The following is a 121,896-nucleotide window of genomic DNA, read 5'->3' as shown; positions in this document are numbered from 1 at the left end:
ATAGAGTTTGTTCCTGGTCATTCATTACTATTAATTTTATCGATAGGTTCCATAATCCCTTCTATTGACACTTCATTTTATCAAGGCTCTTGAACCACTAGTTAACTTTCCATGTCAGTCCTATCTTAGGAGTGAAGCCTGCTCATGCTGTTAAGGTATGTCCTGATTTTGGTGTATTCTGAGAATTAAATGTATATGCCAGGGAAGAGAAAGGAAGAATGCAAATTACTGCAAAATCTATGTGGATGAGGAATTTTCAACGCATTTTTTATTAACCATAATCCTTTATTAGACCTCACAGAGGTGTAAACTATACATACAAATACATTAGAAAGATACCCTCTTAACAGTAATGCTTCACATTTTGGACCTGATACCAAGAGGGTTGCAAACATTTCAGTACATTCTACAAACCAAAGGGTGCATTAGCCTTTATGTATACAGAGTGACAAAGCCCTTTACTGAAATCAAAGTAGATAAAAGTGAAAATCAGTCAACTACCTCTTCCAACCTTTACCTACCATAAATGCATATAAAAGCCTTTAAAAGCATGAATACACTATTATTTATGGAGCAAAGTTTACTGTTCTAGACAGCTCGTAGAGAGAGGGGAAGAGACTGGTCAAGATGGCATTACATGAACTGCAAACTAGCAAAAATTCTTGGGTTTTTTTTATATTTGTACATATTAAGAGCTCTGTTTTTTTGATTTATTGGTTGTTACTAGAAAAGCTTGTAAGTGCTAAATGGGGAGAATAGCGCAACAAAGACATTGTTGAGGTATTTGGGGGATTCTGCAACACAATGATGTTACATACACAGTATGAAATATTATTTGTCATCAAGTAGTGACATTGTATTATGAGTAAGCACAAGAAAATAAAAAAGAAAGAATAAATCCAGTTAGAACTTTAATAGAGAGTTTAAATGGTTTTTAGTGAATGAACATTTAACACTTGTCACTGTTTGGTTATGATGACTTGAAATGTTAATAGTAGCATTATTCAGTAGTGAAATCAGAAATTCATGTATCCACATTCATGCTTGCATCATGGAAATCCCAGTTTTAGTCAGGATACCAATTGAAGTCCAACAGTGAAGAAAGGGAGGACAGTTAATATTCCTATTGGAAAGGGTGTCCTCCTGAAAACCAAGTGCTATTGAAGTGCTCTTCTGGGTGGCTTTGCAGATAATTAGTGAGGAGAGAAAGCTCATGTATGATTTGATTATCAGCAGCAGGTGGTGCCGCTTCTTCTACTTTAACTTTGTTTCCTAAAATCCTGAGGCTTGATAAACATGTTTAATATTCAACCCAAAGACCCCAAGGATTAAGAAACTATAAAACAGAACCATCACATTCTGATAAAAGCAACATGAAGTATCAGACTACAGGTGAAGCTGTTCAGAACATTATGAAGTAGCAGTATGCTTTCAGTGGAGCATTTTATGACTCATGTTTGATGAGACTTAGTTTAATCAGGCAACTATTACACACTTTTAACAACTGTTTTTTCATCTTGCACAGGATTTCCATAGAATTCAGTTGAACTAATTCCTTAGAAATGGTAATAAATGAAAAGGTAAGATTTATATACTGTATCATGCAGTGTAACTTGCATGTGTTTTATTATATTCAAACTTGTCTGTAAGTGGAAATAACGAAGGGTATTATAATTCTTATGCAGTATTTATATCAATTTCACTTGAAATTCTAGTCTAAAAAAAAATTTAAGATAGAATTCATCCCTGTGCACAAAATAAGGACATTTTACCTCTTTCATTGGTATCACTTTAGTCTATTGGTCTTGGATCCTTTGTCTTTGATCAATGTTAAAGTGGGCTTTTTCATACCATAATCCAGGTTAATGCCAGTAAACCAGGAAGAGTGGAACATTAATTTGATTTTAAAATTTACAAAGTTAAATGTTTCATTACAAGATATGAAATTCATTGAATCAGTTGTAAATATAATTATCTGGTTAAACCTTTTTCTTTAACACGAGTACATGAAGTATGGTCCTATTTATCAAGATAAAGTCCTTTTTGTTCTGCAGATATTTTGTTGTTGCTTTAGAGGAATGAGACGATACTAATGAATGTAAAATAGGTAAGATAGAAAGAATGTCTTTGATTTAGTTAAAAATGATTCATACCTTTAAAACGTGAAAAAAAATTTAAATCTCCCAATTATATTTGTGCTGTTTCTTAAGAACTTCAATCAAGTGTGAATATGTAAATATTGTAGGTGGGTGTATGTATGTTAAATATTTGTGGGAAAGAATGTTTAGCAGCAGAAGTATTGTGTTGATGCTTTTTATGACTTTTGTGAGTCAAGCTGGCAAAATAAAAAGTTACTGAAGAATACAGAGAAATCAAAAGTTATTATAAATAATTTGAGATATAGGAATTTACAGTGCTAAGTCTTTTTCACTTCTGAAATAGTTAAGGGTACTATAGAGAGGCATGAATTATTCTTACAAAAAACATCTAATTGACAAATGAGTAACAGAGGTGATATTATTAAATGACAGAAATTTTCATTCTTCTCTCTTTATATTACCCATTATTCTTAGTTTGAAGGGGTACATACGCTTAAAAAATTTCACTTAACAGAAGTTATCTGGAGAAGAATGAATTAAAAGAAAATTTTTAAATCAATGTTTTCATAATAAGGCCCTCAGAGTTAGTATTTTATATCTGTACTTAGATAGATAGATTTGCCTGATGACAGCAAAGAAGTTTCTCATGATTTAAAAATCAGGTCATTCCTTTAGGTGTGAAAAACAAAGGTAGGATCAAACTTGTGACACCCATATTATACAATGTTCTTCTAAAATTAAATTCCAATTGGATTATTGACTATAGTCCATGGGAAATAATGTGTAAAAAGCAAGAAATTCAAATTTTACTTGAGAGGAAAAAGAAGAAAAGCATAATATACACATGCACACACACACGCACATACACATACATACATAATAACATTATATATATACACATATACATACATATGTCTATATATGTATATATCTATATATACATACACACACCCTTTATGCAACTAGTATAAGATTTCCTAATGTAAGCATGAGGGAGGTCCTTCTTGTTTTGGTCTCTGCTAGACTGGTATCTCTATACTGTACTATATGTAATCAAGTTTCAGATACTCCAATAACACCCTTCATGTAAAAAATCAAAGAAGATTTATATATATCAGATACTGTGTGTTCAGACAGTTACAGTCCAGTAGAATATTCCAATGCTGTGAGAAGCAAAATGTATAGCGTAGGATTAGAATGAGTACAAACTTTGTGTTAATAACTTTTTTTCCTTCTTTCAAGACAACTTTAATCTAGTTGCTTTACTTAATGCTACTTCCACACATGAAATGGATAATTAATAATCTCATCAAGGCAAATTCTTTATTTTTTTGTGGATTGTACCCAAGAGGAAAAAGTCTTAATCACTTGAAAGACTCATCTCCTCCTCCTTACCCCTGCCCCCCAAATCAAAACAAAACAACCTCCCCAAAACAAACAGACAAACAATAAAATTATGTTGCAATAGTGTTTTAACTAGTTTTGCTGGGGGGAGGGGGAGGGAGGAATGAATGTTGGTTTTGAATAGAAGTTTGGCATTTGGAAAAGTTGTTTGCACTGAACAGTATCCTTAAAAGAGGGACCAGTATAGGTTGCGTCCCCAAATAAATTATTACTATTCCTTTTCAGACTAAAAATAAAACATTTTAAATATATTGATTATACCTTCATCAGAACATAAGTATTCTATCTAGCCTATAGGTTCCAAGAATCTCTATTTGGGCTTAACTTACCATCATTTCAAAACAAAACAATGAAATGTGAAATTTTGCACATTAGGATGTTCATAGTGACCACATAAAGTTAAAAAAAAAAAAAATTCACAGACTCTTAGCCATATATTTCAACTTTTTCTCACAATTTGAAACGTAAGAATTAAAAATAGCATCAGTTTCATGTTAGGAATATTTATTTCTCCATTCCTTTTTAAAATCAGATGCATTTTTTTGTGCTATTTTTTTTAAAGATTGTTGACTTTTGGGGGGCATGCCATGAATGAGAACGTAATCAGGTAAAAATAAAAGCATGTGCTCAATGAAAATCTCGATCATATCATGCCACTGACTTTAAGCCAAACTCTACACTGATTTCAGGCTAGAGTGTGGCTTAAAAATCTGTGGTATGATATAGGACTCGCATTAATCTGAAGAGGCTTTCAGTCGTATCCATTGTTCCCTGACTTTAAATGCTTTTCTTCATCTGTATTTCTGACTTGGAGTAAAGATTCAGAATTGCATTTCAAGTCTATGAATTTTTGTGGCATTTTGACTCTTATTCCTGCTCCATCTCTGTCAATTTAAGATTTCTTTGCCGTTGCTGCGTGACAAAAAGTTGAAAAGTTATGGCTAGTTGTATTTCTATTTTAATAACCATACCTATATAATTGTCATTTTCATACATTAAAAAAATATTTATGCTTTCTTTTATATTTTAGTCAAGTACTTTCTTAAACAAAACAATAGCACCACTTTGGCATTGTTGGCCAAATCAGTAACAGGTAAAGCAAATATGCATACACTTTTCTGAACTTGTCTTATGCAGTTGCTTGTTAAAATGGAGAGCCAAGAAGACACAGTGCTTGGCCTAGAGTCTTCATTCATCAACTTTAACCATTGATACTAAGTCAACAACCAGCTCATGGGGCAACTGAACATAGCTGCTAGTTGTGTATGGAATTCACTTCTGTAAAGAAAGTCTACCACTAATTTACCCTTTAATATTAAAAAAGGAATTGACACTGTAATCTGTCTTGGGCAAAAGGTGCCTACTTTAATGTATCTACAGGGACTGAATGCAGTATCCCATTATTTGATTTTCTTTTCTTTCTTGACTGAATGGTACAAATGAGCGTCATACAAGTCTTTCACACAAATGTAAGTGTAGGTTTGTAAGTACATTTTGAGCAGAATATAGAATGTATTCATCTTCCATTTAAACTCTTAATGATTAATTATGATTACTATGGAGATGAGGCTCAAATTTTGCTACCTTGATGAAAGAGATATATTAACTTCAGTGGGTTTAGCTCTGCAGTCCTTTTTGAACTAACTGAAGATAATGAGGCTTAATTCACTTTTTTACTTCTGCACTTCAGTGACATTCTGTGTAATAATTGGAGTTTTATGTCTATTCTAGAATGCAAAAATCTGTGACTTCTGTCATGTGATTTACATGGTATGGAAGGATGGGGAGTGGGATTTTCTTTACCACTTAAGTGATTTGTGAGAATCAATGGCATCCAGTGGGAGCCCTGTTCCTAAATATCTGGAGTGCTTTTGCAAATCTAGCTGAACCCTTCAATTTCTCTAATTAGAAGTTTTCCAAGTCAGACTACTTTGTACTTTTGGGAGGGAGATATTTTGGCTCATGCTTCAACTTCTTTAAGTAGCGGATTTATTGAGATTATTAAGCTAATGCAGCCCTTTATCTTTCACATTGACTGGTATATCATGTGCTCCCTGCCATATGACTGGAGATTTCTTATACAGTATGCATTTCCCATCCATGCATTTCTCACCTCTACAGTGGTGCAGCTACTCTCCATTTTGTGATACCATTTATTCTCTAGTAAAGCAAAGTGTTGCCTTTGAAGCTTGTAGGGATTCATTGTTTATTGTAGTTTCTTTCAAGAATTGTTCCAATTTGTTTAGACAGTTGTCAAATTCTGATGTTAGATATTGCTGTCTATGAGTGACATTTTCTAATTATGATTTCTTAACAGGAGAAATATGGTGGTATGAATGTGAGTGCATGAATTCCAAGATAAGACCAAAATTTGAATTAATTTGCAGGAATTAAATAGCACAATGATGTATGGTTATTCAGTTAACAGTGCATTAGTAAAATGTTATCTACAAAGAAGCTTGCCACCACAGAGATCTGCAAATTGCTTTTTGTGCTCACACCTTTCCTCCCTCCTTCTGTTAGAGCTTCAGAGGAGGTAGGGGACAGAAAGAGTCATGGGACATGAAATGGAAACATGTATTATGTCTGTGACATCAAACTAATGGCTTATTCTTAGAATGCATTTCAGAATTCTTAACAGCCATTGAAGTAAAAATACTTCCCTCTCCTTCCCCTCCGCCAAAAAAAGGCCTGTAAGAGCTGTGATAGGTATCAGAATCACTACCTCTGTTTATTGAATTGGTGGTAAATAATTTACGTTAGTTTCCCCATCTGTTTCTCTCTACTTTCTTCCTTTTTCAACATAACTATCTCAGTCAGTGACAGCTGTTACATATTCTTTTTATTCATTTACTGTTCTGTTTTTACAATGTAATGGCAGCCTATTGTGCATATAAACATGCATCTCACACAAAGTGGAGGGTTTAAAGAATTGCATAGGAATACATTGCACTTTCCTTGGAAAAAATACAAACCCCAAATTTTCTATGGAAATAAAAAAGGAACTATAATAATTTGTTAGACTTTTAAGACCTACCTTTCCTGTCTGTTTCACAAGAAACTATTGAGAAGCTGTACCATATGCAGTCTACAGAGATTCTTCTCTTGTGTTTTAATCAATAGTTCAGTCATCTACTCCCATGGATGTAGTAGAAAGTAAGGCAGATTTGAGCCTCTAAAAAGAGATACTTTGTTTACAGGTCTAATCTAATCTAACATCTCCCTAATTGCTCCCTTCATACAGTATTCTCCCTGCCCTCCTTGGGCTGACCAGGGGATACTTCATCCCTTGTCTGAGCTTACAGCGTGCAGGGCGATGGGGGGAAGAAGTCAGGTGGAACCACATTGCAGTTCTGGACAGGATGGAACAGTGCATTCTCCCCTGCCTTCTCATCCCTTCTCTCACAAAGAAGTTTATTGTTCACCTTGGGACGCTGTTGGCTACCTATCCCCCTTTACTGCATGGCCGATGTAGCACTGAGTTGATTTACAAAAACGGAGCATAGGACACTGTTATTCAAGGTAGAATCAGTGCAGTACCTATCAAGGTTACATGGCAGAGATTATCTGGAAATGTATATGTCTCCCACAAGAGTGCATGAAAAGGTATTGGGAGTAGCAGTTGGAAGGACTTTATGGTTCATCTCTTCTTGAGGACTCTTTCTACACTGTAATTTGGTGATTTGATTAGCTTTTCTGATTTACGGAGAGATGCAGCAGCCTAATTAACAGTCAGTTTAGTCACATCTGATTGTGGGAAGAATTAAAATGGCAGAGAACTTGAGTAGCCCTCTGTTACACTTGAATAGAATGCTGACATTTCAGAAAGATTTAGGCCCTGATGGGCTACCCTTTGAAGTCATTTGAGGGCTGTTTTTCAAATTGTCTTCTCCAGGTCTAGGCATCTATGAATTTGTGTTCCACACTACAGTGAGTGAAAACACCACCATTCAAGTATCTAAAAGGAAACAAGTATCTGAATTTTCTTTTGAAGATGGGAAAGTTATTTCCATGTTGGAATCTGAAGCCGTTTTTTAGTTCATTTAAACTGAATATTTTTAAAACTATTTTGTTATTTAATCTTTGGCTTGATCTTTTCATATTTGCTTTTACCTATTACTGTTTTGGCCAGACCCTTTCATGTAACAAACTATAAAATAGCACCGTTGTACTATAAAACAGAGATTTTTACATACTGTTTGATATATGTGTATTATTGATATGCTAAATTTTACATACTGCATTATATGGAGGAAGAAAGAAGTTACCTATACTGTTGCAAAATAATTACCTGGAAGAATCATTAATGGTTTGAGAGCCTATGTATGCTTTAACTGCTTTTAAAAATCTTTTGTCTCACAAATTGCAATAAACTGCATCTTTGCAAGAGAAGGAAAAATAAAACTGTCTTAAAACAAATGCATCTATAACCCATATTCTGTCAAAATGCCACAGATGGAATTAATGGATGTTTAAAACTGTATATGTTACCTTACTGCTGCTGTTACTGGGAATGTCAAACTGTGCAAATATGAAGGGGTAGACAAACAATGTTATCAGACACTGTAAAACAAACAGCCTGTTGCTTGTATAGAAGTGCAAATAAAAAAACCACCACTTAGACAAGGCTGATGAATGACTCCAGCAGCCAGTGTTCATAGGTTAATTTAGTGCAATTGGAACCATCAAAGGCCCATAAATTTGTAGGCTTTTGAGGGGCACAGGACTTTAAGAGATTTTGTGCAGGACATTTAAAACAGGTTAACAAACAGTAATATATCAACCGCAGAATTTTTTAGCTCTGGGCTGGTTAAAATGTTCTGTTCTCTAAAGACTTAATATTGGAATGTTTAGTTGCATTGTTCATTGGGAGAATGCCCATTGGTTGAGAATGCATCAAGCTTATTAAACCATAGGTTTTTTTAAGTCTTCCAATGTTTAACAAATAATTTATTTACAGCAAAGTATCCTGCAGATGGCACATTCATTCTTCATTCTTGTGGATGGCATGTTCTTACATTCTGTAGTTTCTGTTTCCTGTGTTCCCTCTACTTGTATTCTTCAAATGCACTTCCTGAAGGTGTAGGGAAAAAAAAAAAAAATTATTCTAGATAGGTTTTAATACGCTGCATGACCACAAAACTCATCTTAGTGGGAAAACAGTTATCCTGAATGCTGGAATTGTTAAAGCCCTTCTGTCAGTTCACAGAGAACTTAACTATATAAAACTTCTGTACACTAAATTCCCCGTTCTCCTAGGCATAAACACTTTGACTGCTGTCATTTGTTGATCTTGGCAGAGAAAACATCTGCATACTGGAACCTGGATGGGCTTAGACACACAGTAGGTACCAAAGATTTTCTTTCTTACAGAAGAAGGACATTTGCAAAAGCAGGATGTACAGGGGCCAGGGAACGTTAGAGTTGTAACTGCAGGATTTATGGAGCCTCCTGGGCTTTGGTACCCAGCGGTCAAAGGTTTTCAAAATTGCTGAGTGGGACTCTGTTACCTACATTTTGCATAAATCACATATCAGACCTGTAATGTTTTTGTTGGAGAAGGCCTTTAGGAGGATAAAAAGTGTGGGTTCACTGCAGGAGCTGCAGCCAAATAATTTGCATTTTCAAAAAGAGACAAGGTGATGTGCCAGGCAAACCAAGAGGGCTTTGGAATGAATAATGCCCTCAGTACAGTCTTTCCATGCACTGGCCAGTTTCTAGCAGCAGGGATGGGTGTGGCATATATCTTTCAGTTTGACTTCCTTATTTGTCATGCTGGTAAATATTAGCTGGGCCCAAATCTTTGCACATTCTGTACCAGATTAGAGGCAGAATTGTTAAGTGACTCTCCACATTTATGTTCTGCATCAGAAGTAAAATTCTTAGTTAACTGAAATCATGTCTGTTGTCTTAAGAAAAGCCAAAAATAAAAAAATCTCCCTGAGAAAGGTGAGGCATGCGTATGCAGCTCTACCACTGCATTATCTGCTATTTAAGCCCTAAAAAAAAAATGAAATGTATTCTCTAAAATTTAAAAAGTAATGAAATTTTTGCCTGCTTTTCTGATGGACAGAAAGAAAATGGAAGCTGATTTGGTGCATTACAGTAGATTTGTGAGGGGTTTTTTTAATTATTTCCTATATAAAATTCTTTTCTATATATAACTTTTCCATTTGCCTCCAGTATCTATTAAACATAAATCAGAAACTGGCAAAGGATCACAAAACTTGAGCTCACATGAAGCTTATTCATTTTCACTGGTTTTGGATTGGGTTCTCATGGATATGAGTAGAATTATTATTTTCAGGATATAAAAAACCCCCAAGCAGTACTAGTAATTGTTAAATTAATTATACCACCACCAAGTAAGAACACTGAGCCAAATTAAGATTTATCATCACTGACAAGCCAAATTTGTTAATAGCAAAGTATTCATAATGAAGAAATGTCTTTGTTAAGAATCTGCCATTCTAGATGTTTTTAGTCCGAAATGCAATACTAAATGAGGAAGAAGAGATTAATCATCTAGTCACTATTCCCGTGATCAGTTCAGTAGGATACTGGCTTGTCTTCATCAAATTTTGCTAATACTGCTATAGAATAGCTTCCTTAGCATGGATCGAATACAGAAACAGAAATGTCAACAGAATTCTGCTTATCCATAAATTAAAATAATTTTTGCTGTTTCAAAAGCTCTTCCAGCTTTTCCAAAACTACCTTTTCCGTCTTTAGTTTTCCCTAAATTGTACCTTAGTTTTCACCCTGAAGCACTCATTCTGGATGAACCCTTCAATTTTCACTGATTTGCACTAAAATCATCATTGCAGCACTTCACAGGAGTCTGCCACTGTTAAGGATCCTGCCTTATGCTACAAATGCTTATACTGGTAACAATGAACTAAGAAAACAGGAATTTCTTGACTCATCTGCCCTGTTTTTTTCCTTGTGGAAACAAAGCAATATAACCTTGTCAATGCTGCCCCTAGGTTCTCCTCTTTGAAGAGAGTTTGCTAGCATATAGGAAAAGTTATATGTTACATTTTATTTGCAGAAAGTCATACATTCTTAAAGACTGCACACTCATGATTTATAAAATGGACAGTGAGAGCCTTATTATGAAACAACAGCCATTTTGCATTGCAGTGGCTTTCAAAGTATACTTAGATTGAAAAATAACTCTATGTTTCCCAAATGAAAATATAAATTCTCTCCACTACTGTTGTTGTCTGACTTTAAAATTGCTTTGTCATCCAAATAGACCAGATACTAACAAGCAGCAGGGTTTCAGTTATAGCTTTTAATACTGACATGTAGATGGAAAAAGAGCTGTCATAATACACTTTGAAATAGAGGGAAGATGGCAGGTTACTTCTAGAGCAGTTTCTCCTCTGGAATCAGCATTTTGATGAATAACTACAAAGAAGTGGCACTGGTGGTGGCAGCAATAACATGCATGCCAGAAAATGCTTTGACCCACATTACACATTTCAGGTATGCAATGTTAAGACCATTGGGGAAAAAAAAGTGTGAATGCCTGAATCAGGTTCTCAGACCTGCATTTGCACTGGTATAGAAAAGCTTGCCTTGTTTCTCAAGTCTTTGGAAAAAAGGTAATTAGAAATAAAATCGTTATCTGTGATGCCTGTTTCATTATCAGATCCTCTGAGCTGATATTCAGACCCAGGCAAAGACAATAAGCGTTTTAAGATGGCAGATACAAAATGTCAACTTTGCATAAGTCAGTTCATGAAGAGAGAAGCTCAGACTTCTGACCTATCACTTTAAGCATGGATCTTTGGAGACAGGGCAGCATTAACATAAGGATAACAACTACCTCCGTGATAGTAAAGGTCATTTAACTGAGATGGAAGGGTATTGGAAAGCATGCAGCAGCATTCTTATCCTATTAGGATGGATATTCAAACCTCATATTGGCATTAAAAGATCTCCTGCTTTATTGGTAATAAATGGAAAGTCTAATGTTTGTAGTAACAGGCATGATATCTTAGCTACGAACTCTCTGGGGTCTCTTTGAAAGCTTTTCAGTTCTGTGGGCAGTGTGATCAGTAACATAATAACAAGGCTGGAAAGTAAGCAGTGGGAAAAAATAATTTTCTGAAGCAAAGAGGCCAAGTTCTTCTATCTGTTACACCTAAAGGTTCCCTTATTGGCTTGGTAATGTGGCATGGCTGTAATAGAAATTAGGATTTGTGCCTTTGTGCATATTTTGGCCTGTAAATGTATCTGTGAGTTGATACTGAGCCAATTACAAAAGAATCTGTCAATCTTGGAAAGATTAATGAGAAATAATGCAATACTTTTTCTGTTTTCTTAATGGCATTTTCTTAAACTAAAAATATTAACATCTTTTCCCTCTCTCTCTTAGTCCCACTTCGTATTTATTTAAATTTTGAAGATTAGATAAAACCTGAAAAGGATTTTTGAGAGAATCCACTTCCTATTGGTACTTTGTTGGTAAATATATTTATGTGTATTTTCCACATATGAGGCCTAAAGAAGAATAAGGACTAAAAATCTGAGGAAAAGCAAATTATATCAAGATGTACACCTCTTTGGTCCTTTTTCTCAGGGTGCAAGGGGATGGCATAGCATTATGTTTTTTTGCTTTCCCTCTTCTTTATTTACTGGATATTAAAATCAACCTTACCAGGGTTCATATTCACGTAATAATTTTCAAGGTACCTTGTAACCTTTAATTGATAAGAACTTTGTGCCACTGGTTCTGTGACATTGCTTCGCTCAAAAAGGTCACAGTCTTCCCTCACGTACACAATTGTTGTGGAAATAGCTCAATTTCCTTTGCTTGAACAGAGAATAGTTGTTTTTCAAAGTTCTATTCACTAGTTTTCCAAACTGCTGTTAAAACTTAATTCACTTAAGGGTAAATAAACTGAACTTTTGTTAGCATTTCTCAGAAGAGAAAGAAATGAGTGAAAGAAAAGATAGATGGAACCGTGTACACTGAAGACAGAACTTTAATTCCCCTTCTTGCTCCTGTTTTGCAGTTTAAAACTCTAAACATAAACTTAGTGTAAAAATAGGCGAAACCATTACTTTGCTTTCAGCACAAATACTGAACGTTTCTCCCTGTTCCTTACTCCTACTTTACTAGCTGATGTATTTCCTCATTAAGTGAGATTTTAATCTGAAAGCAATGTCAACAATTATTCTTATAGTTATAGGTAAAAAAAAAATCTTGATCTATAATGTGCTTTGGTTTCACACCTGTTCTCTTTGTTATAAAATCAGGGACATCTTTCTTGGGTTAGAAATGCTGACATATGATTAAGTTGTGTCCTCTTTAATAATCTCTGGTTATATACATAACTAACTGCAATTGAGGCAGAATTTTATAATGGATTTGTATTATGCAGTTGATCACTTCCTGTTTTTTATCAGTTCTGGCAAGATGAATACCTAAGTATCTCTCATTTTTTAACAGTAAGAATTCAACTGAAAGCTTTCAACAGAGTATTCAAATAGCAAGCAACTAAACAAAACAGGCTTTGGATGAGCATAATTGATGAGTGATCATGAAATGAGTGAACAACAGATTGTGCAGGTTGCTTGGATTATTTGATCAAATGTTTAGGTTTTCCTTATTCTTAAAAAAATTATTATTATTTCTCATGAGTTTTCAAATGAAATCTATTACAAAAGAAAATTGCTGCAAGACTAAAAGGAATATTTGCTGGATTGTGATCCTGCAAAAAATTACCTGTGTTTAAATGTACAAGTGTTTTAATCAAATTTAATTTCTTACAGTATTTTAACTTTGTTTTACTGGGGTCTTGTTTTGAATAGTATTATAATTAATGCAAAAAGGTGAAGTACTAAATTCAGTGGCTTAATTAAGATGGTCAGAAGCGAAGTAAGGGGATTTTGAGTAATATTAAATTCCCTGAAATCTGAAGTTTTGAGGAGACTGAAAATAGCTCAATGAAAATCAGTTTCACCACAAAAAAGATAGAACTGCAACAAATCAAAAAGCTTTAATTTGACTTTTTGAGATTAAAATATTTTGCTTTGGAAATACAAAAATATTCAATTCCAGCAGTTCCAATGTGAAACTTCTGACTTTCCCTTTTCAAAACATCATTGTTTTCATTCAGTGTAGTAAAGATATATAGAGAACTAATTAATGTCAATAATATAAATATTAATAATAGAAAGGTATATACAATGAAGTAAATTAAATAAACTGAAAAAAGAAAATCAATCTTTATCACCCTTGGTCTTAGTGTTGCAACAGGATCTAAAATTATTCTATTCCCTTACCTAAATAGTCCAGAACAGTTGTCCTGAATTATTTTTTTTTATTTCATCAATCTGAACATTAAACTGAAAATCAAATTGAATCACCTAGTTTTCCTTAGGAAGCCCATTAGAGAAAACCAATTGCATTACCTGTAGTTCTTGCATATTTTATGCCATTTCTGTATTTCTGGTCAGCTGCTCTTGTACTGAGGAATCTGAATGATCAGGGCAATATATTCTAGAACACAGATTGACTGAGTGTAGATTATATGGATAGATCCTATTCTATTTTAAAGGAATAATTTACCTTTGCAGATCAAGTTCAGAGGAACAGAAACAAAAGATGCAAAGTAAATGGTTTACTAAATCTTAGCCAGCTATGTTGGTTTTGTATAAAATCTGCTTCAGAGATGACCGTTACAGCAACCTGTGAAGGCTATTGAAAAAATTATTTGTATAAAACTAAAGCATTTTCTCATTGACCAACCATTGTCCAGTTGTCACCAAGAACACAACTTTTCTTCTATGCTAGATTTGAGCATTTAGAAACAGAACTGCCACTCACTGTATATTTCCTGTACCCCAGCTTGGATATATTTATTGTTTCACACCAGAGAAAGCAGTTTGAATACTCCAGAAGTCTCTCAAACGACAAACAGTTTTTTCATCCCAGAGTTGCTGACCAGGCAGGTTTCGACTCAAAAAACCAGAAAGTATTTCAGGGAGTAGGGGAGATACTTCTTTTTAAGTAGAGGGGACACACTCTGGTGAGAGTTTGGTATCCTTTAGATAGATGTCTGAGAAGGATGTTTGACTGCTGGGCACCAATAGAAACTACGTCTTACTGTAGTTCACAACTTACTCATGGCCCACAGTGCTGAAATCCAGCTGGAAAGGTACTCTGAGTTATCCCATCTGTTCACTAGAGACTTTAGGGTGGTTAGCCTGTAGCTATCACTTTGTGCTCTGATGCGCACCTCATTTCTCTCTGCAAACTATTATGCATGTTTGTTGCATTCATTGGCTGCTCCAGTTTAAGGTAATTTTGTCATGCGCTGAGTGCAAAAGAGGTGGTGAAAGCTGGGCATCTAAATTAGGACAGAGTTAAGGCTGGGTATGTGCTCCATTGTATACAGCAGCCGAGGCAATAACAAAGTGCTTCTAACTGCTACTTCTTTCTTAATTTCTTTTTTTGTGGATCTGTGAAGTACACTGTGTATGTAATACCCCTAAGTATATCACAACAATGTGTTTATTTCTTACTTTTCAGTATACTTTTATATTTATTTGTGAGTAAAGGTCTTAGAACAAGACAAATAATAATCCTATAGAGAACAAAATATTTTGTTCATCAGCTACAAACAAACAAAACTCTACACATACAGTCTCTGTAATTGGATTAAAACTAGTTCTTGATGTTGGCTTTATAGCAACAAATAGGCATTTTGGGGTTCCCAGCCCACATCAATCATTCAGTGCCTGGTCCTCATCATTCAGATTTGTGCGTGTAGTGTAGCAACACTTGTTTGTAATGTAATGACTAAAGAACAGCATTAACATAACCTATAAACAGAACAACAGCCCTGCTCCATTGAAGTAGGTTATTCTACCAAATTGTGCGTAGGAGAAATGATCTGCTCAAGGAATTGGGGAAGTAGACCATTTACAAAAACACTTAAACCAAAACACAAATCCTGGGTTTGTCTATTAAAAAGGTTGTGAGGAGATGCCAAATAAAAACTACAACAGAAGTATGAAAGGCATAAGAAACTGATTGTGTATGAAATCTGAGAGTAACTGTACAACATCTTATATATTCCACTTAATCCTGCCTTAAATCTTGTAACTAAACAAGAAAATATTAGAGGTCATATATATTATCTTATATATATTCACTTTATATATATAAGGTATGTACCTCATATAACATATAATATTAAGAGGGAAAAATATCCTAAATAAAAAAAAAATTGCTCAACTGAAAAATAATTTGACTTTAGTATAATTAATTTTTTAATTAAAATCAGTGACATCTCAACACTATGAATTAGCTAAATGCATTCATACTGGGGGAGCCTATCCAAATAAGAAAGTATGAACATAGCATTGTCCTTCTTAATGGAGGCATGTACAGCTGACTGCAAAAAGAAAAAAGAAAAAATAATTACATGAGAATATGTACCAGAGCTTTTTCACACAGAGTTTTTCTTAATGAATTCTGTTTCCCTTCTCTTCCTTTCCCTGTATTTTCCTTTTATCTATCATAAATCTGAATAATAGTTTCTCCTACCCCTTCTGTATTTTTGTTTCCTCAATCTAATTTTCTCCATCCACAGATATTAACAAAAATTTCAGTTTGTTTTTCCCATCAGATTTCTGTTATTTTATCACCAAGGTCCCATCAAGAAGCGTTTATGATTTTTCTGCTTCTATTCACTTCTCTCCTTTTCCATACATTTTCTTTAAAGGTGTTGTTTTCTTTAATATTAATTCTTCTCTAATTTTATTTTCTCTCCCTTTTTCTCAAAATTCTGTCTTTTCTGTGTGATGCACCATGGTTCATTCAGTTCTTCGATATTTCTCATCTTCTCAGCCTCTTTGATCTAATTCCCTCCCCTTTCTTTTCTTCTGCTCTTCACTGTCCTTTTACTGCCCTTTTCATCTCTTGATTTTTTTCTCCTTTTAATTTCCTGGGTGATTTCTTCTGCAGCTAGATTCTCTCAATTACTACATACTCCCTCTAATTTTTTTCTTCTTCCAGTATCCCCTTTTGCACACTACTTCCCCTGCTGCTGCAGAAAGATGCAAAGCCTGTCTTCTGTTCCTTCCTGTTTGTAAGAAAAGTGTTTTCCTGCCTATCTTTTGAACTGGGAAGAGGACAGCTGCCTGAAGAATGACATCATTCCTTAGCACTCCAAGGAAAGTGGTATGGAGATCCATCAGAGAGCTGGCAGGTATCTTGTCTCCTTTTACTTGAAGTTACAGAATGTTTTACCCATCACCTTAGCAACAAGTACGGGAAGGAGCACACAGATTACTGCCAAGTCTGTTTTCTTCTTTTCCCACAAGTCTTAAATGTATGTGTGCCCAGACAGGAATAAAACGCAGTGTTTTCTTGTCTATAGTTGAGCTCTACCTGAAGAAGACTTCACTTGTTGTCATGTGTGCCTTTTGAGATGTTCACGGCTAAGGTGGTACTTCCCAGGAAGAATCATACAGGTGAAAGCATTCCATTCCATGGATTAACTTATGGAAAAGAAATGGATGCTGGAATGATTACAATTGTTCTTTTCATAAAGTTGATATCAAGGAAATTAGTATATAGTGCTGGTTTCCTGACTTCCTATGAAATCTTAGGATTTCATGCAGTTCCATTTCTTATAAGAAAAAATTTTCAGATAACTGCAGGAGTGGGGCCAACATATGTGTAGGACAGATAGGGTCAACAGCAATAAAATATATCACTAGAGGCTTGCAGCAGATGACAGATAAAACAGATGTTCAGAGCTCAAAGAGAAGAGACAGTTGGACATGAGCTTAATGGTAGCCTAGCCTAGCCTAAGATGGGTTTTCTGAACTATAGGCTCTGTTGAGGAGAGATGAGACTTAACTACATGTATGCACAGTATATCTAGTATGACAGGAACAAAAATCTGGATACTCTGAACTCCACAACTATACAAATAATGCTAATGAATATTTGAAGTGCTTGGAAAATATACATATTAAACATTAAATAGTTAAAATGAAGTATGTAATGGTTGCAGTGACTATCCAGTTAATTTAGTTCTGATTAAAAAAAAAAAAAGCCAAAATAATGCAGAAAGAAAAAAATCATTTGTTCATTTACAAGTAAAATTAATAGCAGAAGAGCTGTGTTTTCCCTCTTGATCACTCACTCTACCTCTTCCTGACAAGGAAGGATGAGTGAGGAGGTTCTGTATAGGTCAGTTGTTAAACATTCAGTGTTTGGTTTCTCTTTTGAAAGAAGTCTTAGGTGCTATTACGATTGGATGACGTGAGTACTTGTCATTTACTACCCAGTAGCAGGATAAAGCCTCACAACTACTAGCTTTCCATCTTTCATTCAGTGTTCTAAGAGATGAGATAGAACACACCATTTCCTATTTATTTCCTACCACGGACGCTATTTTCCAAAACCCCACTAAATCTCAGTGTCCCTAGTAGGCAGAACACATCAGTTGTTTGCTATGTTACCAGTCTTGATAGAATTTTCCTTCCCTAAAATAGGTAGGTTGGGGTGTTTTGTTTTGTTTTGTTTTGTTTTTCCCAGCCTGGCCTACCTTTTGTGCTTTTGGCATATCAGTGTGGCGCTGAGCACGTACAGAGCGTGCAGATTTAGGTGGCTTTATTGGAGCACAATACATCTCCAGCCTCCTCAGGTCACAACTCTGGAAGCAGCATTCATCCACTATTCCCTTGTGGTGTAAGCGTCTACTGCTGGATCCATACCCTGTAGGCTTACCTATTCAAAACACAAATGGAAAGTTTTTATGTTAGAAAGAAAATGCAAAGATCTCAGCAGCAATCATATTAAGTTGCATTCTTTTAACTGAATCACCAACGACAGTTGTAGAGGCTGCCTGTGTGTATCTATTCTAAGATATTCCTGGAAATGGCCAGCTTTGATCTCTGTCTATAGGTGGTTGCTATTTAAGCATTCGAGCAAAATTACATCTTCTTAGAAACGTATTATTAAAATACTTTCTTGAACTGTCTTGGCATTGAAAATGGAGAGGGAGGAAGTTGAAATCTGGCATTTAGAAGCCTTGCAAAGGAAATTTGCCCTTTAGGTTTTGGATGAAAACTGGTTGTTGAGCTGACTGAGGTAGCTGGTGTTTAAAGATCATAAATCGCGCCTGTGTTGTAGGCAAGTATTTTCTAATGAAAAAGGCTACACTGAGCCACTATGTGAAGTCAGAGTGTGTGCCAAAGGGGAAATAAATACTGTATACCATTGCACAGGCTGTAAGATCTGCAAGCTCAAACACTAGTGGGAAGCAAGAAATAAGGTAACAAAGTAACCAATGAAGTGCAGCAAAAATAGGAAGATGGTTGATGGAACAGGTAAAAGCAGAAGATTTTATATTCAGTAGCTTCGCACGAGATAGGTAATGGGACTGACATAACGTGGTCTTTCCTGTGTTTTGTGTTTGCACTGGGCATCTGTAGAAACTACTTGACTGGCAAATGTTTTGCACTTTTCATTCAGCTCCAGTAAAGGGTGACATTTTCATTCATAGAACTCTTACACGCTTCTCTTTTTTTTTTCTTTTTTCAGTGATTTATGACTTCTTTAGTAACTGTTGATTTCTCTGCTGTACTATGCAAAGATTACAGACCCATTATTTCCTGGGCCTGTTGGTATGCAACCCAGCTGGATGTGCAGTTGCCCTGTTATGACTAACTAGAAATGAAGGAACAGTAAATTCACAAAAATAAGTATTTGCTTACTTCAACTATTTTAAAATTCTGGTAGAATTTGGTTTCAGACAGTAAAATTCTGAAAAGATTAAATGTTTTGTTTTGACATTTTCAGCATTAAATGTTTCCATTTACAGAATGATCCACATTGGTTAAGAACCCAGAAATATGGAAAAAAGGAAAGAAAATGTCACCAAGAGCCAAAAAATGAAGTAACTCAATTCAGTCAGCTCTACCAATTTTTTTTCTTGCTTTTTTTCTTTTCCCCTTCAGTTTTATCACTGAGACCAAAAATCTGTTATTCACAGAGTTTGGCAGGGGTTTACGTTTTAAGAAATTACTCAAGCTAGATAAAGGATAAGAATATCAAAAAAGATGAAAATTCAGTTTCTCTTTGGGAAATTATTGCCTCCAATGCTTATACAGCAAATTCTAGGTTAACATCCATATACTTGTCCTGCAGTTGTCAAGTTGAAGACAACACTGCATTTTGCAGTTCTCTGTGATTAAAACATACGTCCACTGATGAAGAACCCTTGAGGCCTTAGTACATCCATAAATGAAAAGACCTCTAGTGGTAAAGTATGTCTAACATTTTAGCCAGCAATACAGTCAGCTAAGAACTAACTATCCCTATGAGCTTTGTAAACCCAGACAATAGGTTTTTAAATGTCTTTTTTTTTTTCCCAGGGACTATAAATTAAACAAAAAGAAAAACATGCTTACTTAGTATATTGCAATCCACCGAGGGGCTCTATACTGTACATTGCCTGCTAACTTATTTGTTTCGTAAGACTGATCAGAACAGCAAGCCAGGAGTAGATTACAGTAATATTCTGATTTGTCTATGTGTGGGTGCATGTGTTGTTTTCTGTGTATCACTGTAAAGTATTACAAATATTAAGACACAGAGTTTGTTGGTTTTTTTTTCCCTGACTATTTTCACTCACTAAGTTACAATATAAAGTACAAGCTTCTCCCTGGAGATTTTTCTGAAGTCTGTTAATCAGGTTGTCTTAGCCTAATACTTTTAAAATTTAGCAGTCATGATAAAATATGGAGTGTCATTACTGTGCGGGATACCCTGAGCCGTTCCACATTTTGTCTTGCTCCCATTTAAAACATGCAAGGGCAAATTCTGTTCCTGGATATGCAGGCGCAACTCTTCCTGATAGATCCAGCTGAACTGTAGGTACAAAAATTGATTAGTTAAGCTTACCTTTCTTTTCTCAGTCTGCCAGGTTTTCATAAGCAAACACTCTAAAAGCTTCTGTTCAAGAATACTCCTTTAAATGGTATTTCACAGCAGCTAACAGGCATAGAGGTTTGGTTGATTCCCTGGCTACTGCTAATAGTAAAAATAAGGATGGCCAGTTCACTGGTCAGTTTCACCTGGCTTATCATGACCTTTCTACCTAGCAAAGAAGTTACATATTCAAAAAAATTTCTATCAATCCAATAGAAGAAATATCAGGATTAGAAATATCTTGCACTTCTAAGAATCTTACAAATGTTAGCTCCTCATGACATTCATGCTAGGTAGATAATATTACTTCTAAGTGACAAAAATTAGAATCAATAAGATGAAATGTGCTGGCCAGGAACTTCCATGAGTTAACAACAGAACTTGACAGAAGAAATCTTCCTTCCATGAGTAGCAAGACTATAAATGTCTAATGACTGATAGTGGCATTTTTTATGGGATCCATTGGTATATGAAGGGGTTATAAAGGAAATAGTCAAATGAAATGTAAAGTTTGCAAGGTCTCAAAATTTGTTGTTTAATGTGGTTAACATTTATCTTTGTCATGATTAAAGCCAAAGATGAACTGATTCGTAGAGGTGATTTTTTTTTTTTAAATCTTTCATCTCCTTTAACAATCAATAGTTCTTTCCAGTTTGTCTGTGTTGAGCCTGTACTTGTACAGTATTGCTTGTATTTTGCCATTTTAAATTTAGCTCAGTCATATAATCTGATGCTTTCTTTCCTTAATTATTTTTTTACTCAAGACATAAGATAAAACAGTGACATCCAATGGGTTATATAGCGTTCTACCAGTTTATCAGTATCATTTCTTGTATGAAACTTATGACATATTGGTAAATGCAGTCATTTCAACAGGAATACATTTGTTTTTTCTTTGATGGTACATAAAGTAGAGGAACTAGAGCCGTGTACTCTAACTTTTAATACCATCACTCATTTATTTTTGTATGATGTCTTCCCAATAAGTCAAGCAGGAACTTATACAATTTTTTTGTTAGTTGGAATTTGTCAATTCTGAGTTTTATTCTTATCTAGCTACAATCTTGTTGTGTGATTACATGGAAGTTATTTTACCCTTCAGTGTCTGAATTTAACCATTTATAAAGTTGATAAAATACCTTGAATAACCCATGAAGCATTGCCTGCTTTATTTAGTAATCAGTAGCAACATTTCTCCTGCACTATCATAGGCATAAACAGTTAATACAAATCCTGAATCCTGGAATCTTTCAGGTGAAAATCTCAGTGTACTTCAAAATTATTTTTACTGTAGCCAGACCACAGACATCTACAAGTTGTTTCTCTTTCTGACAGAATAATGACTTTATGAAGGAGGATATAGTATCTTATAGCTCTTTAAAAAACCTGTATGGTACATGTAACAAGTTTGGAATGGAATCACTAACACATCAGTGATGTGGTCAGCAATGAAACTTGACATTTATTTATAGGCTTAAATATTCATGTATTACATGGCATACTAAATGCTCATCCTTCATAAAAAGATAACATTATATTGCGAATTCAAATGGTTTTATTTTTTTCTTTAAAAAAAAAATTTCCAAAGGTTTTTGAAAGACCTAAGCCATCAAGTATGCTTAAAATTCATATAAAATAGAAAGTGATATTACCTAAAATGCTGTACAACAGAGCAAATAAATAGGGAAGAAAAAAAAAAAAGGAGAAATTATTCTTTTTCAGTAATCATGATTCTGGACTTTACTTTTGAGACGTATCTGATGTCCAAATTAATTTTAAACCAATAGATTTTAAATTGCTGCTGTCCTCTTAAATGTTGCAGTATACAAAAGATGCTATCACAGACAAAGATGAGATAAAGAATTAGAAGGAGATACTACCACTTCTACAGATATTATCAGTATTTGACCCATTTTCTTCTGGAAGGACTGCAGGATCAGATGGTCCCTGTTCATGAAGTTACCAAAGTATGCACTTAGATCTAGGCAAATATTCAAGCTCCTACATGGTCTGTTGGACTAAAGCACCTCTTCAACAGTAAGCATATGCCTGAGTGCTGCCCTATATAAGGACTGATGTAACTAAGCACTTAAGTTAATTTCTAGACCAAAATCCATATTAGTAAATAAATGGCTGGTGGTTCTGCACACTTAATACCAGTTTTCTGTTCCTTAGGTTTTTTTATGATATTGCCTTAAAATACTGGCTGATCCTGCTGTGTTAGTATACTGGGCACCCATATAGTTCTTTCTCATCTTTCTGACACAATTTGAGTGCTGCCTTCCAGCTGTTATCAAAAAGTTCCTTATATTTACTCAACCTTCAAAGTGCTGCCTATGGACATATAACAGTCCTAGGCATTCCTTTTTGCTGACGTACACTGATTTCCTCGGAGGTTTCTTTCCTTTCTTGTCAGTTGCTAGCTCAAAAGAGGCTTCATATCATGTAGGTCAAAGTTTACGTACTAGAATTTTTGGCTCTCATTTAATCTACAGTACCAAATATGTGAATGTTTCTTTCCATGTGCTACATGCAGATACAAAGTTTAGTTGCACTGTTCTGAAGTCCCCTGAAAGCAGGCCAAGGTACAGAATTCCAATAGTTAAACAGCTGGCTTCTGTACTAACAGCACTTCCCTTTAAATAATGCAAAGTCAATGGAGTAATTCAGCAGGGCTTGTTTATGCTTGATTTCTTTGTTCCCCCCCTTCCCTCCAAAATATCTCACTGGTGCTGCCATTGGTTCTGCTCTACTGACGGTTTCAATGTGAGAAGCACTGGTGTAGGTGGACTACAGAAGTTTCAGTTGTCAAACTACCTAGGCATTCTGTGGAGAATTATAATCTACTGTTGTAGCATTAACGTTAGAAATTACATGAGAAATAGCCCAGGATAAACACAAAGCTAATCTACTGTTTAGGTGACTCTAGGAAGAACTGGGGTAACGTTGCCTGTCAGGAAAGGACCTGGGGGTGTTGGTCGACAGCTGGCTGAATATGAGCTGGGCAGTGTGCCCAGGTGGCCAAGAAGGCCAATGGCATCCTGGCCTGGATCAGAAATAGTGTGGCCAGCAGGAGCAGGGAAGTGATTGTCCCCCTGTACTTGGCACTGGTGAGGCCGCACCTCGAATACTGTGTTCAGTTTTGGGCCCCTCACTACAAGAAGGACGTTGAGGTGCTGGAGCATGTCCAGAGAAGGGCAACGAAGCTGGTGAAGGGTCTGGAGAACAAGTCTTATGAGGAGCGGTTGAGGGAACTGGGGTTGTTTAGCCTGGAGAAGAGGAGGCTCAGGGGAGACCTCGTCGCTCTCTACAACTACCTGAAAGGAGGTTGTAGCGAGGTGGGTGTTGGTCTCTTCTCCCAAGTAACTAGCGATAGGACGAGAGGAAATGGCCTCAAGTTGCGCCAGGGGAGGTTTAGATTGGACATGAGGAAAAATGTCTTTACTGAAAGAGTGGTTAAACATTGGAACAGGCTGCCCAGGGAAGTGGTTGAGTCACCATCCCTGGAGGTATTTAAAAGAGGTGTAGATGAGGCACTTAGGGACATGGTTCAGTGGGCATGGTGGTGTTGGGTTGACGGTTGGACTTGATGATCTTAGAGGTCTTTTCCAACCTTAATGATTCTATGATTCTATGTCCTGGAGCTTTTATGTGACTCTCTATATTTGCTGTACATAGTGTCTTTTTTAGCCCAGCAGTGGAACCCAAGAATGCTATTTAGAATGTAATTCAGAAAAACCTAATAAATCGGAAAAACAGTGAACTTACTCCTAACCTACTATTAGAGTCAATCTTCAGCTATAACTGAAGCAGCTTTTAAAGTAATGCGAAAGGCTATTGACCTATTAGTATACTATAAACTTGTACTGAGAAACTCAAGAAGTTTCCATCAAAACATTTCCATCAAGGTAACATAATTTGTACAATTTTGAAGCATTGACAGAAGTTTTGGGGTACCTCTGTGAGGGATCCTTCAGAGAAGTGTGATGACAAACATTTTTTCTCATTTACCACTGTGTCCAGTTCATAGCTTGCAGTATCTGGATGTATGTAAGCATGCTATGAGGCAGTAGGTCAGTCAGACAGAATTTTTCTGCGGCCTGAACAACAAGGTTGAGAGTCTGTGGTACTATATTACAATGTAGTAACTGAACAAGTACATCCTGTATGCTAGATCCAGACTGGGAGCTGGTGGTTGGAGTATTTTTAAGTTGCATGTACTATCTGCCTTATGGTGGCACAGAAAACTAGGGATGCTGAGTTTGAGGTTCATCTTACTCAGCTGTACTATCTGAAAATTAGGGATCTAGTTTAAGATAGTCAAGTCAATGAGCAGGTGTGTCTGGAGAGTGACTTATTCCTGTTTTGAATGCTTTGCTTAAAATGAAATGAATCCTTGTCCTCTGAAAGAGCCCGTGTTCTTTCATTGACTATAGACAAAGCTACTTGATCTAGTCTTGAGTATACGTGTAACTTCTTCTAGGTAACTGAACTCAAAGAAAATGAATTCCATTGAAAGTGATTTGTCCTAAATCACAAAATGTATGCCACTGGTGGAGTACAAAGCTATTCTCTTTTATTTCCATTTTAACAATTAAATATAATGACACATTGTTCTGAAAAGCCTACCAGCCAGTCTACTGTTTAATTATGTATCTCCGTACCTCTTTGACTATGTTCTATATATCAGGCTAGTATTCTTGTCTATTTTTGCATTATGAATGTATACATATGTAAAATAAGAGATTGTTGATAGCACTTTTCATCTTGTGATCTTACACAAATGGTTTAATGTTATATTGGTAATACTTCTTGAGGGTACTCTGGAATTTCTAATCTGTATTTGGAAAATTATGAGTCAATGTTCAATCAGCAGGAAATGCCTGTATTTTGATACTTCTATGAACTGTTAAAACAAACAAACAAACAAGCAAACAACAAATCTTGTGAACTGTTGTAAAGTCCCTTAACAGAAATACCTCAAGGTTTAAATGTTGCAAAGTAGGCAATCTGATTTTCATGTAAATAAGTTGCATGCATTTTGAAGCTATGATATTTAATATTTAGCTTTCATTTTCCTTCAATGTTTTGTTAGTGCCAAAAAATAATTATGCTTAGACTGATTTTTGTTTGTATTCATCAAAATGAGCATATATTAGCATTTATAAATGCTCAATGAATGGATGCTCTAGCTCCGAAGTCTAATTTAATATGCATGAGAATAGAGGATAAGCTTTATCAGTATGCACAAGTAAAATCTTTATGAAAGCATATGCATTTGTTAATATTGAGATATTGCACTAGAGCTACTGCTTTGTGGAATACTGGATTGCATTAATTACTGAGTCTAAGGCAAGAAGATGTTTGCTCATTGCTCTGAAATTCTAGGTGAGTAAGACTGGGAAAACATAGGCAGTCAGTTAGTACTGATCTGTAAGAGAAATCTATCAAGACTTCACAGAGTGTTTTGCCTGAATAATTAAGATTTATAAGCTGCACCTTATGAAAAAATGAAAACTCTTTGATGCTTCAAATGGAGAGTAAAATAACTATTTCACTTCTTTAAAGTCAGCCGACAAATGTGGATTTATTCCAAAAGGTGTTTTAATTTTTAGTTTGTATGTCTGTGTTTATTTAGTCTGCCACACAGTTGAAGAAGGTAATTTTTTCCTCTAGAAATACGCTTTCGGAAGCATTTTTTTTCTTCATTGTGTATTTAATTGAAAAGAAAATCTCCTCTTCCCCTAAACTTATTTCCAAAGTACAACACTTGTAACAATTTCCTCTCACATATAGCTGCACTGTATTCTGCCCTTTTCATGGAACGGCTGCTTTGGAGGCCATTAAGTATACTGAGCATGTGATAGAGCCATTATGCTTCACACAGTAGTTCCTAAGCCAGTTGCAACGTGTGAAGGGAAAGACCTATAGTTTTGTGAGTATTGCACTGGGATATGAAATGGAAATTTCAGAGTTTAGAATTCTTTTGAGGAAAAATAATAGCAGAAAGAGTGGGAAACAATATAATGTATTATTTTACACCAATTCAGTGCTCTAGAGGGTGAAAACCTTGCCAACCTAGCACAATTTACAAGCCTACGTCAGATTCCAGGGCTGGAAAGTGCCAGATGCTGCCAAAAAATATATACTTTGGCAAGGGAAATGCTTTGCTGGAAAGAAATTCACTATTGCAAGAATAGCCAGGTTTATCAGGGTTTAGGACAAGATAATTAGAAACCAGTAGGTCATTGTTACATTTGAATATTGCCCCCTATATTGCATCAAGGAGGACAATGGTAATACAGTCATCCGTCCATAATGAGAACACATTCTCTCCTCTTCTTGTATATGCTCTCACAGTAAATAATTACTGCTTACTCTTGTGTGTGGTGACAGGATGATCAGTCATGATAGGACCTTTCATACCCTTCTTATCCCATAGCCAATGTAAAACTGCCTTTTATTTGGATTACCAAATGAATAACAACGCAAACCCTAGCATCACTGAAGTCACCGGGCAATCTTTTAGTGCAGTCAGGATTATGTCCTGATAAATCAGGTCCCAGAAGCTACTTATATATAACATGATCCAAGGTCTATTAAAATCAATGAAAAGACTTCCATTGCCCTTAGTAGGCTTTGCATCAGGCTGATAATGAACAATCACTTGGTTTTTCTTCCAGCCTTACAGTTCAGTGAGTAAATACTCTCTTAGTGTCATCTAGAGAGATTTGCAGGGAATGGATATGATGTGATTCCTTGAAGAAGGTAAGAACAAAAGAATACTGATGTACAATGTGAAGCAGAATGACTGCTATGTGGTTCATGCCACTGGCCACATAAAAAGCAGTACATTGCTTTGCACTGTGTAATCAAGTTTTTTATTTCTATAAGTACTCTTTCTCAGCTGTATTCTGAGAAATGAAAGCAAATAACAAATGACAAACATGGTACTCTTGTTCCTGCATTTTGGAATCATCATCTGGTTAGAGGCAGAAGGTGTGAATGGCTGTTGCATTAAGTAACTCCTGTCTAATACCTTTCACATTATCCAGGAGTACACCTATTGACACACGTTATGATTTTTATTTCTATTTATACAGCAGTAGCACTTACAGGAGGGTAAGCAGTTGAGCGCAGGCCAGTGTCATCTTATCAACTATAGAGGTAGACAATTTTCATTCCCTTATAAGAAACAAGTGTGACAATAGAAAAGAAAGCAGGAGGGAGAAAGAAGATAACAGTAAGAGCCTGGCTCACTTCTCACTTACACTAGTTTTGTATTTGTCTAATGCAGTTAACATCAGCGGATTTACTCAAATGTGCTCTAAGCTCTAGAGCTATAAGTTCTGTTTAGTAAGATCTGATATCATTGCTGAGGGCTTTGTCAGCAAGAGGCATCCAACCTTGTACAATGATGCAGCAACAGAGCGTAAGGAATAAACAAGATTCAGTTTTGTACCCGTGCAGTATTGTCTGAATCTTGTTTAGACTTTCAGTTATTGAACCTTGTTGTACAAGTCAGGATGACATTACTTTAATTACTTCAAAAATTACGTTAAGCGTGGTAAGATGACTTAAAGCTTTTGATAGAAGTCCAGCATGTAGTTTTCTTATGGCCGACAATTTAAATGTGAATTATTTTCCAGAAAACTTATTTTTGATTGTCTGTTACTTTTGGTGTATTGGGATACTTTTACTTGTGAAGATTGACTTACAAGGTTCCTGATTAGCAAGGACAAATTAGCCACTACATTCAGAAAGGGAATTACGACAGAAAGATTAAGAGACAGATTGTTTTATCTTCACTGATGTTAAACAGTACTTTATCCTAAATTAAGAAAGCTCTTTGCAGAGAAAGATAGTACTTAATTTGAGTAATATTTATGGAATCTCCCTATCAATTGTTTGCACAAGAGAAGGCCGTGACAGTGCCAGGAACTGAACCTACATCAACATAAGCATGAGGTCAATACTTTAACCATATACCTGTCTTCCTTTAACGTTATTTTTGAGTCAGTAGGGCATGTAAAAATCTAATCTTGAAATGAAACATTCCTTTGAGGTCATGATGCTCCTGTTAAACTTGTCTAATGAGATAAAAGAAAAAGTGAAACTTTCCAGTGGAGTACATAGTCATTAGGGAGTGAGGATGAAGTCACTGGGATAAGAAAGGGACAGTGAGTTGTGTCTGGAAACAAAACCAGAACTAAACCTAGCTAAAATGTACTGTTATGCTTGATTCACCTTTCACTCACACTGGTTTTCTACCAGTTGTAGCTCCATTCTTTAGTGATTTAATACTGCAATAGGAGCCAGGAGAATCAGTTCTAGTGGCAGGAACCTAAAAAGAAGTCTCTGCTGAACAATAAATGAAGCTACTCTTGTTCTCCTTGACCATCCAGCTCACCTTGTTATTACTGAAGACAAGCAGGGGGATTATAAAGGAACACTGGTATAGTGCAGGGAGAAATTGGTTCCAGTATAACATCTTAAATACCAAGACTACAGTTTCTATAGGATCGTTGAAAATGGAAGTGCTTATAGGTAGTAAAGTTGGTTTATGGAGCAAATAGGAAGTAATCCTTCTTTTACAGGGCTGACAATGCCCTCTCCAGTCACACTTTTTAAAAGGGAATGTGGTTTCTGAGTAGATTTTATTTAAGTTCTCACTTGCCAAGTTTCAATGGCCTTTTCAGGGAAGTTCAAAGGTTTTAAAAGTTCATTTCCATTTAAAGAGAAGGTTTTCTAAGTAACCAGAATTATTCCTTTCTTTTACTATTTCCTTCCCAACTTGTTCAGACTTGATTAACGATTGAAACCTCCACATTAGTTAAAGATGTTGTTCAATGTCTTCTCTTACTTGGCAACCTTGCTGTCCTTTTGTTCCTCTAGGTTTGTTCTGTGGGTCATGTAGGAATATTATAAACTTTAAAAAGGCCGTGACAATATTGAAGTTGATCTGGCTTTTAAATTCCACGTGCTCACTGACTTCTCTTGAGCCACAACTTTGTGCATCCACAATCATTTAAGCAAGGGAATCCAGTTCAGCAGAAAAGTAGGATGAATAAGTATGCTTACAATGGTGTAGACTTCTCATTTATCTTATTGGTGTACTGATGTGTAAGCTTAATGGTGACTCTGTAAATATTAACTCTGTTAGATGTGCCTCAGTCTACAAAATCATTCTTCCCAATGCTGGGCCAGTGTTTTTGGACATCATGACATCCACTTCATCAGGCTGAGCCTATCCCTGCTCAGGAGCTATTGTGGTTATGCAAAAAAAAAAAAAAAGTATTGTGGAAAAATGAAAAAAATACTTGTCTTAAGCATACTTGGCCAGTGGAGGGCTTACATGGTATCACAGAAAATGAGAAAGTAGAACCAAGTAATTCCTATGAAGTGCATTTCTAAAGAATCTCTTTTATTCCTGTATTGGTTATTAGAAATCACAGCCTTTTTTAATTTTCAAGCCTTCAACACCTATCGTTCAATTTTTATTCCTTTAAATGCTAATAAATCTCAAAGCCTGGAGGACTTTGAAGAAAGCTTTTGATCATCTGAAAGCATCGATTCTTTTGTTGTTGTGTTGAGTTGTGTCTGAAGATATTTCTTGGACATAGGCATCAGTCTTAAGGCCTTTTCAAATATTTTTGTTGTGAGTCTTTAGATATTTAGTTCTGTAGTTACAAGTAACTTAGCTGTATTTTAAATTAATAATCCAGTATTCAAATATGACACTAAGAGTCAAGCTGTACAAAGGAAAACTATGTTCAGGCATACTCTGTTAGTACCCAAAATTTGACTTAATAAGATCATAAATATTTTCAAATAACTATCCTTAAGTAGCTAACTGTAGTTAATCCTACAATTAAATCTGACATAGCTATACATAAACTGAATCAAATAGGATAGAAAACAATACTTCCATACAAAAAAGACACCAAAACACCAAAATCCTTGTAATTTCTTCTTCTTTGCTTCTTCTATCTCATTTGATACAACTAAAGGAATGGGAAAATGTTCAGGGGAGGTTAAGTCATTTTCAGATGTTATAGATGTGCAGTTAAAGAAGGTTTTTTTAAAACATATTCAAATTAACTTTGTCATTAGCCACTCAAATGTCATTAGAAAGTGGAATAATTTATACAATTTCCTCTGACTCTGCCTCCTGAAAGTGCTATTGCATAATTGTGATAATATTTGCAACCTCCTGCACTTTTAGTATTTATACACTTTGAGTGTGGATGTAGATGCCAGCAGTACAGTATTTCTTTCTCTTAGTCCTTCTGTATCAAAACTTTTTAGACTTCTTTCCATTGAGAGTTATTTTTGGATAAAATATGACCATTGGTCTCACTGAACCTTTGGTCAAAATGTATACCAAATGAAACTTTTCTGTGGTTTGGGAAAGTTGGATTAATTTTTCCCCCTTGTTTTTCATTTTGCATTCCTCCGAATTCTTCTTTGCTAGCCGGAAAAGGAGGTGCCAAAATAACCCAAGGAGGCTGTGCAGCCTGTCCGGAAGTGAGAAGTTCAGCAAGTTTAGCGAGAGTGGTTGTTCACGTAAGATTTCCAGCATAAGGGCCTTAATCAGGACGACACTTGAAACTCATTTTCCCCATTTGTGAAATTCAGAAAAGTTTCAGGTCAGCATCCAGGATAAAATCCTAAATGGAAGTAAAATGAAGTCACCTTCACAATTCTGTTTGTCTAAAATGGGTCTGAGTTTTCTCTTCTTTGCTTCTAAATGATTATCTAAACTGCATCTCTTGTGATTTTGCTTAATTGTTTGCAATCTCTCCTCATCTGTCAGTTGCTTATGCCTCTCATGCATTACTTGTCGTCTTCTAGTATCACTTCATAACTTTTCTAATGAGTTTCCTAAACTCATTCTAGCATTCTAGGTATTCTTTGTTTATCCCTCTAGCAGTTAGACAGCAGGGCATTAAATAAGTTGTTATCAATTTAAACTTCATAATTGTTTTGACTTTCCATCCAGCATCATAAAACTGCTATGCAATCAACTGTGATCACTCTAAAGATTAAAAACACAAAAATTATCTGTTGCATATGGTTTTCTCTCTACAATTTCAGAATAATATTGGTTTTAGACCAGATAAATTTAACATATAACTCATTTAGAATTAGTGGCAATAAAATACAATCAACATAAGCATCGACCTTGCCTTTTTCTTCTAAGCTTAGTGATACAAAGCATAAACCAAAAGTTTTGGTGCAGGAAATAGCTGCATATTATGGACCTGTGTAGGACCGAATGTCTGTCTATCTCTCTTTACGTGTCTGTCTCTCTCTACTTGCATGACTGTGATCTTTTGCCAACAGCTACTATGCAGCATCTTCATAGAATGCTACAGGTACCATGGAGGCATATGCTGCCTCTCCAATGTCTTCTTTTGTCTTCAACTGTATATATTATGTGAATATTACATTAATTACATGCTGTAGTGGTATATATAGAATTTTTTTTCTCTATCATATGAGATAGAGAGATGGAGCTGTTGTAATGAAGCCGTATCACTAGCAAATAGATCCGAGCACTGGAATTTCCTGGATATTATTTAGATTATAAAACAAACTGGCTACACCTCTGGAAGATTTGAGTGATCAGCACATAATAGATAAAACTTGCCCTAGTACATAGGGTTTACAAAAAGGCTTTCTGTCCTTTAAATGCTCCTTATCAATTGTTCTTAAGGTCAAGGTCTACTGAAAAATTTAAACAAAGTCTTTATCTGACAGGGACTGCAGTTTATTTCTGCATCATTCTCAGGTTTTTGGATTCCTTTTTCAATTAAGACTGGTTTTATGGCCAGTCACACATTAGCCTTAAATCACATTATCTGTAACGCCCATTAAGACTAGCTGTAAGTATATACACCTTTTTTCCTTCAGTGTTGAAATCCAGGAGGTTTTATAATTGTTGCATCTTCTGGCCAGCGTGTGTTGCTGGAATGCCTGGAGACTGACAGTGACATTGTAGTCATTGTTTTGCTGCGTTATTTGTGTGCAAAATATGGGTGGTAGGTTCAGTTTCTTTTTTACACTAGAGGGCTCCTTCACACTTGGTTAGCAGTGTGGCAGCACCTACAAGTCAGAGCAGTGGAAACATGCCGCAGTATAAGGGGATGCCTGCACTATAGGACGTAACAGGCTTGCTGCGTCTTCGCTTCACAGAAACTGCTTCTGCATATCATGATATTGTCACCTCAAGAGCAGCATCAGAGAGGCTTGTGATAATTTTCCCTCTGTCTTACCACATAATATGGGAAGAACAGAAACGTTGTGGAACTATTTCTGAACAAAGAGAAGTTAAGATTCGCTCCCTGTTCAGTTTATAGGTACACATGAGAATGGTAAATGCCATAATCACGCCAGCTGGCAAACCGGAAATCTTATCTTGAATGTTCCCTAAAATTACGGTCACTAGGTAAGATTTTTAGAGGCTATTGAAAATCACATCGACTTGCCCTTCTGTTGTTGAAGCGGCTGAGTTAATTTAATTTCAGCAGTGGGACCAGTATTTTTACAGGTTGAAGAAAATGCTTATGCGACCTCTGCATGTTGCAGTAGTTTTTCCTGTCAGTATTTGGATCTTGGACTACAGTGGCTCAAATAACAGACAAAAACTAGAAAGTGAGAAGAAAGCTTAACTGTTGGAGGAAGGCACCCCCGTGTGATAACTCCTCTTGACCTTTTTTAGACCAGAATTTCAGATAGTTTTGACCTGTAAATACAGTTCTGGAATTTGAAAAATAAATTGATAGTGAAGATGTGCAAATCAGAAAGTAAAACACTTCTCAAATATCTGCCCTGTACTCTGTCCTTTGGCATCTTTTCTGCATTATTAATAGTTTTCTTAATTGTCTATATAGAAATTTCTTAGTATTAATCAGTCTAGGCTTTCTTAATTTCTAGATTAAATGAAGTATTATGGTAGAAAACCAGCAAATTTACAGACAAAATAGCTGTGTGCTGTAGTTCAATAACCTTTGAAGTTTCTAAAATAACTGAACCATATTCAGTGAGACAGGTTGTGTGGTAAACACTCTTGTCCATTCAAGTAACAATATCAGAAATTGTTCCCAAAACACTGAGTTATGTTGATATTTTAAAATATTGCTGTTGATCTCCACGGCTTAAGCACTTAAGCCCTACCCCTCTTTGTCAGCTTCATGCTTGGGAAATGTCGCTGGAGTGACAGCTGGTGGAGTGAAGGCAAAGAGCAGAGAGGAAGCACTGAAAAATGCTTGGAGCATGTTGCTGTATCGGAGGGAGAAATGATACTAGAAATATAGAAAACAATATATGGCTTTTAAAATCCACAACATGCTCCATCCTGTGTAAAAGACTGTTTAGTATTGGTTGTAATTAAACTTATATGCATGATGAGCCGTATATTTATCAGAACTCCTTGCCATTCTTCAATAATGCAGCAACAAGGAAGATTATCCTTTCCCCTACTCCAGGATGACGTCATTGTACTGATAAGTAGGACTTAGGAAAGGTTTATGTTCTTAGCACTAGAATTAAAGAATATAATACTCCTTTTAATATAGTAATTTCTAGCTCTACTAATTTTCAATGTTTATCTTACAAGATCATTAGGAAATTCAGAAATCATTTCTCTGGTTTGAGAGAAAAACAGTGGGGTGATCTAAGGATAAAAAAGCACTCTGCTCTAGTGTTCCTCTACCACTGTATCACATCTGGCAAGTATCGACAAGGTCTTTCAAAGTGATATGCTGTAAAATTGTGAAGAAATGCAGCCTTTAAAAATTCAAACATATTGTTAACATTTTAGTGTTGAAGCTGGTAGCAATTATTGAGTACTATATTTGTTTCCTAATAGAACAGACGTTCTTAATTTATTATTTCACATTGTAAATTTTCACATTAGACACCATACTGGCTCAAGATAAAATATCAGTGATAGGACACTTGTTCTTTCTTTTTATTCAGAAGAAACCAGACATTATTGCACCATGTCCTGTATCTTGCTCAGATTCATTTGACTCATTTCCTTACAGAAATTGCTGAAACATCTCCAGAGTTCTTCATGGACCATTCATTCATTATTGTCTCAGTGCTCTGGCGCAATTATATAAAGTCGTATTTAGTGGATATAGAAGAAGAAAGATTAAGAGTTAGCTCATCTGGATGGGCTATATGGCATCTGGTATAGCTCAAGCTGGAATCAGTGAAGGGCAGCCCAATCCCTAAAGAACAATTCATCCTGTCTTATTGCACAAAGCGCATATAAATGTTTGAAAATTAAATACTTCTGCAAAAGCAAACTAAATATCCCATAACAGTATCATCAACCGAGCAGGAGAACATAAAGTTTGGTAATCATACATATAAATTATGATTGTTTGGCACTATAATATTACCATTGACACTAATAGTTGGAGCAGGTAACAACACTTGAACTTCAAATTACCTGACATTTTCTAATATTAATCTCTGTCTTAACGTTGCTATAACTTAACCAAACCTTAACTGTCTGGGATTCAGGTTTTGTGCATTGTGCATTTTTGATAAGTTTTTGAGTTTTTTTGTTTTCTTCTTGTGAAGGAATGGGAGAGAGAAAGGCGCAGCTAAAACCATTGAGTTGTTTCTGACAATAAGATTAGAAGACACATGGTTTTGCCCCTATTAAAATGTAAACCCCCCCTTCTCTGAAGTGTATGGCTGTTTTATTGAATAACCCTTGTGCTTTTGTGATGTGAAGGTGGAATTCAGGGAGGAGGCAAAAAGGAAATTACTTTGGTTCAGATATGTGCATTTGTGTCCTGCATGTGGAAATTCACCTAAAAATTGCAATTTCCAAGGTTCTAAGGTATTTATCATTAAAGGTAGGTATAAGTATTTATCAGTCCAGTATAAGTATTTACTGGTTCAGTTCTCTGAAGAGTTGGGCTGCCACAAGTGTTTTTCTTTTTATACACCCCCTCATGATAATTTCAAGGAGTTGTCATCTGGCAACTCTCCTGCTCTTTAGAATGGCTGCTACCAGTTGTTACTGCTGGTAACAGCAGTAACATAACTGAACCTGCTGTCTGATGCTGACATTTCCCCATCTGAACACTGAGGTGAGGTTTCTCTTAAAAACATTTTTTCTTGGACTCTACTGAGATTGAAGTTAAACGAGATGCGGCTACTTTGTGGTTAGGCGATCTGGTGTGGGTATTTCTGTAGAGATGCTTCACAGCCTGCTTCACAGTCTGTGCTAACCAGGGCTGCAGGATTGACACTTACATAGCTAACCACTGACATGCAATTGCTAGTACACAGTGCAGTTGCTGCCCAGCCTGGATCTGGTAATAAAAATTGGACACAGTTGCATGTGCTGTGTGTTTCTGAGGGGAGAACTGTCCTTGAAACCTGGTTCAAACATGATTTACCCTCAAAGGAATCAAAGTCCTAGTTCAGGTAAGGTAGCTGCCAAATACAGAACTTTATTAGCAACTTTTAAAGGCTCCTCTGTCTTAAATTATGTTTTCTTTTGATTCATCATTTTTACCTCTTTCCAGTTGAAATTTTTCTGCCTTGCTTGTAACACCTTTCTCTTACTGCTAATTCTCACCTTCTTTTTTTCTGCGTGCAATTCTGAGGTATAATGACTGTTTTTAAAAGAAATATACTAGAGTATTGACTCCTTTAAATTAATGATGGATATCTCAAAGCTTAGACTAAGGGATTTTTCTTCTATTGTTCCTGCATTAAGAATACTGGAAACTTTTGAACAGAGTTACTATTAAATTTGAAAGAATAAAACTTTTCTCAACTGATTTTCCCAAATCAAAATTACTTAGCAATTCTGAAAAATAATACCTTCACAGTTCATTGACACAGTATTGACCCAGAACTGACAGATATCCTACCTACAGGGAAGTCACTGACTTCAGGGAAGTTAACCTCATGGGAATATTGATAGAAACAGGACTAGGAAAAGAGCATGCAAGGCAAGTGCGCTCTTCTCTGAGGCGACTTGTTTGATTTATTGCCTCATCTCTGTGTTAGCATTGGCAGAACATTGTGGAGAATGAAAAGAAATTGCTTACTAGGCTCTACCACTTTATTGAGAGGATGCAAGGAAAGTGGTGTGAAAAGTGAAATGTGTGGGGAATTAGAGTGAGAGCACAGTATTTTGTTGCTGGCAGATGTCTGCTAGGCTTCACCATTTTACTGGGGTGGTACAATTCAGTTGTTATGACACATCCAGGAAGAAAAACAGAAAACACGAGCTGGAGGCTTGTAGAAAATTAAATGATGATGACTCAGAACTTAAACCCCAAAGTAAAATGAAGATTGAAACACTGCACCAATTTGTTTAGCAGAGGAATCTGAAGCACACATGAAGAAATGAGCTTCCAATTTATTGAAGCTTTGCACTGATCTTCAGATGAAGAGGGTAATATTAGAAAGCTAGTGTCAAGGTGAAAGGCAAGGATGATTACAGATAAACTGCAAGCTGAGCTTATGTTTTTGCTGCTATTCCCTTTTCAAAACATTCTTTTTGTTCAGTGTGTAGTCAGCCCCACATCTGCTTCTGCTGAAATCCAAGGAAAAGTGTTTCAGTGCCTAGAAGTGTTATTGTTTGACTCGTTTGGCTGGGAAAATGAGTCTCAAGTAACCTATGAACTCTGTGCCATATACTTGCAGTAAGCAGAGGGCCTGCTGGGGTGATCTACTTAACTTGCCGTTAAGTTTTATGTAACTGTTATAGTATTGTTTAAAAACGGTTTGAGGGATTCTCTGCAGAAATATGGCATACATTAACTTCTAGTTTGAAAGTAGTAGCCAATTTTTATCCCTTATGTAAACAGATCTATTTTTATTGTATTTACTGAACTGTATTTCTAAGTCTGATAGACTATTACCTGTAATTTATCATCCTTACTGCAATGTGGCATTTTGCTTAAAACTTTAACTGTTCCAGTGGTTGAGTTAGATATGGGTGAGCTTCTAAAAAATAGTATTTGGATGGATCTGAATGGTTACCTGAATCGGGGGATTTCAAAAGCATTTAAAAAGTGAATAGACAACATTGCCTCATTTTCACACGTGGTGAAAGTAAGACAAATACAGATAAAATTGGTTTGTTCAAGGTTATGTAAGCTAGTTAGTCCCAGAGCTAGAAATAGTCATAGCCCTCCCAGCTGCTTTACTCTTTATCCATTGACTATCTACAGAAGCACTTGGTCTGTCCTCTGAAATATAAAAGGTGAGAGAGGGTTTACACCAATTAGGCTTCTCGATTCGGAAGTCTTATTTCTGGATTCATGGATTGCACAGAAAGGGACTGTGTTAGCCATAATTGTGTACTACTGGACTCATACATTTCAACATCTCACCATTTCTTTTTATGTGGGCAAAATTTATAAATATTTTTTCTGTTCATATGAGAAATTGGTTAACAACAAGATCATCTTATGCAGCATATCAAGAAATCAAGTGACTGTGGCTTTGATACTGGAAGTAACATGTGTCCAGAATTCTTGTGCACTTTAAGAAGCAGTTATAATTGCTGAGTGTTGGAAGACCAGATGGTGATCTTGTTATTTGTTACCAGAGAAATTCAGGTCCTTTTATCTTTGCCAAAGAAGCTGTAATTCAGTCTACCCCAGATGACGGTGTTGCATAGGGCATATCATCCCTTATCTTGTGAAAGCATAGCCTCAAAACTCATTGAATAGTATGCAGCCTACAGGGTATAGTAAGCCTTTATTTCATATTTTTATGCATCATAAATACAGCGTTAGTGGTCTCCTCAGCGGGTTGTCAAGAGGGCAATGGCTACATTACACCACTGCTGATGACTGTGATTACATAAAGGGACAATCTGTCCAACATAGGGCCTCTGTTTTACAGCTCCAATATGCTGATATTCTAAAATGACAGGTAACAGATAACACCAGGTACTCCCTACCGCATGTCACTTGAGGCAAAGGGTACGTATCATTCCCTTTACTGGTACCTGGCAATACTGAATTCTGTTTATCACCAGTCACTTGGCAACAAGGACTATTCCTGGTCAGTGCTTTGCTGCTGCCCTGCACAGCAGCTGCTCTGGAATTTCTGCAGCTCGCAAGGATGAGGCAATTTCTGTTGCTCCAGTGAGAGCAGAAAGAGGCTAATGATTCTCTGGAAGGGTGCTTAGATTTGAAGAAAAGGAGAGGAGGATTACATTCCCAGTTTCTGTTACATGCTGTTCTCCATTGCTTATAGTTGTTGGGCCTAACTTATTCTAAGTTAACTTGGACTGATAGATAGACCATTTACTCAGCAATTTGGGAGTACTATGCTATTTATTGACTGCATACATTTAGGTACATCATGGCCCATTTATAATGTAGAAGCTCAAGTTTATTTTTGTCCATTAAAATGATCAGGATTAGCTCTCTTACCAGACTATATCACTATGAGTTATATTGGTGATGGAACCTTACTGTGTCTGTTGTCTGAATCCAAGCTTCCAGTGTTAACATTGGCTAAACAAGCTTTACATTTTCTTTTCCCCTTATAAAAAAAATATAAAGAGCCCGTATTTCAAAATAAATCTCCTGGATTTTACTCTGACACAGTTGAGATTTTAAGCCGCTAAATGCACGTATAATGCATTTTAAAAAGTGACATTGCTATGGTTATGAGTTACACAACAACATGATGTCAGCCCTCTGATTGGTGTCATGGTATTTAGCAATGCCACTTGGACAGGAAAGTTCACACACAGAAGCCTGTCCAACAGTTCTAAGAATTTTATATCTTTTGAAGTATTTAATATATTTCTTTATGTGTTGAAGCACTGGCCTTCCAAACCCTTGTTTTTATTTTCCAGCAATCTTAGTGAACTTGGGGTCATTGGATTGCTTGCTTTCTCACCGGCTGCACTGAAATCAAGCAGCCATCAGCTAAATTACTATAGTTTAAACGTATCTAAAAGGAATTCAAAGCAGTGCTTTAAAACAGCATTATGACTCTGCTTTCAACATGTCATGAAGATATAACGCAAACCAAAGAGGTAGAGGTGGTTCAAAGAAAAGGTGGATTTTCTGTACTGACTCAAAATAAGAAACAATGGGACTTTCAGATTTCAACTCCTACTTCAGCCAGAAGTTTTCTGTGATTATAGTTGTTTCACCAAGAAAACAATATACTGTTGATACAAATTAGGTCTTAGTTTTCTGAGACATCTCTCCATCTTTTGAGACTATAAGGAAACAGCAAAATGAAAACTTTATCAAAATATTATCAATCTATACTGGCAATATGGCAATGATAGCCTATCAGTTCCTTTGTCTGAAAAAAGTCAAGCTAAGGACAGTTAGGATGGACTCAACCAACAAAATCATATTTATCTATTTAGGTTGTTCAGAACAAACAGTTTTCCAAGTGTTACATATAATATGGTGATGCAGAGTGGGGAAAGCAGGAAAAAAAACAAACTGACATATAAAGTGGCTTTTTATTTAGTAGATTATTGTCCATTGCCAACAAAGCTTGGTATGTGAAAAACATGTTTTTACAGTGACTGTTGAGAAATGCACTGGTGGTCTCTGCTAATACTCACATCATAAAATTACTTGAATGAATTCTCGTCCAGTTGGTATTTTCAATTGACTACCCATGAATGGATACGCCTAATTTATGTTGTCATTACTGAAGATAGGAAATTACTTATTCCAGCTGAAGGTTTAGCATGCAACTGTGAGCGGTATTTACACAACCATGGTACTTCATGAACTTTTTGTGAACAGATATAGGGCTTTTACTGTACCACCTTTCATGAGCTCCTTCATTAGCTGAAAAGGAAAATACATGTTTTTATGTTCTTTCTTAATTGTTTTTAACCTTTTCATCTAAAATCAGATCTCTTGACCAAGAGATTTCAATCATTTAAAATTTTAAATGATTCTGCACTGAATTCTATTTATCACCAGTCACTTGGCAACAAGGACTATTCCTGGTCAGTGCTTTGCTGCTGCCCTGCACAGCAGCTGCTCTGGAATTTCTGCAGCTTGCAAGGATGAGGCAAATTCTGTCACTCCAATGAAAGCAGAAAGAGGTTAATGATTCTTTGGAAGGGTGATTAGATTTGAACAAAAAGAGAGGAAGATTACATTGCTTTTGTTTCCAGCTCTTTTGGCAAAAGTGCTTTATTAGCTCAGGTAGGGTAGGGTACATGCTGAAGCTGCTTTTGAGCAAGCAGCACACTTGCAGATGCCTTTTTCCTTCAGTTTCCCCTGTATAAAGGGAAGGTACTACTTCACTGTATCTCTAGGTTAAATTCATTGACATTTGTATTCTGTTTTGAACATACAAAGTACTAGCAAAAATGTTAAAATTGCTTTGCAGAAAAAATCCTTACCATCTCCAGTTGGATATGCAATTACTAGGGAAAAAAAACCCTTACAAATGTTTAGAGAAACAGATGATTTCCTGGGAAATTGTAGGGTATAATGTATTTGTCTGAGTGCTGCAATCAAATACTTCTATGATGAGCACTCTAGAGGAGTTTATAAGGAAAATATTAATTCTTATTGTCTGCAGTGTTTGGGTCTTGGAAGTCAATAGGGCATGAGACCACCCATTACATAGTGAAGACAGAATAAATATTTGAATGATTTTTTCCTTCTCCCAAGAAGTGTGCATCCTGCATAACTACAGATACAATCTTTTGTTAAAGACTGTAGTCATTTAATGATGGAATGTATCATAATATAAAACTGATTGGCCTGTGACCAAAATGAAGGCTAATATTCCCTGATTTTAAGGGATTCTTAAGACCACAGCTTAAGTCACTAGTTCTTTCATTAAGCTCTTCTGTTTGAGTTGCAGCACATGTTTAAAAAATGTGTTTAATGCATATATTTCTGCATTATTTGTGGTTACACAAACTAATACTTTTTAATAAAACCTGCAGATTCTCTTACTCCTTATATTATAATGTATTTAGAATTATTGCAGTAAATTTAGGTGCTGTCAGATGGTCTCATTACAGTGGAGATTAGGTCTAAGTCACAAGTACAGGAAACTCCAAAGTAAGACATCCTAAAGAAGTTTGAGAGATTTTTAATTATATTTTTCTGGTCAGAAGACAAAGAAAACAATAAAATATGCAGTCTCCCACTTCCTGCAATGATTATAATTTTTCTCATGTTTGATCTTTATCCCATATTGTTTGTGGTCCATGTTTAGGCTTTGGCATCTTGCAAATGAGGTTAATAGAAAGGTAGCATTTACAGTACTTATTAAGCACTGTCTGTTCCAGAATGCCTCTTAGAATATTTATTCAAATTCAGCCTTCATTATTTTTAGCTCACTTGGGAAATTATTAGCTTTCATCTGATGCCTCACATATTTATGCTAGAAATAAGAAGATTTCATACTAAGCGTATTAGTATGTTTAACGTCAGAGAGGAAGCCAAGTCATTATGCCAATTCTTATTTTAAAGAGCTTTTAATAGTGATAGCTTTTTCACAAGTAGTCAATAAGGTCCATAAGCAAAATTTAGACAAGTAGCTAAGGACCCTGACTTGTATTTCCAAAGGTACTGAGGTGACTAAAAACACAGGCATATGCCTAGAAGGATTTAAAAAAAAAAATCTGCTTAGGACCACCTATCACTGATTTCAGTGGAAAATAGATACATGACTGCTTTTGAAAAATCTTTTGAGTGTCCATCTGCATCTTCAGTGCCTAAAAAACATTGAAAATCTGCCTTTAGGAACCTCCAAGGTCTCACTGACTTTTCATGAGACTCGTACTAATTTTTGAAAATAGGTTAACACTCTAAAAAGTTAGTGTTCAGTCTTTTAGATGTAGCCATTTCCTGCCACAAAATCAAGACCAATTTAGGCACTTCAGCAAACACTTATGTATGAAGAACTGATAATTTTTAATAGTTTGTACCATGAATGGTAAATGAACTTTAAAATTACACTACAAACCTTTCAGGTTGGTTTGAATGAATGTTAAAAATGAGGAGTTTTTTGATGTGCATGTACCCTTTTCAAATCAGGCGCAACTAGTATCTATTGATTGCTCAAAAGAGCCTCTATTTGCTATATTTATAATACAGAAGGAAAAATATCAGAAATTGAGCTGGTAGTTCTTAGGAAAAACATATGACTAGTTAGAAACTAGCGGGAATCCAGTCAAGGGAAAATATTTGTGGTGCAATGATACTTATGGCCAAAAGACCTAGGAAAATCAATGATCAATGTTTTCTTTAGTGAACACAGAGAATTCCTCAAATTAACTCACACTATCCTCGGTGTACTGAGCCAAAGCCAGTTGCAGTTAACTGATAACCTTGAGTAAGTAAGTATCCATGGACTCCTGATTGTGGATTATGAAGTGAAGAAACTCCTGGACAAGGCCAGCCTGGATTAACAACATCACTATTTTCCCCTTCTTTGGTATCATCTTTGTCCCTTCTTTATTATACTACATGTCAGCTTTTCCTTGACAATGTCTCTCTTTTCTCTGCCATATAAAAGTGTAGATATACACTTTTTTTGAATATTATATCTTAAAAAACTCAACAAGGGCACTCCCAGCTGTTTCATGATTCAAAGATCATCGTTTTGCATTCAAAATCTGTTGCAGGTTATTTGATTCTTGATGGGGGGTTCAAGCCTGATTTATTCAAAACTTTTGCTCTTTTTTCACAGACCTGAGCTTCATCTGTTCCATATCAGAGTATAAATTTCTATTTGAAAAGAGCAGCAGACAATAAGAATATGACCACTTATGAATTCTGCTCATTTTATTAATCTTCATCTTAGTGATAACAGGAAATAGTTGTCTTCTATTGCATCAACTCCTACTGCTTTCAAAAACTAAAATAAGATGACTGTGTAACAAAAATTATGACAGTTAACACCATTAGAGCTGCAGTTGTAGAATTTCATTCCATTGTTTGCAAAAAGAAAGCTAAGAGTCAAGTTCTACAAAAGTATCTTCCTATTATTTTTTGAATGACCATATTATCTTGACCACTCCAGTTTTTGAAATGATTGTATCTTGGAATACCTATATTAAATCTAATGTATCTAATTCCTGAAATAGTGGTGGAACTCTACAAGTGTATAAAATAATTCATGTGAGTATCTCATACAAGCTCACCCTTCGTGACTTTTAAATGCAGAAGTCAATACATAACTGTGAAGTGAGAGAATGTTGTGGAAACACTACCCTCATTTCTACCCCATGTCCCTCAAGCCAGACCAACAGGGAATGGTACAATGCACAATATTAAGAGTAGCCTGAAATAAGCTCAATTGTATACATATTTATTCATAGCAAATGTAAATAATCCTTTCTGGTTTCTAGTGCTGTACTCTGACTGCTTCAAAATACAGTTACTGGAAAAAGGTTTGTCAAGGTCTGAACAACCTGAAGTACAGTTCCTACTCCCCATAGCTGGTCTGGAAATTTTAACTACTGCAATTACTGTTCCCTGCAAAGGGATCACTTTAGAGATCATGGAATGCAGTTATCTTTGAAGTGGTTCTGCGCTGTTTCTGTATTGCCTTGGATGAAGGGAGGAACAGAATTGAGGAAGGTAGAGGGACTTTGTGCTGTTGATTCAACTCATTGAATGGTTAAGAACCTCAGATGGGGTTCTGCCTTACTTCAGTCATATTATTGCTTTTATAGATGAGCTTATTTGCTCAGCAGTAGCTGTTTTTTAAATCTTTAAATTGCCTGAGTATTTCAAAACTGCATGCCTGTTGTATCAATGAGTATCTCAAAACTGTACTTCAGCATCATTCTGTGTCCTTTCTCCATGATGATACTTTATGGCACAGCATTCTAACAGAGAAAATGCTTCATTAATGACATCTGATATTTAGATGTCACTCTAGGTTTTAAATATTATTATTGCCTCAATTTCTTAAAAAACTGCTGGGCCATGTATATTCATAGGGATAGAAATGAATCTGTGTGAACAGCAGTGTAAAAAATTGCTTCATTATTTATGCATGGATAAGTGCACCTTGTCTCATTATGCAGGAATAAAACATGAAGGAGTGTTACTTATTACAGCATGTAAGAGCATATTCTATCTATTATATCAAGAAAGGAAAGATAGATAAGCTTTTCCCTTCTACTTTTACTGTTTCAAGGTGGACTGCTTTCTCCAACAGGATTTACACTTAGTCAGGCTGAGGCCTGGAAGTTCTTAAAGGCCAAAGGAGCAACTCTAACTGGTGTTACCCGCATAAGGCACATTCTGGGTCATTGCTTAACTGTATTATAGCATGGCAGCTAAAATAAGCTTGGATTTACTTTGATCTGAAATGTGGTCCATATGAGTGCATCCTTATCTCCACATCGAAGTTCACTGTGTGATTTTAAATAGATTCATCCCACCAAAATTTAGGCTCTTAATGGAGTGGTCCTTACTCAACTGACTTAACTAACTTAAGGATACAATTGCCATAGCTTCCTTGCTTAATTTAGTGGATAAGGAAAAGTATGTTCTAGGGATATTCAGAACTTAATGAGAGCTCTGAAAGTTTCTTACTTCTGTCACTGACTGTAGAATGAGCTTGAATAGGCTCCTAACTCAGATACCTCATTTAAGTGCCCAAAAGTAGATGGAATGAATCTGAACCGGAATCTCCTTGTGTATATCGGATCAAGCTCTGTTTAGTCTTTATCATTCAGAAGGTTCAGTCTGTAGGTGGGTAAATGAAAATGATGTTTGTCACAGATTGCCTGTCTAGAAGAACTGAATTTAAAAGTCTTTTGTCTGAAAAGGGGTGAAAGGAACAATACAGTCAACACCATAAAATACAAATGAGAGCTTTTCTAATACACCTATCCTTCTCTGTATGAATCGTGGAGGTATAATAACATCACCTATTCTTCCTACATCTCTATCCTCCCTTGAAAAAAAAAAAGACACCCCCCCCAAAAAAAAAACCCAAACAACTTCAGTAAGGAATACTTTGATATTACTGAATTCCAAAATATAAGTAGGGTCATAACGCAAATTATTTCAGTAGTACCTCTGTTTTCATTCAGTGCCCATTGATTTAGAGTAAAATGTCAGAAACAATTAGAAAAAACAGAAGTGTTCTAAAAGCAAATATATATGGTGATTTTGCATTTAATCTTAGCTATATATTTCAGAAATAAACATGGCTTTTATTCAGGACATGTATTTGCCAATAATACATCTGATTAAACTAGGAAAATTAGACATACTATCAGTAGCTTGCTCCCAAATTACACAAGAAGAAATTAGATACATTTTCAGTAGCTTGCTCTCAAATCTCTTCAGTCTATGAGTCACCAGATTCTTCCTGCCAAACTAAATATGTCTGTGAAAGGCTGGAAACTTTAATGGAAAGAAACATAAAACTTGAAATACGTAGGAAAAACTAAGTTTTTTCATGGAAGACCTGTTGACTAGTAATTCAGGAATTCAGGGGATGTAGAAACAAATTATTACATCTTACTTGTCTACAGAAGTTTCAAGGTATGAAACGTATTCAATTTAAACCTGCTATGTTAACCTAAAACAGATGTCCTTATTAGCTTTCATGTGACCTAAAGTAATCAATGAAGACTTACAAAAAGAAGTTGTAAAAATTTCATCATAATAGTAGAAGCTCTTATCCAGTCATTTTGATGGGGCTGAGTTAAAAGAAACCTTCAGTATAGTTAATGCAAGTCTGAAAAAAAATCCCTCTGTTGTAAATTGGATTTATTATACATAGTACCACACAACCATCAAAGCTAATTAGGAATGTACTCATCTTTTCAGATCCACAACCATAACGACATCTTCTCTACCATTTTCCCCACAACACTTATACTTTTTCTACCTTTGCATAAGCCATACATTTAAAAATATTCTTTAGAATACAGACTTCTTGTGAAATACAGAGTTTGTGTGCATAATTTAAGATTTTATCCATTGCCTTAGTAGGATATGGCTGTTAACATTCTTTTGAAGTCAAAACACTTTTCGGTAGTATTTACTTTCCTTAGAAGTTCCTGTTTATAGGAACTGGGGATGTTACTTAAGTGCTTACTTGTTTAGAGATAGAAATAGTTAATAAGTATTGCTAGAATATTTATTTTCAGAAAGAAAACAGTTTTGTTCACTGAGCTGGATTGAGTCAGAATGCTCTGAGCCAACCCCTTCTTTTTTCTGCATACTCAGCCTTGTGAAAATTTCTGCCCAACACACAAAGACGCAAACACTACAAACAAACAGTTCTGTATAAAAAAAAAAAATCATATAATTTTAGGTTGGGGCGTGAGCTGTAATTTCCTAATGGAAGTGCTTTAACAGGACACTTTTTCCCTAATTCCATGCTTTTATGGGCACATAAGGAAGCAGAAGGTTCTGCTGTCTGGAGGCATTCTCTTACTCTAGAACAGTTATATTACATAGATGGGAAAATTGGGATCACAGCTGAATTTCAAAAATAAGATGGGAAATATATAAATATGCTGTAGACTCAGGAAAAAAAAAAAAGAAAAAGAGATGAGGCCTAAATTGTTTCTTTGATAAAAGGAAGCTATTCCAGTTTTCACTAGCAAAGGATTTAACATGAGGTGAGCAAACAGCTTCCACTGTCTTGTAAGAGCAAGAACATTGAAAACACAGTAAATTTGACTGTACACGGAATTCAATCAAAAAATACAGCAAGTATCTCAGACTTGTGTCTGATTTTGTAGGAATTTAAGTTTACTAAGGAATTCAAAGCAGTTTTCTAAGGAATTCCAAACCAGTTTAGCAGGAATTGGCATAGAAGAGGCAATCAGAAATTTAACCTAAAAGTTGCTCAGATAAAATTGACAAGACAAGCTCACCTATATAATTTGTCTAATAGTTAAAGAAGTCTGAGAAGAAGATAGCATTTGACTTTTCTTGCTTTGATACAGTAAGAAAAGCAATTTATCCTTTTATTCTGAAAGTTATGTGGTAACCAGTGCCTAAGGTACAGCCTTTTGAAATGGGCATTTAGTATTTAACTGGATTCAATTTTTTAAACTTTTACTTACAGTGACAATGCAAGATTTTCTATAAGTTGGAGTGACCCACTGGTCAGTATATGGTATGCCCCTCCAAAGGCTATGGATGTGTTAAAATTCTTGTTCTCAGAACCCCATTCACCAATGCAAACATGAAATATGCCTGTCATTGCTTAACAATTAGACCTAGTACTTGGGCTACATCTTGTGTAGTGATTTTGCATTAAATGCACCACAAACAAAGTATGAATTAATGGCTACTTCTTCTTTTTGACATGGAAGTTCCTGTGGTTATTACCAGAGATAAATTTAGCATAAATTCTTCAATAAGTATACATTTGTGGTATTCCTTTTATCTTGATTTCTAGACTGAGAAATGACTTAACTGTTGGTTACCCCTTTCATTTCTTGTCATATTTTTGAACAATTAAGCTTATATCATAGGGAAATAATGACACTTGGGCATGGCTTAATAAACAAGTTCACATCCATCCTTTTTTAGCAAAGCTCTGAAATGAAAACGGCTTTAAGTCTCTATTTGATTTTCAGTAATGTGAGAGGGTTTGAAACATGCGTAAGAGCTAAAGTGCTGAATAAGCTCTAGAGAAATGGCTGTATGAACTTCCTGCTTTGAATGAGCACTCTGTATAGATTGCCCTAGATGCTCAAGTAGTTAATGCAAAAGCTTTTAATTAAGAGACTATGTGGTTCTACTAAACTGAATAATTTGCTTTGCGACTCGCTGCTGTTGATCAAATATTGCAAATGCATTATTAATAGCAGAACAAATGAAGAGGTCCATATGCAAAGGTTTTGGCCAATTGCATAAAGCATATGCCGGAACTGAAGTGAGTGAAGGGTTTTTCTTGGTTTTTAAGACTCAGTGGAAAAGTAAGAGGGGCAGCTATGCCAAGAATTAATGCTCATCTTGCCAAGTGCTTCTTTGAGCAACTTTATCCAACATGAGACTAAACAATGTATTAAATACACATATAGCAGGAATCAAATGTCAAATAACAGCTTTCTGCTATTTGAGACCAAATTTGAACCTTGGTCTAGTGCATAGATAAAGGCAAACATCATAAAAAGCATTAGCATCTCTAACATCTAACAGCTAATAAGGACACATATAAATTGAACTTTGGGAGAAACTGTACTTATTTGGTTTTAGTAGTAGACACTTTTTGCAGGGTTGTTTCTTGCTGAAATTTTGATCAATGGTTTGCTTCCAGTCACCTCATTAGAATTATCATTACTACTACAGTCCCTCTTCATGAAAAGGTTGAAAAATTATGAAATCCTTGGCAACCTGAGAACTAGCTGTAGGGGAGACCTGTTTGCAGAGTTTAAATTTAGTGTGTTTCAGAGGCTAAATCCTCCTAGACTCACTGTGTGATCCATGGAGAAAGAAGGCAGAACCTCTGTCTCTGTTATTAAAGAGGTAACTTAAGAAGATTAACCTCACTAAACTAAGGTTAGCCTTTATGAACACTCCCTAGCCTTTGTTAATGTGGTAAAAAAAGGAAAAAATTATTTCAAAGACTGGCTTATTTTCAGAGAACTTCCTCAATGATTACTACCGGGGGCAACAGAGCACACACCAAAGTTATGTATCGGTTATTTGACTATACAGTGATACCATTCCAGAAGCCAGAGCTGTCTTTTTTCTTACGTAGGTATATCAATAACTGTGCCTATAGTCCTGGTTCCGTGAGCACTGACCCTGCAGACCTGGTTAAAGCACATCTTAGCTCCTTTCCAGGCTAGCTCTCCTGTAAGAAGTAAGGAACCTGGGGATAAAGATTGAAGAATATACTCAAATCTTTCATGGATACAGGATTTGGACATGAATGGGGCATGTAGCCAGACCAAGGAGCTTAAAAACACTCTCAGATCTTGCTGTGTGAACATAGCCAAGATGACCAGCATTTCTTTGCAAATATTTGTAAGACTGTCACTGACACCATAGGCTGTGTGTCCACCGCAGCTTTTCAGCATGCCTCTCCTGGGCTTGCAACATTAACATTCCTCTCAATCAGGGACACAGAGATGAGCTAATGACTCATAGCTCCTACAGGTATGGAGTAGTTAAAGAACTGAGTGCCATGCCATCTCTTGTAATTATGTTGATAGGTTTGACAGGCCTAGAAACTTTAATAACATCTTAAAAGCAGACTTCCTGAAGTAAACAAGTAGCTGTTAACTAAAGGGAAATGGAAGAAGCAAAACGTAGTTGCCTATTGTCATGCCCCTTATTTCCTCCTTTGTAAGACGGCAATTCCTCCATATATACCTTAGTTCTACAAAGCAACAACATCTGATGACAGCTCTGATTACCCAAAACTATGTTCACTGTCTTATCCTGATTTTCTGATGATTGTAAACCTAATAGTTTTATGTTGTGCACAACTGATATTCCCAAGGACAACACACAATTCTGATTGTCTTAGTGAAAAAAAACATAGTAAAAATCTGTAATGATTCTCCACAAAGCAGTTGACACAGGAAGCATTAGGCTGGATACCAGAAAAGCCCATCTTTTATGGGATTCACTCTTTTACATATGGAAGCATGTGCTAGATCATTCTCCATTCTCTGAAGAATATCAGAGGAACATCATTGTGTCAGGTATCTAAATTCAGCTCCTTCTTTTCTATGCAAGTGATACTTCAGAATATTCACCATAAGCCCAAAGCAGTTTTTTAAACAGAAAAAAGGTGGTTTTTTAATTCATGAAATTGATTGCCATGATTTCAAATAAGTATTGCCATCTAACTTGGGCTTTAGAAATAAGATTGACCGAAAGTGTCTAAAGAAATAAGAAAGCTATTTCTTTATTGGCACTCGTGTGTATTGTTAGCCAAACTGGTATCCATGTATTGGAAAAGGAATATTTTCAAAGGAGAAGAAACTAGATAAAAAAGAATATAGCATTTGATCCTTAGAGCAAACTACATTTGCTTTCCTTTCTCATGGTAGTAATAGTCCTCAGGAAACAACATGAGCAAGAATGAATGATTGTCCATCAAATTCAACTTGTACAAAGAAAAAAAATAATCTCTTTTTTTGATTAATCTACATAGTAAATTCCTGTGATAAGACTAGACTATTTCAAGCAAAATTTCCCCCCTCCTGGGCTATCGCTTCTGTAAGTTTCCTGTAATTTGTCCTTTCAGTTTTTCCAACATTCTTTGCCCTCAGCATTGTTTTGTAATAGCAGTGGCATGATAGACCTTTCTAGGCATTAAGATTCAAATGAACATAGCAGCCATCCCATTTTGCTTCATGACTGTTGAATCCAGAGTTTTTGAGACTCAATTGAGAAGAGTTGTGTCTAAGTGTAGCCACTTGTGTAGCTGTGGCCAGGCTCTCTGTTTGTTGACTTCTCCTAATGTAAGCTAGCACACAGGAAATTGAGTGGCAGAAGTTCTGCTAGAGAGGTGTTGCCAGATAAAAGGTGGCAAAAAACTGCTTTTCACTGGTGAATCATGGGAGAGAAAAAGCTGCCCAAGAAGTAGCCAGTGCTGGCTGGGGTTAAATGTGACCAAGGGAAAAAGCAGATGCTCTATTTTGGGATTTGTGCAGTGTTCTCCCCTAAAAAAACTTTAAGAAATGCTCCTTGCCAGTCTACCTCATGAAGAAAGGGAGTGGTAGAAACCACATTTGACTTCCTCTTGAAGTCAATACTTTTCTTTGTGTGTGGTAAGCAGCTGGGGCATCTCTTCAGAAGCTGTAAAGAATTTCCTTTTATAGATAGGAAGTTGGGCAGAGTAGACTATATATAAGAAACTTTTTTCTTCCAGTCCTAGATGTAGATATAGCCTTGTGGTTGTGGAGTACAGAGTTTCAACAGAAAGTAAGTCAATTATTTCTATCTTCCTTTCCACCCACAACTCCCAAGGAATAGTCAGAAGGCTTAAAATACAATTTAAATTGAACATCCTCTTCACAATAAAAGAAAAAAGTTAACTGGATTTTTACTTCTGCAAATGATGTGCTATTCTTAAAAAGTCCCAAGAAATGGAGTAACATTTTTAACTTCCAATAATACGCTGCATTCTGTAGTACATTTGAGATGAGGATCTCAAGTTGTTTTACCAATGTTACTGGAGTTACTTTTCTATAGTTCTATATTTTAGATTAAACACTAACAAATAAGAGGGAGAAGGCTAAAACATTAAATTGCTGCCTCATGAATCAGAAGTAGTCAGGTGGAGGACACACATTACTTAGCATCCAAGGGCCATGTATCAACTTCATAAAATTCCTGTTGAATGTTGCAATTGCAGTCTGTTGATTACAACAGTGCAAGACTTTCCTAAAACAGAGTGGTCATTCGTTAGTAAAACCTTCCACAGTCTTCCATACAAAACAAGGTAGACCTTTATGGTGTCAATAGTGACATTATTTCAAGTGAAAACTCAGAATGTAAGAAAACAACAAAGAAAACTAGAGAAAAAGTCTTTACTGACAGCAGATAAAACTCAAGATTGCAAGGGTAAAGAGCTCCTTTAAAACTTCAGAAACCCGCCCTGGTATTTTAAAGTAAGGATGATCTAGCTTAGGGAATGTAGAGATTTGAAACACACTGTGCAACCTTAGAATAACTGAGACTGGAAACAAAGTAAGTTGTTGCTGATGATTAGTATTTCACATGTCCTCTTACCTTGAGGAACACAAAGAGTACACATAACAGTAAGTCTGATTGCTTGGCAGTAACAGCCACTCTTGTGGCAAGCGTGATAGTTCTCTGAACACACCACAAACATTTTGCCGGGAGAGGACTGGCTGGGAAAATGCCTAAGATACATGCACAGTAAAAAAAAAAAAAATTGCTATGCTGTTCTAAGGGGGCAGTATATTGTCTCATCATTTTCTGGTGCAGAAACAGGAGGAGGAGATGAAAATCTTCCTTTACATTCCTTCCAGCCACAAAGAGAAAGTATTTGTAGGACATTCAAATAGCCCCTTAAGTGTAACTCAGCTACTGATAAACGTAACAGATTTTGGTCTTCAAATGAACACATAAAGAGTTGGTAGAAAAATGTAAATTCTTTGAGAGATTCCAGTATTTTTAATATTGTGTTTAGCACCAGAATACTAAGTTAAACAGCACCCTAGAGTAGGTGCTTATTAACGATCGCTAAAGTGTTAAATACAGTAAAGAAGTGAATTACTTTAGTGAATTACTTTGCATATATGAAACTAAGCCTCCCAGTTTCAAAGGTAAACTTTAATAGTAAGTACCAAGAAGACAGTGAAAACATCTGCAGCTTGTGTATTGAGGAAATCAGGATTTTCTGTAAATTAAAGGTTTAAGAATTTCCCTAATTCTATTTTTATTGCAAGCAAGGAGAAAAATATTGAAAGCAATAAATAGAAATGAATAGGAATGGGGTGGGTAGGATCAGAAAAACAAAAGCGATACCTTAGAAGGCAAGAGTTATTAGGATAAAATGAGGATTATAAAAGTAAAAAAAAAAAAAAAAAGAAAAAAGCTAGACCTCACAAAGAATATAAAAATAAATAGGAAAAAACCCTCTTCACTTAATTTCTTGTCTTTATAGCCTAACCACCCTATATTTCCTTTTCTTGGTTATATTCTTGTTTGGAAAGGTAACTGAGGCCCTGAAGGAGAGGTAACTTCAGACAAGAACTTCAGACAGGCACATATTATTATTAAAAGTAAACACTAGCTTCAGAGGCTCTAAAAGCACAAATTCTTGCATGTTTTGAATAAATATATTAATGAACGAGTTCAGAATGAATATACTCCTAGCTAAAAGTTTCATTAACTTTGTTATTTGAGTAGCAAATAGCTGAAAATTAGATATAGATTTCTATTATTTGCAAGTTGTGTATTTCTTGATCTTGATGGCACTTGTAGGAAGGTACTAAGATAAAAGAGACAACTACTCCAGCTTGCACAATCTAAAACACAGCAAAGGAAAAATATTGTGATGTTCATTTCCAAAGTGTAGGTCTTGCTCCAAAAAGTTATTTGAGTACTAATATATCCACACTTGCAGATTTAATTTTATCTGTTGTCTGTACTGGTGTTAATCTTTATTATCTCACCATGCATGAATTGTCCTTCACCTGTATTTAACTGACGAAGCATGTGGATACTTGGATGTGGTAACTTTCTGCTTGCTGCCTTCCAGCTTTTTTTCTTTTTCAAACCAGATGTTGAAGCTTAGCGTGTTTTTAATATGATACAACATGTACGTAAACTGTTTATGAATAGACTGCCATAACAGGTACATGCAGTGCTGCCTCATGAATACCTTGGGTCTAGTATGTGCTTTCATTCATTCAATTTCAGTGGCAGGTCAGCAGAAAGCAGTAATACAGCAGGTGGAATAACAGCAGCTGGAAAGTGGTTAAAAACAATAACATGTCTGAAAAGGAAAATTTGTCAGAAACTCAGAGAGGCTGAACACAAGCACAGCTTTATTCTTCATGGTCACTGCAGACTTGGGCATCTCCAAGATAGAGGATACTAGTCATACTCAGCAGCCTGGTTTGATCATTTCTAAGCTTGCTTAGAGCAGTTGCAAACTCTAAGACGTTACATGGAAAAGTTTAGCAGTTGAATGAAAGAAAGGGTTGACTTACTGAAGTAAAAGCCTCTGTCTCCACACACAAACTGAAGAGCATCAACCAGCTCAGCACCACAGAGTGTTTCTGGGCCAGCAGCAGCAGAACTGGTTAAGGTAAGCAAACACAGGCCAAGGTAGAAGAAATGAATGTAGGACACAGTGTGCATCTTCACCTGCCAAGGAAGCAAAAGCAGTGTCAGAATTTCCCAACAGAGTCCTAAAGAAAATGACTCCTGCACCCTTGTGAGTTGAGAATGCATATTTACTGTAATTTGTTAGACAATAAACACAGTATCAGGAAATGCTTCACCATAATTTTGCAACTGTCTACATATTCTAGTCCATATAAACTGATTACTTCCTCTGGTGGATATTCTTGGTTCACATTCACACGTAGTTAGAGAACCTTGTAGTAACTATGATTTATGGTTGCTCCTGCAAAAGGAGGATATGGAAGAGTGCAATAGACAGGCAAAGGGAAGCCCAGAATAATAAAAGTAAAGAAGACTAGACAACCTTGAATTGTTTTGTCTGAGACCAGATAGGCTAAGAGGGAATACGACAGTTGCCTGCCAATGTACTGTGGAAGGTGGAGGTGGCATATGACAGAGAAGAGCTATTTAAACTAAAGAACAGCACTGGCACAGGAATAAATGGCTGTAAGCTGGAGGGAAGGAAATTTGGCCCAGTAGGAAAAGGGTTCATAATTACTCCAAGGGTCTCCAGCCACCTTAAAAAGCGAAATACCAGGACAAAACAAAAGAAGTTTCAAGGTAGAGGTTGCTGAAGTTACAGAAGAGTTGATGTGGGACCTTCCATGGTAGGGGACTGCGTTCAATGACTCTTACAGTCCTCTATTACTAGCAAGTTAACATTTGGAAGCATTCAAGAAATTGAAAGGAGCACTAGTGGGAGTGTTAAGGATTTGTATTTTTACTTGATGGAAGCAGCTATACTTTCACTGACCTCCATTATATCCTCTTAGTCAGGTTTGGCTATGAGGTATACACAGAGGTGATAATTCTTTTCTCATTTACATTTGGTTACAAACTATCTTTTTCCTGGACTTATGATTGAAGAAAGGCCAATCCTCAATGGGTGTAAGTTTGCACCATTCCATTTATCCACTTCCTTTTATATCAATTTATATCAACCAAAGATCTTACCCAACATGTCATAGAAGATAGCATTATTTATTTTAAATAATAGGAAAAGCTATTTATTTATTTATTTAGTAGCAGGACAGTGAAGAATGTGCTTAATGCATATTCTGAACTGATTTAGATCACTTGCCAAAAATGTTAGTTTCGAAAGGTGTAAATCTGCACTTAATTTCATTCTTTTTCAAGGTTAACATTAGTATTGCAGTCAGGTAAAAAGTTACAAATCTGTCTTGCACATACAGTTAACCTTGGCTTAAAACTGCTTTGTATTAGCAGACTAGTGCAAAGTAATTGGAGTAAAATGATTAATCTTCCCTAAAGTTTCTTTCAGGGTTTCAGGGACTATTTATTCTTATTTTTTCACTGAACTTTTGAAAAAACAATTAAATTATCTATTGTCTGCTCATATGGGATCTGATCCAGTGGGGTATTGAGCCTTCTCTAGTCAATAATTTTTAAGAATTCTTATTTTCTTGGCAAGGCATCTTAGCACCTTGCTGGATGAACCCCGTATTTCAACTTAAGTCAAAGCTGAATAAGAGACAAATCTATAAATAAGTCAGAGTTTATCCCCATTTTTTTCCTGATATTTCCACTGTGAAAATAATGCACCAATCTTAATCCCATGATATGTCATAAAAAGAAAGAATAATTATTTTCCCATTCACAAGAGTCTTTAGCCAACTTTGCCATTCAAAAACCAACAAGCTTTAATGCATGGACATGACTTTAATGGCAGAGGGAGGAAGATCAGATTATAAATGAATGATGATAACACGAGGCATTATTTCCTGTAATGATTCCATATCTTAACAACATCAATTTCTTTTTTCCCTTGCCATATTTTTGAATTTCTAAGATAAATGTGATGCACCTGCAGTTTAAGATGGTTCCCGTTTCTGAGGAGGTAAAGTAGAAAGCTGTTTAGCACACCGCCTCAGAAGGCTGAAAGATTTTACAAATACAAGAATATTATGCATTTAACAGTTTGTTCTTGTATAACATTTGGGCCAGAAATAAACACAAATCTTAGACATTTAACAATTTTGTATTTTTCAAAACTTTTCAGCTGGGTTGCATTTTCAGATAAATATCAGTACTGAACTACAACAAAACAGATTATCTACTGTTTTTCCTTTAGTGGAAGCCAAAAAGGCTGCACAGTATAAACCACAGAGAATTTCTAACTTTATCTCCAAATTTAAAAACAGTCAAGAACTTTCAAACAAGTAAAAACATTGGGGGAAAGAAAACAGACTCACATGTTTCTAGGGCTCAATCAATTATTTGTTAAATAAAATGCTGTTTCATCAAAACTAATTCCAAAACATAGTTTAAAACTTTAACTTTACTTCATCATTTTAATTAAACATAACATTAGTTGATTCAATATGTTTCTGATAAAATCAAAGTTCCCATTTATGTCTGAGGGGAATATTCTTAAGAAAATACAAAGTTGTAATCCAATATTGCTTCAGGTTCTTTACAAACAGGCAGGGTACTTGCAATGTCCCCAGTCTGACTAGAAAGTTGAGAGTTTAAAAGAAAACGCATTAGCACGTGGGTGGGGTTTATTGAAGCATCTAATTACATTTGGAAATTGAATACAGGTTCAGGATGAGCCTGGTTAAACACTTCTTTTAGTTGCATAGAATGACTGGCCATATTTTCACAGCTGGAATTTCCTCTTTTTTTCAGTAAAATGCAGCTTTTGCTGCATTCCTCTTTTAATAGTCCAGAAGAGTGGCACCACAGAGGAATGTCATATATGAACACTTTACATCTCTTTTACTTCTTAATTCTTCTATATAAGTCCTCTTAGTCTAATAAACTATCAGTTGGCACAAGTTGTGCATAAGAAGTCTTCACACGCTTGGTCATTTTAACAACATATAAGGACATCTACAATAATTACAAATATCTTGAAGGGGGCAACATTTTTATGGATAGTATATGCTATAGAAAAAAAAATCAAGAGTTATATTAAAAATTACATTTTGCTACATAGAGGTTGAGCCTGATTACCAAGCCACAGTAGCAAGTATGTAATTAGTATGTAGTAACAGTATTCACTAGTAATTATTACATAAATAAAGCATATATACTCTAGAATGGATCAAGGTTTAAATACTGCTAACTTTGATTAAAGAATCTGGGCTACATCCTAACCTAAATCAATACGTTCCATTGATTCCAAGGAAGCTTGGCAGGATGCACCAGCTGAGGAACTAGCACATTACTTTTATGTCTCTTAGTGCCTTGCTCAATACTTAAAAAAAAAGATCTTCATCTTTGAAGTGTATTGGAAGGGATGCCCATTTATACATTAAGAGAATGGTTTCATCCATTGCAATTACAGACCTGCTCTTTTGAATCACATTAAGGAATGAGATAAGTGTGTTTTAAGTGTAAGACACTCTAAAAAAATAATTAGGCCCTAAACAATTAAAACAGGAGAATTCTGCCAACTGCATAAGTGTCCTTGCAAAATATTAAAGAAAAAAGTTCTTGAAGGATATAAATTTGCTGATAATGGAAAGTTGAACTAGGGCCAATTGACAGAAACAGAGGTCAATGCACCTACTGAAGCCAAATTTACTTAAAGACAGTTTATATTAATGTGCAGAAATTATAGGGTCATAACATGAAACTTCACATGCAAACTTTCCTGCAACAGCCCTCCCTACAAGGGGAAACTTGGATATGAACATGTAGGGGAATTTCCATTTTCTTAATGTACAATTGCTTAAGCTATACAAATATGCAAGGTCAGCAAGAGTTGCAGCTGGTTTCTAATGTAGAAAACAAATTGGACTTCACATTTACTTTTAATTTATGAAAGCAAAAAACAAGTAAATGCTACAATGCTGCCAGAAAATTGCTGCAGTGACAACATCCCTTAAAAGTTTCCCTGTGAAAGCATGAACATTTTATCTATAATTGTGTATAATAAAACTCTAGAAACTTAACATGTGAATAATACCTTTTTTCCTATAAAACCCTGCACCTGCAGAAAATAGCTAAAAGTTCTTGTTTTCAGAAGCATTAATTAACAATATAGACAATGATGTAATTGGTCCCTTTAATAATGACATAACTGAAATATTGCAAAGTTCTCTGAATAGAAGTGAAAATTAAGACATGTATCTGCAATAGTTTACCCTTACAGTTATCTATGTAATTGCAACTATTACATACAGCCATTTTCCAGATCATACAAAATTGCATGTTCAGCAATTTATAAATAATTCTCAGTTCTAAAATAATGTTATTGAAAAGTGTACAATACTCTTCAAACCAGAAGCAGACAATACACAGTAAAATAAAACTAAAAAATTATTTGAAATAGTAATAAAGATTTACCTTCAAGAAATCACAAAAGCAGCACTTAACTAATTGTGTTGAAAGACTGTTGATTTTTTCCATTGCTTCTTAAAAGTGCAAAGTCTGGAAATAAATTTGTTAGCAGTAATGATGAGAAAAAAGAAATCCAGAGAGATGTGAGATGTTGAGAGCAATGTCACATTTCAATATTGAGGACTTTATTCCATTGCGCAGGCTCTATCTGCTCTGATTTTAGCAGTGACAGTGAGATTTAGCAAACAGAAGAGGGATTTAGAGAAAATCCTCACATTTATCTACATTACACAGACACTGTAGACAGGAAACAGCTGGGGGAGCATTTGCCTTCTCTCTCTCTCCCTCTTCTGGCAAAGTTACCGAGTAAGGACTTTTTTGGGCATGGTGACAAATAACATCATACCTTTGCATTTTAAAACTAGAGCACAGAAGCATATTTTTTTCCCTTTAAAAGAATGTGAATTAGTGACTGAGGGGTTAGCAGACAAAAAAGCTTGTGCTGCCATGAAAAATAAGAAAATGTATTCTGTTAACTTTCAGATAGCTATGTGTGCATTTGTATTTTTGTGTGTGTGTGTCTGCATTTCAAATATATAAAAACTTATATACGCAAGGGCATTGTTTGTATATATGCATACCTTCGTATATATGTATACATTTTATTTATGTATAGAGACACAGGTATTTTATTTATATAGTATAGAAAGACAGGCAGTTGGTTATCTACTTTTTTCTTAATGCATCTTTACGTTATTAAACTTGGCACGCCTATATGCTGAGTAACAATTAAAACCTCCAACTCTCTGTGCTATTAACCCTAAAATAGCAGTTTGTAATTTGCTAAAAATAACAGAATTGTTGAGCACTACTTGTAAATAGGGCAAAATAGCTTTGTGATCTTTTAGCAACCACACAAAAGAAGTCATATCATTTCCTAGAATTTGCAGTACTATGAATATAGTAACACAAGTAGCCCGGTTTGGGGGGCTTCCATTACATTTGTCTTAAATGTGCTGTTGTAATTATAAAATGATTTTCCCCCTTTTTAGTAGTAATCTTCATAATTACTCTTGATAACAATTTAAATGACACTGGGAAAGAGAGAATTCAACTTTGTTAGTTCTGCAATACCTAACTTTTGCCTTTTTATTTTTCCTCAATTATGAGTATATTATAAATAACACCAGCTGGCCAGCAACATGCTCTCACGGGTTATGATGTCATTCAAATCCCTCAACTGTGTTAGTGGCTTGCAATGTGCTCCAAGCCAGCTGTTTTTCTATTTATAATGTATGCTTGCATTTCAATACTTAGCTATTGAGAATAAAGTTGTGATGCTGTTTTATAGACACAATTTGTACTTGTTACCCTTTGGTTTTGAAAGATGGCATTTAAAAGTAGAGGATTAAACAAGACTGCAGCTCCAGAAACAAAATACATGTCACAAACAGTGCATGATTTCCATAAAAGCTGTTTCAGAACATTGTATTTTGTCCCTGTCCCCTTCCACTCAAGTGAGAGTTATATGCTGAGGTGCTAGCTGTACTTTATTATTGAAAATAACAATTGAGATCATGTTGGCCCAAGTCCATTCTCAGTTTTCAGATCCACCTTGAGCTATATGGTGCTTGCTAGGCAGAAAGGACACATTTAGTTATTTGTATCCTCTATGAATGGCTAATACTCTGCTCTGTGCAGTTTTAAACGGTGTATGGTTAGCTAAGCTGATTCATCTTTGGAAGGGATTTCTTCTAATGTAGCATAATGGCAGAATCACGGGGGCATCAAGGTAAGTTCATTTAGTTCAGGTAATACCAATATTTCAAGTATTCTAATACACATTTGTACTGCAGGTACTGTATTTTAATATTCTGGTCTGTTTTATTCTTCCCTCTGCATTTCAGAGGTCATTGAATAGTGGCACCATTCTATACATAGCTTGATGTAGCCTGCTGCAACTCGTAGCACTATCACTTATTTCACCAGCCTAATAGAAGAATATGGGAAGACAAATTATCAAAGCTCTGATATTCTTTATTTTTGACTTTTACAGTACTACAGATGGGTGCACATACTTCTGCCTTTTTCTTCCTAAATAACAGAAGGAATCCACTCATTCATCACTTCCCCACTGCCTAAGCTTCAAACCCTCGTTTCACTCCTCACTGCTTTCTTTCTCCCAGGTTTCACCAGGCCTCTCTTGGTCATGAGAGCAGCGTGCAGTAGAAGATGCAACTTTTTGGCTTTCAGGGTAGCCAGAGAATTGTGGTGTCTCTACACAACTGCTAATCCTGTTTCTTTCCATGGAGCCATTCTGAACTCATATCCTCGTTCCACCCGACCAGTCTAAGTTTCTGATGCATTTCGCTTCTTTCTTTTAGTTCTTGTTTTAAAGTGGTATTGTGAAAAGGCAGGAAAACAGAATAGATTCCAGAGAGATTTTTTCCAGAGTAATTTTTAGACTTACTGTTAGTGCAGTGTTTTTCCTCACTAACAAGTAATTCAATTTTTTTCTAGAAAATTAAACATTCCTCAGGACATATTGTTCTGGGGATCACTACTTTCCTAAAATATAGCTTCTATTCTGGTGATAATGTTCTAGTCAGTATAGCAGTCTGTTAACTAATGGAGATTTGTTCATTTCTCCCTTGTTAAATATAATAGCTTTTACTTTATAAACCATTTAGAATAAAGTACTGTATGATTACTACTTTATGATTGAGTGTTTATGCAGTTACATACATTCCCTTGAATAAAATGCACTTGTAAACTACAGAGTGTATGGTAGCCATCAAAATACTCACAAAAGGTGTCCAGGTCAGAAAAAATTATTTCATTGGAATGTGTATAGCTATTCTACATTAAAAGGCAATAGCATATTTATCTTTGTTTGGCTTCTTAAGTATAACCTGCAGTGATATAATAGCCACAAAGATATATGAAATGTGTGAGATAGATAATCAGATATTTAGGAATTTATGTGTTCTGATCCTCATCTTTTGCATATTAATGTTCCTATGATATCACTAACATGCTGTAATGCTGTAGAGCTCGTGTCAGTTTTTCTAGGGAGAACTCCATTTTGTAGACAACAGTTAGCAAAACTACAAATAATCAATTATCCTAATTAATATATTATCCCTCCTTAAATCCTTCCTTAAAAGGTAGGAATGTTGCCACAATGCCTGACAAAATCTGAACTATAGTAAGGTAACTGGTATGCCATCCGCTTGCATTCTTCTATATCAGTTCACCGTTACCTATATGCAGTTATTTGTTATCTGTAACTGTTGTTTCTTTTCTTACATTGGGATTATAAATTTTCTGGAACCAAGATAGAACCACTATAATAGGTATCACCTGAGAGGGTGGTAGGGCTGAGAGCATGGTGGAAGACAGGATGGAAGAGGACAATAAACACAGTGGCTGGTGAACAGCTGTTCTTCATTATATGAAAATAGCAGAGACTTTTATTATGTTGTTTTAAGGACATATAACAACATTTTATGTTGTTTTTATGTTGTTTATCCTGCACAGAACGTACACAGATGCAGTAAGTTTCATACACTGTGAAAAGATGATTAAGCTATATTGAATGCCATGGGTAATGTGTCCCCTGTCCTCTCCACCCCCCACCAAAAAGCAGAAGAGCCTTTTGAAGGCATGATGTCTTATAAGTCTTCCCTTAGCTTACTGATTGGTTACTGAATTCAGCTCACTGGGCCAATGGGAACTGTATTTTTTGTGTCTTTTTTTTTTTTTTTTTTTGAGGTCCCAATCATGATATTAGACATTAAAGACATTATTAATTTGCCTAAATCTAGGCATCTAGTGTCATTTTTAGTGCTGCAGGATATCCTGCATGCCCCCAACTTCCACTACAGAGTGATACTTATTTCCTATAAGTCCCTGTGTCCTATCTGCTGACCTCATATACATTTCTTGCATATTTTAGGGCATCTCAAATGGCGTTCAGCACCTGCAGGTAACTGAACCCCACCATAAGGCCTTCTTTTGGCAGACTGGTCTGGGATTCTTGTAAGTGCAGCCTTTGGCCTGGGTATTACCTTTGGCTTCTCCATAAGTAGAGATACTCTGTCTTCTGTCATTTACTATTTTTGTGATCCATTTGTGAAGAGGTTTTAAAGTGGAGAACATAACCATTTTCATTTAATTTCAGCATGATCTGAGTGTATATTTTCCTTATTCTCCTTTGCTTAGCCTCCAGCTTAAGCTCTTTTGGTTTGGAGCTGACTCTTTTTATTTGCTTCATAAATCATCTTGCTTACTTTTGGATAAGATAAAACGTTATTTACAATGTTAGTATTATTTCCTGAAACACACAAATGATTGTTTAGCTCTTATAGTCTCTAGTGAATTATTTGTAAAATATTATGTGTTTACTATTGGAGAAGTTTGGCTTTCTTTTCTAGGAAACATATTTGGAGAAAGGGGTGAAAGGGAGTATTTTATTAATATGGAATGTTGTGTTGAAGTTAGTGATAAGTCAAGTATACGGTGGAAAATCCCTTTCATCAAGTTAAAAGTTAGGAAATCAAGAAAGAAATCATTTTACTAATTCATTTGAGCTAATGAACTGTTTAAAAAAAACCCCAAACACCTTTTCTCATGGTGGCCTAGGTAGCATCATCACCACATGAAAAACAAGTAACAAATGTGATGGGGGAGATAGGGGCATGCAATCTGAGCTGTCATTATACTGGCAATATTGAAGAGACACCAAGGAGAGAGCAGTGCCATGAAAAGCAGTTTCTCACTTGGGCAAAACAGGGAAAGTGCAAGTTTCATGATTAAATGAGGATCAAGTAAATTGAAACCTTTCATATTTGCTGATCAAGAAAAACAAGTGTTTCAAGAGCAGGATGGATGTGTGAGAACCTCAGTCCAGAATTACTGCTTATACGTAGTAGTGGTAGAAACAATCAGTGTTAATAACAGGTCAGAATTAATGCATGGACTTGTAAACTGAAAGTACTGAGTACTTCACATTGTGTGGAGTAAGAATAATAGCTTTGCTGAGAACACAAGAAGGCAAGGACTTTATTGCTTGCAGCTAGGATGCAGAGAAAGTGTGTTAGAATGCTGTGATGAATAAAATGAACTACTGTATAATTTTAACTTATGGTATAAGTTAAAGTAGATACCGTTTTGAATATCCTTGTTTTAGTATGTTTTTTTCCCCTAGGTATTAGAAACAATTGCTGCTAAAAATAATACAAAACCAAATATTGATCTTATTTTCCTACTCAAATGAAATATACATCAACTATTGGATATATTGTTTCCACAATTTAAATACTTAATTTTTTTTAAGCATAATATATTTTGAAAATTACTTATTAATTATTATTAAGTGGCATGAGGTGATGTGTAGTTATGACTGGTAAAACAAAAATACAGAATATGAAAAGTAATATTAAACGAAAAAGCTCAAACAAAATGTGTTTCAACATTTTTGAAAGCATTTCTTTATTTTTTTTAATTTCTGTTTTGTGGGAAATTTTGAAATAGTTTGTTCTGATTCAGAATAATCAGAATACCAGAATTTTCCATTAAACTGGAAATTCCCAGTTTCAGCTGTCTCTAGTCTTGCTCTCCCTTTCCCAATGTTAAGCACTGAATAGATCATCTTTGCTCCAAAAAGTTGCTTTCTTTCTTATTCCTAAATAAGCAAAAAGTCAGAATTAACAAAGAAAGAAAATTGGGAAATATGACTGCATAAGCTCTATGCTTGCATGCACAGAAAGAAGGCAAAACAAGTGGGAATTGTGATAGACTGGGGCTTACATATATGTGTATAACTTCCTGGTAGATGAAGGATGATTTCCATGAGTCACTTAGATGCCTGTATCACAGGAAGAAAAATGCATGGCCTTAGATATTCCTCTCATTTCCTAAGCTTCTATCTCCACATTTAGATGAAATGTAGAGGCATATTCATTTTTTCCTGAGTCATCTCAGGGGTTAATCTGTGATCATAGATTTTTATAAAATACGGTCTAACAGATATATTTAATGGTATTTTGCTTTTTCCGTAATTTAGACACATGAATGCTAATGCCTATGTGTGATTTTTTTTTTGGTTTGCTGACTCAGAAAGAACTGTAAAAGAGAACAAACTGAATACTGTAAATTTTATCACAAGCACATTGCATATTTCCATACAAAGCAAACAGTGTGAGCACATGGCAAAAATGCCTATTTATTTTATCTTGGCCTGAAGAGTTTTTGCATGAGTTACAATAAGGAATACTTTCTGAAGTCTGTACTTATAAACAAACACTATTTGGAGACGAAATAAGACGTCTCTAAACAAAAAGAACATCTGCTTAGTCCATTTTTAATTTCTTTAATTTACAATTAATCTGGCTCCTACTGCATTGCTTAGGACTCTTTCTTCTGGGTTCATTTCTCTTCACTCCCATGATTTACTACACAGAAGGGGCTTATCTCATAAAATTTATACAGTGTTTTGTGGACTGAAGCCAGTATGTTCTGCACCTTCAAAGACTAAGCCCCCTCATTGACATTTTCACTTCTATTTTCTTCAAACAGAAGTTACAGATAGATTGGTCACCTCTAGTTTGACCTATTAGTTACAGTGATACTCTGGTTTATTTTAATCAAAACATTAAAAGCTAATGAAAAAAATAATCCAAACCCATAAACAACCTCACCTAATTACAATTTTTAGATTTTGGTCAACTATGCTTTCATTAAGAAACTACTGAATAATTCATTTAACTACTGAACTACTAAAAAGAACCCACAGAATGACAAAGTTGCCCCAAATAAAAGCTATATTGATTCTGATTCATGAGTGCTTCTCTGTAATAAAGACTTAACCAGTGTCATTTAAAGCTCAGACCTCAATCTGTACTGTAGCCCTAGGATATAGCAACCATCTCTTCAACTGTCATCTTAAATGGTATTGTCTGATCAAATGACCAAATCAGATTCCCTTTCCCTCTTTTCATCTTAAAAAACAAAGTATGTTTGATTATAGCAGAATGAAGCTCTGCATTTAGCAAAATAGGAGGAGTGAATCTATCTTAACTCATGCATGGATTCTGTCATTCTGAACAATATCTGCTTAGTAAGCTTGATGTATTTTTCACCCTTTATTTTCATCCGTTCTGTCTTTGATAACATTATTTTGTCATTGGATATGTTTTTAGGTTTTCTGAAAGGCGATGGCGGCTTAGGCCATGGAGACTGACTTTGTAAATCTGTGGTTTCGGATTTCAGGGCATCCTGTATGTGAATGCATTAAAACAAACAAAAATGCATCTTTGATCTCTGACAGATCTTAAATACGATCATGTTGAACTTGGCTCTTATTATCATTTCCACCTCTGAATTACTGTATTACCTTGAGCCACTTGAGCCATTTCTCCGATCAGTTTCATATTTTCTTGTCTGTGAAACAGGAATAATAGTTCTGAAATGTTTTGTAATGTACTTTGAGACTCATAGAGGGAAAGCAGAGCAAGCCACGTTATGTATTTTTTGGAGAACACCACCGTGGCCAAAAAACACCTCTGTATGTTTATAGGAAGTGACAAGTTACTGTGTTAGCCCTGTGCATATTATGTCTCTGTCATCTTCCAAAAGTGTTAAGCATAGCTGGAAGAATTCCCAACAGATGCTTCCTTTTACTTATTTTCTTATTTTTTTCTTTTACACCATTCACAAGTGTTCTTGTCAAAGACCTTCTTCGCAAAACTGTTTCTGGAATTATTGTTCTTGGTACGATACTAATATTAAAATATGACAAAAGTTTATGCTTCATTACTCTGTTGTTTAAGAAAACAATGCTGTTATTTAAACTGATGTAAGTGAGGAGTAATACCTCTGAAAACAGTGAAATACAACTGGAAAGGGAATTGCATTCCATGAGGTGGCAGACACCAACGCTATGTATTACTCAGGATGTATAGGGAACAATTTAATAAATAATCTTTAGTCTAAATATGTGCACAAATATACCCTATTTATAGAATAGGTATATTCTATTTATAGAATAGGGTCCTGATTCTACAAGCAGACCCATTAGCATGAAACTTTTTCCCAGTCTGTGAACCTGCCTATGGGTTGAGCCATGCCCCTGTGCAGAAACAAGCCCTGCTGGCAAAGAGGCTACTGTCTGGGTTGCTTTCCAGTGGTAATGAGCACCTGCAGCGCTCATTTGGCTTCTTTTGGTGCTAATAGGTGGTTACCGTTTAAGATTGGCAAGATCGATTTGAATCTTACTTACCCTTTCCGTAATAGTTTAACCTCTTTTCCTTCAGTGTTATGTAGAGTATTAGATCTTTTTTAAAAAATAAAATAAAAAATCATGAATATGAAAGTTTTTATCACATGAAAAAACACACAAAGAAGTAAGAAAACATGCTTTATCTTTGTTAAAGGGGGGCAAGTTCTGTGAGAAGTATCATGGGTTAGAAGTTTAGGTGATGAAGAGAAATAAGTCTTAAGCAGAATTATTTAATTGTTTAGAATTTTAGCTCTTCCACAAAAGATTAATAGAAGAAGAACACATTTACTTCATATTCTGTGTTATCTATTTAAACAGGACTTTACTGTTTCTGTGTCTACTTTTACAGCTATCACATCTTTAGTTCGCTAAATCTTTATTTTTCTTGCATGGTTTTTTGTTACATAGGATATTTTCTAGATCAAAGATTATTATTGCTTCTTTAGAAAAATGTTACTGTTTAAATCTTTCTTTTTATGGGCAACAGATTCATCATTATGGTAAAGAACTGAATATTGGTGCAGTTTTGAAACACTTCTTTAAGATTTGAAAAGTGTAGCAGGCTGTGTAACAGATTTTATCAGTGGAACAAAAAACTTTGCTTATCATTTGATTTAAAAGGTTTCTCTTTCTTTATAAATTTCTATTTCCATTCTTTTGTCTTTTGACAGAAAAGAAAGCATACATACAAGCATGGTACCTACCTATACTTCCCAATGTTGTGGGTTTTTTTTATACTTACTTGTCTTTTGGTGAAGGATTCAAATTTTTAACATATTTTTTTTTTTATGTGTCTATAATTATTAATACCAGATCTATATGCTACTGGGTCATTCATAAACACAAGTCTGAGCCAGATGAGCTGTGAACACAAGACGGCATTTCAGCTGAACAAGGCAGAGCAGAATTCAGCGTTGATGTGGTTTTATGCTGGTTGCAGAAGGAGACATGGTGATTTATTCTTCATAACATTAGAGGGGTGCAGGCAATTGTTATGTGAGCTGGCATAAAGACTGCAGGTACAAAATTAACCTGTCAAAACTTGAGCAAATTTTAACAGGTACAGTGAGTTTTGTTTGAAGCATTGTGTCAAATATGCCTGGAATATTTTTATATAGTATTAGAAGCCCTAAAACTGAGTGTACTAATCATTGAACCATGGACTTCAGCAAGATTAGAACATACTGGCTTAGAATCAGTTGCATTTTTTTTTATTTTAAAAATTATCTTTGAATCTTTTTGTAGAAGATTACAGTGCTCTGATAGGTGTGTTAGGTTTCTGTTTCTTTTATTCTAATCTTTACTGATAATTTTTATCATTCTTCTATTCTTATTCTATAAACATATTGTTTATATGGAAACAAAAGTATGCTAGGTGCTTTTCTGTCTACTTTTTGTTGTGATAGGTCTATATGATTCTAGTCACATTGAAATACATGTAAACTTACTGTTCAGTTCTTTACTGGAACAACATTTGTCTGTTTTGCTAGTATTTCTTCCATCAGAAGAATCTGTAACATGACTACTATATAAAAATAACATCCCCTCCCCTCTAAATTAAAAAAAAGGGGGATTTTATGGTTAAAAAAATCAAGCACATGATATGAAAAAAATAAGATTTGCAGTTGCACCTGAACACTTTCAGCAGCCCCCACTGTACATTCAGTTTCTTCCCTGAATGAAGAAGGAATTCTTTGGGGGAAATACTCTGTGGTCATGTAATTACAGGTTAATAAAAGGATGCACTCAAGGCTACATGAGTGGCCACATATTTGGCATTTCCAAGACCACTTTCCAGTCTTGCAAAACATCCATCTGAATAGCAAACATGTCATTTCTTGGGCTTCAAGCATGAGACTCACTCCTTTTGCTCATACTTTACTCCTCCTGCCACAAAAGTGGTATCTCATTACTATTCAGTAAAATTATTATTGCTTCTCCATGGCTGCACATGGCATGTAGTGCCCACAGATAGGAAAAACAGCCTGTATTGCTGTGTTCAGTGCCATACTTATCAGTGATGTTTTTGGAGGCTGTGTCTACACTTCACAGGGCGGGCAACCTAGGCACCACCTTTCTTTGGAAATTACAGCAAAGAAAAGTGCGTACTCAGGTCTTGACTCAAGGCTCTGGATGTGGACAGGGTGTGCACCTCGACTGGGGTGCTTCTCAGTTTCATTGTCCATATGTAGTCACAGGAACCTCATTGACTAAATATTGCCTGGGAAACAGCCTCCTATAATTTTAATGTGGCTCAGTCTTCCTGGAGGCAACGATTACATGACCTTGTATGTAAAAAGATCTGACATGATCCAGATGCATTGTGTACTAATTATTTGTACTTGCTAACTACTACTGGGTTTTCACGGCTGTCAGGTGAGTTGAGAAGTCTAGAGCAGTCTTCATTCCAAACACATGAAATCCTTTCGTAGCTCAGTGGGCACATGGCCTTTGGTTATCAGACTACTATATATGACAAACTAACCAAGGTGTTCTCGTGATTTAGTTAGGATGCTCTGTCAAGAAGGTCTGTCTGCTAAAAGAAATGGCTTAGCTGATACTGTTATTCTCCATAAAGGTGTGAAGGCATACACCGATGCCAAAAAAGAAGGTTTTAGCCAATGTTAATAATAGGTCCTAGGTTCCTGATTTTATCCTTGCAGTTACAGATGGTTATGTTTTTCTTTCTTTCCTGTCTTGCACTGATACACTATGCTGTGCATAGTGGAAAAAAAAAGCTGTCATGTTCCACTGGGGCTCTATACAGGGAGACATTTTTAACATTCCTATAGACCCTTCAAGACACACACTGATTATGAATATTTATTAATTTATTTCAGGACTAATGAAGTCTGTATTAGATTTTGATCATGTGTGATTCTTTTTTAAAGGCAGTGTTTGAATAACAGGTGAGACAGAATGGTTTAATAAAAAGAAAAAAATTATGCTATTGTCTCTTCCATCCAAACTGATCGGTAGCTTACTTACTACCTACAGAACTGTAAACATGTTTACATTTATGCTTAAATACTGTTCAGTGTGATATTGATAGTGAAATCTATCCTCAAAATAACTGCTGGAATTGGTAAGTAATCCTAATATTAATGAAAATGTTCTCAAAAACATGTTTTACAATACAGTATTTTAAATACGCATTATGTGAACACTTCCGGCTTGAGTTGATTCATGTGTTATAAGAACCAGCTGAAGTTCATGATGTAACCATGTTAACACTTTTTAATAGCTTTTTGAGAACACAACACAATTGTGTTAATGATAATCAGTTAAAGACTCTATTTGTTCCAGATGTTACTTTCCTAGGAAAAAAAAAAAGATTTTTTTAAAAAAGAATTTCTTCTATGTCCCTGTTTAATATCAATTACTCAGAAAAGTCCTAATGTAAACCTAATCTCTTTCTTTAGCTAACATACTAGCAAGCCATAGCTTGAATTGGATATGTAAATACAACTGTGAAAGAAACAGAGATGCCTAGAAAAGCATTTTCTTTTTCTGGCATGGGCCTTTAGTTCCCGGTGGCCTAAAGTCCCACACCACAAAATCACTATAACTGGCATGGCTGGCAACTTCTTCTCTCATTGTCAAACTGATCCTTTACAGTAAATTTGTAGGAACTCTGAAACTGAGCTAATACCAAAAGTATCAAAATGAAAAAAAGAAAGCAAACCACACACAGATTCAAGCATGCTATTAAATGACTGACTTTTGATAAACAGTAGGATTGTGACCTATATTAACAAAGCAAAAACATGTATTTATTAGTCGCTTATATTTCAAAGGTTCCTCCAAGAGAAACTTGACATTCAGTGCCTCATCAACAACATGGGTACATTTTACTAGACTTACGTTAGACAGACATGTCCAGGCTTGTTCATAATGTTAAGTAAACATTGATCTTAAAGGTTATAACTTCAGGAAAGAAAGGAATCAGGATCCTGGGAGGTGGTGAAACATTATGCATATATCTCTATGTTGCAGTAGTAGCTGGAAAATATCTTTAGTCATTACAATAGGTTGTAAGAAATAGCTTTTTTTACCTGCATAAATTAGGAAAAGGTACGATAGCCCAGAAACTTTCCTCCACTAGGACAAGCTCAAGAAAGGAAGGAAGTTATTTATTGGTCCTAGATTTCTACAGTTATGTAGCTCCTCTACATTGCTCCAGAGGATCTCCCCAATAAGGATATCTCAAGCAGAGGACATGTACAAGATCACAATGAATATCCCATGATTTTCAATCACACCATTCATGTTCAACGGATGTCCTTGGGATGCAATCTCTTGTAGCACCTTTGGTAAGGATACTTGCTCTCTTCTTTGCTCTATATCGCAAACACTCTGTGGCCCATCATGCTGCTTTTCATAAAGGAGCCTTCTCACTGTTCCCCTTCAACATTGCCATTGATCTTTCTGTGACTGCATGTTCTGATTAGTCATGACTAACAAGGTTGGAGAGGAGTGAGGAAGGAAGCAGGAGGCTCCAAAGAAGGAGGTGAACCTGCTGCCCAGAAGTAAAGCAACATTCTTCTGCCCTCTGCACATATGGTCACTGTATCTTGAGGACTGTGTCCTTTTGGACAGTGCTTGTCCTAGTCAAGTCCCAGTTTCTCTTTGCTGCACCAAGAGCATAAGAGTTCTGGCCAACTGTGTCTTGGTCGTTCTGGGCATGCATTGTGAACATCCTTGATACTATCATATGATGAAACTACAAGGAATTTAGCTACATGGAACAGCTGCCACGTATCTGCTGAGTTTTCCTCTGGTTCACTCAAAGCACGAAGTCATTGTCTATGAAGCAGGTGGACTGGCAGTGTGGAGAGTGCTATAAGGTTCACTCAGGACCATAGAGTTCTTCAAAATGCCTGTAGGGAGAGCATGGACTGTCACTGTTTATTCCAACACAGTGAAGACCTTGACCTTGGTAGATACTGCTCTTGCAAGGTAAGGGAAATATACCATCTGTATCAACATATATTGGGCATTAGGCCAAAATAATAGAGTCTTTTTGTAAACAGCAAAACCAGTTTTTTTGGTTAAGTGTAAAAGTCACTTCTGTTTTCCAATTTAAGCAGATGTTATTAGCCTTACATGGAGAAAGAGTGTTAAAAAGCAGTGAAACCTGAAAGACAGACATTTTTTTCTCTATTGTTAAATACAAACACTCCCACCCGAAAAGGCAGAACATGTTTTTTGCCAATACAGTCAGAATCTACATAAAAAGGCTACCCATATTAATCACTGTCAGATTAAGCATTGACTTTTTACAGAAGCACTGTGACATGTTCATGCCCTTGATGGGCTGCCTCATTTTGGATGTTTTCATAGTGTTAATGAATTTTTGCAGTTTGATCAGGGAAAAACAGAAAATTTAAATATGAGTCATGTAGCGACAAGTTTTTTTCAAAGTATTTAAGAAAAAAAGCATCCCCTAACAGCAACATGTGTTTGTGGAAGAACAATGGGCAAAGAGTGAGTGCCACTAGCCTTCTCTGTCATATAGACTGTTGAATTCTCCACTGAGTATTCATTAAAAAATGTCTATTATCACAGTTCCTGTATATGACTGCAAACAGGACATCCTGCCTTACAAAAAACAAAATCAAGAGTCAAGAAGAGCCCCTTCTCCACATCTGTCAATAATACTTTGGGAAACCTGTACCTAGCAGTCACTTTACTGTCCAGTGTTGAGGATATTCTGGATGGCCCCTCTGTACCCTTTCCTTGGTCATGTGGGTAAAATCACTTGTCTGGACTCCCCGGTGCTGTATATGTATAGAACTGCAGTAAACAGACAGGTGAGCTGAGCTGGAGTAGTGCTGCTCTGTGTTTAATCCTATTAACAGTGGCCAGTTCAGTCTGCACTGATGGTTTACTTTTGCTGAATGGTGATCCTGCCTACCAAGGCTGCCCTTGTGCCTTAGAGGGAAGGGGACTGTAGCCATATAAATAGGAGAGATGTTCCACTGCCTTTATCTGCATCCTCACGACTGTAGACCTGGGTATCTGCCTCATTGCATTTCCCCTCCCAAGGAATGATGTAGTCCACTTCCTCTTGCTTGTCCCTGAGGTCATGATCACACCCTTCTCCCAGTTGTGAACATCTTGTCTCCAAAGGAAAAAATGCCTGCCTTATGAGTTTGGTCTGTTCAGCAGGGTTTTGGAAGGGACATATCTTGTGTAGAGGTACAGGGGTTAAGCAGTCTGATATGTGATTGGGGCAAGATGGGTTATGCTGTGTTAGGCGTGATGTTTTGGAATACTGGGGTGAGCTGGCAGGAGTGCAGATCATCTAAGCCATGTAAAGAATTCAGAGCATGTTGGAAGAGAGCTCTCTTAAGGTTTATTTCTTGACATTAGAACTTCAATGCTCTCAGTTTCACATAAAGGAGATTCAAAGTGCTAGACAATGTGGGCAGTCGGAGAATCTGGTCTTGAGTGTGCTGTTCAAACTGTAACAAGGCAAACTGTAACTTCAACACAGCAGTTGATTCGACTTGTTCTGGCCATAGCCCTGGCATGGCTGTTTTAACATGTGCCAAGCTGATTATAGTCTGCAGGAGACTATGTGCCAACTGAGAATTGCTGGAAGGCAGGCCAACATCAAAACAGTTAGAGGGTAAACTGCTTGTTGACTTTGTGAGTGACTTCTGGGAAGAGGGGCAGCCTCTGGCAGCCTCTGAAATTGCTGAGAATGGAAGGAAGTAGTGTCCTCTCAGAAATGCAGTTTGGGGTGGTTATGAGAAAAAATAACCCTTGTGCCTCTTTGAGACAAGAGTTGTGGGAAAGATAGAGCGAGTTCGTGGACTTAGTGTGGGGGAAGGGAATGAAGAAACTTGCTGGTTTTGTTGGGAAATTGGTTAGTTTTTCCTTGCTCACTCCAGTTCAATCCAGAGGATTGGGGCCCTATATGAGCCAATGAAGTCAGAATGGTTTGGAATATGTTGTCCTTATCGGCCACAAAAGCCAAAAAGGGAAGGTATTTAAGTCCATCCTTTTAATAAAAATAGGCACATATCATGCAGATACCCCTGGACTTTATTCTTTCTGCTGGTAATAGGTTGACCAACACCCCTCAGTTGATCATTGCCAGTCTTCTTAATAGGGATTGAAATTCATAAGCCATAGCTGTATTTCTTGGCTTTGGTCTGTGCTTAAAAGCATTACAAATGGAGCAGGAGTTGATAGGTAAACTTGTGGCACTTAAATCCAGGCACTTATTAATGATAAAATGCATTTAGTTCATTAAATCAATCTCTCTCTGAGCATTTTTTCTTCTGCCCTCAATTCCCTGTATCACTACAACCAAAAGGAGCTGTAGTGTCTGCATGTTTTTAAAATAAACAGAAAAATCCTTGATGGTGCTGGACTAGATGTTCCTGATAACATGTTGCCAACAAAAAAGTTCTCATCCTTGAAGAAAGTTTTTCAAGTGGTCATGACACTCTCAATCACGTAAGCCTCTCTTCAGAACAGACATTCGTTGCCCTCAAATGACTCTTCAGACTTGGCTCAGAAACAGGCTGACACAAAAGGGGCTAATTAACACACACATTTTCATGGGGAGGAATCTGGTTTCCAAACAGATTTTTACCAGCAATATAGCTGACGAGCTGAATCTGCTAGGGCTGTTTCTTCCGTCCAATTTGAATGAAAATGGAAACAAGGGATAGGAGAAAGAGACATTTCATTCCAGTGATGATACGGACATGATGAATTCCTTTGAGCCCAACTTCTGTCATGTTATATTTCTTCTTAAATGAAGCAAGGCATAAAATATCAGAGGAAACAAATTAAAATAGAGATAAAAGTTACGTGTGCCATGTACATATCCACAGGAAATGTAGGCATGTACATTTCTGAAATATGTATGTATTTATGGAGAAGAGGCAGAGAGGGGGTAGAAAGGTGGTCCTACATTATAGCACTGGCCTAGAATCATGAAGACAACACTCCATTTTTCACTTCTGCTAAAGGCTTCATGTCCTGTAATTCCCTTATAATGATTGCAGTAGTATAGCCCTACTCTGCACAAAGGTTTTAAGGCTGCACGTGCATCTGTCCAGACAATTGTGACAGAACAGTGAGACAAAAGCAGTGAATTTGGTAGAACCCAGAAATCAAACACCACCACCTACTCCCTCACATGTAGCCAACACCGGTTAGGAGAAGATATCCTCAATGTGCAGGGCCTTGGGTTCTCCTACTTACTTTGATATGCTCCCTGTTCTACCTGGATTGATTCTGAACCAATTATTATTTTACTGTCATCATTATGGGAAATTATATATGCCTCTCGCCCCACCATAGCAACAACTACCAAGTGTTGATAGCTAATTGCTCCAGACTAATGCACTGCATGTACCCTTGTATCTGGCAGGGTATTGTAGTGGCTGCTAGCAAAGGGCTCTGAAGATAAGAACAGATTTTCACATGTTTTAGTGTATCACAAGGAGTCCATTGTAACACTGTGCCCTTTGGATTAACATTAAAGAAACGATTTTTTGTCAGTTTATCAAAGGAAAATTAAAGTTCCTTAGACATCAGTTACATTGAATCTGAGCCCTTAATCATACTGACAAGAAAAGATAGAGAATTTGAGCTAAAGAATGTTTTCATAGCCTTAATATTGGATGGCTGGTATTTAACTCTGTGTAAGCTACTGATTTTTACAGGGAAGAGTTTTATCTCACTGAAGCTACAGAATTCTGTATCATTTCAGTTTAAATTACTCTACCCCATATACCTCTATACATTTTCCCCATATGGTAGACTGGATTTTTTTTCATTCCAAAGGCTATTAGATAAATTTCTAGAAATGGTTCATTCAGAAATTAGTTTGTTTTGCATCCAGCAACACAAGGAACTCAAACAGAAATTTAGGGGGGAAAAAAAGTCCTGATTCTCAGTGACACTGTCTGGGCAGTCTTTATTCCACATGAAACTCTATTTGCAGTATTACCAAACATTAATGTACTGAAATCTGTTATAAATGGGTACTGGACCAACTCTCTGAAAAACCTATAGGAAATGCGTAATGAAAAAAAGCGCTGAACTTGAAGTTGTTCTTTAAGAACATAAAAGAATGCTAAGTGAAAAACATATGCAAACAGAAGGTGATCTGGTTAGCAGATGAATTACTGTACAGTTATTTGGAATTACAGGCTTTTCCACATCTGACCAATAGAAAAAAGAACAAACAAAGTTCTAGAAAGAAAGCCTCCTGGTCAAACAGCTGGGGGTAATTATAAGACCATGACCAAGCCATCAACAGTGTAGGTGTTACTTTCAGTTTGGAGCCAAAGGGAAAAGGAGGCAGTTAAAAACATGCTCTGGGGAGAAGGAATAGGAAAGAGCTGTAAATATAATAACGTAAAAGGCCACCATAAAAGAAGTCCTAGGAGTAAGTAGAGAGCATACAAGGAATAGAAAATATACACGTTCAAAAGAAAAGCACATTTTTAGAAGCAGAAAAGTGTAGAAATAGCTTGAGCATTGTCCAAAGTCAAGCTGAATCAGATGTTACAAAAAAACCCCACAAAACCTAAATAAAATGCTTACCGAATTTTCTCTTCTACTTTTGCTATAGTGGGCTTATGGCACCTTTTTTCTCTTGCTATATAATTTTCTGTTTTCTCCTTCTATATATTTTGCAGTGTAGCAAGTATTTTGTAGTTCTCCTGTGTTATATGCTCTTCTTCACTTTTATCAGTGTGTACTTCCACGGGTTGTCTGCCTCCTTTAGCATAAATACTCCTTTTCACTGCTATCTATTTACTAACTGCAGCCATGTTGAACACTTGGGATAGTGAACTTCAGGTGGAAGGTGGTATACAAGAGATTTTTCTTGGAAAAGCTTTGCTTCTAGTTAAACAATATTTTTTGCTATGAGGGAAGTCCAGTCATTGAATGCCATGGGTGATAACTTGTGCCAGCAAAAGTATTCAGTTAATATTAAGACTCTGAAGCCCAAAGCCTGATGGGAGACAGATTTGTGTGGTATGACCACTGAAGAAGTGATAGCTGAAATCTTGTGAGATAAAGGGGAAATACTGAGATGTAGGATCAGTGGTGTAACTAGCCTAGGAGGAATGACAGCAAGGACTGTAGTTTTATGTTGCTTTAAAATACTATAGTGTATCTTCAAGGTCTTGCTGAAGTATCAATCAAAACTAACATGAAAGAAAAATACCCAGCAAACAAATTAAGAATAGTACTTCATGTAACAGCATAGGCATTCACTGGTAGTCTAACATCTGCATTTTGGACAAAGTCATCCCTTCCACATGTCTCATGGTCTTTACTCCACAGAATAGCGTTATAGTCAGTATCATTAAATAGCTGGGAGGACTGGAATTGATCCTCTTTCAGTTTCCATTCATATATTAGTCCAGTTCTGCAGTGATGTAAGATGCAGAAAGAGATTCATCAGTTTTGCTGATTCAGAAAGAGTAATTTTTCTGTATGAACCCTTAAAAATGTAAGCAAGACTGACCAGTTCCAGGCCCTGGAGGAACTATAAGATGAAATTCAGTCTCTCATTCAGATCCAAAGAAAATAATGATTAGAGAAGGTCAATATGCATTCATACATGAAAATGGGTATGAGAATGAAAGAGGCTAAGACCTGTCAGTAAGAAGTCTTATCTGAAACACCTGATGCAAGCAGACCTGTAGCTCCCTAGTTTTGTTACAGCTTGACTAAAGTACAGCTGAATTTTAGCTGATTTTGAATTTACAGACTTTCTGATATGTTATCTACTGTCAAACTAGTTCATTTTTTTTTCTCTTTCATAAATTGATTGCCTGTTCAGACTGTGCAACATGCTTTTTACCTTTGGAACTACTGGTTAATGCTCTGGAATTCTGATTTATGATTTGAACGACACTAGGAGGCATCAGGTATAGGTTTAAGCATTTTTTTAGCGTAAGTTCTTGTGGAAAGGACCATACAAACACTACAAAAGCTTTTGACAATAAATCTTGAAGGCTGCTGAAAGAAAATGTTGAGCCACAGGGAACAAAAAGAAAAAAATGTGTAACTTTAACTTGTTGTGTTGGTGTGGACTGAGCATGTATTTCTCTGTTTGGGAGGTGTCAAGTTGAGCATGCTATCTAACCACAGCCCTTTATAGTGGCTGAAGTCTAAACTTGACCCAAGTGCATGTTTAGCCAGATGTCATTTGTGATTACAGGAATTTGGACTGACTTTCAGCTAAACCACAAACCTGGATGAATGAATGTTGTTCCAGATGCATTATCTTATAATCCTAAAGAAAATAAGATCTCAGATGAAAGGACTATAGAACTTTCCTTTGTATGAGCTTTGAAAGCTAAGGCTAATCCTGAGATCATTGCAAAGGTTTAACCTACCACTGTGTGAAATTTTAGCCAAACAGAACTTAAGAGCTTTAATACTGTTAGAATCCCCTCAAATTAGTAGAGGAATATTCAAAATTAATTGAACTGGTTCAATGATCTTGAAACATATAACAATTTCTCACTTTAAAACATTTTAATATATTATTATGTGTTTGTTAGCTTACATTGTGCTAGTAACATCCTGATCATGTACGGAACATTCTTCATTGTGGGGAATTCTTTACACATAGTGTTATCCAGAAAGATCACAGAGATACTATACTTCAATAATACCTTGACATAAAGACTTGTGTTGACTATCTGGAGAAAAAGGAACTGGGAAAGAGTGAATGTTTTCAGGAGCTGTATTTTATCTCCAATCAATAAATAGCCACTGTACATTTCTAAGATGACTGTGTATATATATATATAAAAAAAATGAGTATTGGTACTCTCAATCTTACTCTTCTGTGCTACAGAAGGTAACCCAGGCTACTAGTTTAGTTACTAACTTTTAGCTAATTAAAGTTCTTGGGTGACATCTCCTCCCCCACAAAATATTCCAGAGGAGACAAAAATAAGCAGGGCGTTCAAACAGCAGTGAAAGCCCTTATCTTCTGCACAGCTGAAAGTCCAATATTGTTAGTGTTACTCTATCACCCTCGATTTCAGATCAGGTTATGGTGTGTTAACATGCTATTGTCTGCCAGCTGAACTGTGGCAAATGTAAGTGGGTCTTCTTAGCCTGTAGCATGAGCAAAAATGAGTCTCAGTTTAAGTTGTTTTCTTTGTGGACTGAGCTAAGTCACAGTACTTGCCCTTTGTTTCTGGCTAAGAGTGAACTGGCAAACGAAGATCATGTGTTGTATGACAATTTGTCAAGCAACTTGATGGTGTGTCTGAGTCCTTATTAAAAGATAACCTAAATATTTTTTAAAACTTTCTGCCTGGTAGAACTTACAAAGCAAACTGATTTATATGCAAATACAATAATCAACAAAACCAGGCCCATGTTCTTAACGGTGGGACATTTTACTGGATTACTGGAATCACAGAATTTAAACAGGAAAAAGAATATATATCTCCTTAAAAGACTATGAGCATCATTGTTGGTTTCCTTGGTGTCACCACAGTGGTTAATGGTTTTTGAACTCCAATTACGGAAGCAGCCAGAAAATGAACAGATATAGAGGTATGGGAAACAGTGACATGGGTTAAATATGCAGGAACTAGAAATCAGTTATGCTGAAGATATTACTGTTAATACCTTAGAAAAATGTTTGGCTTTGCTTACAGTACATATATCTTTGAGATGTCTGTATTAGCCTAATGATGAAGGATTAGCAACCCTCTTCTAGGTAGCTAATCATGCAGGTTTGTGTCAAAAAAGAATTATATTCTTTTGGTTTGGGAATTTGACACCTTGTTATAGATAATTTAGAGTGTATGAGAAAACTATCTTTTTAATGCCAAATGGCAATCTCCAATAGTGGCCAGCATTGTCATAATGAGGATCACAGATTTGAGTAGTTACTCCTTCCAACTATACTCTTTCTGGATGAGAAGTGAAAGTCTGCTAATATGATATTCAATTATTCACTTACCTTCCTAACATTTAACCTGCAGCAATCAAGCTGGCCTTATCCCTTGTTGACCGTTTACACAGCTAATCCTTTCCTACCATGGACACTTTAAAAAAAATGACACCTATTTAGTGAAATGAACTTCCTTCTGCTTTTGTTTCATGATTTATTTGAACTCAGGTGATACTCTCATCATCTTGGGAAGAATAGGAAGAATAAGTAATTACTAGCTTTGCTGAGAATGACTAGTGAAAGAATCACCTGAAGTAGATTTAAATTCTTTACCTGTGCAACATAAATGAGAAAACACATCTGTCACGCAATTCAAGATTTGTTTTCCATGTATACCTGGAAATCAGCTACAGGAATGCTTTGACAGTGTTTTCTAAATGTGTTGTAACACTGCTGAGGAAATTATCATTTAAGAGTGCTGAGGTAGCTGGCCAATGTCATTGCAAGGCTGCTCTAAAAAATCTTTGAAAAGTCATGCCGGTTGGGCAAGATTCCTAAGGACTGGCAGACAGCAAAGACACTCCTGTTTTCAAGAAGGACAAAAAGAAAGAGCAACTGATATTGTTTATTTTGACTTAAGCAAGGCTTTCAACACTGTATCCCATAATATCTGCATAGACAAACTGATGAAGTTTGGACAACATAAACAGACAGTGAGGTGGATTGAAGACTGGCTGAACTGCTGGGATCAAAGGGTAGCAGCATGAAGTCCTGCTAGAGGGTAGTCACACTTTGTGTGCTCCAGGACTGGATACTGGAGCTGATACTTCACTTATGATCTGGATAAAGTATAATCCACTTATGATCATACTTCACTTATGATCAGAGTGGAAACACAGCAAGTTTGTGGATGATGAAAAATTAGAATTGTTGATACACTAAATGGTTGTGCTGCCTTTCAGAGAGACCTTGACAGGCGGGAGAAATGGGTCAACAGGAATCTCATGATTTCTAACAAAGGGAAATGTAAAGTCCTGCATCTGGGAAGGAATAATGCCATTCACCAGCACAAGCTGGAGACCAACCAGCTGGAAGTCAGCTTTGCAGAGAAGACCTGGTGACCTGGGGATCCTGGTGGACAAGTGGACCATGAGCTAAGAATGTGCCCTTGTGGCAAAGAAGGCCTATAGTGTCGTGGGCTGTATTAGGCAAAGCATTGCCAGCAGGTGGAGGGAGGTGACCCTTTCCCTTTTTCCACTCCAGTCCTGGACTCCCCCATATACAAAAAGGACACTGACATATTGGAGTGAGTCCAGTGAAGGGCATGAAGATGATTTAGGGACTGGAGCATCTAACATACATGAGAGTCAGAGAGCTCGATCGTTAAGCCTGGAGAAAAGAAGGCTTAAGGGGATCTTGTCAAAGTGGTAAGGGGGAGAGGGAGTAAAGAAGGTGAAGCTAGATTCTTCTCAGTGATATCCTGTGAAAGGATAAGAGGCAATGGAAACAAACTGAAACACAGTATATTCAGATTAAACATAAGAAAAAAGGTTTTTATAGTGAGTGTTCAAAGGTTGCCCGCAGAGATTGCGGAGTCTCCATCCTTGGAGATATTCAAAACCTGAATGGATATATTACTGAGCAACCTGCTTCAGTTGACCCTGCTCAGACCAGAAGGGTGGTGGATGAGGGGAGAGCAGCTGATATTGTTAGAGGATTGATAGACAATGTCCAGAGGTCCCTTCCAACCCCAACGATTCTGTGATTCTGTGAAATGACTTTCAAAAACTACACCTTCCACACACTGTCTACACACTATGTAGACTAGTATGTCTGCATAAAACGTCATGACTTACATGACTGAAACAATCAGAAAATGTGTCTGACAAGGCAAAATGTTGTTTTGTGAACTACAGTGCATGAGAATTTAGCCTTGACCTTTTTCCTGGGGTTGTGAGGTATTGGTTGGGTATACAGGTAGCAGAGAAGTATGGTTAGGGTAGCTGGTTGGAAGAAGCCTATTTTGTTTCCTTTTCTAGCCCATGAGAAGGTTTTGGCAGTTGTCTTGGCATTCAGTTGTTTATAGGAAACAATATACAGGAAACAACATTATACAGTAAAGCAAAAGTCTGAAACCCTTGAGCATTCTTCAGTTTTCATGAGCCCACAGTCCTACAGGCAAAGTAGACCACATATAATGACTAATTAATAAGTTAGATGTTTAATATTTGTCTCTTCATAGATAAGATTTCTGCTAAAGTAACATCTCCCATCCCCTGTGACATACCTAACAAGGTATTTCAAAAATCGAGAAGAGCTACATTTCTAGATCTCAGTATTGACTTGTTGGGAGAACACATTTATTTCTTGTATGGATACAAATAGCTGGGAAAAGCATACTGTTATTACTAACTTGGCTCAAGTCACAATTATGATGTTCAAAACTAGACAGTACTTCTACAAATATCTTGCTTTTTTCACTGTCTGAAGTTTTATATGTTTTAACTTTCAGCAGTAAATGTGTCACTCACCCAGAAGCTTCATCCAGAAGTCGTAGTTGGCACACACTCCATTATACCAAATAATACTAAATAATGAAGAAGAATGGAGACTGATTATTAATGCAAAATGACTTGAATAAGCAAATGAATAGAATGACAAAAATAGATTAAATAATTGTGAGTCTCAGAAAGGATGTTAAAATGTACATCTTACATAAATCAAAAATGAAGTGTGTACGACACAGAATGAGTCATCCTGTGAATAAGGGGAAGATGAATTCAAATGTTATTTGCCAGTAGTAATAGATGGTACCACTCTGGTTCTGTCAATCTGCTAAATAATAAAGATGGACCTAATACAGGAAGTCAGTAGAAGTATTGCTTGGCTAAGGAATGTAGCACAGAGCACTAGGAAAGTAATGAATTTAAATAAGAAATATCTGTTGTGTTGGCCTACATTCTTATCCTGCCTCTAGCGAATTAAAAAGCAAAATATTTATTAGCATCACTGGTAACAGGGAAGAACCCCCTCTCCTCTGATACAAATTAATTCCTTTGTTAGCAGCAAAGTAAAATGTAAGGTAGTCTCCAAATAGCCTATAACTTGTCATGTTTGCTCAAAATAGTAAAAGCTTTAACAGACTGTTTTTAGTAATGTCCGTTAGTGAAGGACAAAGTAGGAATGTTATTTATTTTAGAGGCAGAAGAAATTTAAATTTTTATCATATGCCACAGTACACGTGAAAGAAATAGCAAATCTATAGGACAAGAGACTTGTAAGAATTAGCGTACAAATGATACCACATTATCAAGTCTGAATTATATAAATAGGTAAATTATATAAATAGGTATTATTACATTCATCATTGAATTAGAAATTGTAAGATTAAAATCAAATGGCATTTCCATATGAATTTCTGACTATGGATAAGATGTCACAGATGAGGTTTGAAAGTTTCTATTGTTTTTAGTGGTGTCTAGATCGGGCCAGTTTTTAAAAGCCTCCCTCTTTCCTGTACACACTAGGGTGAAAAAAAAAGTGACAATGACTGCTATTTTATTGTGCTCACAAATCTGAATTCTCAAATTTTAGCTTGTCACTGCTAAAGGAAAAAAAAAAAGAAAAAGTGGCATGATTTTAGTGCACTGAGAGTAGAAAAAGAGTAGAGAAGTAAAAAGAGACTAGAAAGACAGAGGGGAAATAAACTTGGCAAAAAAATCTTGAAGTGCAGGAAGGTCAGAACAGGAGAGAAAGCTTGGAGGAGACAGATGTGCTTGGGAACAAAAAGGGTAAATGCAATTTCTGGAGTAGAGCGAAGCCTTGGACTCATTAAAGCAGAGCAAAACAATCAAGAAGGAGACGTTGGGGAGCAAAGAGAGCAATCACACCTTGGAAGGAAAAAGAGAAAGAAACTGGGAAATGGGCCTGAAAGAGGAGAGCAGGGGAGAGTTGAGAAATGATGTTTTGGGAGAAAAGATAGGGCTTTGCTAGGATGGAGTTAAGCAAAAAATATTGCTAAAGGCTCCAACTCTCTGAAATGTCAGCCAAGGTGGCTGTCTGTAAATCTCTGGGTTTATTTATTTGTCTTGCCACAATATATAAAGGAATTTATTTAGTTAGTGAAACACATTTTTATTGCATTCTGCAGAGCCTATTCTCCCTTCAGTGTACATGCTAATGGGAAATTGTTGAATAAATCGATGGGAGAACAGATGTCTCCAAGTAGTTTTCCATTGACAATTTTTTCTTGCTATTTAGAATTTTTAAGAACATGCAAACTTTTGGAAAAGTCCACATAGAATGTGCCTAATTCATGCAGGCTAGAAATGCAGAAATTCATACCTAATTGTGAAATATAGAAGGCTGATAAATGGCTAGATGATATAACTCTGAATCACTTAATCACTAACATGGTCAGATTGTCAATGATTTTACTCCAACAGAAAGTGCTCCCCTACGTGAAAAACAATTGCACACTGTATTCCCAAAGACTATCTTGGACAGTGAATTAAGCAGTCTGAGTGATTAATGGATTCGGCAAATACTGGAATAGATTAATCAGTCTTTGATTATGGTGTGTTCAGAGAAGTAAAGAAGTTGTGAAAAAAGAAAAGGAGTTCTGCTAACAGTATAGTTCTTCCATTGAAAGCTATAAAGTTTTGTAGAATTTGTCCAATTATACATATTCAATTAGATATATCACATTAGGAAAAGAGTCTGCTTCCTTTGCTCGTAACAACTAATATGTCACTCTTCAGGTGGGATACCTGAAAGCAGCAGAAAGCCTTGAGAAGTAACGTACTGTTCTTCATATAAAGATGAGGAGGAAATAATATGTTTAAAAACTTCTTTCATAATTTTCCTTTTTTTCACTGTGTATCAGCACAGTGCTTTGAAGTTTCCCCCCTTGTTTAATCTGATTGTTGGCTTACATCACCATGCTGCAACCTGCACTAAGCCAAAGCAACCTAAACCCCAATGAATCTGCAGGATCTCATCTACTAATACCCACATTTTTTTCACAGGTTTCATAGTTAGCTAACTACATAAGAATGTTGTTTGTACCTGTTGGTGAATCTATAGCTCATATATTCTGAAGACAAAAGTGAGGAAAGCAAAATGTCTTCACAGCAACTACAAAATACAATTTTTCTTCAAATATGATGTGACAATTGTTGTTATATTTTGGACAGGGATATTAGGAATCAACGATTAAAATCCTTCTTGTACTTAGGAAACACACCCTGTTTGGGATCCTTCCTAACCATGTTGTCTCATTCTGTTTTGTTCAGTAAAAATATACACACACATATATATATATATAAAAATTTCTTTCCCTCTTTGAGTGTTACACTGACACATACACACATAAATTAGTATAAAAAGAAGAAGGGGGAGGGTTGCACAACTTCTTTTAGTTTGATGTGATGTGTGTAGAGAGGACAAACCATACCAAAAAACTAGAAGGAGAAGGGTTCTCTGCCATGTCATTGAGTGGAGGAAAGGGCAGACTTAGATGCATTAGATGCAGGAATTGTCAGGTTACATGTGTTGAACCAGCTGCCACGAACAGAGTGATTTCTGGCATCTTGTAAGAAACCTGCTGGTGGCTGGTACATGAGGCCATAACCTCCATATCAAAAAGAGGGAGACTTTGTCTGTTTGGAGTCCATTTAAATGCTGACTGTTGTAAAGGGTGTTTGTCTTTAGCAGGGATCGCTACCCAGGATGAATAGAGTCCTGAACTATTAATTTAAATCTTGGCTGCAGGAAAGATTTTTTTCATTATTTTGACCAGTCTCAGAAAAGATGGGTACAATCCTTGTTTTGAATTTCAGTGCCTTGGGGTACCCATCTCAAAGCCAGACCCAGCAACTTATGCGTGGTGTGCATGAGAGTAAGTGATGCACAAGATAGGCACGTATCACAAGGCTTGCCTTGCAATTGACCTCTGTGATACTTCATCCACAGCCTCCCATAGGGATCTGAGTGAATACTAGACCCCCTACAGGTCAGAGAGTTCTGCCAACTTGCATCAAGTTTACATTAAAACAAGAAAGGAAAAATAAATTCTCAAACCTTTCAAATGGAGAAACATTTTTTGAATTAAGATTTATTACTTGGTTTCATAATCTGTTACTTGACAGCGGCTGGCTATACAGAGTGTGGAGTCTATTGGATTAGTTTATATAACAGATGGTTCTGTTTTCAAATTTACTCCAAATGTTCAGATGCTTTAGTAAATTAATATTTCCCATCTGATAGTACCCCATGGGCTCAGCTTTAATCTTTGGTCTTTCAACAAAAAAAGAGTTAATAAAGACCACTGGGTATCATTGACAATTGATTTGAAAATGACAGCCTGGGGAGCGACAGGACTAGGATAAAATGCATAAGCAATGGCAATAAGAGTATTGTACTGATGTTTAAACTAAAATCACAATGTATGCAGTGTTGTAGTTTACTTCTCAAAATAATTTTATGGGAAGACTTCAAAATCCGTTTCATGTGTTAATTTCAGGTGTGTATGTTTCTTGCACTATCCAAAAGTTCCACTTGTGTAAAAACCGGTCTTGAAAGCGCACAAATAAAGCAAGACCAGGCCAATAAATTCATTAAGCTTCATGAAAGCTCTGTAAAATGGGTGAGATTATCAGTGTAGTACAACACCCTATCACAGTGTATTAATTGTAACAAATGGGTCATCTTATGTGTTTTTGAATCATTGGAAGGAAAAAAAAAAATCCAAGACAGCTTCTAAAGACCTGCAGGCAGTGCACTGTGTTACCTATTTCTTACTCAGCAGACATATAGAGATGTTCTATATCTGCATGTTAACCTTATATCAACCTTCAAGAATTTTCTTTCTTTCTCTAAACTGATATCTAAAAAAAAACCTTACAAAAGGATATTAAGAAAATAGGAACTGCAAACAGTGAAGTTGCTGCTTCAACATAAATTGTCTCTCTGTACATACATGTGATATGATACCAGTTTCAATTACATAGCACTTTTAATTAAACAGCCACATCCCACTTTTCCTACAGAACTCCAATCTCATTAATGGCTATGACAAATGGTGCCCATTGAAGATTGGTCTTTATTCAGTAGTTCTTCACAGTCTCATTTTTCAATATATGACCGTATGCATTATTTATCATGAGCCATCCAAACCCTGTCCTGAATATAGAACTTTTGCTGTGTACAGAAATATTTCTACTGGGCTCTTGCATTAGGAGCAATGGATAAGTTCAAAAGGAATATGTGACCTTAGACGGGACTCCAGAACCCTGGAGTTATGTGACCAGACTCTGTACGTGATGTGAAGGGAGAGTAAAGATATTTCAGAAAGCTATGCGGATTGTCTATCAAGTTGAGTAGTCTGCTGTCCAGGGATGGCACATAGAGGATTATTGAAAACAAAAGTGCAGTTTAAGTCTTTCCACCGTGGAAATTTAAGAATCTTACTCAAGGGTACAGGAAGGCACATCCTTGCACTCTGGACAAAAGCCCTATCCCTCACCTTTGGTGAGGTATCTAAGTTCTTGCTTTCAGTAAAGAGCAGGGAACTTTATTATTTGACTAGAGGAGGGGGCAGCAGAGGAGTTGATGGTACTGTTGCAGTGATGTTGGTGATGCAATAGTTTACTAGTTAAGCATTCACTTGACATTTTAGAAATCCAGGTTTAGTTAACTTCCGTCTCTCTCTGACAGAGGAATCAAATGTGTACTCAACAGTCATTCCACTGTACAAAAAAGCATTCAAGTTTTACTTGATCAGGCAAGAAAGAGGACGAGGTGAACTGTAATTCCTTAATTTAATGGCTAGAACATGCAGTTGAGAATGAGGGAGGAAGTGAGTGAGCAGCTGCTGCCTAAGATAGGGAATATCTATTTTGCTTTTTTCCTAATAAGGAATCCTTTAAAAATACAAAAAAACCTACAATGGAGTACAGGGCCTTCTAATCCAGCCCTGCTGTTGCCTGGAGCCTAACAACTTGTCCAGAAAGTTTATACGCATCGTCCTTTCATGTTGTGGCACAGTTTCAAAAGGAACCAGCATTTCTGCCCTCCCTTCCTCACATTCCCCAAAAGTCTATTGTGTAGAAGCTCTGAGAATGACTCACCTCAGAAGAAGGGGGAAATTGAGCCTGTACCTCCTACATCCCTGAGAAATACCATACTGACTAGACTATTACCTAACAGGAGGCACCACCTTCTTGGCCAGTTGGGTTTTAACATAAATCAATGGGAGTAAGCCTTTTAATAGACATAGATGGGAGTTTCTAGATTCAAATCAAGCTGAGGAAAGCATGTATATTGAAACAAGCCCTATGTACAGTGATATACCTCTCTGTGAATATGCAGAAGCAGAATTTTAGATACTTGTTACACTGTGAGGTAATTGAGACTCTTATGGAGATGAGGGGTTTCCAAGATTGGGTGGAAACAGAAACAGAGTGTTGGAGGATCCAAACCTGTTTCATGTGTTAGACAGCTGTGTATGTTTCTTGCACTATCCAAAAGTTCCACTTGTGTAAAACATGTTGGAGGATCCAACAGAGTGTTGGAGATCTCAGAATTAAAAGTAGGCTCTGGTTTAAATTTACATGAAGACCTACTGTCATTGTTTTAGTCCTTTCAATCTGTCCATAGCACTTATGATTTTATTTTAGCGACAGTCCTGTCCAGTAGAGACCATTATCATGACAGAACTATGACAGACTATAGGTAAAACTGTGAAAGAACGTAAGGTGGCCAGTCTGACATAGACGAGTTGGCATTATAAGAACAGTCTAAGTGAAGAGTAGAGCTCATCTTAAGGCCTCTTTGGTCTCACTGACCTCAGTTACAGCAGTAAGAGGTCAGCACACTTGCTGTGTGGTTTCACACTGCACATCAAACAAAAAGCAACTACCTTGTCCACTTCAGAAAATGTCAGATTATTTTACTTTCCCAGCAGCACCTAAGAGCTGGAAGAGCAGCTGAGACAGAATCCATTTACCCAGAGAAGCTTTAACTTCCTTAGCCTTGAGGATATCCCTCTGCCTCCTGCATGTTCCAGTCTCAATGTTATGCTTTATGGCAAGACTCTGGTAGCCCTCCTCATTCAGCAGCCAGCCTTGAGCACAACACACTGAACAAGGCCTGGCTTCACTTGGAAGAACTGTGTTGTCACAGACTTTGATTATATCCATATACATACGCACAAGAGAGGCACATCACAACTTCATAAAGTAATTTACATTGCAGTAGCAACACAGGAACAAAAATTAGACTAAAAAACAACTGAACTTTCAATTCTGCAAAATATTGTGCATCCTCACGTGGGTCATCAGTGGGTCTGGGTTCTTGAAATGTGTAACACAGCTGTTTAGCACTTGAGCTAACAAAGTAATTTGTAGTAGCAGAAGGCTTTTGTCTTCCACTAGGGGGGAATGGATACACATACTTTGCTGGTGAGTTTAACAAATCTTTGCTAGCTCATGAAGAAATTATGAGGCTTGGGGGTAGTAGGTTAACTGGTGTCCTAAGGCAAAAATTAAGAAAGTCATAGTCTAAAAATAGAAACACACCCCAAGAATGACGCCTAGTTTCCTTTTATCTGTCTCTGGATTTCTGAGAGCTTTGGGATATGCTCAGGTCAAACTTTTTTCTGCAACTAAGAGGAAAAAAAAATTGAAATAGTAGGACTTTAAGAAAAACACCAAGTATTACAAGATGCACAGTAGAAGTGTCTGAGTAGGTGAAATTTAGTAACATACTTGCTGACCGAAAGCAGGGTCATCAGTTCAAAAGTGCTGAGCAGCCTCCACCATAGACATCAGTTCCTGTGCTTCATACAATGGCTCAAAGCCTCCTGGTGCTACCCTTACTCCATTAACTACGGTCAAAAGCAGCTTACCTGACAAACAGTCCCAGTGGTTTCTACATTAAATTACTGTGAAGCAAAGGTGACAGGACCTGACATTTAGTAAAAATCTTTCCAAAATCACTAATGATGTGAAGATCCCTGTTCTGGGATCTTTGATTGCCAAAGTTGGGAGAGCTTTTGAGTTTGGGTCTCAGCCAGGCCCTCAGTCCTGTGATGTGCTGAGAGCCTTCAGCTCCCTAACAGCCTTGGCTATGGATGCTCTTCTGACTGTGTCACCTCGGGCCTCAATTACTTCTCTCAATTTTTATTTTCCCTACCCCTGTTCATTCTTCTATTAATGCCAGTTCTCCTCCCTTTCCCTCCCTCGTGGCAATGTATTTCATTCACTGTGGGCCTCTCCAGTTCCCACTGAAGTCAACGAGTTCTTTGCCATTGACTTCCGTGGGAACGAGATCTGGCCTTTCCTATTCTTTCTCTCTCTTCACCCACCCACAGCTGTCGTCTATCTATTCTTATGCTGCTTCTCTAGGTTTTTTTAATTCTCTGTCCAATATTATAAACTTCATATTTTTTTAATATTTCTCTGGCCTCTTTATGCACTGTAATCTGAACCTTTTGCTATTTAACCTCCCTAACGTTTCACACACCCATTCCCTTGTCCCTCTTTCATTTTGTTTCTTTTCCAGCTTTTGGCTTTCCTATTTTAACCTCTCTGACTGAAATAGGAAACAGAAAAATAAACTAAGAACTTCATACAGTAGCTGGGTGAGGTGGTGGTTTGGATTCATCAAAGGGTATTCGTTTTTCAAATTTTAATAGCCTCGATAGGAATCTTGTTCATTATTCATCTGTGTTAGAATTGTAATGAAATGCTGAAGTGGGGGGGGAATTAAATTTCTAGACAGATGCTTCATAAATAAAGAAGCATTTCATAAATATCAAATTATGCCACTATCTTAGCATATGCAGGTTCTCTGTCATTACAGAAATGTGATAATTATCTCTGATTATTCTTTATAATTTAAGAATGGATAATGAGTAGAAAATGTATGCATGAAGGAAGGAAATACCTGTAGCACTGAGTTTTTACCTTTTCTCTTTTATATGTGAGTTTTAGGGGAGTTCACAGTATTAATTCAGCACTCATTTCAGCAAAGAAAATTAGTATGTGGTTAAGTAGTACCTCTGTTCAACAGTACATTTAACTGTATGTTTCACTAACTGCTGAATAGTACTTTTTCCTTGCAACAGGCTCTTTCCCTTTGAACAGTACTCTGTTCCCACTGGCACTTTCATAGATATGGTCAACATGAAAACTTATTTTGTTGGTTTTTAAAATATATTTTATGAGCAGAATTAAATAATTATATTTCCCAGTTTTCTTTTGTATTCCAGACAGAAATAATCCATTCACTGCCTAAACAGGTTCACGACAGGCAACAGCAATACGAAATTCTCACACTCTTTCATGCCAAAGTACCTCCTTTTTGCCTGAGTGGCCACTTAGAGGAAAGAGAACTGAGAGAACTGGCCAAGGTACAGCCATTCTGTGAAATTTCTACTGGAACGGGTTCCGCTCATGGTGGTGGTTGTTGACCCATAGTACTTATGACAACAAGTATTTGACAGACATTCGCTAACTTATTTGATAAAGGGAAGTGAGCTGCTCATGGGATGCTATTTGGTGAATAATATATTTCTGTCACCACCTACCTAATCTGGATTAGAACTGTGGTCAGATTTAAGAGATAAATGGACAGGTAATAAGACTGTGAGTAGTAATGAAAGTTCATTTCAACAGAGGAGGAAGTTTCCAGTTTGATGGATGTAATTTGTTAGGATTCCAGGAAGTATGATGCAAGGCCTAAAGGGAAAGTAAAGGAGTAAGAGAAGAGCATGGTATAGGGAAAATTTCTCTTTTCATACATGAAGAAGTAACAGAATGTGCTACCATATTGGCAGTAGCTCAGCTGAGCTAGCACAAGTAGCACAGGTGACAAAGTAGAAAGAATAAGAAGAAAGAAAACAGAAGGCACATGACTCCTGGACTTGGATGTTCTAGAAAATCAGTTGGAAGAGGCTTCAGGAGAGCATCTAGCCATGCCCTGTGCAACCAGGAAGCACATGCCATCTTGGAGGTGCTCTGAATGGCAGATGAAACATGAAGCAGCCTCGTGATTGCTTGTTTTGGAGCCATGCTGTGATTAGGCACAAAGGAATTTTTTTAATGGAAGTGAGACATGAACTAAAGAGGGTTGAGAAAAACTCCATTTTAGTTCAGTATTCATTTCCTCAGCAGGTTTTACCATCCCCAAATTATTCTTGACAGAATAGTTCCAAATATTTACCTCTTTTACACCGATTACATTTTTATTTCACAGCAAAAATTCTTATTCCTTGTCCAGATCATATCTAAAATGTAATGAGATCTTTAATTAGGATTGTTACAGAATAACAGGCTGAAAGTCTTACCATATGCTGTAAGATACCATATAAAATCTGTATGCATACAGTATTTTATTATCACATGATCAGATAGGAAACTTAGGCTATTCATCATTGAACTACTTGGGAAGTAAACAGAGAGATCAAGAAATTCTTGTCTGCAAAGTGCCATAACAGTTATGTATTATCAAAGTGTTACAGTAAGGTCCATTTTGTGAACTGAAGAGAGGTTTCAGTTATGCATCACCTGCATGCAATATTCCTGTATCATATTTGCATATAACTATAGCAGTAGACTCATCCTTATATTGTATTAATGTTAATATTTTGTGCGTGCAGAGGTGTGCTTAGTTATTGTGTAATTCTGAATCATGTGGTAAAGTCCAGTCAACACTCTTTTGTGGATTTAAATGCAAATCAAGTAGTTCTGGCATTTAATTTTTATTAATCACAAAGTACTCTAAACTTTCTCAGAGTCTGATCTTTTCATCCTAAGCTTATTTGATCTTCATCCAAGTAACCAGCATGATTCAGTATTCTCCCAGGATATAATATTATAGTTTGCAAAGTGATTGTTAAATGCATTAATAATTTCAATGGGATCATTAATAACATCTCTTGTCAGTGACCTAGCTCGGATAATAACTTTCTTGTGACTTGCATGAAGTAAATTTTTTCAGGGGGGATGGATATCCTTTTCCAGAGGTTTCTAGATGTCTTTCAGTTGTTTTCCAGTGACTGAAATAGCTTTTAACTGTGGTATGTCTTGAGGTTTATGCATTTATTTCTAAGAAAATGTGATAACTGGTTAACCAACCATTCCTCTGTAGTTGGCCTGATTGCTTAACCTAACAACTCCACCAATATTTGCTGTAAATAACAGTAATTATATGTATTTTTCATGATATTGTCATCTTGCTACAGACTAATGTAAGGCAGCAAGTGTCTATTGACACAAGTCATATAAATCTATTAAAATAGTATGGCAAAGAGATCTCTTCTGGACTGAAAATTAATTTGGCAGAATTTCAGTTTGTAAGAGCAATGTATCATCATTGTTGGTATCTTCATGTCAGGATAGTCACGTGATTGCATATGCTAATTCTCTGGCAGTTGGCATACCATTAAGAACCCCAAAATGCACTGTAACTTGCAGAAAGCCATTAATCATCTTTGTCTCCCTATTTACCCCTGCTAGTTTGATGGAATGCTGTCTTGCAGCATTCATCTTGCAGATCACCATATCCTCCTGCAACGATTGCAAGCTATCTCTATATAACTCTACATTCTCTATATTGCTCTCTCCTGTTTTCCACGTGGAGAATAAAGACAGTCCGACTACTAGTTGGCCCTGCAAAGAGATTGCCGCTGTTCAAGAAAGGATCATGCTTCTTTCTGCTTTATCTACCTTGGTATAATGTGTAGCAATGGAGCCAAGAACCAAGGTGACATAATTTATCACAGAAAGTAGGTTAAGAAAAAAAATTCAGTTGTGGAAACAACAATGTAGCTTGCTAAAACAATGAGAGGGAAATGCCTGCCAAACATTGACATAACTCATTAGCAACCAGTTCCATAAGTAGTTGCCTCTGTGCATTGCCTGTTGTGAGAAAGTCAGTTTTCACTGTGGTTCGACAATGAGAATGTCCTTAGGTAGATCTGCTTGTAGCTGTCCTTCACTGAAACATATTCTTGTTACTCTTTTCTGCTGTCTCCTTCCATGTGATACATCCAGTGTTGTATAGCTGATAAGCAAGATTTATTATGTATTATCAGCAGCAGTCCCACCTTTCACTCTTTTGCACATACATTGAAAGGGCAGAGTGGGGTCCATAGCAGTAGACTACGATGTTTGCTATGGCTGGGGTTCTTTGGACAGTGAATGAAGCAGCTAAGCTAACATGAAGCATTAATTTTACTGCATGTTTTCTGTCTTTCTAGACCTAGAAATTTTAATAACATTTTTCAGATGCATATTGTTATTATTGGGCTTTTTGGGGGTTATCCTAAACTTGGAGCTAGTATTCTTCAGTGCGTTCCCTAGGTCAAGTTAGAGTCACCCATAAGAATCTCCATCTTCAGTCAGCAACCAGTGGGTGTAACTGAGCTGGTTGTAACAGCTGGGGAATGCAGGCATTCGTACAATGACTGTGTCATTGTATGCATTGGCATAAGCATCACTCTAGGAACTTTGCCCTATTGCGCTTACCCTCTTCCCTTACCTTTCCCAGAAGAAAAAAAAATCCACCATTGGCTAGCTTGGTGCTTGCTTTACTCTTCTGAAACATTCTAGTGAAGCAAGGCCTAAACAAAACAGAAGGGTCCCCAAATTGCTACAGGCAGAATTTTCCAACAAACTCCAGCTAGGACAATAATTAGTAGAGAGGAAAGGAGGCTATTCAATCTGGCCTTGTGTTATGCAGTCCCTATAGGTGTTGTTGATTAACAAGATACTAAAAAAGATACTAATTCTGCATTGTAGCTTCAGTCCTGTGAAGTCCTGTGTCCTATAACTTTAATCCTTCTTCACATGCAGGCAAACTGGGTAAGTACTTATCTCGTCTCTTCAAATGAGAGGCTGAAACTTAGGTTGTTAGCATTACAGAATCATAGAAATTAAAGATGGAAAAATTTTATTAGATCATCTACAGTAGTTCATCATCTTGCCAATACAAGCATTTTACTATAGAACAATGACTCCTTGCCCAAAGCCACAGAGAGAATCAGTGTCAGAGCCAGGATTAAAACTCAAGGAGTTTCTGGCTGCCTGTCCTCTACTCAGACGGCAAGAGCATACTGCAGAAAAGCTACATTGTCCAAACATTAACAAAAAACAGCAGGGATGATTTGATTAATTCAGACTCATTGCTAAAAGGCCTGTAGTGGTTTTGATTAGCCCTTGGGCCCTCATCAGGCTTAGAGGGGTGTGTGTGTTAAATTTCCTTTTACCAGTATATTACCTAGAAGATCTTGAAGTGATGTGTGTTCTTGAGAAATGTGCAATCAAAACACTACTTCAAGCAAATCCCTATGAATATCTGGATCAGCATCTTTATGATAAATAGGTCAGACTTAATCCTGTAAGCTCTTGAAGGCAGGGGCTGTGTTTTCAATATGTCCATACAGTGCCTTACTGGACTCTCTAAACAGTACTGTGATATAAATTAATAATAATTAATATTTATGTGTTGGACATGAGAGCTAAAATTAGAAGTTATTTCTGATGTGTAGCTTCACTTGTTCATAAGCAGTTGCACCATAATAGTTCTATATGCTTAGTCCACAGGGCTGTTTGTGAGTATCAGTTGTTCTGTATCCCATATATATTTCCAAGGATGAAAAGTATTACATGGGATGTGCTTATTATTGTAATTATTATTGCATAACACTCAGTATATATATTACTATAGATGCTCACGTAGTGTCTATAGAAAGAACACTTAAATAGTCAATATTTACTGCACAGCTCAGTTTTTACTTCAACACCAGAATTTTCACACACAGGTTTTTACACTAAAAGCATTATTATTGGGACTGGAAACACTGCCTAGTAGTAAAGTTTTCAGATGTGTCTCATTATAAAATCTTGTTTTCAGTAGCTAAACTTTAACTATTAGGGAAACTTTTCAGTGATATGTATTACCTCAGACAGGATTTTCTTGAGCAAATTTTACTCTGAATAGTCTGGTTATTTCTAAGAAACCAAGAAAAAAAATTGCAACTATTTTAGTGAGAAGATTTGAAGCCTTGTGTTTTGGAGCAGAGATACAAAATTTGTCAAAAGGTGATCTTTATGTTGGATGTCTGTTTTCTTCCTGTTTTGAACAAAAATTTCAGGATGCTATGAGTTGTTCTGGCAGCAGTTTTTCTTCACTTCTTCCCACTTAAAAATGAAGCTTTCCATTGATCTGATTCTGTTTACTCTTGAACACCAAGGTTTTTACCTCTTCAGTGCTCTTTTTGTCCTTCCCCATTTGTCAGATGATTTCTCAGACACTAACAAATGACACTCAGTGTTGCATTTTACATTGCATTTTAGCAGGAATCTGAGAATGAGTGGTTACATGCTGTGGCAATGCAGAAGATAATGAGAATTAGCTCTCTGCATGTAGCTAAGGTTGTGCTTTCACAATCACTTGAAGATGATCTAAGTAGATGCTTCTGCCAAAAGTGGTGACCTCACCTATCCCCAGACAATGGTGGCATATTCCTGCTTCTTGAGTTTTAGAGAACTAATCCAGATAAAGACTGCTAACTTTTTGGCTGAATTAGTTTGCTGACACTGTAGCCATGCAGATGTTAGCACAGGAGTGGGAGTAAGACTGCTTGCCTATGACAGGGACAGGGAATGCTAGCTCATATAGTCAGCAGCTGAAATTATCTTAAACTAATAATTACTAGCAGTCATGTCCTCCTCAGCTTTCCGTTGACTATATATAATCTTTGAATTCAGTCAATAGTCCATTAGTATAGAGATTAGTTGATAAGACATGGCTGGTAAACATCAACAACTTTCAAATATGCCACTAGTGAACCTTATCTGCTACTTGAAAATTATTAGGGGTAGTCATAGGGATTTTGTTGTATGCCTGTACTTCCTTTATTGAATTACAGACCACCTGATTTGCACATATAATTTGGCCATGAAAGATGGAATTCATTTTGCGTAACTTTAGATGTCTGTAATGTAAACATTGAAAACTGAGCTGACCTCCTAGGTTCCCTTTAATCATCAATGAAATGTTATTGGGATTTCTAGGTTGGGACCTGTTTCAATAATCTGTCTTTAGAAGGGTTAATCATGCTCTAGAAATGCTTACCTTGCTCTACTGAGTAAATAAAAAATTAATCCTCTGCAGATGAGTAGTCACATGGCAACATATACACTGTTATATGAGACGAAGCCAATCAAAAAGCCTAACCATCTAACCTGGTAAACTCAAGGACTGGTTAGGCAAGGAGATTTGGTCAGAGAGAGACTGGAATTGGTTGGCAAATTCGTGATGCAGCTGGGAATAAATGGGGCTGAAAGCAAGAACAACCAGTAAGAACAATCAACTACCAGCTCCCTTCCTCTTCTAAATGATAGTGGTCTGTGCTATGCAGCAAGATATGTCAGCCCTACTCATGACTCGTGGGTATCAAAATAGTTCATCTTGATGGATGTTGCCAATTCCATACTTTGCTGTTTTAAAAACATAGGCATTTATTCAAAGTCAAGCACTCAAAAATGAGAATTGCCATTAAGTTCATCCGTAAAGGATCATCATCTGGGATGATCAGACTCTCCAGGAGATGGAGATCTCAGGTGGGAGTTTACACTGTTCCTATTCAAGATCAGCATATTTCCCTGAATTTAAATGTTGTACATGCCTATGTAAAAAAACAAAACCAGATATTCCTGGAAGAACGAAATCAGTAACTTCTCCCCCTATTCCAAGAGGAGGAAAAACCAAAGAAGGAAGAACATGTAAGTCAGTCAAGCATGCTGTTGTACAGCTACATGCAAATAACTTGAAAGGATTTAAACAAGTAGAAAATATTTTTTAGAAAAAACCAAGACTTTAGAAAAAAAAAATCCTTGCAAAATGTAAATAACTGTTTCTAAAAGCTTTATAAGTATTTTTGTTTTTAAACTAAATCTGACATCTAACTGTATACGATAATATTGTCATGCTTTGTTTGGTGTTATGTATTATGGACCAACTGAATCGGAGATCTAGCTACATAATAAAAATTAGACAAATTTTAAGTATTTGTTGAACTGAGGCCAAAGCAGTAATGTTAACATACAGTTCAATTAAATTATGTTTTAAATATAAAAAGTAGAAATATATTAACTGCAACTGAGTAAAATGTAAGAAATAAACTGCTAACTTTCCATCTGGGCATTTACAACCTTTGGCATGTAACTAACAGTAACTTCAGTGAGATTTAAGTGTGTTAGGTAAGCACTATGCATAGGAGCATAAGGCATGAGAACAACTTCAGCATATGAGAGCAGGGGATGGTTCCAATGAAAAGCACATCTGTAAGTTTCGTATACTGTGAATTCCCTGGCTCCAGCTGCAGATCATGCCATTGTTTCTAAATAGCTCTGAGATTCCTCCCTGTGTCAGTGCAAAGCATTGTTAAAGTTTAATACTACTTCTGTGCTGCTCAGTTTTTCAGTTTTCTTGGCACACTCCACTGAGGAAGAGGAATGCTCAGGGCTAAAAATGAATAACTTAATTAGAGTAGGGCCTTCTATTAGTGGGCCAAATTCTGAGTCCTTCAACTGAGCAGAACACCCACTAATTTGAGAGGAACTTTTGTTCAGTTGACTGCATAACTTGAATCATTGTCCCATGTTAACCTCTGGTAGCTTAGTTAGTCTCATTGCAAGATACACAGGGAAAGCCATCTTAATCCTGAGGAGCTGAGTCTAAAAATGAGTCACTACAGCGCTCTTCTAAAAGAGCTTTTATGTCCTAGCTTCAGCTTGATTTAATATTTTCAACTGCTGGTGATACAGAGTACCTCTTTTACAGCAGCTGAGGGTTTGTTTTTGAGTTACTACTGCTGCATTCTGGGAGAGCAAGAGTAAAATCCTTGATTGTTTTTCAGTAAAAACAAAATCTAGTTGGAAATTACTTGCATATTCTTCAAGATGATTGCTTTTGCTAATCCGGCTAACTACCACAAATTCTCTGTAATTTGGGATGAGCAAAGCACTGGGAAATTTTGTTGTGCTGCACTTGAGGATGGTTGCATTTCACTGATGGATAAAGCAGGGTTTCTCCCTCCACTTCTGTTTATGACAGTCAGTAAGCAATATGATCTGGAATACTTCTGGAAGAAAGGAATAATGCTGCAAGAAATACAGCTTTAAAGACTGTTTTCTAAGGTTTCTAATCTGGCTGCATGCATTGTTACTTTGTTCTCAAAGCAAAAGTACCTCATGGGAGAACTATTATTAGCATTTTTATTGCTTAAGAAACTTATTATTAAAAGAATGTAAAGGAGAAAACCAGCCGGCTCCTTGTCAAATGTCAGCTTTTCTGACAGTAAGGGTAAGATTTTCAGAAGTCCTCCGATTTACTCTACATTACGTCTTTTTGAGTCAGCAGGAAAAATTGTATTAACTTTGATGGAATTTAGACCAGAAAGAAAAAAATCATTAGAAATTTTAGAGAAATAGAAAATTTCAACTTGCATTGTCACCTGTTGGTCTCATATACTGACATTTATGGGAATTTTTCCATTCTGTTTTTCATTGCATTGTGACTGAGGTTATCACAATCTTATTCTAAATCTTTTCTTAATAACCTTAGTGTTAAGCCCCTTTTGATGGATTTAGGAAAAATGGTTTAAGACATTTCTTTTTCATTCAAAGACTTAAAGTGATGAATAATTTCGCTATAACACTTGTAAGTTATTTGTTATTGTCTTGATAATCCAAAAGATGCACCTTATTTTTATTCTCAATTTGTTAAGCTTCAATTTCTAGCTATTAGTTCTTGATATTTATCTTTTTTAATTAAAAAAATCAACAAAACCACTATCAAAAGTCTTCTTATTTAATCACTAATAAACTATAATGAGGTCATCTAGTTAGCTTCTCTTGGATAAATTAACTAGACTGAGCTTTTCTGTTCTGTCATTCTAAGACTGATTTTCCACACCATGATTCATTCTTATTTTGCTTTCCTGAGCCCTACATGATCTTTTAATATCTTTTTTTAAGTGTGGGCATCAGAATTACACCCGCTATTCCAGTAATGGCCTCACTGGTGAGAATCACATGTAAAAATTGCTACAAAATGCATTATTCAAATACTATTGCAATAGGGGCCAGATAGTACCTAGCTACCCTGATAGATATAAAAGCTGTAATAACATTCCATTCCAACCTTTTCTTCAGTGTTGGTTCCTGTGGTTCTATGCACTCACCATGTTCATTTTACTTTGAGTTTTGGTTGTTCCAAAACTGTAAAGTGAAACTCATCTCAGCCCACAGTTCTTCCCCTTCTGCCCCCTCAATTTTGTGTTGAAACTATGCAAAAATGTGCATTTTTGTTATTTTTATTGAAACACAAAAATAGTTTGGCGCAACTGTGCTGAAAACTGGGTCATGGCTTGTTCAGAATATTTGCAGCCCTTTCAAGGAACATTGGTTGTACTTAGGGCTTGTAATGAATTCTGAATTTAACAGTTTCGGGTGGCAGGTGTGAACATTGTCCTGAGTTAAATGACTATGCTTTTTAATGTTTTGGAATATGCTACTGTACGTTAATTCCTGTTCATTTTCTTCTGGTGAGTTACTGACTGAAGCTAAAAGTTAAAATATTTTCGTATTTGGAAGGTAAGTGGCAGATTGAATGTAGTTCATTTAAATTGTTTACTGATGTGAAAATGACTCCGTAGGGAATTAAACTGAGGTCTGTTTTTCAATAACATTTGTGATTGTGATTTCCTCAAAACACTGCCTTATACAAATTGGGTTCAGGCTGAGGACTCACAACAGAGTCACATTAGTTTAACAAGAAATCATTCATCAGCAGAGCAACAGTTACAGCATGGGAGGATGTTTTCGGCTCAAAGCAAATATAAGGTCATCCAACATGAACGTTCGGGCACATGGTTAAATTATAGAAGCTTTGTTCATTGTTGGTAGCTGAAATTGTGTATCCTCTCAGCCAGTCAGTCATATATTAATAAAACCTAGCCTAAGTCTCAAGGTAAAAGGTTATATTGCCTCGCATATGAAGGAGGCTAAGAAGACAAACATAAAACGTCACAGAATTTCAACTGGTGCATGGTAACTTGATTGTCTATATGCCTGTAATGTAGATTGCTGTTAAAAAGTATCTGTCTTGTGGTATCTGTTTAGTAGTATGAAACTTTTGGTAAATGAACCCTAAGTCTTACATGGAATTTAACAAAGACTGCAAACCTTTTGGTGAAATAGGCTGGATTTCCAGCAAATATGGGGCAATTTATTCTCTGGAGCGGAACTATAAAGCCTGCCTGTTTTCAACTGATTTTTGCTTTTGATCTGATGCAAACCTATAGGCTTAATTGAAAAGGAAAAAACTTTTCTTTGGCAACTGTTCAGTCTAGCTCTGAAACCTGAATGAGACTGGACTTCATAAGAAGAGTAGGTTCCATACTTTATCTCTAAATGTGAATGGGGAGAATGATGAAAACTTCGTACTTTCGTCATCTTCACTCTGAGCATGGAAGACAGAAGGACAGCTAAAATAAAGCTGTCAGTTCATTTATGTTATTTTTATAAATAGACGGCAGTATGTTTATAAGAATTCAGTTTCTTTAAGGAGTAAGGAAATCAAACCTTAGAAATGCACTTTGAGCTGATAGTAATGACCACAATTTCAAAGTAGCACTGAGGGATTTAAAAAACTGAATCCCACGTACATCAGTTAGTTTTGTTAAATCTATTTGCTATGTCTTGAAATTAAAATACAAATTTCAGCCCAAGAAGTATGGAGCTATTATTCAGATCCTCATGCATAGCTATTGCAAAGAAGCACAGAATCACAGGTTACTGTATTTTATGAAGAGCAATGAAGCTCACACCAAGAAACACGGAATTACTTAAAACTCAGCAAGTTGTGAAATTCATTGCAAATTCAAGACCCATTCCAGCTCTCTGAAATGTTTGGGAAACCTTAAAGTAACTCCTGGTCTGAATTTCTGGGAAGCATGAATCAATACCTGAATGAACTTTGGGGGTCAGTCACCAAATGATTCTGCTATGATGAAGTCACTAATGTGCTCCTGTGAAATCCAGTGGAAGGGCTGACAGCACCAGGGTATCTAATGGACCCAAGCCAGCTGTTATTGAGTTCCTTAAAAATAATGTAGAACATGAAGCCAAGGCCCTGTGTAAATTTTTCTTGTTGCATTATTGGGAATGTGGAAAAATTAAGTTACCTGATTTAGCAATACTTATGAAAACCCTTGTGTAGATACCCATATGTCAGCAAAAAGGTATGTTTATTTGTGTAAATACACCTCAGAGTGTAATACATCTCATAGGCAAACTAACGAAGTATGGATTATTTGCAGGGATGTGGGAATTACTCATAATATTTGCTAGAATTATTTAAAGGCTGGTCAAACCTAAGTGGAAATCCTGAATATTTTTCAACTCAGGATAGCAAACATACAAAAGCTTTGAGGGTTCCAGAAAGTAGTCACTCTTCACTTTAGCAAGCATAAGACATAGGTAGAGCTAAATAAAACATGTGCATATGTTTCTCTGTTTCTCTTTCCTCACAACTTCAACTCAAACTGATGCAAGTCATACTCTGCTTGGGTATCAGAGAAAAACCTCTTTCAACTCACTTCTGTAGCTAATTTTCTGCTTTTAGTTGCTTCTTGAGCTCATGTCTTAACCTGTTATTACTTCTTAAGTGTCCTTTTTGTTGAATCTCATCACTTTCATCAAATGATCACATATTCTCCATTAGAGGTTAATTACTAGTTATCAACCCACTTTGCTGCATTTGTGTTTTGGCTGCTATCTTCAGCATATTCAAATATCAGTCACTGTGATCACCTGCTCACTCAGTCCAGACCTGTATATGTGACACAGGTTAGCCCACTAATCGTATAACTCCCAGCAAATGTCTCCAAAAGAAATTAACTATCTGAAGTCCGGGAACATGGATCACGAAGTTTATCAGGTAAAAGGAGGCATGCATTCTATTATTAACATTTAATGCAGAGATCTGGTTTATTCATCATATAATCTTCCACTCTATGAGAAGGCTTTGTCAGCTCTAGCTTAACTGGCAAACCCTACCCAGCACAGATGAATGCCAAATTTTGTGCTAACCCTTGTAAACCAAAACCATCATGTTTCATGTAGCTCTCTTCGTATCTGCTATAATACCTAAACAAAATGGGGTGAATTGAGGACAGAGTTGCAGCCCTAACTCTGAATTTCCTAGCTTTTGTGGGCTTAAGTCATACCCTTAATGTTATTTGAAAGTATTTTTTTGTGGTTTAATATATACTATAACTTGTTCTTTTGTGACAACTGGATTTATACTGGCTTCATCCCTAATACCACTGGAAACTGGAAGCAGGTCATAGTGTGAGCCTGTCTTCCAAATATTTTAAACAGAAAGTCACCATTCTGCACTCATTGCTCTTGTTCTCCAATAGAAGTTCAGTGTTCTGTATTAATTAGAATGATACCTCTTATGTCAATACCACATCCAACTTGTAGACTATTTGTCCTCCTGAATGTTAAAGGTGAACAAATGAACAAAAATCTCTTTGTACTTTTTCTCTTTTCTTTTCTATTCATATGAAAAGACCTGGTTTTAATGAAAAAAAGGTTTTTTTACACTAGAAATTCTTTTCTTGTCTTTTAATTTGATTTTCCTTGGTTGATTCCATAGTTGCTCTATTCTATGTTCAAATATTTTAATGTTACAGGCTGCGTTCATGTTGACAAAAGTCTGCCTATCTCTACCTATGAGTACTGTCTAATATGTCTTCATATTAAAACCGTAGCCCTTAGTTGTCTGAGTAACATTACATCACATAGCAAAATAAGTTCATGTTTACATGTGAATGTTGACATAAATCCTTTGTTGAAGTCCTGCCTCCTAATGTCTGCTCGGGTCACAGACCTGAACTCTATTGCTGGAAGTCAAATCACTTCCAGCAGAATGCTCTTCCTCCCACATATGTACATGAGTTTTTTAATTTTGAAAAAAAAAATTCCTCTTCTTGCCACACCAATCCTGTGTAGGATTGACTGCCTGCAGGACAAAATATGTACCAAACCCATACGCTTCTTCCTTGAGGAGGAAGACGCCGGATCTTTTCCTGTATGGATAGAACCCAGTTTGATGAGAACCAAAGGAATGGAGACATCTGTGGGAGAAAATGAATGAGGGGAACAGGGGAAGGACAATTGGAGAAGAAAAAGATCTTGAAGAGTCCATGGGTACTACTTGTGTCCCTGTACAAGCAGAGAACAGGAAGTTCCAAACCCAAGCTTCAACCCACCACTATGCCATACACTGTTTTCCTCTCAGGGAGTGATTTTATGGTCACTTCAATGCAACATGAGTGAGGGCTGTCACTGAAACAGCAGTCTCTCCCTTCCCAGCTTTCTGACTCCGTGTTTCTGTCCTGCCACCTCCCTTTTACAGATGTTAGGGAGAGACCATTTGTTCAGTAAGTCAGCTCAGTGAATTGATCTGGCTGCAGATGGACCCTTTTTTGCTACCCTTTTCGCTATCTTTTCCCATGCCAACTTGCATATGAGTTGGACTAAAAAACCATGGAACTTCACTCTCCGTTGCGCTGATATAGCTATACGGGTGGCCTTTTTTTGTTTGTTTCAATAATCTGTTTACAGTGCAGCACCATAAACAGTTGAGATAAGAATGAGGGGGGAGTGGACAGGAACGTTGTAATTTTACTTTACCACTGAATGAACTGTAACATTCGCATTCACACAGCATTCATTCATACAACATGCATATAGCCACAGAGAGAAGCTGGATAAAAGAAAGTATTCCAGAGACAGAGAGATCAGAAAAAATCTTGAACAGCTAATCTGCTCTCTGTCTGACCAAAAAACTTTGCTGAAGTGACATTTGTAACTCAAAAGCTTTTGTTGTATATCCAGAGTCAATAAACATTGACTTATTTTTGGAAAGGCAAATGTTGTTGGCAAATTTGTTGGTTCCTTATCTTTTCATGAAGGTGTAAGTCAGCATTTCAAAGCAGATTGAGACAAGAGATTTTAGAAGCTGTGATTTTCAGGCCTGTTCTCAAAAGAACTGAAAGACCTTACCCCTGTGCCAGCCACTGGCTAAAAGGGATTGCTCAGAACACTGTGTAAGGGCTATATTTGCAGGAGAAATCCCTTTTACACAGATTTGGGTCTCAGCTCAATACTGTCTAATTTTAATTAAGGAGCGCTTAAGAAAGTTTTATTTTTGCAGCTGTCTTAAGTTTTTTTCTCCATTAAAATAAACCACTACAAACCCCCTTTTTCTTTGTTTTTTGATGTAGCTTTCACTTTGCAGGACATCTGTAATAAGGGGGAGAAACAATGCCTTTTTGCTCTTGGAAGTCAGAGTTGTGAAATATGATAGTAGGCATTTGGCAGGTTAAGTGTTAATTTTTTGTCATCTTATTGGATGCCAGTTTTTCTCAACTATTCGGAGGTCCATGTACTTACCCCTTTTATTACTCACTTGTACTTTTCTGACAATGCAAAGAAGTCAAGCTGTTTTGTTTAATGTGGGGGAATTCCAAATGCGTATAAAGCTGTCATAGTGAACCACATGTTACCAGACCTATTTTTTCCACCTTTCTTCCCTTTTGGTGGCTAGCAGAAGTGTGCATGGGGCTCTGGCAATCCCAGACTGAGAAAATAGCTTCCTAGTAACATTGGTGCAAGCTACATTAAACTTAAATGTTTCTTCCGTACGGTTTTCTGAGAACAGCAAAAGTTCACCAGACTCTGAATTTGCCAAAAATAAGGTGACATCCCAGTAAAGGGGACATCTGCCCAGATTCTCAAAGTTGGAAGACCTCATCAAAATGACAGTGGTGATACTGTGCCAGGTGAATAGTAGTAAGGTGTTGTCTTGCTGCTTCTCCAGGAGACAGATCATCTCTTTATTATTGCCAAAGTTATTAAATATATGCATGCACCTTGTTTCCACTCTTTTGGGCTGAACTCTAAGTAACAAAAGGAGTTTATGTTTGCTACCTCAAAATACAATATAGAGGAAAATGTGTATGTATGTACACACATACAACCACACATAAATGCACACAAACACAGAGGTTAGTTTTAATTTACTTTAAAATGCATAAGTGTGTTTGTGAGATGGAAACTAAGAAAATCCATAATAAGACTGAATGAAGTCCCAGTGCCTCCTAGGATTTGAGAACAGAAAGCAGTTTTCCAAGCTTTTATGTATGGAAATACCAGATGAGTCAATGGGTGTTCTCCGTGCTAGGAGCTTCCAGTGCTACTTTCTCTGTGTCAGCAGCATTGCCTTATAACTTGTTTTTAAAGGCCGCCCAGTATCCACAGCCACCACTAATTTAACTGGAGCTTTGGGTGCTCAGTACCCCTGAAACTGGGCTTATGGATTCCACGATACTTCAGGAAAGGCAGTCACACAAAAACAGTTTAGGGAAATTAACATTTGGCTTAATGTAAGATCTGCTCAAGGTGACAATTCCTGGTAAAAAATTACACTGGAGAGGAAAAACAAAAAAAGAAAGAAAACCTGACTTACTCATAGTGTAATAACACTGTGCTTTTAAAATGCTTTTAACCACAAGCTGTTTGGAGCAACCAACTGCAATCTATTAAGTTTCAGCTCACAGGGATTTTACTTTTTCCTCAACCCTTTCTTGTACGTTATATAAGTATTTTTAGGAAATTCACAATTCTTACTGAATTTAAGAGAAATATCTAGCTTTATGAGGAGAAACCAACTAATATCCACAGCTTCTGAGGTAGACTTTGGAAACTAAGGAGATTTTTCACTATTGATTGATGGATATGTTCTATAGTAAATTATTTTTCTTTGTCCTTCTGGGAGTTATTTCATTTTAACTTCAAGGACAAATCCAGCCTGATTTATACAAGTGTCATTATATAGAATACTGGAACTTTTATCATGTTTCTTGCTTTGAGATGAGTAAAATAAGCAAAAGTTGCCTTAGAGAGTATATCTACCCAGAGCAAGAATTTTTGCAATATCTAGCTTATATGGGAGAGATTTTTACATATAATACACGTTTATCCTTCTTGAATTAAGTAATATAGGCAATATTTTAATACTATACTGGTACTTAAAACCACAGTAATTCTTTCTTTATCCACATAGACCTTTCAGAAGTTTCAGTGAGACCTGAAGCCTGTTCATTTTGATGGTGATGGAGCTAACCTATTTTTGCAAAATAATAAAAAAATCCAATAAATATCTTATTGGAATGACATCCCCACGTATTTTTCCATCTCAGTTTTAGGATGTGGTTATTTTTTCTGACGTGCAGTAGGCTATGTTGTTTGGATAATATGTTTGGGGAGTCAAGAAGCAATGAAATCTAATGACTAAATCCTACTTTTCATGGATTTACTGGGGTAGCCCATTATCTGCTATTCTACTTTTGTAGACTTATTAAATGTTTTATGGAGAAGGCTTATTTCACATTGTATCAGACTATGTTAAGATACCAGTTCTTGTATCTGGAATAGAAGTATGCTTAATGGCTAGAAGTGTTCTATAATGCTTCTTGGAAGCTGATTAAAGACAATTAGTGTTTGCTTTGGGACTGTAATGATTTGAAACCTTATTAAAGGATTCACCTAGTATCCTTCCTCTCCCCATCATTCCTTTTGTGGTTATGCAGGATATAAACAGCTGAATCATTCACAAGATAAAATTTATGAACCAAATTTTAGCATGGTTGCTCTCAAAACAATATTGAGTGGTGCCAGAAGAGATGGGGATGTGAGGGTGAGGATTGGGCATTTCCTCACATGGAAGAAATAGTGGCCTTCAGGTAACAAGTCTGAGGTGACAGGAACAGAGGAAGAGAACAGAGCTGCTCGGTGAACCAAGTGTCAATACTATAGTACCTGGGAGAAGAGGCAGTAGGAACAGGAGACAGATCTAGCTTGGAACCACTTCTGATTTTGATACTTAATTCAGAACAAAACTGTCTTCAGCTTGGGCCTGGTAGCTAACCCATGGAAGATTTAAAAGAACATGTAAGTAGTGGAATTCCAAGCAATACTTGGAAGCATCTCTGCCTACCTGTTTTGCCAGAAGAATACCATTAGACTTGGTTTCTATTTCATGCAAACATTGATAGGATATCATTTGCGACGATGGGCATTGTGCTGTGTAATTTGGGGATGTGCTAGGATATGCCTCTTTTAAGGCTGGCTGCAAATATTTTTTTATAAACTGGATAATTGAGCAATAATCATCAGTGTCACATAAATGGAAGGCTAGCTCTTCTCCCACTTCAAGAAGCTGAAACAGCGTTAGCCTGATGCAGGATGGTCAAATGCCATCCGTACTATGCATTCGACTTGAAAATGGAAGAAGTGTATTCCTGAGTTTTAGAAATAAATTAGTAACGCAGTCCTCACACAAAACTCTCTTGATTTCAATGGAAATGCTCTGCATAACGGAATGCATGGATCTTAAGCCTTCAGCCTTCCCATCTGCTTTTCTAGGGATAAATTCAGACAGAGGTATGTAAGTCTGATACAGAGCCTATGAACAATCAGGAATTAACACCTTCTGCAACATTCTAAACTTTCCAGATTAAAGCTGATGCATATTTTGCTGGGAAAAAAATGCAAGCATATATTAAAATAAATTATTAATACTACTGTAATTTAGATTATTACTAAAGTAATTTTACTAAAATTCTTCTAGTAATGAAGATATTGTAGAATATGACATTGTCTTGTAGTTCATGGAGCTTGGCATATTGAAGAATGAAGCCAAAAAACATATTTTGGAATACTTTGAAAGCATGGCATGTGTACAGCATCATATTAATGCTGTAAAACTTATCAAATACCTCTAAGAGATTTCCAGGAACTATTTTCCTGTGTAAAAAAGGTGGTAAAGGAACATTTTCTGCTAGTACTAAGGTTACTGGGGAAAGGGGAAAGTCCATGGACTCAGGGAGGCTGTCAGGGTGATTAACCTCAGTTGCCAAGGGTGATTCATAGTCTTTTTTCTCTGAGAAATAACCCATACTGATTTGATTAGATTAAAGAGGTCTGGCAGATCATGATCTTAAAACTGTCTGTACCAACCCTTATGCATGAAAAGTTGACATCTTATATTCCAGAATAGGACAAGGGTCTGTATTAGACAAAGAGATGGGTGAAAAGACCTGAAGTAATTTAATCAGGTTCTCCAATACTTCTATATGGGTTCCTCATGTAGAGGATGATTGCCTGCCTGATAAACTAGATCTGCATAGTTGTTCTTCATTGCTTTATGAATTGTTTTCTCTGAAGCTTTTATTGTTCTAAGTAGATGATAACTAGCACTGTTACAGAATACTCTGCACTTTTTAGTCCTGACATTGTCCCAGTGAGGACATGGATAGAAGTTCCTCCCTGAAGTCAGACTTGCAGACATCATCTCAAAGACCAACAGCCTCAATCTCCTCCTGGATAGAAGGAAACTAAAGGGCTCCATACCAAAAAATTGTGTCATTTCAAGGTTTTAAGACTTAAATAGGACCACTGAAAGAGACACAATGTATTAGAGGTGCATTAAACTCAGAAACTGTAACAAAGACACTCTGGGACACACCAATCCATGAGGATTTTGTGGAGAGGAAAGATAAAAGAAAGGTTAGACGGATCTTCAGTGTGCTGAATGTGCCTCACAGTTTTTATAGAATAATATAACTGAACTGTGCTTAACTCAATTTAAAATTTTACTTTGTGGTTGACCTTTTCCAGATTAATGACACAGTTTCAGTGGTAGGACACAGGAGACGTGCCAATTACAGTGATTAAGTAAAAACATTAAGAGAAACTATATATATTGTTGCCTAGCAGAGAACCAAAATATTTTTTTCTGAAAGCCACATGAACTTATTTTCCAGGTCTTAAAAATGGCGGTGCATTGGACATCAGTAGAAAGGAACTGAAAGAGAGAGGTGATTTGTAGTATTTGTATTTTGGATGGTGATGATAATTATTATAATATCCCCAAATACTTTTTATATGAAAATAAATATTGAATCTGAAAAATAGTGCCAGAGCATTAAGGTCACGCTCCAGCTAGATATTTTAAAACATGCTTCACTTTACTGACTTTAACTACTGTCTCTTTAAGATCTTTCTACCAATTTCCAGATGTTACCTCAAATCTGATATGGATAAACGAAGACTCTTAATCTTTTCCCTGTTAATCCCTTTTACCTTCTTTCTAATCAGTATGAGTAATGCTAATCTGTTTACTCAGTCCCAGAACCCAGGCATAACCTTTGGGTTGGGCTTTCTTCCAGATCTTCACATCCAGGCTCTGCATGTGTCTTTGCCATCTGAGACCTTCGTTCTGTGCTGGGATGAATCTGTATCTGAACATGCCTGTCTGTGTACCCTAACTATATATAGACAACAAAAGCAAGTAGTTTGAATTAGATAAATTTTTAGCAAGCCATAGTTGGATGAAGTGAATACCCATTTGAGATGATGAGGGCCTGGATCAAGGATTTAGCAATATGGAAGGATAGAAAAGGTGGAATATGAAAGATGATCTGGAGAAGGAACTTTTAGGCATAGCATCATTTTGAGACGTCTAGGCAAAAACGTTGTTTTCATTCTGTCTGGAGTTAATAAGAACTTCTTTCCTTTTTTTTTTGAAGAAAGGCAGATCCATGAATTTTGTTCTCTTCAGAACAGAATTAAGATAGATGTGTTGGAGGAATATTACTGAAAAGAAGTCACCCAAAGTGTGAGTATTCAAACAACAATGAACTTTGAAGATGGCAATGAAAACATCAGTGTTTACACTAGACAAGGAATGGGTGCAGTAAATAAAACCTCAGTCAGAAGATCCTGTTAACTTTTGCTAGTAGAGGGAATGGACTGAATGTGACAGTTCATATTCTCTTCAGTCCCTGAAGACTTGGAGCTGTAAGAGTAGGCTACCACCCATGAAGATTATGCTGTGTTCATGGCCCAGTATGCAGACTTATTTTCCTACGATTTGAAGAATTGCTTTTAAATCAATCAATTTTGTAAAGCACCAGGGCAATTCCTTGCTTTCAGTGACACTGGAAGCTAATAATCTGTCAATGTAAATGTTTAATTTTCAAAATATGAAGTCATTTGGCATATGAACTATGTGGATTTTCATTTGTTTCATGTCTATGACATACAAAGCCTGAAACTGTGTGTGATAGAGAGAGGGGGAGAAAGGCCTCTAATTTGCTCATGTTTTGTATTTTAAATGCTCTCTTATATTTCTGTGTGAAAAGAGCAGGGCTTTTAATAATAACTTTTTTTTTTTTTGGTAAATGATCAAAATAGAAACTTAATTTTAAGCAGGAAGTAATCAGTTGAGTTATCCTCTCATTTCTTTGAAACTTGATTCCAAGATAAGCTATCCTTTCCTGAAGATCTTCAGATAGCTTCCTTCTTTTCTTTTTATTTTAATTTTGGGTGACTGTTCTGTCTTCTCAAAAAAACTGATGGTAAGCATACCGTCAACAGTGGCGCACTTACCAGACTGAAGATATAGTTGCTGTATCCCTTATGGAGGTATTTCTAGAATGCTTCCATACAAGGAATACATCTAGTTTGCATTCATACTACAAATATATTTAGTGTACATCCATGTATCTTGCAACTGGGTGTTATGATTTCTTCTCAAGTGGAACTTTTTCTGCTCTAAAATTACCCCACCAATACAAGCAGAGGTGGTTCTAGGCTGATAGAGCCAGATACTTCAATTTCTTCAACACCAGGTCTATGCATATGAGGTATTGATTTGCATTTGCAGATTATTTTTTATTTTGCTTATATGGACTCCAATTACAATTAAAATGGATTTTTATTTGTTTGAAAAAGGGCTATCAATGTTAGCAGGATATGTAGATTACCTGAATGAATATAATTTCTTCAGGCAGACAAGGCAAATAATGTATTCCACGTTTCCAGATATTTTTCTATTTCTCTGGCAATTTGAAATACAAAGTTCTCATCTGCCTCTTTCAAACTTACTGGCCTCCACCACACTGTGATAAAAAAACCAACAAAAACTACATGAAGTCTAAGGTTTTTTTTCCTTTTCGAATGAATATTCAAACAAGCTGTGTTGTCCAGATATCCAAAATCTCCTTGTGGTATTCACTGCAAAGGTTAACCCAATTTCAGAAAGACTGGAGTTAATAGATTTCATAGGCATTACTTAAGTAAAATTACCACCTAAGTGAAATGGGAAAACATCACATGAAAAACAAACAAAACAGTCCTGTAAAAAGATGTCTTAAGCCCAAATGAAACAAGAATATCTTTGAGTCTAGTTAAAAATTGAGGTGAAAAATTGGAAGAAATTTGCAGGGAACTTTGCCATTTTGTTTTACAGAAAATGAATGGATGTGTTCCCATTTCTGTGGAAAATTTTGGAGGTACCTCACATAATTTATAATTGATTTTCCACTAAACTGTTGAAAAATCTTTTTTTGCTTGTGCTGCTAAAGTGCAGCACCAGCAAAAATCTGCAGAACATCTTGGCAAATTCTTCAGAAATTAACTCTACCTCAAAAACCTGAAAGTATGATGTCTTCTTTTTTTTTTTTAATTTGAAAAAGAGAATACCATGAATGTGCAGAATACATTAATTCCATAATTCAGTTAAATGCCATAGTACTGTAGTTATAGCAATACATTTTAGCAGAACATTTCAAATGACACTTTGAGGTAAATTTTATACTTTTTAGATTTGAAATATAGTAGTGCCTTTTTAGAACTCTTGGACCTAGTCTGTTACTTAGATGCCATACACCAAGTGTCAAACCTGCAGTTGGTTTGCTGTTTCCTAGATTTCTAAAAGTCTGGATATTAGAACTTCTTAAAGAATCATCTCATGGGTTTTATTACTGTATAATGAGTCTTTCAGCTCTGAGTTGCTGACTGAATTTTCTGTAGCAACAAAAATGCTTTGTTATCTGGAGAGCAGTTAAAGAAATCAGAAGTTTCATTTACTGCGTGAGAACTTTGCCCACAACTTGAACACAGTACAAAGAGCCATTAGAATTAACCTTAATTGGCAAGTTCACCAGAAAGCAAGGAGAAACAATTATCTTTTCCTCTAAAGTATAGTTCTATCTGCACTGTTTTGAGGTCTCATGTTTGATATAGATGGGAGTGAGATGTACATTTTTACTGCTCGTATTGTAGCCGTGCTGTGGAAGAAGAAGTCTTCAGCTAAAGCTGAAGGTCCTTTAGAATTAAATACACATTTTGCTGCTGATGTCAGTGGGACCAGCATTTCACCCTTAGGTTCCATAAAAATCATCCTGGAACCATTACCAATGCACTACACTGATTTTTCAAAACTATCTCCAGAGCATCTTTTGCAAAATTACTTACTCAGTAGGCTTTAGAAACAGCTAAATGAAAGGGTTTCACTTGCTCTCTCAAGCTACAGACAGTAAGCTACCATTTATCTCCTAAAGCCCTTGAGAATATGTTTCCGTTTAGCTATGGTATTAGTTCTGGTCATAGCATTGATATGAAAAAAAGTGTGTAAGATTAGTTTCACTGCTAGTAGTCTTAAATTTATACATTTCACTTGGCACTGGTGAGATTTTCAGATACTTTTTGAAAAAGATTTCTGCCAGTATTTTCTGTCACCGTAGATCCATTATATAGCTTGAAAAGTACTGCTTAAGAGACAGATGTATACCTTTGTTTCTCATTTCTTAACAGCTAGTATTAGATTATGCATATTATGTTGCTAAAACCTAGTTAAGCTCAAGCTTATTTTCAAAATGCCCATTTCTATCTCTGTCTTGATAGAGAGCCAAGGCTGGATATTGTCATGTTTTCTGAATTGAAAACCTTCAGATACATGCTAGAATATTAACTGAAAATTCTCAACTGAAATACTAATTAACTGACAATATCATTACCACATGATGTCCAAGCCAATGTTGACTACCTTCTACATGTAAATGTTTAAATCATGTGAATTATAGCCAGCTTTGCACTTCAAACAGAATATTTCTGGTTTAGATATAATCTAGAATTAAGAAGTTGATTCCTGCCTTCAAAATTGATTATTTAGTGACTAATTTTGAAAAAAAAAAAAAATCCTACTTGATCTTTGACATAGAATTTAGATTTTTTTTCCTTGCACTGGTCTTCTACACCAGAGAACCATCTGTTATTCATACTTTTGTTCACTTTTGGTGAAGATTGCTCATTTTCTTAAGCTCTAAACACATGTTTATATGATGCAGATCAACTGAGCTTCACTGTATTCAAGGTAACACCAGTCCATAAGACACTAAAGGGAAAGTATGAAATCTGACTTCAGGTTAGCAATCTGTTCTCGTATTATTTCAGGTTTCAAACTGATTGTCAGAGAAGCATCCACCCTCTAGAATCTGATTTAATGATTCAAGGCTTCTATGCTCAGATATTTTTGCTACAGTGTACTTTGGCTGTGAAGCTTCTCATGCTGGTATTTATGAGTGTGACATGGCTCCATTTACTAAAACCACACTAGAAGCTTATTTGATTTATGTGACTTGTTTATAATTATTTAGGATGCTAATTTTACTTCTTTAAATTTGCTGAGCTGCAAGGCTTGATGGATACCATAAAAAGAGTCCTTTTTATTTATTAATTGATTAATTCTATAATAATCTGATACTACTTCATAATTAAATTGTTCTGTATGTTCACAAAGCAAAAACTGTAGGGGAAATTAGTGGCAGAAGAACTCTCAGCCCTTCCCCCTCTATTCAAAAAAGAACATTATATCAATTTTGAAGTTAGCATATCCCAAGGGAAAATTGCTGTGTAATTTCTATTCTCTCTCAGAAAAAGCTCTTCAGTCAGTTACAAAATAATGGTCGAAGAATTATTCTATAGCTCCTGAAGATTACTTCAATGCATAGAAAGATAAAATGACACAAGTGCCTTACTAAAAGCTGAATATTAGTGTTAATTTCACATTTTTGATGAGTTCTTTTTAATTACTGTTAATTTAAACTGATTCAAGTTGGGTGATTTTGATGCAAATTCCTCTGTGTAATTTGTGTTGTTTTTTAAAAAAGAGAAACTTTATAACATAATGAATATGCTGGAGGAGACCTTTAACTCAGATAAATACACAGGTTGCAAGTAGCAGAGTGCAACTAAATATAGGACTTAAGAGTGTATGATGTGATCCTCTGCTATTTTAAATATGTCTCTGAACAGATACAAATTGGTGAAAATATTCCGGGATGTAAAAGTGGTAACATCAGCTAATCCTCATTTTTTGTTTTTTTTTTGTTGGGTTTTTTTTTAATAAAATCCTTTGATATGTGCAGAAGAAAGGTGAAATACTCCAAACTAAATTATCTTACCTTCTTATCTCTCATATTTTCATCTGCTGTGTTGTCCCTTAGGTGTACATGTCATTCTAATTCAACTGGCCAGGTTTTTTTCATTCTAATTTCACCTTGCTTTCACCTTTATTACTCTTTTCTGCCACAAAAGCTACAAACACTATCTATCCTTTTGGAGTCAGTGATTCTCTTTGACCCAAATTTATACCCAAGATACTACAAACAAGGAGATGTAATAAATATCAAATAATGCAATGTTAAATTCTGCACTGTGATTCGAGATGTGGAAGGAAAATTATTTGTGTTTTGTACAGCATCAAAGAAATTATTGTCACTTAGTCATGTGTTGCAGAAATTGGAAGTACAGATAGCTTAAGATCTTTTGACATGTTAGAGGCATTATATGCAAGAAAATTCTGACATTTTCATTATAAGATGGTTTTTAAAATTGTTTATAATTTTGCTAAAATTAAACTGCTTGGGCTGGAATTTCCTTGTCTGACTGGGGCTGGTTTTGTTCATTTTAAGTTTCAGTTTCTCAAAAGATAAGTTTTACACATTGTCTTACACTTGTTGCCGTGACAGTGATCACGAGTCTGTACTTTGGAGCAGGGACTTCTTCTGTGCAAGAACTGTTTGAGTTTTAGGGGTGGATCGTTTACTTGCCCTTGAAAATTTGTCCAGTTTTGGCCAACTTGTAATTCTTTGAATAGTCTTAATTTACACATCCTCAGTACAGTTTTGTTAACAAATTTTCACACACATTTTATGAATATTCCCTATGTCTTAGGCATGCCTTGTCTGCTCAGAGAGCCAATGGACAATTAAAACTGTTTGAAACATCTTCAGTCTCACTGAGGAACTCATTCAAATTGATTCCTTATGCAGTTGTTTCCAGGACACTGCATGAAGAACAGTGTCCACACCATGCAAAATTTTAGTGGTTTCCATGCTAGCTTGAAATGACTGGCTATATCTGTATTGCATAGGGCAAATATGGCTATTCTTGCCTCTACATAGGGCTGTCCTGCACTGCTTCTGGTCCCGGCTTAGGTAGTTACAGTTTAGGTATCTGCATTTTCCTCCTTTACCTGCCGTAATTATATCCACAGCGTATCTGTATTCTCCATAATCTTGCTCTTGCTCGTGAAGCATCATGGAGAAGGGAGAGAGGAGGAAGGGTGTACAAGAAAGAAGATAGGAGGCTAGGGGTGTACAGTCAGAATCCTGCAGGTGGAGAGAGCAGAGCAGTACACAGGGAGAGCATGGAGGTGTGCTGAGCAGGGAAGGCTCTGGAGATTGGTAGAGGAGGGCCTGCAAACAGAAGAGCAAACATCTTAGACACTCTAGTCCTTGCATTCCTGTGTTGTCTGTTAAGTAGGTATGGAAACCCTTAGCAGATTGTATCTCTTGACATTCATCAATGTCAGGCTCAGACAGGGAGTGATAAGCCTTCTAAAATAGAGCAACTGCATCAGTGGACAAGGTAAGAGCTACAGATGTCATCTACCTAGACCTCTGTAAGGCCTTTGATATGGTCCATAACAACATTCTTGCTGCTAAATTGGCGAGATATGGGTTTGATGGATAGACTGTTAGAATTGGCTGGATGGCCATGACCAAAGATTTATATTCAGTGGCTCAGTGTCCAAGTGGAAACCAGTAACAAGTGGTGTCCCTCAAGGATCCGTACTGGGGCCAATACTATTTAATATCTTCATCAATGACATAGACAGTGGGATTGAATGCACCCTCAGCAAGTTTGCAGACGACACCAAGCTGAGTGGTGCAGTTGATTCACTAAAGGAAAAGGATGCCATCCAGGGGAACCTCACAGGCTTGAGGAGTAGGTCCGTGTGAACCTCATGAGGTTCAACAAGGCCAAGCGCAAGGTCCAGCACCTGGGTTGGGGCAATCCCCAGTATCAGTACAGACTGGGGGATGAAGGGATTGAAAGCAGCCCTGCCGAGAAGGACTTGGGTCTACTAGTAGATGAAAAATTGGACATGAGCCGGCAATGTGCATTTGCAGCCCAGAAGGCTGATTGTATCCTAGGCTGCATCAAAAGAAACGTGGCCAGCAGGTCAAGGGGGGGATTTTCCCCCTCTACTATGCTCTTGTGAGACTCCACCTAGAGTACTGCATCCAGCTCTGGAGTCCCCTGTACAAGAAAGACATGGACCTGTTAGAGCAGGTCCAAAGGAGGGCCACAAAACTGGTTAGAGGGCTGGAGCACCTCTCCTATGAAGAAAGGCTGAGAGAATTGGGGTTGTTCAGCCTGGAGAAGAGGAGGCTCCAGGGAGACCGTACTGCATCCTTTCAATATATAAAGGGGGCTTATAAAAAAGACGGAGAGAGACTTTTTACCAAGGTCTGTAGTGACAGGACAAGGGGCAATGGTTTTAAACTGATAGATTTAGATTGGACACAAGGAAGAAATTTTTTACAATGAAGGTAATGAGACACTGGAACAGTTTGCCCAGAGAAGCTGTGGGTGCCCCATCACTGGAAGTGTTCAAGGTCAGGTTGGATGGGGCTTTGAGCAAACTGATAGTGAAAGATGTCCCTGGAGGATTGGACTAGATGATCTTTAAAGGTCCTTTCCAACCCAAACCATTCTATGATTCTGTTTCTACTCCTGCCATTTCTTATGTTAGCTCAGGTTGTAAAGGACTGTGTTGTGATTCTAAAAGTTGTGATTCAGATGAGGACCAATAGACTACTTCAGGTCAGATGCCTAGTTTTTAAGATAAATTTCAGGAAATTACACCAAAAACACTGCAAGAGATTTAAAGTTGCAAAGTCAAGTACTTCAAAGCTGTGCCAAAATTGAAGATATTTGTTCTTTTTCCAGTAGACCTGTGTGTATGTATTACAATGATGCTTTTAACTGTGCTTTTGAATGCTAAACACTTTTCTTTGCTCCACTAATGAGGCAAAGTTGTCAATAAATGGTAGGACAAAAGCTGGATATTTTGACTGCTAGAAAGGATGGATTAAACAACATCAGGTTCTGTGTACCCAAAGAAGAAGCAATTTAGATTTTTGTGATGAGCACATTACTTTTCTATGTCTGACAAATAACAGGAAAATAATTCTTTATATTGCCATTCAAATGATCACCTTCCAGTTTCAGTGTCAATTTCTTAAAATGAACAGGACAACCCATACTTTTCAGAGCTATTGCTTCACAGTCATCTTATCCTCCAGAAGAAAAATAATATAATAGGCATTTTACATGCCTATTTTGCTAGCTATGAGAACTAGAGAACTAGACAAAAACTGTCATTCTGGTTTACAACTATAGAAAGTAGAGAGTGTAGCAAATCCAGAAGCTAGTAGATTGCAGACTGCATAAGCTATCTGTTTTAGCAAGTATGCATTGCTATACAAACAGATTAGCAAAGCAAAGCACTTGGTGCTGAGGACCCAACATATATACTATCCACATTTCCAAGATCTCACTTTGGACAAGACTTAATAAGGTTCTCTGGACCAAACCCATGTAATCTGAAAAACAGCAATCTGAAAGACTAGACCTTCACTATCTATCCGTTCCTGCACTGTATGGACGGCATTGACAGGATGCACATTCCAACCTGGTGCCCAGCCCAGGACAGCTAAGGTTATACAAAACTGCAATGGCCTGAATATTTACTGGGGGGAAAAAAAGGAGTTGAAAAGCTGCAGCACACAAAGTGGTGCTTTCTTACCAAGAAAGCAAGAGATAAGGGGAGGGCACTGCTTGCCCTTTATTTCACTGGCACAGGGCAGGGGAGAAGGCAGTGTGAGGGCAGGGAAGTGGGATAAAGCTAGTATTGGTTTTGCATGACTTCGTGTGAGACTTCATAAAAGATAGCTACACAGAGCCATCTGATTACTCCCTGTGGGGTGGAAAGGTACCCTCAAAAAGGAAATCTTTTGCCCCTACTGAAACAAGAGCCTCTCTCCTTCTGTTCCCCTTTTTTTCAGTACTTCAGTCAGAGAAATGATTAATCTGTCCTGTGCTTATGCTTTTGGCTGAAGCACCTATTCCTAGAGCTGCTACGCCCTTCCAGCCTAATGATGGGCCATTAACACCCCATGGCTTGCATACCCTGCCTTAAAGGTCCTCACAGCTGGACCTCCTCAGTCCCAGCAACTACCTCCATCCTCCCACTCACAATACATTCAGCAGCCAAGCTCTCTGCATGCCTATTCCCCTGCAAAGTCAGAGAGGGACCACTGTTCAACAGCCCATGGTCCAGGCATGTAGCTTTAAGCAACAGCCAAAAATCTGAGTGGGAGGAACACCTGCAGCTCAATAGAAATGGGTCAGCAAAAGTGTTCAAACAACAACAAATTTTTATTCCCTGAGAGGGCCAACATGACCCATAACTTGTCAGGAGATGAAAAGGGAGGGAGATTTGGGGGGGGGGAGTGAATAGGAAAAAGACAGAAAAGGAAATGGGGGAGCCAATATGCCCACCACTCAGAAATTCCTTAGCAAGATAACATGGCCCACTAAGGACTAAAAATACCGCCAAAATGCCAATGTAGCAGTTCTTACACACCCATTATTATTGGGCGGACTAGAAAGGCCCCAGCAGATGCCCTGCTGTGTGAAGCCTGCTGTCATGCCTTGCTTCCCTGGGCCAATTTGGATGCCTAAGGTGTGTTTCTGAGTACTGAGGATGGATAGCATTCATTCTGGGGGGATGCAGATCCCATATCAGGGTTCAGCTGACCTTTCTCCTCTGGTGCCTCCTGCAGCTGGCTCACTCGTTGTAGCCAGGGAGCAGGGTTTTGGAGGGAGACCAAAGGTGTCACAGGAGCCACTGCTCACACAATTTCTCCAGAGCTTCCTGCTCTCAAGCCTATGGGCAAGTGTGCTGCAATCTGTTCTCTAGGTGGCCCAAGAACCGCTGTGGTGTCTGCTGCTCCTATCTCTTATTCCCACCATTCTCAGCACCCGCAGGTCTTAAGCACTGCATCAGGGCCCTGAGGCTAAACTTCTGGGACTGCCTCCTGCCTGTACCAGTGAGGAGGTAAGGCACCAGGGGAGGAGATGGGGCTGCCAGTAGGAGATCTTCTTCAGCAGTGGAGTCTGAGGCACTAAGGAAAGCAAGTCTGTTAGTCCTTGATTCCATGTGAAGATACAGCACAGCTCTCTGTTGCCTATAGCACTTCCCTACACCAGTAGCAGGTTCTAAAGCTCATGCCCTGCTGTTTTTAGGAAGGATAATGGTCTTTGGACAGACATCTTGGGCACTGCATTAGCATGGCATGTTCTATGTGTGACTTTTTCAGTCACTGAGACAGAAAAAAGGCACTCATACAGGGTGAGGAATGGCTGCTGACATGGCTAGTTGCTGAATGCAAGATTACTCTCACAGCTCTAATTGAACTGTATGCAAAGGCATTAAAGCCCCTGCAGAGAAATCAAAAATCATATGATAATTCGAGTTGGTGGGGACCTCAGGAGGTTATCCAGTTCAGCCTCCTGCTCAAAGCAGGGTCAGCTATGAGATCAACCTCAGGGTTTTAATCGCCATTACTGACCTAAGACCAATGCCTTAGTTCTACCAGAAACCTCTTAGGATCCTTTCCTTCCACTGCAGGAACATGTGTGAAGAAGCTGTACCCCTACCCAGACTGAAATCCTGGCCACAGGCACAGGGTGTTATCGATGCTGGCTGTGGCAAGGAGCAGGCTTTCCCAGATGCTGATCTTTCTTTGCAGGGCTGTTTTTCAGGGTCTGGTGGTGGGGTTCCTGGACCAGTGTGAAAGGCTGCATTGTTATCAGAAGTCTCCAATGTGAAGATGTTGTGAGACAGGGTAGGAGATGTCCAACTAGATGTCAGGTTCAGTGGCGTGCTTCCAACCAGAAGAGGTCAAGATTTTCCATAACAGTGGAATGTTGTTGTATCATCTCCAGGATCTCTTTGTTACTCCTGCCTTCAGGAAAATGCCATTCTTCTTCATGAACTTTATTGAGCATCAATCACCAGTTCTCTCAGACCCAGCAGCAGTTGTACAGTTAGCCATGATGCTTCTACTGGGTAATCCTGCTGCTGGAGAAATATTTGGACCTCTCCCAGTGCAGGCTGACAGGTGTCATGTCCTTGGAGGCTTAGGTGACACCTTGAAGGGTCTTCTGAGAAGCTTCCCCTTGCCATTAGGGAAAACAGCATTTGAAAATGTGGTGGGAGGGAAAGAGAAGCTAATAAAAAGACTCTGAGTACAGAAATGAAAATAGCAAGGTCAGGTAAAAAAGAAGGTATATTGAGGCAGGACAATGGTTGGATAGATGAAGAAGTGCAATTGCAGAGTCCTGAGAGCTGGAGTACAGTAGCCACATAAAGGCACAGACATATTTTGGTTTTTTATATTGTATGAGAAGTGCTCCAGAGTGTTAGATCTCAACAGTACGAGAGAATTGTGTTATTGTATGTGTGGTTGATATAATCTAGAAGACTTTACAATAATGCAGTCTCCTCATCAGCAGTTGTTGTGCATTGGTGGGTAGTCACCTGGACCAGAGTTTCTGACTTGGCTCCACAATCTGAACCGATACCTGGTAAGCAGGGATGAGTGGGGTACTTGTTTCAAATGCTGCACTAGAACTCTAATGCAGATGTATACAAGTTACTTTTCTGTCTGT

The 121,896-nt window shown here is 36.7% G+C and overlaps 1 protein-coding gene across 2 annotated transcripts; it reads right to left on the bottom strand.

Annotated features, from left to right (window-relative positions):
• Nucleotides 1-271: 271 nt before the first annotated feature.
• IGF1 (insulin like growth factor 1) lies at nucleotides 272-82,395 on the bottom strand. Of its 2 annotated transcripts, none has more exons than XM_076339616.1 (4): nucleotides 82,348-82,395; nucleotides 54,122-54,278; nucleotides 18,086-18,267; nucleotides 272-8,577 (listed from the first exon to the last, which is right to left on the bottom strand). In XM_076339616.1, exons 2-4 carry the CDS (start codon nucleotides 54,270-54,272, stop codon nucleotides 8,518-8,520), a joined length of 393 nt encoding a protein of 130 aa, XP_076195731.1. In that variant the 5' UTR covers nucleotides 54,273-54,278; nucleotides 82,348-82,395; the 3' UTR covers nucleotides 272-8,517. The 2 variants fall into 2 exon arrangements, with proteins under 2 accessions (XP_076195731.1, XP_076195723.1); XM_076339608.1 differs by lacking the exon at nucleotides 82,348-82,395 and adding an exon at nucleotides 58,632-58,806.
• Between the last annotated feature and the right edge of the window lie 39,501 nt (nucleotides 82,396-121,896).

Source organism: Aptenodytes patagonicus, chromosome 1 (assembly GCF_965638725.1).
Source record: "Aptenodytes patagonicus chromosome 1, bAptPat1.pri.cur, whole genome shotgun sequence".
In the NCBI taxonomy this organism is placed as follows: Eukaryota; Metazoa; Chordata; class Aves; order Sphenisciformes; family Spheniscidae; genus Aptenodytes; species Aptenodytes patagonicus.
Note: the sequence above shows the minus strand (reverse complement) of the source record. Positions and strands in the feature narration are given on the sequence as shown.

Excerpts from the sequence above, each read along its gene's own strand:
- IGF1 (XM_076339608.1), bottom strand. The coding sequence starts at position 58,694 with ATGGAAAAAATCAACAGTCTTTCAACACAATTAGTTAAGTGCTGCTTT. Across the intron at positions 54,279-58,631 it reads GCTTTTGTGATTTCTTGAAG|GTGAAGATGCACACTGTGTC; the intron begins GTAAATCTTTAT and ends CTTCCTTGGCAG. Across the intron at positions 18,268-54,121 it reads AGACAGAGGCTTTTACTTCA|GTAAGCCTACAGGGTATGGA; the intron begins GTAAGTCAACCC and ends TGTTTTGAATAG.